Source organism: Antechinus flavipes, chromosome 3 (assembly GCF_016432865.1).
Source record: "Antechinus flavipes isolate AdamAnt ecotype Samford, QLD, Australia chromosome 3, AdamAnt_v2, whole genome shotgun sequence".
NCBI classification, from domain to species: domain Eukaryota; kingdom Metazoa; phylum Chordata; class Mammalia; order Dasyuromorphia; family Dasyuridae; genus Antechinus; species Antechinus flavipes.
Genome location: NC_067400.1, coordinates 223,836,958 through 223,981,136, shown reverse-complemented (window position 1 = coordinate 223,981,136; position 144,179 = coordinate 223,836,958). Strand labels below are relative to the sequence as shown.

Here is a 144,179-nt window from a genome sequence, read left to right as displayed (position 1 = left end):
AGTGCTAATAGAAAACATTAGCTATAGTAAAAGCAATTGGGACTGACATTTTTTCTCTGTGACTTCTGAATCATTTTAATCAAGCTCAGATGTTCTCAAAGTTATAGAGTTTTCATGTATTTTTATCATTATTTTATTGATTAGATTGTACTAAAACTCATATTTCTATGCATTTATTAGAGAATGAATTTCTAAAGGTGCAATATTTCTTTTATGATTATGGGATTCATTTTTGCATATTTTAACAAAAAAATTTTCTATATCTATGATTTCATTGGTGCAAAGAATGGCTGGTATAGAAAACCTCTGTCCATCTTAAACCCATCTGTAATTTATAGTTCTAAGGAAGCTGCTTAAAAAACTTGGAAAGTACGTAACTTCAAACATAACTGGAACTTTCTGATTTTGAGTCCAAATCTCAACTTACTAACACACATACACACATAGACATGCACATGAATATATATGACATGCTAGTCCAATGAGTTTAAAAAGATGATGTCATTCTTGTTTTTTTCTTATGGCTATTCTGAAAAAGGCTCTGATCAGTTTCCATTTTAGGGAGATCTGGAGACCAATTCAAAAAGAGGGTCAATTCCAGGAGGAAATATTTTTAGTTAAAATGCATATTGAAAAAATAAATAATTCTAAGCTTTTATGTTTGTAGGCATTCTTAATAGTAAACATGTCTGTTTTTACATCCCTTCAGGGTCTAGGAAAAAAACTAATCCTACAGTAAAAGTAAAACAGAACCTAACAATTTATAAAAACAAAAACGCTACCTAGTCATGTATCCCATATATCTGATATATTGAAGTATTCTTTAAGAAAAGCATGTGTGCTATTACAATGAGGGCTCTTTGGTGCTCCTGAGTATGTGGTGTAAGGATATTTTTTGCTGATGAAGTTCTAACTAAAAATCTATTATGAAGATGGACATGATGTTGAATATAATCCCTGCTTCAGAACAATTAAAATGCAGACAACTTCTTTGACACTTTATTGTTATCTTACCATTATAAAGCAGCTAATAAGTCAAAATATCAGTGTAATTCTAATTTAATTAACCATAAAAATCTTTCCTGGTGAGCCATTTTCTCTAAGCTTTAAGTCAGGGATTTTTAACTTGGGATTTATGATTTTTTTTTTCACATTTTGATGACTTGTATTCAATGTAATTGGTTTCCTTTCTAATCTTGAGTATTTTATCTTATGCATTTGAAAGCATTATTGTTATGAGGTCAATAAGCTTCACCAGACTGCCAGAAGAAGTTCAAAACATTAAAAAAAGAATTCGAATTCCTTGCTCTAAATGAATAAGTTGTTGGTCTTTACTAACATAACACATAAGACATTTTACTCATATGAAAACACTCAAAATTTATCACATATTCCTTTTCAATCAACCTAAGTCAATTGAAAACTCAATCACACTTCTTGCATAATATTGACAGATTACATTAGGAAACACTCTCAATGATGCTTAGAAATAAATATTCATGGAAATTGAGAGTGTGTCCATTAATTGTGGAATATCTAAACAAATTTTGGCATATTATTGTGATGGATTACTACTGTGTTGTAAGAAATGATGAGTTGCTTGAGCAGGCAGCCTACAAATTGGATGCATATTCAAAGAAACTATAAGCAAAGTACAAGAAGTTAGAGAGATGATGAAAATTTTTAGCACAAAGATTTTAACTCTGCGAATATCTCATAAAATGGGTGAAATAGAACTTATCAAACTTCTTTGTTTCAGTTCCACAAAAGGTAGTGGTGCTGCTAGTACAAGGAGGGAGGCAGCCCCATCTTTGGTTGGATGTATAACATTGGCCACCCCTTGATATCTTCCTAAAACTATATCCCCTGGAACTCCACCTTATCATGTGCTTCATTGTATGCCCTGGGTCAAGTTGTAGAAATTAGGATCAACATCTGCCAGAGCTGACACTGATGAACACTTTGGTTTCCTTATTTCCTCTCCCTTCCCGCCCTCTTTAACTGTTCTGAATTCTCACCTACCTCCTCTACTTTCTAAAAACCTGTCCTTGAACTTTAATAAATGCCCATTTATGAAAAAAAAGGAATGATGAGCTGATTGAGTTTAGAAAAATAGGCTTGCATGAAATAATGAAGCAGAAATGAACAGAACCAAAAGAATATTGTATATAGTAATAGAAATATTTTCAGAATAAATGTGAATGACTAAATTATTCTGAGTATTATAAATACTCAAATTAACTACAAAGACCCTATAAAGAAAGATACTTTCCTCCTCCAGAGAAATAATTGATAAATGGATGTTTGCCTAGTATGGTTTTGTGTGTGTGTGTGTGTGTGTGTGTGTGTGTGTGTGAAATGGTGGCCTTCTCTAGTGTCATGTGGACAGGGAGAGAAAAACAGTCAAGAATTTAAAACTTAAAATATTCAGAACAAAAATAAATACATAAATAAATGTCCAAAAAATGGCAACCGTATAGAAAATTTAACTGCTTTTCCTCCTGGATAATTTTTCCTCTCTGGATTTTCTTTCTCCTACTTATCTGATTATTACTTTGGATCACCATTTACCTTCCACCCTCTAATTATAGGTATGTTCCAAGGCTTTGTTTCAGCCCTCTTTTTCCCCTTACACTTTGTGTTAATAAACCCATTGGCTCAAACTGGTTTAATTATCATCTCTATGAAGAGGTCTCCCAGATCTATGTATTAAGCCATAGTATCTCTCCTGAGCTTTAGTTTCATATCACCATATTCATCTTAAACTCAAGACATAAAAATTTAGACAGATTATTGCTATTAAATGTATGATGGATTTTCTTTTTCTCATATTCACTTTTTAATTACAAAAATGAAAATACTTTTGATATATATATATATATACTTAATAGCATTTATATAGATAAACTTTTAGGAGATAAATGTTACTGGTTGATTTTATTTATTTATTCCTCTGCTAAAACTCTACTGGATGACAAGGTGATAAGAATATTCAACATCCTGAAAGGCATGTGAAAGTCTTGTCTAATGTATAGATTGGTAATTTAATTTAAAATTCAAAGTTTTATTATTATATGTCATAGTTTAGGTAGAGAATGTATATTATAGAGAATAGGGGAAGTTTCAAAGGTCTGGGAATTAAAAGCAGGAGATATATTCTAAAAATATAGGCCAATAAATTTTATGGTAATGACTGCAAAAATTCTAGAATTAAAGGAATAATTAATTTCTAAAAATTAGAAAGGGAAGAAATGATCATTCAAAATTATTATGGACTGGTTAAGTGCAAGATATGTGGTACTGATCTTTTTTTCCTTTTTTGGTAGGCTTGCTAGACTATTTGAAAAAAAGATTACATTAATTAACCTCTGGTATATTTGGCATGGGATGCATAACTCTGGGACATACACCCAGGATTTGGTGAGCTTAGAAAGGAGTGAATGATGGAACCAGAGATTCATATTAGCATGGAAGATCCCTAATGAGATGTTATAGGACCATCTTGGGTCTTGTTTAATTCAGTGTACTGAACAATAACAGAAAACTCAGCCAAAAAATGTTTAGTAGGTTAGAATGAAGGTTCACTTCTAATAAGATGCAATTTTAACGAAATATTTTTAAAATTGTACAAGTACAGATTTAAGTGGTACAAGAAGAGAACAGTCTATGTGAAAACACATTCTATGAGTATGGGGCCTATGGTCTGGAGGCTCAATCTGAGTGTGATATGTCAGCCAGAGAAATTAAAGCAAATTCAAAAATCTGATTTTTATCCATTTGTTTTATTTATTTTATCTCTTTTGAGCTTCCCAACTATACTGTTAGGTTGATATTATAGATATTATTGTTACCATTTGACAGATGTGAAAAGAGGGGTCAGGGAAATCCAGTGACCAGTGAATCCAGATTTCTCTTGATTGCAGTCCATCACTTATTCCCTTATACCAAAATCCTCCATAGTCTCTAGAACAAGAGAGATGGTAATTTATTGTATCCTGCCCTATGTCTCACATACATCTAGACTTTGATGTTCAATTCTGTGCCTTACATTTTAGGAAAAACATTAACAAGTCAGAGGAAGCTCAGATGAGGGTGACCAGTGTAAAAAGAAGACTTGAAACCACATCTTATGAGGATCAGTTAGGCACATTTAGCTTAAGAAAATTACTTCATGGGGTAAGGGTATCTATTTTTTTTTTTTTTTTTTAAGGATTTATTCCATAAAAGAGGGTATATTTTTCTAGTTGGTACTAAAGGAATTAACTAGAATCAAAAATGGAATCTTTAAGGATGCAGGTTTTAGTTTAATGTAAGAAATAATTTCCTGACATTTAGGGCAATTCCCAAATGTAATGGGCTATCTCAAAACACTAGGATAGTTCCTAGCACTGAACGTCTTCTGACAGGGGCTTATGGATGTGCTAGTCTCATGTTCTAATATAAGCTGTAAAGATTGATTCAACTTTTAGGTTCTATGATTCTAAATTTTAAATTAAGCAGCTGACATTAAGTATTGTCATTTTAATTCATCAAGAATACCACACCTAATGATCTGTTTACTGTGCTTTCACCCATAATATAAATTCTTTTGAGATGCACATTTACAAAGAAAGGTTGGTATTTCCTCTTCATATCTGAAAAAGCAATTTTGAGTATGAGTAACACAGCAAGTAAAGCTGGAATGTTTTCAACATTCTTTCTGACTTCCTGTTTTTGTGCTATAGATTATGATGTCTTTTAACACACAGAGAAGAATGTTCAGTGTGTTAGGAATGGATTATTCAAAGGAGAAAGCAGGAGAAATATCAGTGATCAGGAACCCAATCAGAATAGCCCAAAGTGATTTCAGAGAAATCTCTTGCTTAAGCATATGGTTTCTTTCAATTTTCCTTTTCCTTTTCTTTTCTCATTTTTCTGGTCTCTTTCTCTTCTTTTTCTTCATTTCTTTTAAACAACAAAAAAAAATTAATGAGCTACATTTAAAATTGAAATTGGGTAAATATTACTTTTTGTTTCCAAATACCTTTGTGATTGGCACAAGGAATGTTTCCTAACCCTCTCTGAAAACCTTATTAAATATTAGAATGATTTATAGCACCAGTGAAAGTAGTACAAATTCTCCTTCTTGGGAAATCTGCTATTTTTGTATTCTCTCCTTTCATAATTTTTACTTCAGCCAAACTAGACTTCTAGTCATAACTAAAATAGTTACACAGACCATTAGGAAAGGGACAAACTCAAAAAAAAAAAAAAAATTCCTACTTAGAAGCAACCTTAATACCTACATGCCAAGATACTTCATGCCAAGAGATAGAGGTTCATTTCTTCCCTTTCATAGAATTCTGGCCCATCATTCCTCTACCTCATAGTCCTGAACGAGATAAAATGAGATCTTTCAAGACAGTTGTGAAAATCGAGTAAGGCTTCATCTATTTCAAAGTTTGAGTAGGCCTGAAGGACTTTAAGTATTAAGTCAAGGGCATACTTAAAGTGTCTCCTCCCTGCTATCTTAAGGACATACTTACAGTCTCTTCCATGCTATCCCCTCCCTGTTATCCCCCTAAGGGCATACTTAACTCCCCTTCTTGTTACCCTCCCTATTTCAGCCAAATATGGGCACCTATGTACTTATTGGTCAAGTTCAATTTCTTGAATAGTTCCCTGTTTAGAATGTAAGATCCTCAGCCAATAAGGATGAGGGTCAGTGGTGGGAAGGGAATTTGCGTTAGGGATTAAAAGTGTCAACCCTGCCCCCTACGGTGCTTCCTCCCTTCCATTGTCTGCTCAATGGGTGGGACACCTGTTCTCGAACATATAATAAACTTTGCTTTGCTTCTAGAGATCTATCCAGTTGTTTTATTAATGGTTTCTGACCCACATAGTCCCTTGAGTTCTTTCTTCTATACTATCACTAATATCCCCAATCTATCGTACCTGCCATATTGGTCTCTTTACTAGTACAACCTTAACTACCTAGGATGGCCTCTCTCCACATTTTCCATCTAACTGGGAATTCTATCCCCTGGCTCTGTAAATTTGCATAAACTGTCTCATAGACAGGAATGTATCCTTCCTCATTCTATAATTCTCAGCATTCTTGTATTTTTTTGTTGTTGTTGAGGTAACTGGGGTTAAGTGACTTGCCCAAGGTCACACAACTAGGAAATGTTAAGTGTCTGAAATCAAATTTGAACTCAGGTACTGCTGAATTCAGGGCTAGTACTCTATCTTATTTTTCTATGCCCATCTTGTATACCTGTAAGTTCCTTAACAGAAGGAACAATTTCATTTTTGTTTTCATGGATGTGGGGCTAAGCAAAGTGCTTTGTGTATCATAAACACTTACTAGATATTTATTGATTTGAATTAATAGAGCCTCATCATTCTTAGTTTTTTAGAACATAAGTTTAGAATAGCAAAGGTCCATAGAGATCAAGAGTTCAGCTCCATCATTTTATTAATAAGAAAACTAAGATTCAGAGTGATTAAATGACTTTTATTGAGTCTTATAATAAATATCTGAGGTCAAATTAGAACTCAGGTCATCCTTATTCCAATTTCAACATGCTTTCCATCTGTCCATTAGAGAAGTATTCCTTCTTGAAAAATAAATTAATAAAGATTCAGAGTTCATTCTCTGGACAACTTTATGGCCCTGAATAAATCACTTAACCCTGTTTGCCTCAGTTTCCTCATTGGTAAAATGAGCAGGAGAAGGAAAAATTGAACCATTCCAATATCTTTGCAAAAAGAAATAAGAAAACAAACAAACAAGCAAAAATCAAAGTCCAAATGAGATCATGAAGAATTGAACACAGCTGAAATGACTGAAACACAGAATAGCAATTTTAGCCCTATTATTATTTGTGATAATGGTTTATATCAAACATTAATGACACCCATATTCTGATTCCTTTTAAATCTAAGAACTTGTAAGTTTCCTAGCTAGTAGCAAGGATAGTGAATCTAGTACTGGGATTGGAGTTAGGAAGATGAATCAAAATCTAGTTCAGATACTTATTAGGTATATAAACCATGACAAATCATTTAATCTTTAAACCTTAGTTTCCTCCTCTGTAAAATGAGGATGGTAGGATTTGCCTCATAGGGTTGTGAGGCTCAAATAAGATAATATAAAATTACTTTGAAAATATTAAACTACTATATAAATATCTGCTATGGTGCTCATCAACATCATCATTGTTTTTCTCATCATTGTCATAACCATATCATATACTGTCATCATTAGGAAAGGGACAAACAAAAGAAAAATTCCTGCTTAGGAACAACTCTTGTGAATTACTCTTGTAATTTAGTTACATCCATGTATTATAAGATTTATTACAATAAAAGGGTAATGTAAAAAAATAGAAAGAATCCATCTATCATCTCTTGAAATAAACCCTCAAATGAAAATTCTCAGGAATGTCATGGACAAAATTCAGACAAAATGAAAAATAATTCAAGTACCCAGAAAGGGAAAAACTCAAATATCAAGGCACCACTGTCATAATGGCATAAGTTTTAGTAAGTATCATTATGAAGGGACAAAGAATATGTAGTAGGATATTTTAAAAGACAAAAGAGAAAGGTCTACAATTAAGAGTATCTTGCTCAATACAACTTGGTATAATCTATAAGAAAAAAAAAGAATATTCCATGAAATAAAGGACTTTTAAATATTCATGATTGGGGGAGGAGGGAACAAACCAGCAATTGAAAGGGAACTTTGAAATTTAAATATTGTAGTCAAAATACAAATAAACAAATGAAAAATAGAAGGGACTTTATAAGTATGAACTGTTTGCATTCTAATTGAGGTAATTTATTAAAAAGTTGCTCTCATAACAGTGATATCACAAGAGGCCATAGATATAGTCAAGTTAGATGGAAGACCCATGAAGAGTTTTGTTATGCTTTGAAGATCTTATCAGAAAAAAAAGGAAAGGAAAGGGGAGAAGAGATAAGGATTCATTAAAGGGAAATAAAAGGAAAGATGGAGGAATTTCTTTATAATCAAAGTCTGAGCAAAACTATATACTCTACTGTTCTCATTGGATTGCTTTGAAGAAATAGTTTTGTGTGCTTAGCAGTATGTTTTGCACATAATAGGCACTTATGCTTGTTGAAATGAATTGAAATTAAAACACCGTATAAATATGTTATTATTGTTGTTATTGAAAAATAATTATCATCTTGTTTCATGGAGTTCAAGTAGAAAAAGTCCCAGAAAAAGTCACTGTCCTGCTATTATTCTTTTACACTTAATATTAAGTGAACTATTACACAGATAGGTAAAATAACTGTGCTTTTGAAATTAAATATAAATACTTGGATGCTCACTAAGAGAGGATCCTCAAAATGACTCCATTATCAGATAAGTTGATGAATATGAAATGAACCTCAGATCTCCATGTCTTAAAAGCTTTTCATTCTGTACAACTTGGAGATTATGAACATTGGTATTGAAACTTAATAATAATGTCATTTTTATTTTTATGCATCAGCAGTATTTTTGGATGATTGTAGATAATTGTCTAGTTCTGGTACGGTTTATTAGTTGAACTTTCAAGGCCATGTTGAAGTCTGTGTTTGTAAAATAGGAATTTGTAATGTATCAGTCTTGAAACAGTGAACTTCTGGTGTAAAATTCCTTTTCCTTGTTTTTGGTGAGGAAACATTTATCTTTCCAAAGCTACCTTACGACAACAGAGCCTGTGTTTTGTTTATATTACATGGGTTTTTACTAGGGAAGTTAAAAATATATTATGGTCCAATTGTCAGATCTAAAAGTATATATCAACTGGTAATTTGAATTGTTAATTGCTTTAAACACATTCTTGTCATTCAGTTTTTCCCATTCAGATTTTGGGAAGACATTAAATCTTTTGACATATTTAGCCATAGTTATCTCCTTGATAGCTTTATATTTGATTTACCTTGCCTAGAAAAGATGAAGGTACTTACAAATATTGCCTTTGTGCATTGGTTTAATATGATCCTGAGATTCAAGCCTAGAAGTGATTCATTTAACATTACATATTTAACACTATCTCTGCTTCTCAAATATAGGATTGTAATGAGAGTGTATATGGAGAATAAAACAAGTATATAAAACAAAGCATTTTTCACAAACCTACCATCAGGTTTGCATCTGAGAGGTAGTTAAAGGCTTGCCTATGAAAAGAAGTTAATAAAGTATTTTCCAGTAATGCATGTGCATTGTGAAATGTTTGAGCCAGCAATTATGGATATTTTATAACTTTCCCCTATTCACTTTTATGGAGAAGCTGAAATTTCAGTTACTTCTTTTGATGTAACTATTATTTCATTCTTTGTATTAATGATGCAGGAGTTTTTTGTTTTCCATTTGATTTCAATGTGTTATTGTTCAATGTAGTATTTGTTCAATTGTTAATTATTTATTAGTGATTAATAATAAATTATTAATGAATTATTATGAATAAATCAATACAGTGGATACCACTTTAGGACTCCTGCTGGGCTATAGCCCTTCAAAGCTACCAAAAAAGTTTCACTGCACATATATCCCCATTGTGCCTTGCCCTACTTAGAATTTCTCTGCTTTGTCCTTGCCACTTTCACTCACCTCCATCCTTGATATCACTTCATCTGAAAAATGGGCTGGGCTTTGAAATGATGATGATGATGATGATTAAGATTTTTCCATAATACTAAAAAAAAATGATAATTCCAAACAATCCTAAAATCTTTCCAATCAAAGGCCTTGGTTTTCATGTGATATTAACTTTAAAGCCAACATTTGGTAAAATTTTCATTTTGCTAAATTTATATTTATTAGTGTTATTTTCTAAATGACATGCAATTAATTATATTTTGTTTCTACTGAGTAAGATTGAGTTTCCTTTTCATATGTCAGCCATGTCCAAGTTTACTCTTAATTGAATGGGAAAATCAACCCACCAACTGCATTTTTCTGGTATCTGTGTTTCAGCTACATTAGGAATGAACTTGGGCAATTATCATTCTCTTAATTCCACATTGTTAGCATGCCAAAAAAGATCTGCACAATATACAGGAAGACAGGAGACATGACCCAGAGAGTATTTGATAAAGGTTCTCTCTAGTCATTCCCCTACTTATGACCATTCCCCTCCTGGGATTTTATGGTCTACAACTTACATAGAAATACTGTATCCATGACCAGATAGAAGCATTGTTACCTTTTGGCCAAATAAACAATCAGTATACATTTTTGATAACCTATTTATCTTTGACATTTCCCTCAATATCTAAACACTCACAAATTGCTTTAAATACCCGTTTCATTCTTTCTCCTTTGTAATGCCCTTATGTCTCACTGTGAATGGGATCCTTTTTTGTTACATAGACTTATTTGTTTGCATGTGGGTAGGAGTCAATTTCTTGAGTAGGAGTCAAAAACAGGATGAAAATGGGAGATCAAAGACATTTTCTCCCAACTCATTAAAATTCACATTCTTTTACATTCTATTTTCCCAATTAATTTATAGGATCTCTATTATCATTGTAGATGGACTTCTTTGGATACTCTGTTCATAACTATTATTGTCCCACAGTTCTGATGACAATTGCACATGCCAGCCAAAGAAGTTACCCACATGTCCCTCGAACAAACTGCCAGAGATCTTTTTGTTTCCAGCTCTGAGTCAGGCCTTCTGATGCTTACAAACAAGCTAACATTCTTTTTCTGCCTGGCCATTGGTAGGATGAATTGTACAGAAAGCTGAGCTGGCAGCCTCTGTTAGTGTTGTACACATAAAGAGGATTTACAAAATGCATTGTAAGGGAATGATGTTGGTCTGGCTTCATTGAATCCACAGTTTTCATCCACTGATTATTCTTTTAAACCTGCCTCTCCCCCCAGTCTTTCCTCCCTGCTATTTGTTATGTGAAATGTAGTGTTCTTTGGTAGGCTCCATCTAAGTAAGGTGCAGGAGTTTATGACAGCTCCAGAATGAGGGGCAATATTGAGATTTTTCTGGCAAGGATTCTGCCCTGTCTGGGTTGCAGAGTAGAAGTTAGACTGATAAGATTTGCCAAATGGATGAATGAATACCTTAAACATGTAGTAGAACTAAGATCAATCTCTTCACATTTTGCCTCATCTACTTGCCTGATTTGTATTTCTGATCTGATGAGTGCCCTGCTAGGGTAAATTGTTTAACTATGTGGTCCTTTCTTTAGCAAAACTGTCATATCCAGATCTCTGATTTTCACTATGTATTATTCAAAAAAGTTGGGATTATTATTATTAGCACACAATCATGCTAATTATGGGGCTAAAAGAGGACTGTATTATTAACTCTGAACTCCAGGTGGCAACTTGTGAATATATACTATGAGTTCTGTCCTAGGATTAGAAATGGAATTTTTTTTTCTTTTCCCTAAAATATATAAAATGTGAGGGTGTATGTGGTTTAAAAGGCTATAAAAGTAAACAAATAAATAACAAAAATAAAAACACTAGCAGATAGAATTCTACATATGAATACAGAGGTCCTAAATTTCAAACCTCCTTCCTTACTACCTACTTAACCTTAGGCTTCAATTTCCTGGATGGCTCATAGGGATATATCTAGAAAGATTTTTCAGTCCAACTAATCCGACTCTCTTCTTTCACACATACGGAAATTGAGTTCTAAAGTGTTTTAAGTGACTTGGCTAAAATCAATGTGAAGTACATTAAAGAGAGAATAAAAACCAAGTTCTCCTATTCCAGATCCAGTGTTTATTCCATAAGGCAGAGCTGCCAATTCAGCTATAAAATGAGGGGACTAAACTCAATGATCACTAATATCCCCATCCAACTCTAAATATCTGATCACTGATCCTGTGAAAATTCCAATTAACTAATTATTAAATACCACAAAATAATTCTTAGCTTAACCAAAGGATAATTTTAGTAGCAGCACCCCCACTAATTTTCAGTGTTTATTTATAGATTATTTACTACTTGACTTTTGTTCCTGTAATTACTAATTAGGAAATAGTTTACACTTTTGTTAGAGAGATAAAATTTAAACATGAGACAAAGAACTATGTAATGTAGGCCAAAATGTTGAACTTTAGAATTTTAACTGGAGGTTGGATTCAGATTCCAAAGTCCTAAAACGCCAACCTAAATCCCAGTTCCTTGGCCTTGCTTTATTGTAGGCCCTAAGTTTGGATGACTGAGAAACTCTGAGGAAAAAGGAGCATATAATTCCTAGATTCCATCACAAGATAAGAAGATCCCTTGGTTTGGGGGTTTTCTTTACAAGGGGTCTTATGGGCTTAGATAGCAAAGAAAAGAATAAAATAAAGAGCTTGGGATGATCTAGGTATGTGGTTATCTTAAGGAGTAGCTTGTTTATTTGAAAAATAACTAAAACTAAGGTAATAATAGATCACATTTAGCTTTATAATGGGCTGTAAGATTTGCAAAGCATTTTCTTTATAACAGCTAGAAAGAGAGCACAAATATTTCTATCCTCAGTTTACAAAAGAGGATTATAGGATTTAGGGTTAGTAGTAGTAGGTTTAGTCTAACTTCATTTTGTAGATGAAAAAACTGTTTTTAGATGGTCATCTAAAGTTACATTGGCGGAAAAATTCATCTCTGTGCAGTCAAAATGATGATGATACTCCCCTCACCTAGTCAGATTGGACCTTTGACCTCAAAACCTTTTCTGATCTGTTAGGACCAGCTAGAGTCAAGATCACATAGCTAGTAAACTTCAGGGGACAGTATTCAAACTGTTTTTTTGACTCCAAATTCAAAGCTCTTTAATAGCACACAAGCTCAGAGAGTTTAAGGGACTTATCTGGTCCGATGGGCCAAGTAGTAAATTTAAGTTTTCTGACTCTGATCTTTTCCCATTCAACTTCCATATATAATATAAAACTAAAAATTCTGTGTATAAGGATGTTACCCAAAGTTGGGAAACAGGGTGTGGACTTACTTCCTGAAATATTGGTTTCTGGAGCCTAAAATAAAATTGTACTTCCTCTGTTATCGGCTATGTTTCCAATCCTTTTATTCTGGACTAAAATATGATCAACTACTGAAAGTTAATTGAAATTGGATGATAATTTGGTCAAATAGTGAAAAAAAAGAACAATTTCTTAAACAGTGAGTCATAGTCCCATGTCGGGTTGAGTCACAAAATTATTATTAATAGTAAATGCTTCATTTGTATATCTATTTTATATAATTATTCATCCAAAGTTGCATAGATATTTCTTAGGCAAAAAGGGGATTGTGAGTGGAACAGGTTTAAGAAGCCCTGGACTAGCAAAAAGATCTTTGGAAGATATCAATTCTGGGTCTTTTCCTGGGAACTGTGCTTTTGACTTCCTAATTAATATAGAAACTGAAACCAAGACTTCTTCAAAGCAAGACAAATACTCTCCACACTATAACATATTACTGCCATGTAAATATCACACTTCAATACTGCAATGAACCAACTAATCAATCTAAAAGTATTCATTAATGTCTTTGTTCTGGCCTAAGAATTCAAAAAAAGAAATAGTCATTGTCCTCAATGGGTTTAAATTCTTTCAGGAATATAACATGTACATATTAAATAAGGATATTAAACTCTTTGAAGGAAGAGGGAGAACATTAGAAAAATCTGTTTCAGGAATGCAGTTCAATCAGTCCCCTTGAGTACATGCTCTCACTTCCACATGTAGACAGCTGTAAGAGCTACCTGGGTTGGAGAGATGATCCTTTTTCCTCTACTGGAAGTATGAGGAGAAGCTAACATCCCAAATGGACCAAAAGAAAGAGAAGTGGCTAATTCTTATGACACACCTCCCAACATGAGAGATGTTGTCTTTTTTTTGGAGGGCAAGGTAGGGTATTGCACATGGAGAAAAACCAGAACATTCTGATCTCATATCTTCTTTGACAAAGGTCCATCCTCTACTGAGCGGAAACCTGGTGTTTTAATGGAATCTTTCTTTTTACATTGAAGTAGGAGTTTTTAAACATCTTGCTAACTTAATTCAACAAAGATTTGATAAAGTTATCTATCTACAAGACACTTTGCTAGGTTCAGGAAATGCAAAAATAATATAATCTTTGACCTCAAGCACCTGAAGAGATGCTGGAGATTAAAAAAAAAATCAAACATATAAAACACTCTTAAGAAAAGTTGAGGAAAGAGAGAAGAAAGAAGCAATAACTTCAAATAGGAAGTGATACCTGAGCCAAAGGTTTACATAAGGGTTGTGAAAGAGAAAGATGAGACTGGTATGATCCTGCGGGGTGGGCAAGACTGAAGAAAGGAAAAGAAATGAGAAAAGAGACAATAGATTGAACCAGAACTTAGCTGTCAGAACCTCAAAAATTATCTATTTTCATTTTTTAATGCCTCTTTTTTGGGAGAAGAGCAGGACCTTAAGAAGACACAGTTATGACTAAGTCTTCTGAAAACTCCCTTTCTTATTAGATCCTTATTCTTAATTGAAAAAAGTCCTGTTTCCATAGGCAGAATGGTCAGGCCTTGTCTTAGCACCAAAAGCTTTGAGATAAAAGTCATAGGTCTGCTCACACTAACTCAATTCAACAAGCAGCCATAGTCAGTCATCTTGACTTTTGTCTTGGTAATGGAGCCCACATAAGTGAGCAGGTCCTACCCATAGTATACATAGCATAGTAGCAGGTGTTGCCAAGAAGGGTAGATTTACAAAGGAAAAGAAATTCAGTTCCATGCAATTTCAATTTAACAACAAAGCTTTAATAAGGGCCTAATGCACTGATGTTTAGGGAATACTAGCACTTCTGGTCCACTTCATTTCAGATCTGCTAACAACCCACTTGGTGTTTGCCTAATTCACACAACTTTTCCTTACCTGTAACTCCAAGAATTTGTAGCATGCACAGCAGCCACACTCTAATAAACTTTCTTAGTGGATAGATTAAAGTTGAAGATACTCAAAGAACCTCAAACCTTCAGATGAGTTAAAGAAGTATCTATCCAAGCATATGAAGATCTATTGGTGCAATGGGTAGATGAAAACAGTTTGTTCTAATGACCATGAAGGTCACTGAAGCAGGTGTTGTGGAATGAACAGACCTTGTGTAGACATCAAAAATGCTATGGTCATCCATTCTGATCATATATCTCCTTTGGCAAAGGTCCATCCTCTACTGAGCCAAAATCTTTTCTTTTACAATGAAGTACGAATTTTTAAACATCGCACTAACTCACTTCAACTAACCACCATAGTCAGTCATCTTAACTTTTGTCTTGCCAATGGAGTCCAATGACGCTGAAAGAGAGAGTGAAGACAATCATTTTTGTAACTATGCCTCACTTAAATCCAATTTATATGTAAATAAAAAGATATCACCTATATAATTTTACCATTTTTACCTATCTCAAACTCCTGGAGCATTTAATGAGTAATGAAACAGCAGATACAGACACATTGGGAACTATAGTCACAACCCTGCACACAGATGGTCCAGGCCATAGTGTGGTTATTTTCTCAGTGGACTAAAGCCCAGAAGAGCCCTGGTTGTCTGAGCAGGCTTTGTTCCCCTTTTTTTTTAAAAATTAAAGCTTTTTATTTTTCAAAACATATGCATGGATAATTCTTCGACACTAACCCTTGCAAAACCTTGTGTTCCAATTTTAGCCCCTTTCACTGCCCCCTCTCCTAGATGGCAAGTAATCCAATATATGTTAAATATGGTAGAATATATGTTAAATCCAATATATGCATATGTATTTATACAATTGTCATGCTGCACAAAAAAAAAAAATCAAATCAAATTGGAAAAAAAAGAGAAAAGAAATAAAATGCAAGCAAACAACAAAAAGAGTGAAAATGCTATGTTGTGATCCAGACTCAGTTCCCACAGTCCTGTCTGTGGGTGTAGATGGCTTTCTTCATCACTGAACAATTGGAACTGGTTTGAATCATCTCAATGTTGAAAAGAGCCACATCCATTAGAATTGATCATTGTATAGTCTTTTTGCCGTGTATAATGCTCTCCTAGTTCCTGAACAACCTTTTTAAAGGACTATACTGCTTGCCTCTTGTCATGAGAAAGAAGTTAGAAAAAATTATCCTAGAAATTGTCTGCTTCACTCGGTCTTGGCTTGCTTACCGCAGCAGGTGAGGATCCTATTCTGCAGCTGGAACATACACACACACACACACACACACACACACACACACACACACACAATGAATGAAAAATTTTGTAAAGATGATTTCACTCACCAGTGGTACATGGAATATGTATGTGCCTATGGATCCATAAGACCTAAAAAGATGAACAGCTCTAGTTGAAAGAAAACTCAGAAGGGATCAAATAGTAGTCCTGAGTGAAAAAAAAAAAAAAAAAACTGGTAAATAAAGGAAAGTTTACCAAAGTCAGAGCTGGATGCACATTTTTCTGGAGTGGCTTTAGTGATGGACAATGCTGAGAAATTGGTCTAGGTTTTACAACCAAAATTAATCTGCTCAACAAGCTTGTGTGCTCCCAAAGAGAGGCTCGTGACAATGTGACTGCCATTTTCAGGTAAGTGCCATACCCCCATCACTAGTTCATATGCTCCCATCATGACAAAATCTAATGAGGTCAAGGAAAAAATTTATGAAGATATGGAGACCCTCATCATTAATGTCATTTTGTGTGACTTTAATGCCAGAGTAGACACAGACTATCAAACATGGCAGGAAGTCTTTTGGGAAGAATGGAGTCAGAAGGGAAAAAAACCAATTTAATGATCAATTAAATTACTATTGAAAACATGTACATCTCAAGACCTTCTGATCACTAATGGTGTCTTCCATTTACCTAAATACAACAAAATTTCATGGATGTGCTCTCTCAGCAAATACTTAATAGACTATGCAATTGTAAAAATAAGAGAGACAGGAGAGTGACAAATGTCATATGTGGTACAGAATGTTGGATTTATCTATTTTTAAAAAGTGTGGGTTCCAAGGAAAGAGGAGTACCAGAAGATTTAATGTCAACAGATAAGAGTTCTCTGTACATGAACAATTTGTTGCTAACTTTGTGAAAAAGTTGAGCCTACACACTATTGGTAAGAGTAAAACAGAAAAGGAGTGGGAAACTTTCAAAGGTTTGATGTATAATGTCACATTTACTCTTGTGGTCCAGAATACTTGCATACATAGAGATTGGTTTGATGAAAATTATGGGGAAATTCAGAAGCTGCTAAACAAAAAAATGAAAATTCCACAGAGTTTACCAAAAAAGATAGTTTGTCCATCTCTAAGAAGGTGGCATTTAACTCCATCAAAAGTAAGCACAAGTCAAAAATAAATGCCGGATTCTCAGTTCAGGAAAAAAGGCAGATAAAATTCATTTTTATGCTGATAGTAATAACCTATAATACTTTTGTGATACCCTGAAGGTGGGATCTAGGGTATATCCCAATTACTCAACACTATAGGGCCACATTGAGAGGTAGACTTAACATTTGAATCCCATTCTCAATCATCAACCAATGTTGAAGCTAGGTTGAAGCTAATCTCTCTCTCTCTAACTGAATTTCCAAATGAACAAGAGGCTTTGAATGTCATTAAGCTCTTTTCATGTGGCACAGCACCTGGCACTGATTCTATTCCACCTGAGAATTATAAGGCATGGGGTCCACTGCTCATACAAAAGTTGACTGAAATCTTCCAAGTTATATGAAAAGAAGAAGTTATCCTCCAAGAGTTAAAGAATGCCTCCATTGTTCATCCCTCTAAAGGTGAAGCAAATAAGTTGTCTTGTTACAATCACAGGTTGGAGGGTATGGGAGAAAGAGAAGTCCCTCTCAGTCATTGACTGCAAGCTTCTTGACAGAATTCTCCTTAATAGACTGATTCTTCATATGGAAGAGAGTCATCTACCTGAGAGACAGTGTGATTTCAGGAAGGATTGAGAAATGGTTGACATGGTATTTGCTGCCCAACAATTCTTGCCCGACAACCTGGATTAGAAAAGAGGTCTATACAGAAGATCTTTTATACTATTGATCATGAGGACTTGTGGATTTTTCACAAGGTGCCTTCAACAAGAACAAAAACAACATCAAAGTCAACTAAAGTACTGATAGTAAACTATTTGTTTCTAATTATTTAATTCCATTATTAATTTCAAGTTATTTAATTTGAAAAGGCTTCAAGACTAATATAGACGGAGAATTAGTGTGCAATATTTTGTTCAAAGATGATTATGCACTCAATGCAGTCTCTGAAGCTGAGATATAACAGAGTATGGATTTATTCTCTGAAGTTTGTGCTAATTTTGGTCTGATAACACCAAGAAAAGAGAGATTATCTACCAATCAAAACTGTATTATTCATATGTAGAACCCATTGATTACAAAAATGGAGAAATTTAAAATGCTGTGGATAAGTTCACTTGCCTTGGCAATATGCTTTCCAGGGATGTACACATTGATAATGATATTGACTCCCACATTGACAATAATGTTGACTCCCACATTGCCAGAGCTACCTTGGTGTCTGGTAGGCTCCAAGGAAAAGCATGGGAAAGAAGTATTAAACTACTACCAAAGTGAAGGTCTACAAAGCCATTGTGCTGACATCATAGTTGTTTGCCTGTTAAACCTGAACAATCTATCAGCATCATGACAGGAAATGGAATCACTTCCATTTGATTTGTCTTAGGATTTTGAAGTGGATCTGGTAAAATAGAGTATTGAACACTGAATTGCCAAGCATTCAACCCTAATACAGCGTTCAATTGGTCATGTTGTTTAAATGACAAAGATTTGGAGCTCAGAAAAAGTAATACAAGGACACTTTCAAGAACTCTTTGAAGTATTTTGGGATCAATTGTGAGACATGGGATTCACTGGCACAGGACCACTTAGTATAGCATATCTTCATGAAAGAAGCAATATGTTTCATGAGCAAAACAGAATTTCAGTAGTTCAAAAGAAATATGAGATGCACAAATTTAGAGACATCTCTACTCCAAATGTTCATATGGGCTCTTTGTGCCCAACTTGTAGCAGAGCCTTCTGAGCTTGTATTATCTGACAAGCCACAATTAGACACACTATATGTTGACCAAACATGGTGAAATCATTTTGATCCTCTGAACGCAATAACAACAGTCAATGAATTCAGAGAACTGGGACTTGATCCTTTGTGAGGTTAAATCTGGTTAAGACATAGTCTCAGTTTTTAAGGAGTTGGCCCTTGAAGTAGAAAATATGACATGAATAAGTTGAAGTGTACTTATGAAGTGTCAACCAAAGTGCTATGTGATATAGTAATTGTCTTCCAAGTAACTCACTGATTTCATTAAAGAGAACAATACCTAATCCTATTATTAGAATACTTACCAAAATTAACTATCAATAAGTGCCAATTAATATGATGTCTGCTGAGTAAATAAATAATAAGGGGAAAACAGAAACATTTCAAAATAGTGATTTTAATTATCCAAGGTTACCTTCTCAGGATTCAAGATTAGTTTTAAATCATAAAGGCATCCTACAATTTGAATTTGTTAGATGTCTTATCTGCTTGTTTTGAAGGCAAACTTATTAGCTGACATTTATTGGATATTAAGTTACAGTATACTTGGCTATAATAACTTAAGTTTCTCAAAATTCCAAAATTTTCCAAGTGGAAAATTCTAATTAAGTTACCTCAAATTGGGACTTGGACAAGTTGAAATGGTTAAGTAACTGAGGTAAAAAGTAACATGTATCTTATGTTCTCCACTCCCTTGTCCCATTGGAACTATATCTCATGCTTAGCTGTTGTACAATAGTCTAGCCATCCAGCAGAATTTCCCAGAAGTCAGTCTTAGCCTTACTAACAGTGTCAGTCAACAAAAGGTTCCATACCAAGCCCACTTGGTTTTTATTTTGGCCCTGATTGCCTCAGAGTGAATGTAAATAGCAATTGTTGTTTGGTATAGAAACCCAAAACTGTTCCCTCCCAGATTGATTTTTTATTTATTTATGAATGAATAGCGCCCCCCCCCAAAAAAAAAATAGGCAATTGTTTGACTCATTTCTTACTTCACCTTAATTACTGAATAGGTGGTTCCCTCAATTAAACTCAGACCCCTTAAAGATCTTACCTTAAAAATACCTAGGTCTCCCACTGTATCCAGAGCCATCTCTAGTCACCCTGATCTAATATCTCTTCTAATTTCTGAAGGAGAAAGTGAGGCTGGCAACTTTGTACAGCCCTTTTTTACACAAATCCAAATTCACTTCCATGTCATGGCATCATCTTCCTGATACCATGTTCTTCCTTCGAGAATGGACAAACAACTACTGAGTACAAAGCAATCAACAAAATATATTTAAGAGGCACTAAAATCCACAAAAAACCATCAGGTTATGGGGAAAGAGCCAGAAGATCTTGATTTGGATCTTAGCTTTGTCTAGTTATTGAACTTTAGTAAATCATTTCAACTCTTTGGCTCTCGGTTTTCTCATCTGCAAAATGTGTATGTATGGGGGGGAAGATGGATTAGAACATTTCTAAGATATCTTCCAGCTCTAAATTCATGATCCTATCATTTTTTAATCTTTTCCACTGAGTCTCATGGTAATGTCTATATCTCAATCCTTCAAGTTAAAGTTATATACCAAAGGATCCTATAAAATGTTCATGTTTGATCTAAGTGAGATTTTTTGAGACTATCAGTTATTATCACTTAAATTTAATTACATCAACAGAGAGAGAAGTTACCTACCAAAAACTTGAAGGAATGGGATCCTCTACTAATAAAATTTGAATGAGGAAAAAAGTCTAGGTTTAGAACATGCCTGATAGGAAGACCCTCGGACAATGGTTTTCAAATATTTTCTGTGCATTATACAGTATTCTTTGCCATGAGGAATAGATTTAAGTTGTGACACTATGGGAAAATTGTAAGATTTGAAAATGCAAAGTTTCCCTCTAAACAGGATAGATTTATGGCATATGCATGTTACAGAATATTATTGTTCTATAAGAAACGGATCAGCAGGATGATTTCAGAAAGGCCTGGAGAGACATACATGAATTGATGCTAAGTGAAATGAGTAGAACCAAGAGATCATTGTACATGGAAACAACAAGACTGTACAATGATCAATTCTGATGGATGTGGCTCTTTTCAACAATGAAATGATTCAGGTCAGTTCCAATGATTTTATGATGAAGAGAGCCATCTACACCCAGAGAGAGGACTGTGGGCTGAGTGTGGATCACAACATAGCATTTTTATGCTTTTTGTTGTTGTTTGCTCACATTTTATTTTTTCTCATTTTTTTCTTTTTGATCTGATTTTTCTTGTGCAAAAAGATAATTGTATAAATATGTATGCATATATTAGATTTAATGTATATTTTTTATCATGTTTAACATGTATTGGTTACTTGCACCACTCTATTAGGACAGTGCAGTGGGAAGTCATAAGCAGACAGCTGACAACTGAGAGATTGACTACTTGACAGTTATATTGAAGGTTAGCTCTGACTAGTAAGGGTAAGGGAACAATTGACCCATGCATTTCCATTAAGCCAGATTCTGATCCCATCACAATGTTACTATATCTCTCTTCAAGCTCATGTATCACAGAATCAAAGAATGACCAGATGTATTTATAGGTAAGAAAACACTAAAATATACACAGGCTACTAGTAAATAACAATAATATTTAAGGAATTCTACCAAAAGACTTTTTAAATCTCCCTCACAATTTCTCCTTGGTTAGAGCTGTAGCAAGGATTGTTCAGTGTTACTCTTCCAAGTTAATACTTTCATCCTCAGCTCCATTGACCATACCTACAAAGTCATTGCCCATCACCCTTGTCATCTTACTACGTCCTTAACAATCAACAAGTATTCTAAGGAACCTCTGCAGCTATCTAGGCCAACTTGTAGGTAAATAACCTTTCTATAACACATTTACCCAGCAAGTGACTATCTAGCCTTTGTTTGAACACATTCTCTGAGAAGGAATCCATTACTTTTCTGGGCTTCTCATTCTGCTTTTAAACAGCTCTAATTGTGAGTAACCTTTTTCTCACAATAAACCCAAACTTGCTTTAATACAACTTTGTACCCTAGCAATGCTTCTAATTGTGGCATTTTCTTCCTTTCCAAATAGCATTTCATTTTTCCTGAAGTTCTCCTCAGCTTCCAAAAGATGGCATTCATTAGTCATTCGCTTTCCAAGTATACCAAGTCAGCTAATGCTTATTGCCCTTACATGTCTTTTATGTCCTCTTCGTCTTTACTTATTCTACAGCTTGATTAGGAAAAGTGTGGAAGTCCTACTGAAATCACTAGTTCCCCAGTTGAATGACCTTTTTTAAGGCACTTTGTATTATTAAACTTTATTTTGGTTTTCATATACAAAGCTAAGAAACATTAAGGAAAAAAAAAACCTGTTATAACTTTATATAACAACCTAGCAAAATCAAAAAATTATGGTTGAGGTCATTTTGAACTTTTAAGTGAATTTGCTTTCTCTGTAATAGCCAACACACCAATAAAAGGAGACTTAGGAAAGAGCTTAATTTAGAAAGGTCAAGGTCATCCACTGTATCCTGGGCCCTTGCCAGTCATCTTTAGCTTTGTCTTGCCACTGGACTTCAGTGATTCTGGAAGAGAAAGTAAGGTTGGTGATTTTGCAAAGCTCTGCCCCACTTATATCCAACCCTAGTACAAGTCAAGACTTGAATACCCATAATGCCATTGGCCTTCTTCAGGAATAAAGGACCACTATTACCTATAACAAGATCTTTTTAAAAATAATAGCCTTTTATTTTTCCAAATATATGCAAAGATTACAACATTCATGTTTGCAAAGTCTAGTGTTCCAAATTTTTTTTCCTTTCTCTCACCCTTCCCTCTCCCCTACTAAGCAAGCAATCCAATATAGGTTAAACATGTGCAATTCTTCTAAACATGCATCTATATTTGTCATGTTGCACAAGAAAAATCAGTCAAAAGGGAAAAAACAATAAAGAAAACAGCAACAAAGGTAATAAAAATTTTCTTTTGGATCCACATTCACTCTCCATAGTTCTTTCTCTGTTGATTGTACTTTCTATCACAGGTCTATTGGAATTGTCATGAATCACCTCATAACAACAATATCTTTTTTTAATTATTATAATAAATGAGGAGTAGGATAATTTAGAAAAACATGAGAGCTATATAAATAAATGCAGAGTGAAGTGAGCAGAGCCAGTAATGATGATCAACTGTGAAAGACTTATCTACTCTGATCAACACATTACATATACTATGTCAAAATAAAGTTTTGATTGTACTTCACTCATTCTTTTTAACTAGGATTTACACAAATAAATTTTTTATTTGCTCAAGGGTAATGAAACAGAGAAGATCAGGATAATAGTAGGCCATCCAAAACAAGGAACCAATTGTCTTTTGTGACTTGATAAAAGAGTATTCCATAGTCCCTTTTGTGACAAGACCAATTATTTTTTTCCTTTTTTTTTTTTTAATTAAGATAATACAAAATTGTTAATAGGCACACATTAAAATTAATATATAACATATAACACAAAGATTGTTAATAGGCACATATTAAAATTAATACATAATATATAACATAAAAGTGTTAATAGGCACATATTAAAATAAGCATATATAATACAAAGGTTGCTAATAGGCATATTAATAAGGGCATTTTGGGTGGCACAGTGGCTAGAAGGCTGGTCCTGGCATCAGGAAAACTTCTCTCTGGTTGTTGCTCAGTTGTGACAGCCTTGTCCAGCCCTTGTTGTCCCCATTTGGCCTTTTCTTGGCAGAGATCTTCCCTAGTGGATCCAGTGGATCCCCTTTGTCAAAGGTAAAATGACTTGTCCAGGGCTAGGCAGGATGTGAAGCTAGATTTGAATTCAGTTCTTCTTGACTCCAGGTCCTGTGCTCTATCTCTCTCTTTTTTTTTTTTTTTTTTGTGAGTGGGTTGGGGAGGAGACATTTATTTGGTCACTCCAAATACAGGATTTGGAGGCACAGGAGTCAAGGGCATGTTACAGTGTGCCTGACCATGGGAAGCACAATGGCAAGTGAAAAGAACATCGACTCTGAAGATAGAGGACTTGAATGAAACACTTGAGTCTTGCAGTGTATCCTTCAATTTCTCATCTTTGTTGAAGTAGTTGTAGGAGGAGTTGGGTTGAACTATATTCTCTTACTTTACTATGTTGTCTAGTTTCTCCTTTTTCTACTTCTCTTGATTCCTGTTGTTGGAGATCAAATTTTTTGTTTAAGTCTGGTTTTTTCCTTAGAAACAGATGGAATTCCTCTGTTTCACTAAATGTTCATCTTCTTCCGTGGAAAAAAATACTCAGCTTACTGGGTAGTTTATTCTTGGCTGCATTCCAAGTTCTTTTGCCTTTCGGAATATCTGATTCCAGGCCCTTCGATCCTTTAATGTTGATGCAGCCAGATCTTGCGTGACCCTTATTGTGGCATCTCGGTATTTGAACTGTTTTTTCCTGGCTGCTAGTAAAATTTTTTCTTTAGTCAGAAAATTCTGAAGTTTGGCCACAATATTCCTCGGAGTCTTTATTTTAGGGTCTTTTTCAGAAGGTGTTCGATGAATTCTTTCGATGCCTATTTTCCTTTCTGGTTCTATTACTTCTGGGCAGTTCTCTTTGATGATTTCCTATAAAATAGTATCTAGGCTCTTTTTTTCATCATAATTTTCGGGTAGTCTGATGATCCTCAGGTTATCTCTCCTAGATCTATTTTCCAGGTCTGTTGTTTTTCCAAGTAAATATTTGACTTTTTTTTCCCAATCTTTCATTTTTTTGGTTTTGCTGGACTGATTCTTGATGTCTCAATGAATCAGTCATTTCTATTTGTTCAGTTCTGATTTTTAGTGAGTTATTTTCTTCATTAGCTTTTTTTACTTCTTTTTGTATATGTCCAATTGAGTTGTTTTGCTCTATGGAATTTTTTTTTCCATTTGACTAATTTTTTTTTTTAGTGAGTTATTTTCTTTTTCCAATTTGCAAATTCTGTTTCCCTGCACTTCTTGGGAGTTTTTTATCTTTTCCAATTCACATTTTAGGAAGTTGTTGCTCTCTTGCATAGCTTCTCTTTCCTTTCCCCATTTCTCTTCCAGTTCTCTTTTAAGGTTTTTAATAGTCTCTTCTAGGAGAGCCTTTTGTACTGGAGACCAATAATTGTCTGGAGACTGTCTGCTCTTAGTCTCTTCAGGGTTGAAAAGCTGTTCTTTTTCTGTGTAGAAACTATCAATCGTTCTTTTGATTTTTTTACTCATTTTGTTAAAGACTGTAAGGTTTGCCTTTAGAGCCAGGAGGTTACTAGCTTCCTCTGCAGAGCAGTGAAAGGTATATGGACCGGTAGCTGTCCTGCCAGCCAGCTACAAAAAGCAGCGAGGTACTGGAGTGCTCTGGGAAAGAGTTCCCCACCTGAAAGTAACTCAGGCCCGCAGGGCCGGGCTGGGAAAGTGCCCTGCAAAGAACCCCAGCTGTGTGAGATAACGACTGCCCTGGGACTAGACACTTAGCAGTGAGAGTTTCACTGCCCCAAGCCAGACCCTGCCCTGGGGCTGTGGGTATTAGCAGCTGAGCAGTGAATGGATTTGCAGGGACCGGAAGTGTCTGCCCCAAAGCACAGTCAACAGGGGAGGTTCTATTGCCCCAGGCTGAGCCCCCCCACTCTGCAGATCAGAGGCTGCCCAGGCTGTGCCCCACTGTCGTGCAGATTAGTAACTGCCCCCAGCAAAAGCCCTGAACTGCAGGATGTGGCCGAAGGGCTGCGGTAAAGTCGGCCTGAGTCACTTCCGGGTTTGAGGGGTTACAGCCACATCTCGTTAAGTTCTGGCGTTTTTTAGAGGACCCTTTGTTTCAGGCATTAATTTCTCTGCCAGTTTACTGCTTTGTAATCAAGGCAGAGCAGTTAGCCTATAGCAGAGGCATCTCTATAACTTCTCTAGCCACAGAGATCACCCCCGCCCCTGGTCTGCTCACGACGCTAGTCTCTCCCTGCCTGTGCTAGTCTGTTCCTGGCCCCTCAGGACAAACCTTTCCTGGCGAGCTTCCTGATCGGCTGGTAAGTTGTAGTGCTTCTCATCTTCATGAATTTAAGCAGTGAAGAGCTATTTTTGAGGCTGGATTAAATAGTTGGTTATGAGGGGAAGGAGAGGAGCTTAGAGAGTCATGTGTGCCTGCTTTGCCATCTTGGCTCCGCCCCCCACAAGACCAATTATTGACAAAAAATTTAATTCTGGCCAGAATTTCTTCACTTCTGAAGCCTTCCTTTGTCCCCTCTGGGACCTGGGATTTCATAAAAGAATGCCAAACTGTCCAGGAATCCTCTGTTGCATGAATTTCTTGACCAATATTATATAGTGTTAGTAGCAAAACCTAGCAGAGAGCCTACTATCTTTGCATGCAGACAAATCTCCAAAATTCAATCTATCACAAATTGTGGTAATAGGTTACAATTAAATTAGCTTTAATTGGGATTGCTATTCAACAAATTTTTAAATACTTAAGTAGTCAAAGGGAATAACTAGTTCTGCTATGCAACATTAACATCACACAACAGGCCCATGCCCCTACTTAGAATTCCATTGGGAAACAACAATATCTTGCTCTTTGAGGTAATCACTAAGGGATAAATTTAATTTCACTTCCTACAAACAACCCAAACTTCTGAGGCTTTTAAGACATCATAGAATATTTATTCAATTCTTTGCTCCATAAGTGAAGCAAAATTTATTTTCAAATATGTCTAGAACAAAGAATTGCCTATTAATTCTAGACCCCTTTAAATATGCAATAGTGAATAGTGATCTTCTATGTTCTGGTGAGTGCCATTATTTCCCTTACTTTATTGATCCTTTCTACCATTCTTCCCTTCTTTTCTTGGAGAATTACCCCACTCTTTACAAGAAGAACTCACAGTGACAATAGGTAAAGTCAAGGCAATATGCATTGCCTGCCATGTTTTCCATAATAGGATCTATATACCATTTCTTTTCTTCCTTCCTCCTGAGATCATGTAACTCCTGTAACTTAAGGGGGTTTCCGCCATAACACTAGGACAATATTTCATTCATCCAGCCAGGCTTTCAGCTAAAAGGTTCCTAAACTAGCACTCACTCTCCCATGACTTAAGGTATTTTGGCCTGAATGACTAGTGAGCCCAAAGCCAATTCCATAATTCAGAACCTCTTATTTCTGAAGAGGTAATCTTTTCTACTTCCTTGCTCTCCTAGCTCCCTCTTATTTATTACTCCAGTAATTTCTACTTGGTGCTTATCCTGCAATATTCCTTTAGTCCCTGGCATTCTGTAAAGCAGAAAGCTTCTTTCACTTTCCCTATGAGGTGATCTCTCTGAGTGTCCACTACCCTTATTCTTCTCATGTGTTTTTCACCACCCCCTACCTCTACTCTTCATAAAATGAGATGATTCAAGCAGAGTCAAAGCCATATTTACCTACTATTGTGCTTAAATTCCTGGGATTTCTCTTACACATTCTTGCTGCACTTAATTTACAGGTTTTCCCAAGTCTAGCTCTGCCTACACATGAATGTAAACAGAACCATTCAGGAAAGACTGCAAGCACTACAGTTAGAATAAATAGCTTGCAACTACTTTGTGGAAATTTCTCTGGGGGAAAAATATTTAGTTACAAGTTATACAATTTTTAGAAGAGCAGTTTGATTTCATATTTAATCATCTGAAGAGGCTATCCATATGGATATAATACTGTATTCAGTGAGAGAATCCTTAATAAAACTCTTTAAGTACTAAGTAATTGGGCACAATGCTGTTCACTATAGACTGATACCACCATATAACTGATTACCATTGTTTTGGGGGGTTTTGGTAAATTTTATTATTTATTTTAAACTTAAATACAAAATGAGAAAAGGAAAAAAAATGTCATGTACACAACAGAACATAATACATAAAACAATGAAATTTCATCTCAAAAAACCCTAAATAATAAATATTACACATTGTTTTCAAAGTTACCCAGCTTTTTTTTTTTTTTTTGCTTCCTTGTAGATTTTCTTTTGTTCTCTTTAGTGCACTTTTATTTTTCCCCTATATATAGCTCCCATTCATGTTGTAAAGAAGGCTACGATTAAGCATGGATACACACACATACACACATTCACACACACACAGAGTGATGTATATAAATATATATTTACATACACAAATGTATTCATATACATATATGTAAAAGTGTACTATGTTTATTTCCACCTGTGATCTGTTTCTCTGAAGGTGAATAGAATATTCCTTTATAGGTTCAAGTCTTCCCAAGTTTTTCTATTTATTACATATTACATGACATATTAAGAAATATCATAATATGTAATGTTATAATATATGGCCATGTATATCCAACAATATTCATTTATATTATATGTTAAGGTATATAATTATATAAACATGCTAGGATGTATTAGCGTATAGATCGACATATATCAATATACTATCAAAAGCATCTATAGATCATATGTTAATTAGATATGCATATTTATAATAATGTATATAATTACTATATAATATTAAATATATTAAGATATTTCATAATATTTTCCTAAGAGATCTTCCTTCATGGTACTGTCATCTTTAATGAAGCTGAAAACACAAATAACATCTTGCTTTTCAATCAATTTATTTTAAATTTTACCTTTTGATATGTATACAATACTTACTGCCATAAAAATAAATCAGGCAGACATGAAAGGGGACCAGTTTTACAGATTGAATGAATTATCTCAGCACAAGCTTAGACAAAGAATATCATGCAGAAAGACTATACTTAATTGAGAGACTGTCAAGTATTGGGCTAGTTTTCGTAAGACATGTTCAGAATGGACTCTGATGGAAGTGGAAAATAATAGAAGCACTCATTAGTAACATAGAGCAGATAATCATCTTGTTTTTATCAAAATGGTATAACCATTTGTTGCATGTCTGATAGGCATTTTAAACTGGAGTTGAATCCAATTAAATAAAATGTTCCTAAATGAGAGAATATGATAGGCTGTGTGCACAAATGGGCAATTAATCCAAAATGAAATACAGTTTGCAGTGCATTGTGTGAATCTTCACAACATTTTTGTTAAGATACATTTGCTTCTTTTCTTTTCTTTTTGAGTGTGTGTGTGTGTGTGTGTAGGGAGGTAATATTTAGTTCTTAAATTGACAAGTTTTATTTAAACTTTTATTATTATAGCTTTTTATTGACAAAACATATGCATGGGTGATTTTTCAACACTGACCCTTGCAAAAATTTCTGTCCAACTTTTCCCTTCCTTCCCTCCATCCCCTTCCCCTTTAACATATTAAACATGTTAAAGTATATGTTAAATACAATATATGTATACATATTTATATAGTTATCTTGTTGCACAAGAAAAAATCGAATTTAGAAAGAAGGTAAAAATAACCTGGGAAGAAAAATAAAAATGCAAGCAAACAACAACAGAAAGAGTGCAAATTCTATGTTGTGGTCCACACTCATTTCCCAAGTGTTTTGCTGGATGTAGCTGGTTCTCTTTATCACTGATCGATTAGAACTGATTTGGATTCTCTCATTGCTGAAGATAGAATACATCCTCATAAAGAATTGTTGTTGAAGTGTATAATGATCTCTTGGTTCTGCTCATTTCAGTTAGCATCAGTTCTTAAGTCTCTCCAAGCCTCTCTGTATTCATCTTGCTGGTCATTTCTTACAGGAAAATATTAAATAACATTCATATATCACAATTTACTCAGTCATTCTCCAATTGATGGGCATCCATTCAATTTCCGGTTTTTAGCCACTATGAAAAGGGCTGCCACAAACATTTTTGCACATATGAGTCTCTTTCCCTTCTTTAATATCTCTTTGGGATATAAGCCCAGTAGTAGCACTGCTGGATCAAGGGTATGCACAGTTTGATAACTTTTTGAGAATAGTTCTGAAATGGTCTCCAGAATGGTTGGATCTGTTCACAATTCCACCAACAATGCATCAGTGTCCCAGTTTTCCCACATCCCCTCCAACATTCGTCATCTTTTCCTGTCCTCTTAGTCAATCTGACAGGTGTGTGGTGGTATCTCAAATATGTCTTAATTTGCATTTCTCTGATCAACAATGATTTGGAACACCTTTTCATATGACTGAAAATAGTTTTAAATTCTTCATCTGAAAATTGTTTGTTCATATCCTTTGACCATTTATCAATTGGAGAATGGCTTGATTTTTTAAAAATTAGGGTCAATTCTCTATATATTTTGGAAATGAGGCCTTTATCAGAACCTTTAACTGTAAAAATGCTTTCCCAGTTTATTGCTTCCCTTCTAATCTTGTCTACATTAGTTTTGTTTGTACAAAAGCTTTTTAAGTTGATATAATCAAATTTTTCTATTTGGTGATCAATAATGATCTGTAGTTCTTTGGTCACAAATTCCTTCCTTCTCCACAGGTCTGAGAGGTAAAGTCTCCTATGTTCTTCTAATTTATTTATAATCTCATTTTTTATGCCTAGGTCATGAACCCATTTTGACCTTATCTTAACAAACTGTGGGTTCATGCCTAGTTTCTGCCATACTAATTTCCAATTTTCCCAGCAGTTTTTGTCAAATAGTGAATTTTTATCCCAAAAGTTGGGGTCTTTGAGTTTGTCAAACACTAGATTGCTATAGTTATTGATTATTTTGTCCTGTGAAACCTAACCTATTTCACTGGTCAACTAATCTATTTCTTAGTCAATACCAAGTGTTTTTGGTAACTGCTGCTTTATAATATAGTTTTAGATCAGGTACAGCTAGGCCACCTTCATTTGATTTTTTTTTCATTAGTTCCCTTTAAATTCTTGACCTTTTGTTCTTCCAGATGAATTTTGTTGTTATTTTTTTCTAGGACATTAAGATAGTTTTTGGGGAGTTTTATTGGTATAGTACTAAATAAATAGCTTGGTTTAAGTAGTATTGTCCTATCTTTATTATATTCGCTCGACCTATCCAAGAGCATTTAATATTTTTCCAATTGTTTAGATTGACTTTATTTGTGTGGAAAGTGTTTTGTAGCTTTGCTCATATAGTTCCTGACTTTCCTTTGGCAGGTAGATTCCCTAATATTTTATACTATCGACAGTTATTTTAAATGGAATTTCTCTTTGTATCTTTTGCTGTTAGATTTTGTTAGTGATGTATAAAAATGTTGAGGATTTATGTGGATTTAGTTTGTATCCTGCAACTTTGCTAAAGTTGTACATTATTTCTAATAGCTTTTTAGTAGAATCTCTGAGGTTCTCTAGGAATATCATCATATCATCTACAAAGAGTGATAATTTGGTTTCCTCATTACCCACTCTAATTCTTGTAATCTCTTTTTCATCTCTTACTGCTGAAGCTAGAATTTCTAATACAATACTGAATAGTAAAAGTGATAGTGGGCAATGTTATTTCACTCCTGATTTTGTTGGTAATGTTTCCAGTTTATCACCATTACATATGATGCTTACTGATGGTTTTAAAGATGCTACTGATTATTTTAAGGAAAAGTCCATTAAACTGAGTCTTAAACAAGGACTGCCCAAATATATATATATATATTTAAAATTCTTCCATTTCCTTGAGATAGGTATTACATGTTGAATAGATGGCAGAGTATAATAATAAGTCCAGGGACATCACCAGGTAAATTGTGATAGATTGCATTTGATTTTGTTTGCCTTCATACCTTCTCTTTCTTCAAAGAAGCCATATTGTTCTGTTGATTACAATAGACTTAGGGTCAGTTGGGAATAACTAGGCTCAATTCTAGCTTCTGATGTTTGCTATGGGAGAGTCCCTTATTTTGAGTCTTAGTTTGTTTGTAAATTGGGAACAATAATACTTGGATTATTTATCTCACAGTCTCAAATAACACAATATGTATAAAGTACTTTGCAAATTTAAATCACTGTGTAAAAGTCAGCCTTGAAGGTAGATAAGTAGGTGAGTAGAAGTAATAGAGAGGGGAGGAAGATTGGTGGGTAGATGGGAAGCCATATAGATCAAGAAAAGACCACAGAAGAGAAACACTAAATCATGGAAGAATGGCAGATTTTTTCATGCAAAATTTTCACCTGAGCCATGCTGGTATACATAGGTACATCACTCTTTCCTGCAGTTTCATCAGCTGTGTGGATTGAGAAAATTCATGCAAAAGTGTTGATTGTTATCATCGACTTCGTGTGTTAATTCCAATGCAAGAGAAATGATTCTAGACTTTACCTGAAAGAATTAATTTCTAGTGGTGGGATTTCAAGCAGCTGAAGGATTTAGGGTGAAAAATTCTACTCATAGAAAGAACAAGTTGTGTCTGAATATAGACGGAAGCATTCTTTCTCTCTCTTTCTCTCTCTATGTTTTTGAATTTTGAATTCAAGGCAGGATAAGATACCAGACACAGAAGTCCTTTCTCAAACTCCAAGCATTCAAATTCACCTGAAGAGAGTACAACTCAGGTAGGCTGGCCACATTGTTTGAATGCCAAACATATGTTTGACAAAAAAAAACTATTTTTTGGAGAATTCACACAGGGCAAGTGCTCACATTGAAGTAAGAAAAAGTGATACAAGGACACCTTCAATGTCTCAAGAACTTTAGAACTGATTGTGCAACATGGAAGACACTGGCACGGGGCCATCCAATATGACGTGTCTTCATCATCAAGGAAAGTGTTGTGCCCTATGAGCAAAGCAGAATTGAATTATTGCAAAAGAAATGTGACAAGTGCAAATTTAGAGAATCCCCCCCAAATGCTCACCTGGACTATTTGTTCCCAACTTGTAATAGAGCATTTTGAGCTCACCTTGATCTTATTAACCAAAGTAGGACATATTATAACTTGATTCTAATATAGTGATGTCATTTTGGTCCTCTTTAAGAATAAAGAACAACAACCAATCACTAATCTCTTCAACGCTGCCCCCATCCCTATCCAACTTCCCTGGATTGGTTGTTTTGTTTTTAGGGTTGGTTGAATCTGTTTCAGCATTTAGTTTATTCCAATTTCTTATCTGGAAAAGTCATGCTGGGTGAGGCCATATCTCTGCCCTGAAATTGGGTTCAAATCAACAAAAGAGGCTCATCAAGTTTTGTTGTTGACAGGTATGCATAATCAAAGAAAGAATGTAGAGCAAGCAGGTATGGAAAATAGCCTTTCCTTTTTTATCTAACTTTTGTCATTGTTCTAACTTCATTTTCACATCAAAGAGAATGATGAGAGGTGAACTTAGCCTGGCCCTCCAGTCTTTATACTGGTCCCAATTGTGTGTGTGTGTGTGTGTGTGTGTGTGTGTGTGTGTGTATGTATGGTTTTTTTTGGGGTGGTGGTTTTTTGGCAAGTGACCACACGTGTGGGTGCAGAGTCACTATGGATGAGTACACAAACTAACAACACTCGGGGATTTAGTGGGAATTGGAAGGAATTTTCTAAAAGCAAATCAGATGATTGCTGAATATCAAGAATCTTCATCAGCTCTGGACAAAAATATCAGAAATAATATGCTTTATCTGAGTCTATCCCTAGGAAATTTTACTCCCTTTGGTTTGCTGTTGGCTGCCTATTGAACAAAGTAGTAATGCATTTAAAAAGCTGTGTGGCACTGAGATAGCAAAGGGGATAGAATATTAGACCTGGTGAGGAAAGCTCATCTTTCTAAGTTCAAAACTGGCCTTGGACACGTATTAGTTAAACCACCCAGAGCAAGTCACTTTAACTTGTTTTCCTTAGTTTCCTCATTTGTAAAATGAACTGGAGAAGGAAATGGCATATCACTTCAATATCTTTGTCAAGAAAACCACAGATGGGGTGACAAAAGATTGGACACAACTGAAAATGAACAACAACAAAAGTTCTCTGTGAGAACCCTTGTAATAACTGAAGAAGCCAGAAGCCAGCTATAGCTTTAATTCTTTTATTCTGGTTGCTTTTAGTCATAGGACACCACCATCTTATAATGGCACTTCAATTCTTGAACATAGTATGTCTTCTAGATATACTATTTGACAGTTATATTCTTCACAGCTCTTCCAAGCTATCACTCTTTCTCAGCTTTCATTTTTTTCCCTTACTGATCTTAATCCTATAGTTAACCAGTATTTTGTCTTAATTCTTATATCTCTTGTTTCCTTATCCTATCGCTGCTCATGACTTGCCAAACTCCAACTCTGTGTTACATTCATCATCTACCTTTTCTCTTCCTACCCACATATTGTTAGAAGCTTCAGAATCAGAGATGGAATCATATACTTATTCATATTTGTTGTTCATTACAAATCTCATCTTCAACCCTCTCTGCAGCAGTCCTTTTATTCTTCCTTGACTATCAAATATCCCACAAAAATGGTTCTATTCTCCTCAAGATACCACTCCATTTCTCCTGTGACTCAATAAGCTCTATTGAAATAAACAACATCTATTATGAGTCCCTTCTACTTCCCTGTTCTGTGCTTAAGACCACCCCTTTGGTCTCTCATTTGTTCCATTCTCAGAAAAAGAGGTGGCTGTTCTTTATTCCAAGCTCATACCCAAATTCTTTCCATTTCTTCTATTACTTTCCATTACTTCTAGCTTATACCATCAATCAAATCCTGTCTTTCTCTATCTAATACCAATTTTTCAACAATCTCTTGGCTCTCTCTCTATTGTTTATAAACATGCTCAAATCTTCCTCATACTTAATAAAAAATTAATTTGACCCAGATGTTTCCTCAAGCTATCATCATGTTTCTCCTCCATTCACAACAAATCTCTCAGAAAAAAAGTCACCTCTATTTATTGTCAAAACTTTTGTTTTTTTCCTCTCATTTTAAAATTTGAATCCTGGTCATTCTATTTCCTAACTTTTGTGAACCTGGGAAAAGACTTTACCTTAGTGGGCCCCAGTTTCTTCCTCTGTACAATTAAACTAATTATCTCAAGGGTTCCATTTACCTCTCAAGTCCTAAGAATTCTATTTTTATATTTTCTCCTTAGTTTCATTTTTTACTTCTTTCCTTTTATTCATCATTTATATCTTCAATAAGTATGAATGAATGGATGGATCCTGAGTAAATAACTAGAAGTGTCTAAGGTCAGCTTTTGTTTGTTTAGCATCTTTGATTGTATGGCACACCCTTAGTTTTGAAATCTATGAAAGCTTATCTATAATTCTAGGCATATATAGACTTTCCAATGTTAATTGCTTAGCTATCCAGTTTTTGCTTTTTTTTTTTTACTTTTATTTCAACAGAGAGTTAAAACAAAGTCTATTGCTTCATCATCTGGCAAGCATTTAGGTGAAAACGTACTTCCTTTAAGTGTTACTGAGTCATTCTCTCATCAGATCCCATTGTTTTTAAGAGACTGAAAAGGGTGGTTTAAATTCTAAAACTGTACACAATTGAGAGCAGTTAAACATTTGGAAAGAAATCTTCAGTTTAGTTGATGAAAATAAATTAGAGAGCTGAATTAACATTAAAAGTTACTCCGGAAAAAGGTAGAATATAATATGCAGTAGAAGAAACAAATGCAATAAAAGGTGATGCAGCAGCTGTGAATCCTACAGATTTCATGAAAATGGAATACATTGTAGCTGCATCCTTGGGCTAAACAATCATCTCCAATCTCATTTTGTATGTATATTCCCAATAGTCAGTACAAGTTTCCATCTAGAAATAGAGAGATAAACATTTTAACTAAAAGAAAAGCCCAGGCGCTAATTTTGTTTCCTGCTCATTTCTTTTTTACCAAACACACACACACACACAAAATTATTTTCCCAAGTGTCATAGAGACCTTCCTTGTTTTTATATTTGATGATGCACTAGCTGTAGGTAAGAACTATCACCTTTCTAAAGTTGTCAAATATGACCAAATGAGTTGCGAAACAAAGCATAGTGAATGTTGACTTTCTCCATGCAATTATATTGTGCAGTAATGATAACTGGCAGCAGTAGTGATTGTTCAAACATTTCCCAGCATTCCTTTCCTTTTCCCCTCAGCAGTTAGTAAAGGTTAGACATTATTTAAAAGCACAAATAAACTTTTTATATTTTGAGGATTATTTATCATAGAATTAATAGAGAAAACCCTAGGTGTAGAGTGGAGCTTGTCTTGTGGCTCCAAAAGAGGAAAAATAAGCTTCTCTACAGTCTTCCCATAGCTCCAGTCCCTTCTCTAAGGGAGACTTTCATTCTTGCTAGGAAAGGAAGCCGAAGGTTGGGGATAGAGGCTGCCATTCTCTTCTCCTCAGACAGAAAGGGAACTAAGAAAAAATGTACTTATCTCTTCTCTTAGATATTGTTCATCTACAGGGGTCCTCAAACTTTTAAATGGGGGCCAGTTCACTGTCCCTCAGACTGTTGGAGGGTTGGACTATAGTAAAAACAAAAACTTTGTTTTGTGGGCCTTTAAATAAAAAAACTTCATACCCCCGGGTGAGGGGGATAAACGTCCTCAGCTGATGCATCTGGCCCGCGGGCCATCACTTGAGGACCCCTGAATTGGAGATACGATAAATTTCCATATGATTTCTATTCACTTTGTCATTTTGGAGTGGGAGAGGGGAAGCTCTAAGCTCTATATTCAAGGCTTGTTCCTTTCCCCACCTAATACTAATTCCAAAAAATAGAAAAAAAAGAATTCAGAGAATATACATACATACATACACACACACATATATATATAAAACTCAGTTCAACCAAAAGAGAGAGTTCCAGATCTCATCCAAGGGGAAATTCCTGGAAGTCTTTAGTGCAACAAGCTGGGAATAAGGATGTGCTGGGAATTTCCAGCTGCTCTCATGTCTTCCCAGAATCTTTTCCTTTAGCATCTTGAACAGGGATTGACTTGTTCCATCTTTTCACTTGAAGTTGGAGGCAGAAATTGATGAAAGAAAATTTTAAGCTTGACTAATCCCAAAAGGGAGACTGCTGAGAAATGAAGCTTCCTGTTTCTATAATTCTGCCTGACCTGTAATGAAGGGTTTTTTCCTCCACCAATAAGGAGAGAGTATCATATCAAAGGGCTTTTGGACAGGAGTTATACTAAAAATGTATTTTTACTTTCTCTGTGACCCTGGCCTACTTATTTCATCTCTCAGATCTTCAGTTATTCATCTGTAAAATAAAGTGTTAGAAAAACAAATTTGATCATTAACTGTAACAAGTAACTGTCTATCGTGTATATATGTAAATATATAGATACATATCTGTTTATGTGTTTATATGCACACCCTCAACTATTTGTATATGTTTCATTCTGCACTGTAAATTGTAGAGAGCTGAAATTCTGAATCAGACAAAAGAGCATTTAAGGCTACCTATTTGATGTGAGACAATGGCTTTGTTAACATATATTTAGATGATGGCTCTCCTCACCATTGGTGCTTGCTGAATATTTGGTAGTAAGATAACCACAAACAAGGAGTGGCAGGAGGAGAGAGAGAAATGAGAGGCACTTGGCAGCAGGACAAGAAGGAGAGAGGCTGGAGACTGTGGACTCCAGAATCCAGGATAGATCTTTGGCAAGCCAAGTGGCCGCTTGCCTGCCTCCTTCACTTCACCCCCTAAAGACCAAGGACTTGATTCATCCTGGCTCTGGATGGCCCTGAGGCCCTTCAGGGAGCTAGCCTGTACTTTACACTATATCCATCATCTCTATCAGGAAACAGTTAATAGGTTTCATCCTTGTTTCTTTGGAAGAATGGATGGTCATTGCATTGCTGATAGTTCTAATAGTTTTCAAAGATATTTATCTTTATAATTTTATTGTTAACTCTGTTTTTCCCTTTTCCCTTCCTCTCAGTCCCCATAAGATAAAGATTGGGAGGGAAAAGAAAATAGATTTCTATTAATTAAAGAAAAATTTAAAATAGAGAAGTTGGGGAGGTGTTATAAATGTAGGATTTTGCTTCAGTAAAGCTAATCTGGAAATGTTTGATATATAAAAGCAGAACACACAATTTAATTTTTAAAATAAAATAAGACATAAAATAAAGAGCTTGAGTGAGATGATCTCTAAATCAGGCATGGTCTAGCTGGAATATTCTAGTTTTCCATATGGCAGCTGGTGAAGGTGCCAGTAGCATCACGGGAAGAATACTAGCATTTAGGGTATCTGTGTTTTCATTTTAGTACTATCATTTGCTAGCTGTCAGTGTGGACAAATCACAACTTTTCTGAAGTTCAATTTCCTCATTTGTAAAATGGGGAGGGGAAAGAATAGACTTAATGATCTTTTAGCTCCCTTCTAGTTCTAGATATTGAAAGGCTTTGAAAATTACAAAGTTTCACAAATAAAAAATATTATTATATTTTAAAATTTGGTAAATTTTTTAAAGAGGGTTAATAATCTTAATATTGATATTTACAGATAACTGCATGTCTTACAGAATGACAACCTTTCAATTCAATCGAACATCTCTGCTGAAAACTATTATTATAAGTAATAGGGATATAAAAACAAATAGAATGATCTAGTCAACAAAGTTATTCATAAAACAATACTGCTGTTACTGTATACAATGTTTTCTTCATTCTGTTCATTTTATACTTTACTATTTCATGCATATAAGAAATTAAAATGATATCTTCCTGAGAAAGAGAAGCATGTATTTGAAAGGCAGCCTTTCAAAACTGTTTTCAAGGAGTTTACCGGTGATAATTGGGAAAACACTTAGGTATAAATAGAATATTATTTTCAGGCTGAGAGAACACAAAAAACTGGGAGATAGAATAGAATGGGAAATCAAGAAAGGTATTATATGGGAAGTAGCTGAAAAGCTAGTCTTAGAAGTTCAGGATTCTTTGAGGCAAAAGTGAGATGAAAGTATCCTCCCATTCATACACAAAGGCATAGATACAAAAGATGGATTATCATGTATAGGAATTATCTAACAGATTAGCATGACTTCAATGAAAAGTACCTGAAAGTCAGTAAGAAATATTGACTGGAAAAAGTAGACAAGAACTAAATGATGGAGGGCAACCTGAGAATGGTTTATTTTTTCCTAGAAAGAATGCAAATTCATTGAAAATTCTGAGTAGGGCAATGACAAGGCCAAACTTCTGGTTAAGAATATTAATTTGTAATATGGAGAGTAGATTGGAAAGGAAACCCACTAGATACCCTTCAGGGAAAAAATAAAATGGTGTAATCATTATGGTAGAACATCTAGAGTCATTTTGTATACCCTACCCCAATCCCAGTGACATCCACACATTTGCCTAAGAAGGAGAGGTCTTAAATAAAGTGATCAAAATTTCACAATAATTTAAAGTGAAAAAGAATAATTTCAAGTGCTTTACATATCTTTGCAAAAAGATTTGTGAGAGGAGAGGTAGGTGGTACAATGGATAGAGCACTGGTCCTGATATTAGGAGGACTTGAATTCAAATCCAGCTTCAGACACTTGACACTATCTGTGTAACCCTGGGCAAGTTAATGAACCCCAACAACCTTGCAAAAAAAATAAATTAAAAAAAAAGATTTGTGAGGTTTTTATTTTATTAATGATTACATCTTGGGATTTCACATAAAAGATTTTTTTTTTTTTTGCTGTGCTTATTGAGTTTATTTTTATTTTTTTTAACTTATGGACTAAAATAAGAATTTCCATAATGTAGGATATAATAAAAAAAAATTCCATGTGAAACTGCAAATCTGTTATGTACAACTTGTTATTCCATTTAAATATATAATAATGTGAATCCCCCCTATCCCTTTTCCCCTTCCCTCTCCCTATGCTAGAAGTTCACCTTTAGACATAAATATATATGTACATCTACACACACACACACACACACACACACACACACACACATACACATACACACACACAATCATTCTAAACACCCTTATAGTTATCAGTTATTTCTCTAGATACGGATAGCATCTTTCTTCATATGTCCTTTATAGTTAATTTGGTTATTTATTATAGTCAAAATGGCCTAATTACTCAGTCATTCTTTGCTTAACAATAATTTTGCAGTAACCGTATATGTTTTCTTGATTGTTTATTTTTCTCTTCATTACAAAATAATGCATATAAGAAATTAATAGGACATCTTTTTGAGAAAGAGAAGAATATGTTTGAGAAGCAGCCTTCCAAAAACATTCATCTTACTGAGGGGAAGAAGCAGAAATGATATTTTAATTTTTTGTTTAGGTAAACTAGTCCTCATATCTCATGAATTTCTTTTTCCTGTATGATTTGAGAACATATGCATAAAAATAAATATAAAATCAATCAGGTCTTTGGGATAACAAAATGATAGTCATATTCACAGAGAAAAAAGCCAAGTTCTTTAATTGATTTAATCTTGATTGATTTAAAGGATGATGGGATGAAATAACATATGCAAAATGCCACAAAATGTTAAGTGTCTTGGAAATGTCTATTAATATTATTCTTATTTTCTGCCTCTTTTGTAGCAATCCTTGGGAAAATTTAGTTGACATTTTAGTGGTGATATTTTAAAAAATAAGACAATATCAAGAAAAATAATTTTTAAAACTTTATATTTTATTACATACTCTCATATAGAATATATATATTTAAGAAGAAAAACAGGCTGTCCATATCCCTTACATAAAGTTCTTTGGACATAAGCAACTTGTAAAGGATGACAGTACTGGAAGATAGATGGGGCAGGGAAGAGTTACCTCATGTTTTATTATGAACGTAGTTTGGGTTTTTTTGGTAAGTTAATGAAGGAAAAATCCTCCTCAGGCTATGCCACAAGATTGTCTTTTCAGTCAGATATTCCTTTTTTCAGTCATCTTGTTGGCCTCAATGACATGATTTTAAAGACATATTAAAATTATTAAGATATATGGTCTAATTCTCAGAAAAATTCTTTTTTGCTTCTTACATTATCTAATTTTTAATGATGAAAAATTGAAGAAATATGTTTCAGAGAATTACCTTTTGAAATTAGTTGGGAGGCAGCTAGTGGTGCAATGGATAGAGCAATGGAATCATGAGGACCTCATTTTAATTCCTGTTTCATACATTTACTAGCTTTGTGACCCTAAGCCAATTAATATAATTATATTTTTAAAATAGATAATAATTGGGCCTGCTTGCCAAAATTTTAAAAATGTATATATGAACTAGTTGAGTTCATAGTTTAACAGAAAAAGGACAATAAGATTAAGATGGACTGCAACAACCTCCAAAAAATTAAAGATAAATATCACACAGAGGGTACAGAAAGATACATGGTAGGTATGACTACATTATACTGTAGAATAGTCTTTTCCTTCCTCTTTCCCCCTCAGTGTGGAAACTCTACTCCCCCACATCCCCTGTACTTTCTCTGGACTGGCTCACTCAAATTCAGTCTGAAGTCATGCAAATTTTAGAGAGTAGAGGAGGAATTTCTAGCTGCAAGGATTATGAAAATATACTCTGAGGATCCTGGAAATGATAACATCTTGGAGAAACAGTCCTACTATGTCCCATGTAACTCTTATGCCCCTACTAGTGTGCTTCATATTTACACAGCCATAATGATAACATTAATTTTTAAACATAAAACATTTACTAAATAAAAAATCAAAAGCAAAAATAATCAATACATAACATCATATACATAATCTGAGTCAAATTCTCTCATCAAGATACTGTATTTGAGGAGATCATTATATACTTCAACAACAATACTATATGATGATCAATTCTGATGGACCTGGCCATCTTCAGCAATTAGATGAACCAAATCAGTTCTAATGGAGCAGTAATGAACTGAATCAGCTACACCCAGCAAAAGAACTCTGGAAATGACTAAGAACCATTACATCGAATTCCCAATCCCTATATTTTTGCCCACCTGAATTTTTGATTTCCTTCACAGGCTAACTATACAATATTTTGGAGTCCGATTCTTTTTGTACAGCAAAATAATGGTTTGGGCATATATACATATTTTGTGTTTAATTTATTTAACACGTATTGGTAATCTTGCCATCTGGGAAGGGAGTAGGGGGAAGGAGGGGAAAATCTGGAACAAAAGGTTTGGCAATTGTCAATGCTGTAAAATTACCCATGCATATAACTTGTAAATAAAAAGCTATTTTAAAAATAAATAAATAAATAACAGAAGAACTAAGGGAAAAAAAAAGATACCATGTCTGAGAAAAAGAAAGTTGGCACTCACAGAAATTTAACAGCAGGCACTTAGCTAAGGAAACCCACATACATGAAGCAGCTTACAACTCTGGACTATAATTCTCAATGTCCTTGGTAGTCTTGGTGACCAATCTATACCATGAATCTGAATGGATAAAACCACTTTTCTGTTATCTGCTGCCCTTGTAATCTTCACAGCTATCCTGCTGAACAAAATTGCTTTCTTGTTACAACTGGGCCACTGAAGCACTGTCAAGCTTTTAGCAAAGATTTATCAGCATTATACTCAGTGAAACAGAAATGCTAAACCTGTAGTTTGCTGCTTTCTATTCCTTTAGTGGGGCCCTGAAGATCAGATTAGACTAGGTTAGCCAGAAATTACATATCAGGATTCTGTTTTCTACAACCGGCTCCCAGTCAAATTTTCTCTCTTTTAATCAATATATCTCCAAGAAAATAAACAAAAAAATTATAAAGCTTGTCATTCCCTTTCTTTTTCTTCCCTTTTAAGCTGTTGAGAGCAAACTCAATTAGAAAGAGATCCCTGCCAGCATATTTTGACTTAGAAAACCATAAATTAACATTATGTTGCATTGTATTTTTATTTTTTTTTAAACATTTCCTAATTACATTTAAATTTGTTAGCCCTCAGTCTACCAGAGTGTGATACATCTAGGCTATATGACTTCTAAGCTCCTTTCATCTCTAAGTTTCTTTGATTATTTAGTTTCCATCATTTCCATACTTTTTTCTGCCTCCCTCTTATTTCAGGAACAGCTTTCTGTATAATACAGTTAGTTATCCACAGCAATCTCTTAAAAGTATAGCTAGTTACTTTTACCATAAAGTCATCTTGAAGTGTTGCTCTCTAGGGATTCTTAAACTGGGGCCTGTGTCCTTTTTTTGAAAAGAAAAATTAATACTTCCATTTCAATATGATTTATTATCCTGTATTTGTGCGTTTTAAAAACATCATTCTGAGAAGGATTTCATAATTTTCGCCAGACTGACAAAGGATATATATATCCTTGATATAAAAAATTAAAAACATCTATTCTATAACAAGAACATAGACTTTAAACTTCTTGTGAACAAGCACAGTACTTTGATGTAGTTTTTCTATATGCATTATACCTTGAATAATTAGACAATATTATTAAATGAGGTCAGTTCTTTCCCCCTCTCCATTTCCAAAAGCTCAAGAGGATGTACATAGGAGAGAGTATCCAAGGCGAAGGAAAACCTCCCTTCACTTTATTTTAAGGAAACAGAATATAAGCTCTGCTTCCTTCAAAGAATAATTTGATTCTATCATAATTATGAACTTGATTTTAATGGTAAATGAACAAAAAACTGGATGAAATTGGATATCTACCATATCCTAACCAGTTTTTAATGTAATGTTTCAAAGAAGATACTGATATTTCAGTTCAGTTCAACAACCATTTATTAATCATCTATTACATGGCTGACACTTTTTACCTTCCTAGTTCATCCTCTCTTTAAATTCTTAAAGTAGGCAGGAATATTCAAAATTACTGAGAGATAGTTGCCCAGTTTCTACTAAAATACTTGTAATGACTGTGAATTTATTTCCACAAAGCAACTTGATTTATTTTTGGATAACTGTAGTTCTTATGTAGGGAGAAAATGAGGGCTTGCTTTCCTCAGAATGTAGACTCGTCTTATTTGATTAAAAGGACAAGAATATAGATTAAAGAGGTATATGAAAGGCCTTATGTTCTTCAATTAACTGTATTCCTTCAATGACTTTTTTTTATATCAAAGAGATATTGGGAATGAGATGAAATTCATTTTCCTATCAAGTTGAGATCTTTGGATCATAGGATTCCATTAAATGATGTAATAGAGGTTAAAAGAAATTTCTTAACCCTAAGGCAGATTAGACAGTTTTAATTTACAAATGGATTGGTGGCAATTTGTTAGCTGGCATTTATCAGCTCTGCTAAGTTAGGGGTTGTGCTTTTGCAATCACAGTTAAGAATGTCACCCTGCTTTTGTCAAAGAGAGTCTTTCTAGTATCACTCCTTAATAGACAGAAGCAAGAAGTCCAGTAGATAATTCTGAAAGCCAATGTATGAAAAAGAAAGAATTTCAGCAACCATGAAGTCAACTGAGACACTTAGCAGAGACAAAACAATTCCCAATTGAAGATGGAGAAGCCCAGGAGAGCCAACATAATGCCTGGAGGAGAGCAGAGAGCCATAAATCAATATGTGCAATGATATGAGGAGAAAGTATTAGCAGCTATTTAGTATCAAAGGAATGATTTACTTTAGCTACACATATCCTCTGAATGTATCATCATCAAACTGGCACACTAACCACATGGGTTCCTTTCTTATTCCCTAGAGATCTGTGTTCCATAGTTACAAGTCAATCAATAAACAAGCATATATTAGTGGTGGAGGTGGTGTTTGTTCTTTGTTCTGTAAGAGGACCAAAAAAAATCATTATGGTAGAATTGAATTACATTGTGTCCAACTATAGCTGATCAGAGCAGCAGGAGCTCAGAATGTTTTGCCATAACGTGGACATAAATAGTGCATGTGAACATTTGGGGTGGATCCAAAATTTGTGTATCTCATTTTTCTTCTGAGCTAATTCAATTTTGCTTTGCTCATAGACTACAGAAACTTCTCTGATGAAGGCATACCATACTGGGTGGTTCTGTACTAATCTTCCAACAATCTAAAGTTCTTAAGAGAGACCTTGAGAGTATCCTTGTATTGCTTTTTCTGAACACTTTGTGAGTGCTTGCCCTTTGTGAGTTCTCCATACAAAGGCAGAAACACAATCCTTATTCCATAGAGCCCATATTCTATTGAGAATCACAAAAAACTAAATACATTAAAATAATACAGTAACTGGAGGGTGATCTCATAGGGAAAACATTGACTATGTTCTCTATGCATTACCTTCCCTTAAGTGGTATTACAACTAATGTGACTGTACAAGCTGTGTATTCAGGGGGATTATCTTTCTTGTCACTTTAGTTGATAATCTGACTGAATGTCTAATGTCTTTTTTTCTGGAGTCCTGAGGAAATGTCCTGACAGTTATATCTAGAATGTTCTTCATTATGATGAGCCTATATCAGCCTCCCCATAATGTCTGTCTGTCTGTCTCTCTCTCTCTCTTGTTCACTCGCTCTCTCTCCATACACACACACACACACACACACACACACACACACACATATATATACACATACATAAAATAAGTAAATTTCCTCTTTCACATGGAAAACTTTTAAATAGCTGGAGGCATTTAAGGTCCTCTTTTCTGGGTTATATTTCATTACTTCTTTCATTTCTTTCTGGGCAGTTTTTAGACTTTCAATAATCTTAACTGTTCTCTTCCATGTGGTAATACCCTTCTCAAAATGTTTCACTAAGAACTGGACTATGAGATTTGTCAAAGAATATAATAGAATCTGTCCTTGATCCAGATACAATGATTCCTAAGCAAGATTGCATTAGCCTTTGGGGCATGTATGTCATGATACTGGGTGGATGCTTATGAAATATCAACTATCAATATAGTGTCAATTTTGTCTGTGCAAAACGTTTTTCAGTTTCAAGTAAAGTTATTTATTTTATTTTTGGCAATTGCCTTTATCTCTTGCTTAAGAATATATCTCCTACCCATTGCTATGAGAGATATATGATTTATTTCTCTTTTATTTTTATAGTATGAACATTAATATTGAGATTGTTTATCTATTTGGAATATCTTGTGGAATATCATATAAAGTGTTGTTTCTCAGTATAATTTTTGCTACACTATTGTCTAGTTTTTCTACCTGTTTTTATCAAATTAATTTTTTCTATGTAATTATATTTATCATTTTATTCAAACATTATGTTATTGTATTTTAATGTTTTTGATTCTCTTTTGTTTAGTATGTTTCACTCATTTACAAGTGCAAAGAGTTATGGTAGGCCACAGGAGATATAAGGATGACATAGCTCTCTCTTGTTTCTACTCCTGTCAGGCCACCTTCGGTTCCCTTTGCTTGATCATTATTCAAGTTCTGCCTCATGTAATTGGGAGTGAGTGAGTGACTTCCAAGACTCTCCTCATCTCTTCTCCCTCTACATTTTCAGTTAGTGATTTCATCAATTCCTTTAAGCTCAATGACCAAAACTAAAAGATTATTTCTAAATCTCAATATCTAGTGCTAGATCATTATTTGATATAGTATACTGTCTCTCTCTCAATAGAATGTGGAACACTACAGTTATTTACTCTGTAAACTACAAAATGCTCTAGAAACATCAACTCTGATTATCTTGAATTCTTCACTCACTAAGATAACCAATCAGTGCCTGAATCTCCATAACATTTTTTACATTGATTCCTATTTGTCCACTAACATGACCATTACTTTGGTTCAGAACTTCATCATCTCTTACTTGGATTATTATAATGTGCTTCCCAATTAGCCATCCTGCCTCAAGTTTCCCCCTTTTCCCAGTTATCCTCCAAATAGCTGCCAAAGTAATATTCCTAAGGTACAGATCTAAAAATATTCTTCTTGCTCAATAATTCAATGGTTCATTGTTTCCTCTCAGATCAAATCTATGCTTCTCTGACATTAATCACTGGCTCCAACCTGCCTTTCCAGATATCATACATATTCCAGATATCATATGTATGTTACAGATACTCCAAATATCATACAGTCATACTTTATGTATATATATATCCCACCAAGCTGGCCTTGTTTAACCTTATGTGTGATACTCCCTCTTTATCTCTGTGCCTTTATACAGGTTACCTCAACACATACACACTCTATCCTCATGGAAATTCTGTTCTTTTTTACTACTTGAAATTTCTAACTTCCTTTAAAGCCCAGCTCAGTAGCTATAATGTCTGGATTAGCTTTCGGGAAGATCTCTGAATGGGCCTTGCTCTTAGGTTAGAGAAGTGATGAAAGGAGGAGAGCCACTACAAAGATGGTCAAGCATGGAGTCTGGAGTCTTGAGTCTTCTTATTTCAAGTCCTCTTAGCCCTTAAATGCTTTAGTACTATTACACCACTACAGCACACTGAGCATGTGCCAACTGTAGAATCATTACATCATCATATCACATTAAGTATATGCCATCTAGAGTGATTACATCATTACATGACATTAAGTATATGTGAACTAGAGAACCATTATCTCATCAATCACACTGAGTAAACAGCCTGTTGTAAGTATCCTTGCTTCAAGTATACCTTTCCCAGAGTTCCCCACTAATTGTGGTCCTCTACAAGTAGCTATCATCCTGACCCTCCCAGGACTAATGTGTCCCCTGAAATTACATTGTATTTGATTTGTATAATTCCAAATATATTTATTTATTTATATAGTTGCCCTAGACAGAATGTAAATTTCTTGATGGAAGTGACTTTTTTTTCACTTTTTGTCTTTGTATTCCTCCAGAACCATATCCTACAGTGCCTAGAACATAGTAGGTCCTACCCATGCTTGTAGATTGATTGTCTCCCCCCCATATAAATCAAAACTAAAAAATTGTTATTAATTATACCAGAAAAGTTATTAGTAATAAATCTTTGTGACATTGTATCTTTTATATTAATATTTTTAGAGTTGAAATCTTTTAATCTTAAAATGTATTCCTCATTATTTATTAGGAAAAACTTATTTATCAATCATATATTAAAGGGAAATGTTTTGTTATTGACAGTGCATCAGGCAGAAAAAAAGATGATAAAATGATTGGAAATGCATAACATATGTTCTTGAAATGAGAAATTATATTTTGCTTGCTTCTTATTCTTCTCACTCCTTAGTAAGAGATTTTCAGAAGGTATGAGAATGTTTACATGCTGCTCTGTGGGCCACTTTGTAATTTCATAAAATTACTCTGGCTGGAAGGAAGGAAAGAAAGGAGGTGATCCCAGAGATCAACAGAGAGACTGCCCTGTGCTGAACTCTTATTTCATTGATTTCATATTAGACAATAACAATCCACAGAAGAGAAATGCTGGCCTGAAACTCAGTGCAATGAATCAAGAGCAATTTTTGCTCATCCTTGTGGTCTGACACAATTCTTCTTTATAGTCACAGTCAAAAGTTGTAGGTCTCAGCAGCTGCATTCAGATAATCAAAGTGAAGCCAAAATGATAATTTTGTTATTCTTTGTTTCTCAGTAACAGCATCATACACTTAACACCCGAAAAAAAAGTTCCTCTATTTTATATTAGTTTCTTAGTCATCTTTTCCATTCAATGAATATATAACAGGAAGCATGGGTTTTTGTTTTGTTTTGTTTTGTTTTCTTAGTTGCATAGTTAGTTTTTTAGTTAAGTAGTTCACTAAAATAATTTTTATGCTTTGGTTTTGAGAATATTTTAAAAACATCAAATTGGATCACTACTTTTTAAAAAATACATTTATTATAATCATTATTTTTTATATTTCAGAATATGCCCCTCCCTATCTGTTACAGAGTTATCCCTTATAATAAATGATATAAAATATAGCTCCTGATTTTTGCAAAAACAAAAAAAGGGAGAGATGCTATTCATTTTTTAAAAATTATTCAGAAAGGAATGGCGCTAAATAAACTCTTATATTTTAAAAGAGGAAATAAGTGTCTTGTACTCTCTTTTATCTAGGACTAAGACTTAATTGTATTAATTTGATTTCATCTGACTTCTAATGCTATTTTAATTTAAATTATCATAGTTATTATGACTATAATAATAAATAACATTCATATATCACTTATTATGTGCCTTTTCTAAACATTTTACAATTATTATGTCATTTGATCTTACAAAGGTTTTGAGAGATAGATGCTATTATTATTCCCATTTTACAGAGGAAGAAAATGAGGTAAGCAGAGGTTAAGTGATTTGTCCAGTCATACAGAGAGGGTCTAAGACTGGATTTAAACTCAGGTCTTTCTGATGCCAGGCCCAGAGTTCTAAGGCACTGTAACACCTAACTGACAGTTTCTTTCCTCTATATCACTTCTTAGAAGTTTTTCCTTATTGTTTTAAACTCTTCATATTCACTATTCTCGGGGCCCCAGGACATTCCAATACCTGAATAAGCCATAATTTATTCACTTCTTCCCCTTGAATAGATATGGCACTTTGTTTCCAGTTTTTTGGCTTGTTGGTTTTGTTTTTGTTTTTGTTTTGCTATCACAAAGAGTATGTTATTAATATTTTGATATATATTTGTAGTGGCTAACATTAATCAAAACCCTCAACTCACAGGAAAAGACTTTTAGGGAAGACTATTCCAAACACTAACTACTATTAAAGGAGCCAGGATACACCTTTGGAGAAGGAATTCCTGCTTCCAAAGGTTTAAGATCATAGATTGTTGGTTTTTGTCTTTCATTCTCAAAGAAGACCATGACATTATGGAGGTGGTGCCCTGAGATGCTTGTGAGTTGTATTTAATTGAGGGAGGACTATGCAAAGTCACAAGCACCCTTTACTCTTCCATCATCTGTGTCCGGTGGAAAGATATGGGTCAGGATGACTATAAATGGTTCTGAATGTTAAGAGCTAAAGTGATTAAGACTACATAAAAACTGAGGCAAAGAATGGCTTCTTTTATCTAGTTAACCCAAAACACAGTTTCTGTGTTTCTGGACAACACAGAAACCATGAGTCAATCTAGGCCCAAACAATGACCAATTGGGACTTAACTTGGGACCTACTGTTGTTCAATTAATGAAAGTCAGAGTGATTTGGATCTAAGGCATGGCCCTTAAGAAAAAATATAACCAAAAAACCCCAAGATATCTTGGGAGGTTTTAGGGGAAAATATTACATTCTTTTGGGCTGTGCACCTGCAAGTAAGAAGAAAGGGGAAAAGGAAGGAAGGAAGGAAGGAAGGAAAGAGGAAAGGAGAGAAGGAAAGAAGGAGGGAAGGAAAGAAAGAGAGAAGGAAGGAAGGAAAGAAGGAGGGAAGGAAGGAGGGAGGGAGCTAGTTGGCTTCTTGAAGAAAAACATGACATTAGCAAAGTGATGCCATGACATGCAAGTCAATGGTATTTAAGTGAGGATGAACCTTCCATCAACTACCCCTATAGACCACCTCTCAGTCCCTGTGAATCTGTTTATCAATAACAATCATACACAAGAGCATAGATCAAGGTTATCTAAATTTTGCCAGCGCAACACAGCTTATGTATGCCATTATTATATGTCTATGGGACTGTGGGGCTAGAGTACCACATATTTTTACATGCCTGTGAGTTTAACTGTTTATTTAACTCATAATCCTTTGAGTGCTTATATTCTTTCTCAGCACCTTGTCCTGCTGGTCTTCTCACAGGGATTAATTAGAAGGATGTTATGGGCCAGAACTCTGAACTTGAAACAAGGATGCTTACAAGGTACTAAGTGGAATTGAGGAGAACTGAAATGAAGGCTGCCTCAGAGACCCCAAGAAAACCCAAACAAAGAATATTACAGAAGGATAGTGTAATAGGCTGAGTAAAAGGTAGTGAGGATCTGAGTAAGAGAGTGGTAGTTGAAAGAACAGGATAGATTTGAGGCATGTTATGGACATAGGATATAATTTGGTAACTGATTGTTGGATATATGAGTTAAGGAAGAATACAGAATATATGATAATGAAGTAGTCAACTGATTAATTAAAAGGATAGTGGTATTTTCAACCAGATATTTAGGGAAGTAAAGAAGAGAGACGGGTTTGATGGGAGGAAATAATATACTAAAAGTAAAACAAAGCACATTAATGCAATGTAATTTGAGTGAGGAGAAAACCTTTAGGCCTGGAAAATGGAGAAGTCTTCATAGAAGCTTTTCTAGAGAGAGAATGGGACTGGATATATAGATATTTGAAATCATCAAAGATGACTATTAAACCTGTGGGAATGGATATGATTACTAAGAAAGTGGAATGAGACAGAAAGGAGGAAAACCAAAAGTAGTCAGTGAAGCTAAAGAAGAAAAAGGAGAAAGCATCCACTAATGGGAGGGTAGATGGTGTCAAAAAAGAATGAAAGAACAGACAGAATGAGGGCTGGAAAAAGACTATATGATTTAGCAGCTGATAAACTCTAAGAAACCTCTAAATGAAGTGGTATGATTGAGAGCCAGGTTGAAAGTCTTTGATGTAATAGGAGGTGAAGAAAAGGAGACCTTTAATACAGCTGAATCTTTCTAGGAGTTTCACTGTAAAAGAGAGAACTACAGGACTAGAACTGGAGGACATAACAGAGTCAGATGAAGTTTTTTTTAAGATGATGAAGAGCTGAGCATATTTGTTAGCAACAGGGAAGGATAGAATAGGTAGGAAATATTGAAAAAAGGTAGAGAAGGAATGATTTATGGGATAAGCTCTGGATGGAGACAGGATGGAACAGGATGAAAAGTACAAATCCCTTCCACCTGCAGATCCGTATTCTTGCGATCCTTTAATGTGGACATACAATTGACAAAACTTATACAGCTTTTTAAGAGGAGAAAAACACAGTTTTTGTTTTAACAATAAATTCCAATATTTAAAGTAAGTTACATATGGACAAGTAAAATTAGTGAAGTTCTTAAGAACATATCCAGAGCCTAAAAGAAACTTTGTAAGTAGCTTAGAAACTGAAAATACAAATGTCAAGTGTAACTTAAAAAGGTAAGGACATTTGAGATATTGGAGGTCCTGCAAGATCATAAAATGTTTATATTCTGATAAGAGAAAAAGAAACAAATGTTCCTTAAGAATTCCATACAATTCAAGAATCATCTGGGGAAATAAGTACCAGATAAATATGTTGCCTAGGTGTGGTTTTGTTCCCTTTTCTTGTTTTTAAGAGAGGAAAGAAAAGAAATGAACCAAGGAAGAAACGAAGAAGCAGTGGAATAATTTACTGTTTTATATTGTTAGGAATCATAAGAAAAGGAGTATCCAAATATGGAAGAAGGGATTGGAATAAAGGATATTCTATGAATCTCGTTCATATCTGAACTGAACAAAGGAAGAGTGAGCACAGAGAATTTCATGTTCAAATTCATTAAATTAAGGAAGAAATGGGTAGAGAAAGGGAGAAGAGGAAATGTTTAAGAGGAAGGGTTAACTCAGGAAGGGAATAGTTACAGATCCAAAAAAAAAAAAAGTCAATTTTAGAAAGTAGTTTTGAAAGGTGAAATTAAAAAGTGAAGGGAAAAAAAAAATCTAAGAACCAGAGAATGGAGTCAGGTGAAGAATAGAAGGATAAAGGAGGAGTAATAGACCAATTCTACTATAGATTAATACATGGTTCTCATTCCTTCTCTTTAAATCTCTTACTCCCTCCTCCCACCCCATTCTGCTTATGTTTGTAAAAGGAAGGGGAGGGACAAAATAAAAGAAGATATAATCATGGTTAAAACACAGTTAATAATGAAAACCATGGAAATGAATAAGAACTCACCTAAAAAACAGGAAAGTAGCAGAGAATAGACTTAAATTCTTATCCAGAAATATGTTATTTAAAAGAAACACATCTGAAACAAAACAAACTAACAAACAAACAAAAAAAAAAAAAAACAGTTAAAATGAAAGGCTAGAAAATTTGTATTCTTTAGGTGAATTAAAAAAATCCAAGGTAGCAATCATAATCTCAGGCAACTATAAAAAATGGATAAGGGAATTATGTTATGCTTAAAAGCACCATAAAAAGGAAATGAAATGTTACATATTTTATATACGTATATGTATATGAATGAAATGACAAGACATCTAAAAACTAATCAAATTACAGGAAGAAATGGACAACAAGACTATAATATCTGGGGAACACCATGAATCTCTTTTAAAAGTAGACGAATAAAATAATACCCAAGAAGGAAGAAAAAAACTTCAATAGAATTTTTGAAAATCTAGTAATTACTGAGTGGAAATAAAGATATATAAGTATTTGTATATATATATATATGCATTTGTGTGACAATCTGCTTGTTATTTAACTCTCCTTGTGACCCTTGAATTCTGGGAGATTCTTAAGGAATACATAGAATGTAAGCATTTCATCATCCAAAGACTCTCTAGTAGCTCAAATGTATTTACTTTGTAAGTCATATAAAAACACATATACATATACTTTAATGCACATATGTATGTGTGTATGCATATGTATACATACATATACATGTATCTCTCTCTCTATATAAACTCATTTATGCATGGCACCTTTACAAAAAGTTAAAATGTAGTGATGCATAAAAACTAAACAAATGCATAAAATCTGAAATATTAAACATATCCTTTACTGATCAGAGCATTAAAAATCATAGTAAAGGACATTTGAAAAAGGTATTGAAATAGAAATAAAATTATTTAATCCTAAAAAATTGGTAGTTCAAAAAATGTCATAAAAACAATGGATAAAACAATCATTAAAGAAAATTAACTTTTAGATAACATACTAAAACTTTTGGGATTTAGTAAAATTAGTTCATAGAGGAAAATGTATATTTCCCACCACTTTCATTAACAAACAAAAAGAGAATTAATAAATTAATTGGGCATGCAACTAAAGAAATACTAGAAATTAATATATGAAACCATATATAAATACAAAAATCAAAACTCTAAAATCGAAGATAAATAAAATTTAAAAAATAAATTGAATTGATGAATAAAATCATGAGCTGCTTTTTTTGAAAGCAAAAAGCTAACAAAGTAGATCATTAGCTAGTCTGATAACAGGAAGAAAAAACAATTACCAATATAAAAAAATTCCTAACAAACAAAAAAGAATTATTAGAAACTATTTAAACTCATATACAAATAAAATTGGATGTTTAAAAGTTTCCAATTACCCTAAAGATTACAACAGTTAAAATAGAGTCTGAAATTCATTAAAAACTGCTGATGCAACTATAAAGTATTCTGGTCAAAATTAAGTTTAGACTAATACCTCATACAGTATACCACAATAAGCTCTAATAGATAAAGGAGCTACATATAAAAGGTAAATAAACAAATCAGAAGAATTAGGAAGATGATTTTTATAACTATGGATAAGAGAAGAGCTTTTGACCAGACACGTAAAGGACATCATAGAAGATAAAACAGAAATTTTGGGTTCCATAAAAAATGAAAAGTATTTTGTAGATACCCTATTCAATGCAGTTAAAATTAGAAGGTAAGTAATTAATTAGGGGGAAGAACAATGCAAGTTTTTCTGATAAAGATCTGATGCCAAATTCAAATATTTAATAGTAACAGCTATTCTGCAATAGATCAATGAACACAAACAGAAAGTTTTAAAAGGAACATCAGCTAACTGTAGAAACCATATAAAAATGTCTTAAATCAGTTACAAGGAGCGAAAATTAAAACAATTACCATGTTCCATTTTAAATCCAAAGATTGGCAAAGATGGCTAAAAATGAAAATGGCAATTATTAGTAAAGCTATGGTAGGATATACTCATTAATATACTCTTGGTATGCCTATGAATTGGTTTAGTTACTCTGGAAAGCAATTTGAAATACCCTCCCTTCTTCAAATAACTAATATGTATACATACATATACATTCATACATACATCTCTCTCTCTCTCTCTCTCTCTCTCTCTCTCTCTCTTTCTCTCTCTTTCTCTCTCTCTCTCTCTCTCTCTCTCTCTCTCTCTCTCTCTCTCCTCTCTCTCTCTCTCTCTCTCTCTATATATATATATATATATATATATATATCCATATATACTTCCCACCAAAAAACACTACTATTAAGTATATAATATAGTATAATTACAAAAATATTTATATCAGCAATTTTTGTTGTAGCAAAGAAGAAAAAACTCAGAAGAAGCCTCAATTGTGGAATAGCTGAGTAAATTATGGTATATGAATGTTGTAGACTATTATTTTCCCCTAAGAAAGGATGAAAATGGATTCTGAAAAATTCAATGAAACTCAAAAGAACTGATGCAGCATGAAATGAATAGAAATAAGAGAAAACTTCATAATAATGACTATATTATTATAAAGGAAAACAGCTTTGAAAGATTTAAAAACTGCTCAATTTGATGAACTATTAAGATTCTAGAAAAGCAGTTATGAATAATGTTCCCTATCTCCTGGAAAAGAGAAATAAATGTAAGGTGTAGAGACATGTTTTTAGGCATTACCAATATATGTGTAAGAACCCAACTATTATGAGTAAATAGCAGCACACTTGAAAATGCAGTTCCCTGTAGAAAAGGCTGCAAAGACTATTTCTGGGAGAGTTATGATGACATATAATGGAAATACCTTAGAAAAATTTGGAGCATGAATAGATATTCTGTAACTGATTATAGCTTGGCAATCATATAGTAAACAGGAATTACTTTGATTGAGTGTGGAGCCAGAATTAGGGGTCCATTCAAAGAGATTAGTTGGTGTATAACATGTTTCAGAAATTTGGGTTGTCATATTAATCAGAATTCCTAAGTCTTTCAAACTTATGTATCTTTATATTATTTTGTCTTTGTATAATTTGCTTTCTTAGTTCTGTTTATTTCATTCTGTATCAGCTCATACATATCTTCTCACGTTTCTCTGAAACCATCATCATTTCGTAAATCTTCTTCATCTTTCATCACCTCAAAAAGAGTTATTAATATTTTTGCATATTCTTCCTAAAACCAAACACTAGCATTGTGTGGCAGGGAAAAGTTAAATTTGATTTTGCTTGGGACTAATCTCTCTCAATATGCTCTCCTTCTAAACCCTCCTATCTCCTTCCTCTCTCTCTCTCTCTCTCTCTCTCTCTCTCTCTCTCTCTCTCTCTCTCTCTCTCTCTCTCTCTTATTTCCTTGTGTGAAATATATTTCAGTACACAATTCTGTGTGTGTCTGTGTATTCTCTCCTCCAATGACCAGTTCAGATGAGAATGAAGGTAAAGAGTCAGTTGTTCCCCAACTTGTTCTTCCAGTTATTCTTCCTTGTTTTATAGAAATTTTTACACACTCATTATATCAAATAACTTCTTAACCTTCTTCCTTTTCTATCCCTCTAATGTATTCCTCTGCCTTCTGTTTCTATATTTCTATTAAGATCATTAAAACACAATAGATCCATTCCCAGGCTATCTCTCTATGTAGAGCTCTTTCTGGTGGAATACTGGAGTATTTTGTTCTTTCTTCCAGACTACTTTCTGACACGTACTTTATGGTAGAACAAACAGGCTGTGCTATATTTTTGGAGAGAAAGTTCTGTTGGTCCTGCTTGGAGTATTAAATTAGGGTATTATTAGTACAGGACAGCTGGGGGCATAGTGGATAAAATGACAGGCCTGGAGTTCAGGAAGACATCTTTCTGAGTTCAGCTCTGACCTCAAGACACTTATTAGCTGTGTGACCCAAGACAAGTCCATTCACCCTATTTGCCTCATTTCTCCAGCTGTTAAATAAACTGGAAAAAAAAATGGCAAACTACCCCAATATTTTTGCCAAAAAAACCCCAAATAGGGTCACAAAGAGATGGACATGACTGAAACCACTGAACAAAAATAACAAATTTTTTTGGCTTTGCATATTATTTTATTTTGGGGGCTCATGGTCAGCTCAGGTTAGAGACCTACAAGCTTTCCAGGATTTTAAGGACAGCTCAGGCTAGAGAACTTCAAACTTTCCAGGATCTCAGAGTATTCTAATTCAGGAAAAGCTAATTATTGCCTGTTCTAAATTCAACAAAACCCTATCTTGGATTTGCGTCTGAACGGTCAAGGATTCAGGGACAGAATTGTAGGCTTCCCTTTGGTTTGATGGTGGAACTAAGATTTTCCTGCTCCTAACTCACACTGATATTCTTTGCTTATTAGTTTTCTTCTCTGAGCCTAGGGTCTTCAGTCACTATTGATATTGCTCCCCAAACTCCTGCCGTGTCTAGGAACAGTTGCCATTCTGTTTTTTTGAAGGCTTTCCTAAACCTCTGATCTGGCCCTGGATTTTTGATAGCAAAGTTCCACAGAATCCTTTTATGAATCTAGGAGTGCAGGATACAAAATAAACCCACATAAGTCATCAGCATTCTTATATATCACTAACAAAACCCAACAGTTAGAATTACAAAGAGAAATTCCATTTAAAGTAACTACTGATTGTATAAAATATTTAGGAATTTATCAGCCAAGAGAAAATCAGAAACTTTATGAGCAAAACTACAAAACACTTTCCATACAAATTAAGTCTGATCTAACCAACTGGAAAAATATTAAATGCTCTTGGATTGGGTGAGCAAATATAATAAAGATGACAATACTACCTAAACTATTTATTTAGCACTATACCAATCAGACTCCCAAAAAACTATTTTGATGACCTAGAAAAATAACAACAAAGTTCAATGGAAAAACAAAAGGTCAAGAATTTCAAGGAAATTAATGAAAAAAAAATCAAATGAAGGTGGCCTAGCTATACCAGATCTAAAATTATATTATAAAGCAGCAGTTACTAAAACCATCTGATCTTGGCTAAGAAATAGACTAGTTGATCAATGGAATAGGTTAGGTTCAAAGGACAAAACAGCCGATAACTTTAATAATATAGTGTTTGACAAACCCAAAGACCCCAGTTTCTGGGATAAGAAGGCAGTATTTGACAAAAATTGCTGGGAAAATTGGAAATTAGTATGGCAGAAACTAGGCATTGACCCACACTTAACACCATACACCAAGATAGGTCAAAATGGGTTCATGATCTAGGCATAAAGAATGAGATTATAAATAAATTGGAAGAGCATAGGATAGTTTACCTCTCAGACCTGTGGAAGAGGGAAGAATTTATGACCAAAGAAGAACTAGAGATCACTATTGACCACAAAATAGGAAAATTTGACTATATCAAATTGAAAAGTTTTTGTACAAACAAAACAAATGCAGACAAGATTAGAAGGGAAATAATAAACTGGGAAAACATTTTTACAATCAAAGGTTCTGATAAAGGCCTCATTTTCAAAATATATAGAGAATTGACTCTAATTTATAAGAAATCAAACCATTCTCCAATTGATAAATGGTCAAAGGATATGAACAGACAATTCTCAGACGAAGAAATTGAAACTATTTATAGACATATGAAAATATGCTCCAAATCATTATTAATCAGAGAAATGCAAATTAAGACAACTCTGAGATATCACTACACACCTGTCAGATTGGCTAGAGTGACAGGGAAAGATAATGTGGAATGTTGGAGGGGATGTGGGAAAACAGGGACACTGATACATTGTTGGTGGAATTGAGAACACATCCAGCCATTCTGGAGAGCAATTTGGAACTATGTTCAAAATGTTATCAAACTGTGCATACCCTTTGATCCAGCAGTGTTACTTCTGGGCTTATATCCCAAAGAGATACTAAAGAAGGGAAAGGGACCTGTATGTGCCAAAATGTTTGTGGCAACCCTGTTTGAAGTGGCTAGAAGCTGGAAAATGAATGGATGCCCATCAATTGGAGAATGGTTGGGTAAATTGTGGTACATGAATGTTATGGAATATTATTGTTCTGTAAGAAATGACCAGCAGGATGAATACAGAGAGGCTTGGAGAGACTTACATGAACTGATACTAAGTGAAATGAGCAGAACCAGGATATCATTATATATCTCAACAATGATACTGTTTGAGGATGTATTCTGATGGAAGTGGATCTCTTCAATAAAGAGAGCTAATTCAGTTTCAATTGATCAAGGATGGACAGAAGCAGTTACACCCAAAGAAAGAACACTGGGAAATGAATATAAACTGCTTGCATTTTTGTTTTTCTTCCCGGGTTATTTATACCTTCTGAATCCAATTTTCCCTGTACAACAAGAGAACTGTTCGGTTCTGCACACATATATTCTATCTAGGATATACTGTAACCTATTTAACATGTAAAGGACTGCTTGTCATCTGGGGGAGGGGGGTGGAGGGAGGGAGGTGAAAAATCGGAACAGAAGTGAGTGCAAGGGATAATGCTGTAAAAAATTACCCTGGCATGGGTTCTGTCAATAAAAAGTTATTTAACAAAAATGAATCTAGGAGTGATCCATTATGGGTTTTGCCCTGTGCACAACCTTTCCATAAAGTTGTTAAAGTGGTCTATGCAGGGTGGGCTTTTACCAAAGCTAGTGCCTGATATCTGAATATCTCTTTGATGATCTCTCTATGCAGATCTGGCTGGAAAAAAAATGACTCACTGTGACTTTTTCTTGATTTTTCCCATCAGGATTTAGTCTGGTGTTGTCTAGATCTCTTTGGAGGCAGATGGTGGTGGTGGTGGTGGTTGTTTTGAGGTAGGAGAATGGGGAAGGCTGCTTCCTTCTACTCAATCTTGGCTTTGCCTGTATGTTTTATTTTAAATGGATATTTACCCATATTCAGGAAAGATCACTTTGTCATTTCACCTCTTAGTTTTTTTTAAATCCTAAATAAATGTTGGATTTGTCAGAAGCATTTTCTCTATATAGTGATGTAATCATGTGGTTTTGATTGTTTTAGTTATTAATGTGCTCTGTCATTTATAGGTTTCTTAAGATTAAATCAACATTTCATTCTTTATATCAATCTTACCTGGTCATATTGCATAATCTTTTTGATGTATTTCTATAACATTCCCCTGATGTTTTATTGAAATTTACAGTTATGTTTATTAAGGATATTAGTCTATCATTTTCTTTCTCTCTTTTTTTTTTTTAGTTTAGTTGCTAAGTGAATATTTATATCACATTAAAAAATTGAGACAATTATTTCTTTTTGATTTTTGAAATATTTTATCCTAATATTAAACTTATTTTTTAAAGTTTTTAATTTTTATTTTAATTTTTTTATTAAAGCGTTTTATTTTTCAAAACATATGCAGAATGAGAAAGAAAATACAATGCAAGCAAACAACAAAAAAAGTGAGAATGCTATTTTGTGAACCATTATCAGTTCCCACAGTTCTCTCTCTGGGTATAGATGGCTCCTTTGATCACAAGACCATTGGAGCTGATCTGAATCATCTCATTGTTGAATAGAGCCACGTACATCAGAATTGATCATTGTATAATCTTGCTATTGCTGTGTAAGATAATCTTGTTCTGCTCATTTCACTTAGCATCAGTTCATGCAAGTCTCTCCAGCTTCTCTGAAATCATCCTGCTTATCATTTCTTATAGAACAATAATATTCCATAGCATTAATATATCATAACTTATTTACTTATTCTCCAACTGAGGAGCATCCACTCAGTTTTCAGTTTCTTGCCACTATAAAAAGAGCTGCCATGAACATTTTTTCACATGTGGGTCCCTTTCCCTCCTTTAAGATCTCTTTGGGAAAGAGATACTAAAGAAGGGAAAGGAACCTGTATGTGCCAAAATGTTTGTGGCAGCCCTTTTTGTAGTGGCTATAAACTGGAAAATGAATGGATGCCCACCAATTGGAGAATAGTTGGGTAAATTGTGGTATATGAATGTTATGGAATATTATTGTTATGTAAGAAGTGACCAGTAGGATGAATACAGAGAGACTTGGAAAGACTTACATGAACTGATGCTGAGTAAAATGAGCAGAACCAGGAGATCATTATACACTTCAATAACTATATTGTATGAGGATGTATTCTGATGGAAATGGATATCTTCAACAAAGAGAAGACCTAATTCAGTTCCAATTGATCAATGATGTACAGAATCAGCTACATCCAGAGAAGGAATACTAGAAAATGAGTATGAACTGTTTGAATTTTTGTTTTTCTTCTCAGGTTATTTTTACCTTCTGAATCCAATTCTTCCTGTGCAACAAGAGAACTGTTAGGTTCTGCACACATATATTGTATCTAGGGTATACTCTAACATATTTAACATATATAAGACTGTTTGCCATCTAGGAGAGGGGTGGAGGGAGGGAAGAGAAAAGTTGGAACAGAAGTGAGTGCAAAGGATAATGTTGTAAAAAATTACCTATGCATATGTACTGTCAATAAAAAGTTATTAAAAAAAATCTCTTTGGGATATAAGCCCAGTAAAAACACTGCTGGTTCAAAGGGTATGCACAGTTTGATAACTCTTTGGGCTTAGTTAAGTTTTTAATTTTTAAAAGAATATACTTGTAAATCTATCCGGTACTGTTGTGTGCTATTTTTTCCCCTTTGGGATTTATAAACTTGTTCAATTTCCCCCCGATATTAGGAGATTTAAGTTTTTATCTTATTGTTAATCTGGATATTTTACATTTTTGTGTATATTCATCATTCTGTGTATTATGAAATATGTTGGCATATATTGAATCAAAGTAGTTTATCATAATTTTCATGGTTATTACTGCTAATCATATATTTCCCTCAATCATAACCTTTTATATCTTATCTTCTTTTACTTTGTTTACAAAGAAGTAGGCAGCAAAAGAGAAGGAATACAACCAATCAACTAACAAGTATTTATTAAATATCAATTTATGTGCCAGGACCTGTACTAAGTACTGAGAATACAAGTCCAAAGAAGGAAACAATTCCTACTTGCAAGATATTTACATTTAATGAAGATAACAAGTACATATATAGCATAAATATAAACATTGTAAATACAGTTATACAAAGAAGTTTAATACAAGATAATTTGAGGACAGCAATAGCTTTAGGCAAGAGAATTTAAGCTTAAAAAAAGAGAGAAGGATTCTATGAAGGAGGTAAGACATCCCAGACACAGAGAGTTTCCAGTAAAAAGATATGTAGCCAGGAGGTAAAGCATCCTTTGTAAGGAGCAGAGAGGCTAATTTAGATAGTCTGGAGAGGATTAGAGGGAGAATGAATTTTCAATAAGGCTAAAAAAATTAGTCAGGGCCAATACTAGTTATCTATCATTGAAACTATTTGTTCCCCCTTCAGTGCTCATCTTCACTTCCCCCAGTCAGAGTGTATTATTTCTTAACCCCCGCCCCCTACAATTCATCCCTTAAAGTTGAAGTTTGTTTTGCTTGTGAGCATTTCTTCTCAACCCCACCATGTCTCATAACTGTATCTCTTTCCTTTCTTTGTTCCCAGTATCTGCCAGCTGTTTTTTTTTTTTTTTTAATACATTTATACTATGTAATTGTATATATCCGTGTAGACAAAATGTGCATTTTTCTGGGTCTGATATAAGTAAGTTTTATGGAATGTCTGCTTCCCCTACCTTTTTTCTTATGTTCATGTGCCTTTTTTATACTCCAAAGTTATTTGACGATTTTCATGAAAAACATATCCACTTTTGCTACCAAATGAGACACACCAACTACAGGAGTGAGATCAAGCTTTATACTGTTAATTTGGTTCTTCATCCCTTCCTTAAAGGTTGGATTGGTCGAATTATAAACCGAGTTACAATTAGTGGGATTTATAATCCTCTTTATTTGCCCATTCAAAAGGTTTATGCCCTGTCAGTGATCATACTCCATTTGGGCCACTTTACATCTGAAATTCAATCAGGAACTTGGTTGTTTAGCTAGTTCCTTGTCTCATGTAGTGATTCGTATCTTAACAAGATATTTTACCCCTCCCTTCTCATACTCCTCACAGTGTTCAATTTTTTTTTTAAATTGGTCCCAAGAAGTGGATCCCAAGAAGTCTGGTGATTTTTAAATGCTCTTTCTTTTTCACCTGGTTCTCGGCCAATGTTTTTGATAGTTGACAGCTTACTTTTCTACCCAATTTTTCAATCTTTTGATTTTGTTTTAGTATTTCTTTTTTCTTAAAGAAACATTGCATTTTGTTTTCTTTGTTTCTTTAAAGGTATCTACACAGGTCTTAAATGTGCTTTGGTAATGCAATCTTAGATATTTCATGTACTCGATAGTTACCGTATTTTAAAATTTTATTCTAACCTTGACAAATGCTAACAAACACGGACACTTCCATACACAAAGAATATAAAAAATTTATGAAACTGCTGATCCCATTATGAGCAGCTTTTTAAAATCACATACTCAATTCAGCATGTTAGTTCTCATTTGTCCTGCTTCCTGCCCTCTGAATCTTCTTCTTCTGATTTCTTCTATGTATTTTCTAAAAATATGCCACTGATATTCTTCTTTCTGTTTTCCCCATCACAATTACGAACCTCTCTTTTCTCTTTAAACGTTTCACTTGTAACAAGAGAACAAAAAAGGAGCCATTTCTCTACTTTCTCTCCTCTGCTCCAATATCACCCACTGACTATGGCAGATATTTGGAGTTGACCTTCCTAATTTTCATCAACCATGGAGAACCTGTGGGAGCTGATTTCATGCCATGTGTGACTCATCTGTAAGGGGCTTGGCCTGTCAGTTCCCTTTAGGGTATTATAGACCCAAAATAAAAACATTTATATAAAAACCTAATGACTCAATGTGTTGTGAATTCTGAAACCAGCTTATTCTCTCTACTTGTCAAAAAATGTTAAAATGCTCATCCTGGGAACTTAGTTTCCCAGCTTGTCTTATTACCATAGTTAAGGTAGCTATAATGTGCCCAGACTGACTTATTAGCATCTTTAAGATAACTATGGTGGGAACCAAAGCTTTCCAGACTATCTTTTAAGGCAGTCTCAACATCTCAGTATACATCTTTGTTCCTGCCTTTATTCCCCTTCCTTCTCCTGACATGGTATGAAACCCCAAGGTTATATTTTACCTATAAAAGATGTGCTCATGATGATCTTTGTTAATTCCTTTTTAGGACTAAACCCACCTCATAGAACTCCAAGGCAAAATGTAAACTGTCCAATCAGAAATACCACAAACTTCTATATTCTGATGAAGTTTAAATATTATCCTCCCAATAGATAATAATAGAAGTTATAAATTGTTCATGAATTCTGTTCTATTTATATGTTTACAAATGTCCTGTGTTTAGCATGCTTTTCATGTGTAGAAATAAATTTTCTGTCCCATTCTTGATTCATATTGTTCACTGAGTATTTTTAACACCTCCCCATTTTGGAAACATCTTTGGTTAACTTAACCATAAGTAAAATTATCCATGATTATTGTGGTGGAAGAAAGAGCTTAAGTGAGCCAAATAATAAAAACAAAGGAGCCTGATTTCATTCACTGAATATAGGATACCTGGTAAAGAACCAGACCCATTCACATGCCTCTGTACAGAGGAACAGAGCAGAGTGGGAACAGTACTCACCATTCCACTCCTCTTGTAATGCCGGAGAAACTGAGGCAGGAGAGAGATTAGAGAGTTTTTAATATTTTATTAATGGGAGAGTAAGATTGACTGGACAGGACTCTCGTCTCAAATTATCCAGTCAAACACAGATACAGATATACTGGGACCAAAGAATTCATGTTGGTCCCAGGTCTGGAGGAGACTGTCATCCCAAAGAATCCAGCGTCCAGCATACAGTCAGCTGCCAGCCGCCATCCTCCAGCAAATGAATGGAGGAACCCCAACTTCTTAAATACCTTTGGAGACAAAGAAGAGGGTAAGAGAGGGAAAGTCCCTGTCCAGCTGGAAAAGGCTATAAACTGAAAAAAAACCCAGAGACAGGATGTCTGAATACCCAGAGATAAAGATGTCAGTGAAATATCTTGAAATATTTTAGAGGGATATAATAAATTCTTGAGGACAGAAGATAATCAGGAGGTCTACTCTCTTGTTTATCTTGCTTGGGCTAACAATTTATAACCTTAGACTAATTGGTCCTCAGCCTTCATGGACCAGAGGAAGATTTACAGCTTAGGGGAGTAATTAGGGAGACTGAGACAAGGGAAACTTGTACAAGGAAACTGAGTCAGGACAGTTAAAGAGAACTGTGGCATAACACCCTGACATTTATGCTGTCTCTTAAGGATAAATTAGATGATCAAACAAAACAAACTACACACTGATCAAGTCCAAACACATATGTTCCCTTTGCTACAGATTCTTGTGATTATTTTGTACATTCTGAAATCAGGGACCCTTGAAATCAATTTGAATTATGTGCAAAGTATGATGCAAATTATTTTTCTAAGCTAAAAAATTATAGTACAATACAACAGGAGTTCTTCACAGTGTTTCCTTTAAGAGGAAAGAATCAATGCATATCCAAATCCATTTAAAGGAATAGATAATAAATATTGTTGGCTAAATAGCTCTACTTCTAGGCCCAATTGTGTAATTTCTTTAATTTATAATTTTAGCAAAGAGAAAAGGAATAGGAGGTTTCTGGCAGTTAATCATTTCAGTTTTCAGAATTCTGAGATAAACATTGGCACACAAAATCAACAAGTGTCGAATACAGTGTCTGATACCAGGTTTTTCTGATTCCCAGATTAATTTTCTCCCCTATGCCATATTTCCTTTTACATGAAATATTTTTCATATTTAAAAACACAATTCAACTCAATGTTATTAAATATTTGTTTAGTGCTGGGCAGTCATTTTTCAGATTATTACTTTAAATTACTTTTTGGTAGTTAATGTTTAATCAGGATTTAGGACACAAGTGTTGTGTTAGACCTTGCAATTCTGTTTCTAAAGAGACAATAAAGAAAATGCAATGAATGTTTTGTTTTATTTTTTAATAAAAGAAACTTTAGAGGTTAAGAGAGGTACTACTTGTTTTCATACATGTTATTAACGATCCCAACAAATTATGGATTTTCTAGTCTAAGGGTTAGACATATCAAAAGAAACTGTGTGATGCTAGTTTGCCAATTATACCAATTCCATCTTTTGATTAAATCACTGTCTCTGAATCTCAGTTTCCTTACCTGCAAATAAAAGGTGGTTGCATGAGATTTTAACTAGAGGCCCTTCAAACTCTTAGTTGATATTCCTCTGTGCTTCTTTAACAGCACTTTAAGCATGAAATAAATTTACTCCAACTGTAGATTATGCAACTATTTTATCTAAAAAAACTCCAAGGCCTTAAGAAAACTGTAGGAAAGAAAGAGACTACTAAGATTCTGGCCTGGACTGACAATGAAACGATTTTAGCACCGCAGGACTAAAGAGAAAAAATATGCTTCTGTAGCAAAGGAAAAGGTTAGTCAATCCAGGTAGTCTTTTTAGAGAATTGGGGAAAGAAGGTTGGGAGAAGTAGAGACTAAAACAAACAAAATCTCATTCAACCTTCCAGTAGGAGGCCAGTGACTCAGCTCTGCTAAGAACACCTAGTATTTTTGGAGTGTAAAAGTTAAGTTAGGCTCGAGGCCATTTCCGAAGCCATTTCCGAGGCCATTCGAGCTCCGAGCTCCAGGCAAGACTTTTAAATGTATTTGAACATACAATAGAGTTTCTGAGAATCAAATTTTTGTCCAAACCAACTAACCACCAAACAATTGCTTACACCTTTGAAGCATTCCCTCTTGGCCGGGTTGCCTTCCCCTCCACCTGCGGCTGATCGGATTCTTCGCGCCCTTTTCTGGCGTACTTCTCGCCCAGGCCTAAAGTAAGGAGGGAAAGAGGCGGAGAGCAAAGGCTGCTGTTCTTTCGCTGGAGTGTCTGGGGTTGCCCGCTACTGCAGAGGCGGTCCCTTCCAAGGGCGCGGCTCGGGGCTGCAGCCAGAAGCTAGTCATAGTCACTCCATTTCTGCTTCCCTGCAGGGCCCGGATTGGCTGGTGGAACGGACTAGGTGGTTCCTCTCCCTTCTAGGGCCAGAGCCTTACTAATAGCAAGTAGAGTGCCGCGCCCCTTGGCTGGTGGATTGGAAACTTAACTGAGCAACCCTGCCGCTGTCTTCTTCAACACCCCGTGCCCCTCCCTGCTCCACCCTTGTCCCCTTGTTCTCTCGGGAAGAAAGATCACCCCCCACCCCCCTTCCTCTTCTACAGATCTCCGGATCCCAGGGAAGACTAAAGGAGCCTGTGAACCCACAGACACAACTTCTGAGGAGTTAAGTAAACTTGCAGGGGCAAGACCATGGGGCGCTGGCCAGCAGTGCCTCTTCTGCTCGTTCTTCTCTCCTGCTCTCTGGCTCCAGCTCGAGGTGAGTGACCCTAGACCCTATTCGCCCCAGCTTTGTTAGAATTGGTCCGTGTGAGAGTCATAGCGTAACTCTTTAGGATAGGAGAGGGAAAGATTTAAAGTCAGGAAGGGTGGACAATCAGTCGCTCTTGGAGAGTTCTCTCAAATCTCCCGGGAGAAGGTTTTTGAGTTGTCCAAATTTTGCTGGCGGGGGGGGGGGGAGAAGAAGGGGGGAGTGAGTGGGGGATGGGAGGTCTAAGGGAATCCCTCCAGCGGAGTGCCTCTGGGGGTTCGAAAAAGTAGCAGAGCCTTTGTTCGCTTTTGAGGGGAGGAGTCTTGATATCTGTGAGGCTTTAAGTTTTGGGAGCAGTCTTCAGAAAGAAGAGATCAGAAATTAGGCTTGTTTTTCCTCAGTTATTGAACAAATTGTCGTAGGAGTCGTCAGCATCTAGCGGTGGGGGGTTGGGAGTGGGAGTGGGGATGGGGAAGGGGATAGGGGTAGAGGAGGTGGGGGTGTGGTTTGTTGGAAAGTATGTGGTTTGCAGGCCTCTCTTATTCTGTTTGCCTTATAGGTAGTTTTGCCATTTCCCAGCTTGGTATGAAAATCCCTAAGAGGCAAGTTAAATTGAAAGGTTATTGGCAAAGAACTGGCTAGGTCTTTATTGATTGCCTTTGGAGTTATTAAAGGAACTAGCGGGTCACTGGACTGAACCCTGGCCGTTAGTCAAAGCCGGTTACTTTTTCACTCCCTAAAACTTGATGGTAGACCTGGAAACTAGGCTGGCAGATGCTCAAAAAGAGAGTGGGCTAAACTAGAGTGTTGTTATTTTCAACACGAGAACTAGGATGCAGTGGGAAAAAGTTTTACAGATGTTTGCATCAAGAAAATTCTTTACAGAATAGCTTCCCAATGATATTAGTGATTCAACTTTTGGTTATCCGATGATGGCTTTTAATTACATGAATGAGGGAGGTAGATTTGGTGAGAAAGTAGAAATAACAGGTGATATTAATATAGAATATATAAATATACAGTCATATATCCACTTATGTATGTGCACATGTTTATACATACACATGTATATATACAGACACATATATAGTAAATAATAGTTTAAAACTTTCTTTGTCTCTCTGAAACTAGTAATATACTTCTCAATAGTGTTTTTAAAAGTCCACATGGCTGAGAAGTATCTTTCAGATATGTGCCTGCCTGATGCTTAAAAGTAAAGCTGGAGAAGGCCCAGAGAAGTTTTGTTTCTTGTTGAAATGTCAACAAGATGGCATTTAATCATTGGGAGTCAGTACTTGGAACCATGAGTTAACTTTGTGTGCTTTTTACTTTTAGTAGAAATTTTAAGTTGAAGGTTAGCTGTTTATAAAATTTAAAGGTGATAGATGCATAAGAGCTCAGGTAGTATCTTCATGGCTTCCTGCCCCACCTTTTGTGTGAGTGTCCTTCCTAAGTTAGCTTCCTAAAATGAAATTGATTATTGCAACAAAGTAAAACCAGTCTCATATCCAACATTCTCTCTCTTTGTAATTCATATAAATGGTGATATATGTTAATGGTGAATTGCTGATCCTTTCCCTGTGACCAAAATAAATCATATCAAGCCATAGATATTTAAGGAAATAATATTTCTGTACTTGTGTTTGTCTTTAGCAGTGGTTAGACATTTATATAGGGAAAGAAATGAGGTGTAAAACATTTTGCTCTCTTGGAGCTTTATCCTTTCTAAAAATGAACTGAATTTCAGGGATTCCCCAAGTTACAATGTATATTGTGTCAACAAATATTTTCTAATTTTTTAAAATAGGAAACTTAATTTTCCATAACACTGTATTATGAAGGCTAGGATCTTATACCGTTTCATACAAGTATATTTAGCTATTAATTCAATTTGAAATTTTATTATGGTACTAAAAATACTGTTCTGAATTCTGAATTCTAGGATAAAAATAAGGAATAGAATATTGTAGATTTTCCCATAAATTTTTTTTTAAAGATTTCCAAGTTCTGTCACAATAGATCTCATGGCAATACTACTGAAAGGTTTTTTGGTTTTGATTTTTGTAAGGAATAGTGGGGGCAGTAGACTATAGATATGGATCTATTTAAGTGTGTGATAGGGTGTGTGCTGGAGTGTTGATAAAGGTGTGCTGGACTCCACTTTAACCAGTGTTCAGAAATCAGCAAACCTACAAATTAGTACTTAATTTATTGCTGTCTGTAATTTATTTATAATTGTTAGCCTTGTTCATTGTGGAAATAATAATGTTGATTAAATTTACAAGTGTGTTATGTCCTGTATACAAAGAGCCAGTTAAACATTTACCAACACACTGCTGGTTGCAAAATCAGAAAAAAACTTCTGCAAATCAGAATTTTAAGTGGTCAATCCAGAGTCGATCATTGATTCACTGGTAAAGATGTGACCTGATTTCTATGTCAGTTGGACTAGACAAGACTGCCTACATAATTTAAGAACATCTGTTAACTAAGTAGAAACTAATTAAACCACAGGAGGCCCCTCTGGTATGCTTTCCTTATTTTATTCAAGTGTGGTCATGTTTTTAATATCTTCTTCCAACAGTGTCTGTCTTGTGTTAGACACAGCTGGAAAAATTTTAAAATGTAGTTGCCATTTCATTTTTGAAAAGGAAGAAAAAATTTTAAAATATTGTGCTCACCAGAAAATTTGCTCTAAAGTATTAATATACTGTGGTTTAAAAAAATTCTGTTTTAACTAAGTTGGTACATTTCATTTCTTCTCCCTCTTTTAATTTCTTTATAAGTTCCCCTTCATCAGGGAAATGTATTTTAGTATTTGTTATTTTCTTAGGGAGAGAGATTTTTCTTTTTTCTAAATTTCTAGTCAAGGGCTGTCATTTAAGTGAAGTAAGTTAAACGGGACCAGTTAGTGCTTCATGTAATGCAGAATTTTTATAAATTCTGACAAGATTTTTTCAATGATATAGAATGAATATATTTCTATAACTTTAAAAACCAATTCCTCCTTTAAAAATTATTATGCACCATCCCAAAAACTTTTGGGAAAGTGATGCTTCTTTTATAGAGATTTTACCATTAATTATAAACAACATTAAATTTCCTTATAAGTTGTAGGCAGAGAAGAACTACCTTACAAAGTAGTGTGTCAGAGAGAGTACCCAGCCTTTTCTATGGGACTTGAGTTCAAATTCCTTTTATACGTTTTATTCCTACTCTCTAGGCCTCAGTTTCCTTATCTGTAAAATGATGAGATTAGACAAGATGCTCTCCTTCCAATTTCCTTCCAGTTCTCTATATATGACCTTAATAAATTTCTGGATTCTTACTAAAGCATTTTAGAATAGTAAATCTTATTCTTTCATTCTCACTTCTCAATCAATGAGAAAAGAAATTTCTTAGAGACTAGCAGTCAAATTATTTTATTAGCTCTTATTCATACACAAGATAGATGTTTTCCAATTTTGTTGATTAAATATAAGGAATATTATATACATAAGGCTATAACAAAAGTGTTTCTGGATAAAATATTTAAAGCATTTAAAGGGAAAGTGTTCATAGGCTCCATTTTTACTTACTTTATAATAGTAAAGTATCATCCAGGCTTAAGTTGATTTGTTAACTTAAAAAAATTTTTTTGGGTGGGCCTTAGAAACACTGAAAACATTAAATCCCTCTTTCCTCTCAGATTAAGATTTCTGCTACCTCAGCTTCCATCAATCACAGGATCTCACAAGAAATGGTTTTTTGGCATAGCTTTTGAATAGACCTATGTCTTAAAGATTAACTGATTAAGCCTTATCTCTTTGAAATGTAAAGCTCATACAGTTTTAGGAATGCTTACTAAAAATAGACTAACTTTTTTATAAATTCTTTAGATTGGAGAATAAGTCCCCGAAGTTGAGATGAAATATTGTCATGGATGGAAAATTTTATCTTAACTAACATAACACAAGTCATCTTTGTACTATAGTTTGTTTATCAACAAACAAATGTCATTCCAAAGAAGTTCAAATTTTGTCCTAGAGGCAACAAAAAGCCACTGGAATTTTATTGAGTAGGGGAGATTCATCTGCTTCATAGAGCTATCACTGGCAAATTATGTGGAAACCAAATTAGAGCTCTAGGGAGACTTAAGCTTGGGAGACCAGTTAGGAAGATATTGCAATATGTTAGATCAGAAGAAAAGAAGGGTGATAGTAGTGGCCCAGTGAGTAGAGAAAAGAACATTTGAACTAGGATGGGGTAATTATGTACTGATACTAGAGATACCCAGTCAGTAGAAAAGATTTTTTTCTTTTGTCAGCTCCATAATGGAAAGAGTATTAAGCATGAAGACAGAAATCTGAAGTTGAGTCCTTATTCTGACAGTTACAATCTATGTGTGGTTCACTTATGTGGAAAAGTTCACTTTCAGCCTTAATTTTTTTTTCTCTGTAAAATGAGAATAATATGGTATCATTATCAGATAAATACTACATAAACATGAATGATAATAGTGACATTATTCGTATGTATTGTATGTGTCAGGACAACAAATTTGTATCGAATGCTTTGTAGGAGTAGACACTCAGGAACCAACTAGAAAAGAATTAAGTGCTTAACTGTATGGGACTGTTATAGTAAATACAGGGACTTATCAATGCAGTTCTTCATAATTGGGGAAAGTTTCTTTAAATAGGTAAAACTTGAACTCTTTTCTTGGAGGGAAGGATAGAGGACATTCTGTATTCTAAGTAAATGCTGTGGAGTATTTTGGTTAATTTTAACAAATAAAAGTAAACATTTCTATTAAGGTTAGTCAGAGAATCTAATATAATAATAGTCACATTGGAACAAACAGAGTTTATGTCATATATATCTATATCTACTTATCTATTTCTATCTATATCTAGGTTTAGTGTGATATACACACACACAGGTTTAGTATGATGTAGATTGGTGGTACTTGATATAGAACATAATATAACAAAGTTTATTTAGCATCAGAATTCCAATAGAATGTCTGTAGTTCATTCTTTGATGATGATGCATCTTAAGTCATTTAGGGTGAGACAGTTGAATCAATTGCCCTCATGTTATTTGGTTTTATTTCTTATTCAATAACATTTTTCTCTGGGCTCTCTTTCAGGAACTGCATTATTTGTGATTACTGCTATTATAAAAGAGATTGTATTCAGAATATGCTGTGAATAGCTTTATGAACTTCAGGAGCCTTGTGTCTATTTATTACAGGGCTATATTTAGGATTAATTTTTTCACTGTATTTCTTGAAAAAGCCATGTATCAAAATACCTCTTCTTCAAATTGAGTGATTGTGTTTTTGCTTCTGGCTGGGAAATTAAAAGGGCCACTACAGACATATCTCCTGGTTTGTAACATTATGCTCATCATCAGGAGAAGTAAGCAATGAGAGAGTGGGAATAAGGACTTTATAGCTAATTACCTTTTGTGGGGAGAACCCTGGCTGGCTTTATCCCTTATCAGATAGAAGGGAGGCTGGACTATAGTTCCCTCTGTATATCTCTTAGGGTTGCTGCTTTTTGGAAGGGGAGATATATGAGTAGCTGCTAGGCTGCCCAAAAACTAGCTATTGTTCATGGAAGGGAAGTGCTTCCTTCAAGCCCAGCAAAGCCTGAGTAAGGGAACCAGAACTATAGCTCCTGCTGTAGATTCCCAGGTGGCTAGATGCTTTTGTATTCACATATCGCAGATATCTTTCATTTCCCTTAAAAATTTTCTTTCCTAGGTATCTCAGACTTTCCTTCAGCACTGTGTGGTAGGCTAAGGTAAAAGAGCCCTGATTCTTTGGTAAGCAGATGTGTATGTGAGGAAATGTGTGACCTGAGGATCTAGAAATTCTCTCAATAGGGGTGGTTGAAGTTGATAAGAGCCGGGATTTCCCTTAGATAAGGTTAGGTAGGCTAGGAGATAGAGGTCATGCAGTCTTTGGAATGTCTAGGTCTTTCTCTCTATCTCTCTCCCCTATCATTGGTCCCTTTAATTTTCTCCAGTCTTCAAAAACTTTCCTACTGACCAGTGATGATTGTGAGGTCAAGAGGTTCTTTCAGTTGAAAGAATAAAGATTGGGAGGTGGGTGCCTCTCTGCTTTGTCCTTGTCCTGAATAGTGAGAACAAGAGCTGCTTTGAAATCACTATTCCTCCAAAGACCAGGACTATTTTCAGCAACCTGACTGAAAATATGCTGTCCCAGGAGTCAGTTCCCAGGTTGTAGTTTCTATTCTGGTAACTAACCCAGGGCTTGGTGTCCCCCCACCCCCCCTCTACCTCGACTCCATAAAATATTATGGTTTAAGGAAAGATGGTCTGGGAGGTCTTTTAAGGTTCAAACAATTCAAGTTTGAGATTTGGACTCCATTGTTAGCTTAATCTCAGCTTCAATAAAATAATAATGAACATTTCTTTCTGTGACCTTGGGAAATCAGGTTCTATCTCTGCAATATCAATTTTCTCCTCCATAAAATTAATAGGTTCAATTAGAAAGTCCTGAAGACCTTTCCCACACCTTTAACATTCATTTTTAACATTTGTGTTCAAAATACCTCCCTACATTGCCTTTCCCTATGCATTAAGAAAACAAGTAATATAATACCCCACCATATCCAAGAAGTCACAAAAAAAGATTTCCTTATTAAATATGTTGCAACAACCAAAAAAAAAAAAAAAAAAGACAAGGATAAAGAGAATGAAAAAAAAAAAAAAGACAGGATAAAGAGAATGAAAAAAGCTGCTTCAATCTGCACTCAGAATTCATTGGATCTCTCTCTGGAAGTGGATAGGCATTTTCCATACTTAGTCTTATAGAATTGTCTTTGATCATTGTATTGATTAAAGCAACTAGGTCTTTCACAGTTGATCGTCATTACAATATTGCTAAGCAGTTACTGTGTACAATGTTCTCTTGGTTCTGGTCACTTCACTTTGCATCAGTTCATATCCAAGTTTTTCTGAAACTATTCCTATCATTATCTTGTAGCACAATCGTGTTCTATTGCAATTATATACCACAGCTTGTTTAGTCATTCTCCATTTGATGGTTATCCCTTCAATTTTCAATTTTTTTGTCATTACAAAAAATAGCTTTTATAATTTGGGGGGTATAAATGGATTTTTTTCCTTTTTAAAAAAATTTCTTTGGGATACACACCTAGTAGCTGGATCAAAGAGTATGCACAATATTATAGCCTTTAGGGCATAGTTCCAAATTATTCTCCAGAGTGGGTGGACCATTTCACAGCTGTATTAAGAGTATATTAGTGCACTTATTTTTCCACATTCCCTACAGCATTTGTCATTTTCTTTTTTTGTTATGTTAATTATTCTCACATGTGTGAAATATTTTCAGAGTTGTTTTCATCTATCTAATTATTTGCGTTTTTAGTAATTTTGAACATTTTTAAATATGGTGTGATAGCTTTGATTTCTTATCAACTGGCCAACAGCTCTTATTTTTACTAATTTTGGTTAGTTCCCTATATATTTGTGAAATGAGACATTTATCTGAGAAATTTTCTATAAATTTCCCCCCGTTTCCTGCTTTCCTTCTAATGTTGGCTATATTGGTTTTATTTGTGCAAAAACCTTCTAATTTCAGGTACTCAGAATTATCTATTTTATATCTTACAAGCCTCTCTTACTATTACTTCCTCATCCATAAATCTGAAAGATATTTTTTCCTCCTGCTTTTCTAATTGAACATGATACTTTGTAAGTTTAGTATGGGTGTTGCTTCCAACATAGCCTCTTCCTCCTCTAAGAACAACAAAAGACATCTATCAGTTATTTGTATGTATTATCACCTACTCTTCCCTTCTTTCCAGGAACCTGGATTCTTGGCTGTCAAGTATGAAGGAATAACCAGCTATGGCACATAATTATTAAGAATAATTGCTTAAAATAGGAAGCCATCAAGTTGCTTTTTCCTCTGGGTTGTCTGGGGGGTGGTTGGGGAGGGGCGTGGAGAGAGCAAAGGAGTAAGAGAGCCTTCCAAGCAGCAGGCCCTATTTTCTACTCATGAGAACTGAGAGTTGGTGTCCCATATCTGACTCCTTCCCCTTTCCTCACATTTCTCTATGGGATAGTGTGTGTTACTCCGTCTTTTCATCTGCTTTTTCTTTGATTTGTCCAGAAGGTTATTTGTAGTAGTACTAACTCCAGATTAAAAAAAACAAACAAACAAACTTATTTGTGGCTTTGGTTATGTGACTACTCTAGAAAGGGGAACTTGAGATTTTTATGTTAAAATATAAATATAGAAGCTTAGATATTTAAAATATTATTTTGGAAAGAGTGGGGTTTCTTTAGGGTTACACCATCCGTAATGATTAATTTGATTTTGTAATGTAATTGTTATGGAATCAGAGCTGGAAAAGATTGTTGGGATCATCTAGCAGAAACCCATTCATTTTGCAAATGAGCAAACTGACACTTAAAGAGGTTATGTGATTTGCCCAGGATCATAAAAGTATAAAGGGCAGATCCAGGATTTGAATGACCGTAGGTCTTTTGCCCCCAAATCTAGAACATTTTTGAGCACCATTAATAATCTTCCACCACCTTTCATTTTCTATGACTCAGTTTCTTTATAAAATGAGAGAATTAGCCATACCAGGGTTCCTTCCAGGTCTAAATCTATTGAACTATGACCTCACCATACCAGGGTACTTTAATATTCTTGATCAAACTTTGTCAGAACCAAAGGCTATATCTAGATCATGTGTCTTCAAGCTTGTTGGTGTCATTTATAGTTTGAGATTTTATTAATCCCTTACATTCCTGACACTGAAGCTTGACTTTGATGTAACATTTAGTAATGATAACCACAATAGTGTGAGGTACCATGCTCTAGTGAATGGGGAGCTGGTCTCAAATTCAGAAAGAAATGGGTTCAAGTCATACCTCTGAAATCTCAGGGCTCCAATAAACTATAGATAATGCCTTACTATGTTGAATGAACTTTATACATGTTGGCAAGAGTATTGAATTTTGAGTCATCAAGCATCTCAACTGTCTAAATTATTAGAATTCTCTTCTGATGAGCCATTGAATTTTTATTATTATAGTGAAATTCCAATGAGGAATTTCAATTCCAGTGCACACTGATATCTGTTCTTCTATACATTGAGAGATTACCACAATTGGAGGCCAGCTTCCCATCCACTAAATCATGATACTTCTTGGTAATAATAATTTGTTGTTACTATTACAATAGTAAATAATAATAGTTGTTACTATTACTGAGTAATAATAATAGCCAGCATTTATATAGGTCTTTAAGGTTTGTAATATGTTTTAAAATAATCTCTTATTCTCACAACCATCTAACAGATAAGTACTATTATTATTCCCATTTTACAGATGAGGAAATTAAGGAAAACAAAAGTTAAATGATTTCTTCAAAGTCACACAATAAGTATCTGTGGATAGATTTTAATTCTGATTTTCCTAACTCCAAATCCAGTCCTCCAACTACTGTGCCCATCTCTCTGTCTCCAGCAAGTTTCGTTTTATGGACTCAAACAGAAACATCTTAAGAAGTAATCTGACATTCCAGTTTAAAAATTAATTTTAATAACAAATTTAAAGAATGCCAAAAAGAAATCATTTTATGCATAAAGAACAGAAAAAGGGGATTACATATGAACTATTATCCTCCATTTATAGTTTCCTTTATAATGTGTATATATAAATATTTATATATAAATTTATACATACAGGCTCATGTATATCATATATGTACAGTATATATAATGTTTTATGTACATTCCTTTTTAAATTTATTTTTATTTTATTGTTAAAAAATAGAAAAAGCCAGGAAAAAAGTAAACAAAACAAAACATTGTCATGTGCCCACAAAACATCAGGGAGGATGCCAAATACATAACAATAAATTTCTATTTCAAGAAAGCATATATAATAATAGAAGAAATTATATTCATGAGCATTTATCTTTTCTTTGCTTCCTTGTAGGTTATTCTGTGCATATGGAATTTAAAATGTGTATATATTACATCCAACAAGCTATTTTTAAAATTATCCTGCTTGTCTGTCTTCCTTAAATGACTTAAAAAAAACCCCAACAATGATCATAGAGGGAACATTTAATTTGATTAGATTAATTTGTTTTTTAAATGAAAAATATATACTGCTCTAAAACTTTCATGTGTTTGCTTTTAAATTCAAAACTTAGAGAATATCAGATAGAGACTGACTTTTAGAAGTTATCTAATATAACCTTCTGTATATTAATGGACCCTTATGACAATCTGGTAAAACCTATGGATCCCTCTTCAAAATAATGTTTTTAAACAATTGAAGGAAATGCTAAGTTTCTCTCTTAGCGTGTGGTTAAGAGTAATATCTTAACCATTCCCTTCATCTAAATTAGGGTAGTTTTTCCTTAAAAGGTAATGGAAAAATTTCTAAAGATTCAGACTACTGATGTCACTTACTCATCACTTATTGATGAGGTCCAGGGGCAGAGGATCACCCAAAATATATTGAGGTTCTGGAGTGTTGTAGGTATCCCAAAAGAATATGAAAGCTTAGATGATTTCAAAGTCAAGAGACACAATTTTATTATAATTGTAATACCAATTAAAGTAGGCTAAATTCCAAGAGAGGAAAATAGCAAAGAGCAAGGAGTAAACAAGTACATTAATAAGGAAAACTATTAGAGGTGGAGTTGGGAAGTACAGAATAGAGAACTTAGCAGGATAAATGACATCCTGGGTTTGGGGTTCACATGATTGGTGAGAAGTTTGGTAATGGGGGTTAACAACAACGCCTTTCTTCTTTCATGAAACTGAGAAGAGCTCATTGTCTTAATCTAGATGGGAGATAGCAGCCCAGACTTTTGGATAACAGACCAGACAGACATCTTTGAAGGATAGCTTGGTGGAAGAAAGCTATCAGATTCAACTGCCTTCTCCCCCCCCCCCCCCCCACATACATTCTCCAAGGTTATGCCACATCACTCCCAATTTCTAAGATGACTATATCAATCCTAAGATGGGTGTCCTGGGAGTTCAGAAAATAGAAATTAGTGAAAATAAAAATGAAAAAAATTTTTTTCATTCAAATTCACTAACCCAACTGAAATCAGGTTCTTAGGGAACCCAATTTAACAAGATTATATGATGATCAACTGTGATGAACTTGGCTCTTCTCAATAATTTGGTGGTTCAAGGAAATTCTAATACACTTGGGAAGGAAAATGCCATATGTATCCAAAGAGAGAACTATGGTGACTGAATATGGATTCACTTTATGTTTGTTTGTTTGTTTTTTTCTTGTGGTTTTCTTCTCTTTTTGGTCTGATTTTTCTTGTACATGAAGACAGATATGGAAATATTTTTAAAAGAATTGCACATATTTAAGCTATATCAAATTGCTTGCTGTTTTGGGGAAGGGAGCGATAAAGGAAGGAGAGAGAAAAATTTGGAACACAAAGTCTTACAAAAATGAATATTGAAAATTATATTTATTTAGAAAAATAAAATATTTCAGAAAAAGAATCCTTTTTTTTTAGATTGAATGGTTTAGATTATTCAGCTCTTTACTAACTCACCTGGTAAGGAACATAAGCTCTATTAAAAGAGATATTTAGAAGCATATTTTGATTTTGTAATATGGTTATAATATTGAGATCTAGTATCACGTGGCAAATTGAACACTGGACTGCTCAAAAGATCTCCTGTTACAAGCATATAGTTTAGCAAGTCATTTATATTTTCCAGTCTCTGTTTATTTATGTTTAAAATGGAGATAATAATGTCTGTATTACTGGCCTCACAAGATTATTGCTTGACTGTCTTTGTAAGGTTCAGAAAATTTCTTAAAGATAAATTGCTGTTTGTTCTTACTGTTATCTGTAAAACAGGCATCCTGATACCACTATTATCTTATCAGCCTGCTAGGAGAAAGTAATCTGGTTAACTCCAAAACATTGTACACACATTTTTGAATATACACAAAGGGGAATGCAAATAGTCATGGAATAACATCCATACATTATTATTATTATTTTGTTTATTTGTTTGCTTGTGAGGCAGTTGGAGTTAAGTGACTTACCAGAATCACATAGCCACTAAGTGTTAAGTATCTGAGGTCTTACTTGAACTCACGGCTTCCTGACTTCAGAACTGGTGCTCTATCCACAGCACGGCTCCAACAGCTGCACATTGTGACCTTCTTGGATGTAACTAAATTTAGTGTTATGTTGTGTTTTTGCAACTGTTGATATAAATGGAAATATTACTTTCTAATAGTTACCTTCTGGGCTAGTAAAAATTAAGTTAAAATCTGGGTCTAATTCCAGGGCCAGAGTTTCTGTGTTCTCATTTCCAGAGATACCACTATACCTTCTATTGCTTTTCTCTTAAATTCATAATCACTTTTTTAGAATAGAAGCATTAGCCAGAATGAGCTTCTTTTCTCCCAGTTTCAATACACAATTTCTCCCTTTTATTAGAAAACTCCATTTTAACCCCTTAATAATTTTCACCCATTTAATTATTATAAACTTATGAGTAAATGCATTCTAATTAAATGCAGTCAGGCTAGTTTAAAATATTTTTTAAAGTTATGAAAATAAAGATCTTAAAAACTTCAGAGGTATTTTAATCTGTTGGGCCATATAAGGGTGTTTGAAGTAACTCAAAGAAAATAATGTTAATAAACTACACATTATAAAGTGTATATAAATCTAAATATTACATTTGAATTACATGAATTGGGAATAGCAATCTGGGAATGTTTTCTTTATTTTGATGAGATTTTACAATTGAATCTTCAGAATATTTCCATCCACAAACACAAAGGAAAAAAAATGTGTGGTAATTTTTGACACAACTGTAGAATTTTAATATGTGGAATTTCTGAGTGTTGATTTTCTTTCTTTGGGTAGTGGACATCCTAATTAAATTGGTAGTAATTAGAGTGGGAGGAGGGAAGAAACAATATTTTAAAATTGGGGCTAGCCAAAAGTCTTTTTAAATTTATTTTCAGATATAAGAAGTTAAATACAAATGTCTTTAAATTTAAAAAAAAAAAAAAAAAAAAACCGTTGCTTCATCCCATAGATTTCACATTGTTTTACTCACTAAACTTCTTAAAATGGCTGAGTGGTAGTTTTCAGATCCTCTGACACTGCCTCAGAGAATGTCTTGTCAGGAATGAGTCATAGTAGTTAGTTCAAAGGTACTCCACCCTTGTGAGTCATTTTCTTAGTCTTCTCAGCACAAACACACACACACACACACACACACACACACACACCACACACACACACCCCTGAAATTTATACAGAAAGTCATAGAAATCACATGCACTTCACCTACTGCATTCCAATGTTTTCACACTTTATAAGCTCTCAAAATACAGTACTCACTGCAACAATTACAAAATAGATACTTATGACCTTCATTGAGGAAATGCACAGTAGAAAGAATTTTGGATGTGTCAGAGGACATGTATTCTAATTCAGCAGTGCTGTTGACTGATTTTCTGATCTTGACAAGATGCCTAATCTGAGTCTCAGTTTTCTCATTTGTGAAATAAAAGGATCTGGACTATGTGACTTTTAAGACATCTTCAAGCTCTTAATTCTTATTTATTTTTCAAGAAAGAGTTTTGTACAAGAACATCATGCATACATCCCTTGGCTTACTCTCTCCTCCCCCCCCCCCCCTTTTTAAGTGAGATTCCTTTTTGTCTATGCCTCTAAACAAACTTAGGTGTTAAAAGAGCAGCAGAAAGAATAGAAAGATGGCTCTGGTTCACTATTTAGGTCACTTTGGAGAGGTTGTAGCATTATATTATAAGCAGAGAGGTATGGGAAAGGCAGTTGTAAAACCAGACGGATGATAGAATATTTGGCTGTGACTTAACCTCCTACTGCTGGTAACTGCTGGTGAATTATAATTATTATATTTGGTTTTATGAAGTGTTAAAGAAGAAACCTAGCATAGTGGAGAGAACTGGTATTTAGACAGGATATTGTATTTGAGAAACTGCAAGCAGACTAGAACACAGGTTTCATGGAGGGAGTATGAAATATACACATTTGGAAACATAGAAAGGGACCTGGTAATAAAAAGCTTTAAATGTCAAACAAAGATGTTTATATTTTATCTCAGAAATAATAAACATCTATTGGATCATTGATTAGAATTAGGTGACCTAATTAGACCTGTGCTTTAGAAAAATCACATAGGTGAATAGAGTACCAGACCTGAAGTCAGGAAGACCTGAATTCAAAAAATGGCCTCAGACACTTAACATGTCCTAGCTATGTGACCTTGGCCACATTACTTAATCCCAATTGCCTCAGTAAAGAGAGAGAGAGAGAGAGAGAGAGAGAGAGAGAGAGAGAGAGAGAAATTATGTTGACAATTTATAGAGAATGGATTTGAATGGGGATGGATGAGGCAGTGAAATCAATTAGAAGGTTATTGCAGTAGTCTAGATGAAAGAAAATGAAGGATTGAACTAAGATTGTGATTGTGTGAGAATATATATGAGAGATATTTTGATGGTAGATATGAAAAGATTTGACAATTTATTGGCGATGTGGGGGTGAATGAGAGTGAAGAATCAAGGACAACAGCAAAATTGCATGTTTGGGTGACTGGGAGGATGGTGTTGCTCCAGACAGTGTTAGAGAAACTTAAAAGGTGAGGGAGAGAGAGAAGGGGAATAATTCTGGGCTCGGTATTAGGGGGTGGGAGAGGAAGGTTGGAGGGGTAGAAAAAGGTCATCAGTTCTATTTTGGAATTGCTAAGTTTTGGGATGCCCATCAATACCAAGGAATTCAGGGGTCCAGCTCCTACTTCCATCCCATGATGTATTAGAATATTATAGAGGAAATGTTTCTGTTTTTAAAAATCTGTTATAAGATGTATTTCACTGTAATACTTCAATTTTGAGGTTGATTCACTAATAGAACTATTTGGTTTATCAAGGGAAGATAATCATCTTGAAAGGTTGCTCACTCATTACAAATAATGAAATATATATTCAAAAAGACAATTCATGTTATCAAGGAAATTACAATCAAAAGGAGAAAAAAAAGAGTAAACTAACAAAAATATGTGGATAAAATAATTATAAGAATGTTTTGAAAGTTAATGGCAGGTAAGGAATTAATACTTTCCAGCTCTGGGAGAAAGGCAGAAGTATGGTGATAAATCTCAGAGAGATATATGGCTCTCTCTTTTCTAGTCAGCCCAAGATAAACTACACCAGAAGTTTATGATACATATAGGATACATTGATATTTGTCTTTAGCATTTGATTTTTTTCTTCCTCTAGAATATTCATTTCATTAATCATTTTAGATTAATAGTAAAATAGCTTTGCATTCCTTTTTTTTTTTTGTATTTATATGATGCCATTATTTTGTAATTTGAGTAAAAAAAATTATTTTCCATTTACATATCACCAATATTTTAAAGTGACAAAGCATATTTTTATTGATGAATTATTCAGACACTGAAAATTAATCTTACCTCGGGCTCTGATGTCATTCTCTTGAGTATTATTTATCAATTTCCTATACAAAACAGATAACTTAAAAAGATTCATTTGAGACCCCTTTTAATTGTATCTAATTTTTTTGGAAACCCCTTTTAAGCATACTACCATTGGGAAGCTCTTCCCTCCCCCCCCATCCTCCACTTAATAGTATTTTATTTTTCAAATTACACATAAAGATAGTCTTCAACATTTATTTTGATAAGATTTTGAGTTCCAATTCTTTTTCTCCCTTTCTCCCTTATCTCCTCACTTCCCAAGACAAGTAATCAAACATGTACAATTATTTTAAACATATTTCCATATTAGTCATCTTCTGAAAGAAAAAAATCATAACAAAAGGGGAAAAATAAGAAAAGGAAAAAAAAGTGAAAATAGAATATTTTGAATTACATTCTCTGGATGTGTATAGCATTTTTCATCACGAATCTACTGGAATTGTCTTGGATGACATTGCTGAGAAGAGCTAAATCTATCAGAGTTAATTATCATAAAATCTTACTGTTAACTTATTTATAATGTTCTTCTGGTTCTGCACACTTCACTCAGCATCAGTTCATGTAAATCTTCCATGTTTTTCTGAAATCTTCATACTCATCATTTCTTTTTTTTAAATAATATTTTATTTCTTCAAATTCACTATATGGTAGTTATGGTGCAGGTGAAGCTCTACTTGGAAGCAAGGTGAATTTGGAAGAGAATTTTTAGTCCTTGTCCCATCTCTTCTGTGTCATGGTTCCAAGAGATGTTATGATTTGATTCAGCTTTTTATTTCCTGAAATTGTTTTGTGTGTAATATGTAATACATATGCATATATATTTATGTGTTTAAAGAAACATGTGTAGCATGTCTGTATGTCTGTCTAGTGCTTACATTTATATGTTAGATTCCTTCTCTCCCCCCCAGAATTGAATATAAGATTTTTGAGGGCAGGAAAAATGTGTTGTCTTTGTATATAACAGACAACTGAAATCCAGAAGTCACCTGAACTTTGATTATCTTTGCAAACACTTTTTTAGAAGTTACAACCAAGCCCACAAAGATGTTTGCTGATCCATTTCATTGTTTCATCTCCCTTTCCTTCATCCATCAGCTCCATTGCTGTTGATAATATCACTAAACATTTTAAAAAACCTTTTATTCCAAAGTGGTACTTTCCCAACCCATGAGGTCCTCCAAATCATAATATTAACCCAACACCAAACTTATTATGTCTTCTAAGTGGCGCAGTGGATAGAGTGCTGGGCTTAGGGTTGGGAAGAACTACATTCAAATTTGGCCTCGGATACTTCCCAATTCCATTTAGTGTCTATCCACATACCAATTAGTTGCCCTTTCTACATAGTTGCTAGTTTCCTTCCCTGGATCTCATTTGCATTGATTTATATTTTTCTCATATCTTTTTATATTACCCTTTGGGTAATAGTCTTTGTATATCAAATCATATATATCTTATTTATATAAAATTGGAATGTCCATGAGATCAGAGTTCATATTATGTTTTTCTTTTTAATACTTTTTAACTTGTTCATTGTTTAGCATAATGTTCTAGGTGGTGTAGATACTTAAGAAATATTTATTGAGTTGAACCACTATATTAATGTTGGTTTATTAATAACAATATTATTTATTCCCATTTAATTTGTTGACAGTTACCTCTGTGTCAGAGATAGCTTGGTATAATGGATAAATGGAGTATAGAGAAATCTGGATTCATCTCACAGATGGAGACAATGGCAAATCATTTAAAAACATCAAGCTTCTGTTTCCTCATCAATAAAATGGTGATTGTCATCCTCAAGTTAGCTATTGTACAAGGTTGTTTTAAGAAAATCATTTTGTAAACCTTATAGTGCTACATTGTAAACATTGTGGCATTATATTGCAAATCTTATTGTAAAATAGTATTAACTATGGGAAAAAAGCTTTACATCAGAGGATTTGGATTCAAATCCTATCTCTCTACCATCTCTGAGTTATCCCTTCTAAATCTAGGTTGTATGAGCCTATGATGTTAAAAATATTACTTAAGACAACTACAACCTTCTGTTATTCAGTCATTCTCCATCTTGAACTGGATTTAAAAAACAAAAATCTTTCTAAGTAAACATGAAAGTAGTCCCTTATCTACAAAATCACACTTCCTGCAGCAGTAAAATACACATTTTAAGTTTTATCTTGTACCAAATTGTGGCAGCATAAATAGTAGAAAGAATAACAACCTGGGCATCAACTGGGATCCCCTTTTAGATCTGCTATGCTACAGTGTGTCCTTAGGGAAATCACAAAAGTTTTCTAGTCTTCCATTTTTTCATCTATAAAAATGAAGATTGACTGTAATTCTAGTTGATTTATATTAGACGTTTATTTCTTTAGAAAAAATAATGCTTTATTTTGTTATATCACATTTCTTTAAAAAAAGGGGGGGGGATCTACTTTCTTCTCTCCAATGATCCATTTTTATAATAAAAAAATTAAAAAGGGGGAACATTTTAGTAAAAACTATCAACAAATCAGTTGTATCTGACATTATATGCAATGTTCTATACCCCATTACACAAACTGCAAATAAGGGAGGATTGTTTTTCAACCCTTTCTAGAGTAAATTCATATTGGTCATTAATTTATAATTAGAGTAACTTACTCTTCAGGAAAATTTGGCATTATACCTCCTTAGGATCTTGAAGAGTATCTTCATGAATGAATACAATAAATAAGTAATTTTGTATTTTGAGTAGGGCCTTCCTATGTTCAGAACAGGTCTCCAAAGAACACCTTCAGAATGTTATTTTTCTTTATGGGTGCCTCCTCAAACAGTCTTGATCCTACTGATAGCTACTTTTGATCTACCTTCTAGATAGTTTTTCATCCATAGCATTTCTTGAATTGGGATTTGGAAACTGTGATATAGCTATGGGAAGTTGAGAGGAATGTACAGAGATTGGAGCTTCAAAGCCAAGAACAGCTGACAGTTTAATGGTAGTTAAGGCAAACTATAAACTGTTTGAATAGAATAAATTGGCTTTTCCCTGCCTTCATCATTTCTCTTCTCCCAAAACCTTGAGATCTACCCACTGTACTGAGGATAATTGAGAAGCGTTGCATAGATAGGAATACCCATTGCATATACAGTTATCCCTTCCACATCATGATTTTCCTCATCAGGCTTTTGAAATATGTATCTCAGTTTGGCATAAGAAATTAAATGGGAGTTTTGGAAGTGTTTTGATATCTACAGATAACATTTGAAGACCAGATGACAGAAACCCATGACCAAATACCTAGCTCAAATTTTATAATATGGTACTGTAAATACCCTGCAAAAGGAGGGGGACAAAATCGGAATTCTCTAGTGCAAAGCTATGCAAATTTTCCAGTTCACGGAAGCGCCATGTCCCCAATCCCTGCAGATAACTGTAATATGTTTGTTTGGTTTTTTTGAGGGCAGAAAAATGATTTGAGTAATAAACAAATTTAATTTTTGTGAATGCTTATGGGGAACTTAGTATGTATATACATTAAGTGTATTTTTGTAAATGCTAAGTCATATTTAATCCTTATCACCACTGGTCTCATTAAACAATTTTAAATCACTGCATTTTAATTGCTGACTACTATGCTCAAAATGCAATCTTCTTTCTTCTTGGAATCCTTGTTGTTATTCAGTCATTTCACTCTATGTACAACATGTCATGATCCCATCTTGGGGTTTTTTGGCAAAGATATTGAAGTAGTTTGTCATTTCCTTCTCTAGCTCATTTGGCAAATAAGAAAACTGAGGTAAATAGGGTTAACTGATTTGCCCAGAGTAAACACAACTGGTGAGTGCCTGAAGCTGGATTTAAACTCATGTATTACTGACTCCAGATCTGGAACACTATCCACTATATCACCTAGCAGCCTCCTTAAAAATTCTTAGTTTCTTTTAAAGCTTATCTCTAGGATCAACTAGAGCTTTATCTTCATTCCATAACCTTTATCTTTTTCTGCCCATTGTAACTGCTTTGTATGTAAGTTGCATAATATCTACAGGCCATGTAATTCACTCGAGGCAAAATAGTATTTCATTGTATTTATGATGTTAGCATGTAGCACAATGCCTAGCACATAATACATGCTTAGTGAATGCTTGATAACTGATTTATAATTCTTATGCTAATTCATATGTCTAACACAAGTATGTTTTTCCCCCTCCAGGACAAGATTTAGATTTGTTTGATGCCCTTCCTGATGGTGAGTAACAGATATTCTCAGCATTTTAAATTTTTTACCCTGTTTACTAAAAGACAAGTTTCTTCTTTGTAGAAAAAAAAATAAGCCTTATTGCATGGAAGATGTCCTTTGTCATTATGAATGACATTAAAATAAATTGCTTGTCACTTAGTAATCTGCCATAGGATACTCAGGGAACTAACATGATAAGAGTGTTCCAAGTTCTGCTTTACGTAGCTATTATTTCCTTACTTTATATTCATAAAAATTATTTGACTTTTTCTTTTTATCTGCATCTTTTGGCCTTTCCATCATTCTTTTTCTCTCTCAAAGTCTAAGATGAGATCTATGTAGTGATGGTGGAAGTTTAAAAATGGAGGAAGATAAAAAATGATGTACTTAGGGTGGTAACATAGAATATTCTAGTTCTTTTCTATCTTTCAGCTCAAATCTTGTTTTTAGAACATTTTGATCTTGTTTCTTTGTCCACAGGATCTAGAAAAAAAAAAGACTTAAGCAGAAGATATTTTAGTTGGACTTAATAGGTATAATGTCTTGTAGGAGTGAAGTGTATCAGATATCTAGGAAAGCTAAGTCTATACTTATTTTCTATTCTAAAAGAGCAGATAGGCCAGTATACAATCTCCTCTAATTTGTTACAAAGCCTGTCTTGATTTTAGTGTCTTATGGAAAGCAGAGAATACTCAAGTACTCTCTCAATCTCAAGTACTGTTTCCCATCCTACCTTCTTCCCCTGACTTTTCCCTTGATGGTTGGCAGTGATTATATAAAGATCTAGTTACTTGAGTCTCTGGGAATAATTTTAGAGCTTTAGGGACATGGCTTCTAAAGTCAATTGGTAGAAACTGCAAAGAAGCTAATTTAGGCTTACTTTAAAAACATTTCCCTAAGAATTTTTTTTGGGGGGAAAGCAAAATTATTCCATAAAAATGAGCCAGAAAACAAAGGAGGAAAAAAAAAGATTATCTGGTCATGTTGGTAATATTTTCTCTTTGCTCCCATTTTTTTCTACCTGTTTTGCTCTTATTTTCTTCAAGTTCATCCTTAATATATAACTTTCTTAATATATAACATTTCTTTTATCTTAAATTCCCCACTTAAATTAGTGGAGCCTGCTTAGAACCCAGTCAGATTTTAATTATATTAAAATTTCAGTCTGTAAACAACAGATTCGACAGTATATTCAGGGACAACTAAACAAATTGGCCTCAACAACATATTTTGTCAAAATTCATATTCCCTGGTATTAATGTTTCAATGTGATGTTTGATTTATGTTTGTTTATTTTTATTGATTTGTATTTATTTGTCCTGAAGCAAAACCTACAAAGAAAACACCTCCAACTATCAAAAAGCCACAATCTGGTGAGTAATGCTAACTTTGTTAATTATACAGCAGTCTGCTAGTTGAGTATACTCATTAAAGTATACAATGAATTGTATTTTGAGGGGGACCAAGAGTGTTGAAAAAGTTGGGGTTAAATTTGTCAATAATAAATTGCTTATTCTGTACTTAGTGATAAATATTTGAAATGTCAATAAAATTGACATTCTTAGTTAATAAGTTTTAGGAGAATTGTTCTATTAAATATTATTTAGCATTTATTGAACCTTTTAGAAGACGGATTCTTTTGGAAAGAGACTTCCAACTGTTACTGAGGGTGCTCTACCTCCAATCTGTTGGAGAAAAGGGCTCTGGGAATCTTTTAGAAACTTTCCATTAGAAAATTTAGAAGATGAACCCCACAAAACATCATAATTTTGCTTGAAACAGGGAGAGGTATTTAATATGAATGATAAGGCACATGGATTGTAAGGGAAGTGTTTGCCTCAATAATAAGTTATAAACCCAGTGTAAATGGAAACCTGTCAATTACAATGACTGTAAGGGGAAATTCCTTATTCACTACAAACACATAAGTCTATAAAAACATTATTGCTAGCTAATTAAAATAGAAAAAACTTATACCAGTTCTTAAAGAATAAGGCATATAATCATTTCTGAAAATACCATGGCTATCATTTTCTTTTCATGAATCTATAAGTGGATTTCCTAATTCCTGGCAGAGGGAAATGAAAAGAGAGAAAGGGAATTTTAAAAAGACCTCTAATCACTCCCACACATCAAAATAATACCTTTATAACCACATATTCCTCCTGAGCAGGCAGGATAATGGGAGGGAATAAAAAAAAAAAAAAAAGAGGAGTGAAGAAAGAGAGAGACAAGAGACAGACAGACATAAACACCGAGACGCATACAGACAGATTCAGACAGAGAGATAGAAATAAAAAGAGAGATAGGGACACACACAGAGTGACAGAGAGAGAGAGAAATTGGTCAGCTTCTGTTTTGGAAGATTCAGATTTGTAAACTGCCAACTATAAAGCTTAATGGAGTTGGTTCTTCTTTTTAAAGAAAGAAATCAGTTTTGAATTAGCTGGCAGTAGAATAGAGGGAGAGGAGTCCTTATTAATAAATGAACAGAAAACTGCTGGCTTAATTAATTCCACATGTCTACTTGGGGACCACCATTTTGTATAAAGGATATTCTACATTTTGTAGTATATTTGTAATATAGAGCAATGTTTTCAATATGTGAACCAATTCATTCTAATTCCTGAGACCCACTATTTTGGTGGAAGGGTGAAAAATCTATAAGAAATTTAGTATCAATTGTGAGTTATATTATATTATTCCCAAAAATGATAACAAAAAAGAGTCACAATGATCTTATCATTGGTGGGATGATGACTCCATTTATCATGACTAAGTAGTAGCTGATAGTACAGATGATCCCAAATTTGTTTTTGATAAACATATATACACACACATATGTGTATATGTTATATATGTATTGTGTGTGTGTGTGATCTTCTGATTGTCACTACTCAGTATTTTGAGGCTGAGTTAGTGTGTGTGACCTAGAAAATTAATTCCATAGATTAATAAAATGTGTGATTGTCAGAATGTAGCTACCAGGTGAACTTCTTAAGTTCATCTCAGTTTGGGATCATACATTTCCTTGATAATGCCATTTATGAAACTTCTCATACAAGCTGTTAAATAAAACATTCTCTCCTTTGGGTTTTTGGTCACTTGCCGTTTTGATTCCTGATCATAGTTTCCTATGATTTGTACAGATACAGAGTATAATTGAGAGAATAGTGATATAGATTATAATTGAGAGGATAATTGTGTTTTTAAAATTATGGGTTTTTGTGTCATGGAGCAGCTTGGAATCAATGAAATAATTTTCCTAGATGTAATCAAGTCCTCTTTCCTTCTTTTATTCAGTTCTAGACCTAGCTCAAAGTTGATGGAAAATTCTTGACTAAGACATATTTTCTAATTTATGATCTCTTTTGCTAATTGATCCATATTCTTTAAGTTATTAATCTGGGGCAGTTAAATGGCACCAGTAGATAGAGCACCAGTCCTGAAGTCAGGATGACCTGAGTTCAAATCTGGTCTCAGACACTTAACACTTCCTACATGTGTGACCCTGGGCAAGTCACTTAACCCCACTTCACCTCAGGGGAAAAAAAAAGTTATTAATACCCCAAACTGTAATATCACTAATTCATTCATTCATTCAACAAGCAATTATTAAGCATTCATTATCTTTAAAAACTTCAAATCCTCTTTGAAATTTCAGTAGTGTCGGCAACATATCTAACATATATAGGACTGCTTGCCATCTAGGGGAGAGGGTGGAGGGAGGGAGGGGAAAAATCGGAACAGAAGCGAGTGCAAGGGATAATGTTGTAAAAAAAAAAAATTACCCTGGCATGGATTCTGTCAATATAAAGTTATTATAAAATTAAAAAAGAAAAAGAAAAAAAAAGAAATTTCAGTAGTGTAACAAAACCACAATAGACACAATTAAATGTGCCTATTAAACTTTTATTTCCTATGTTGTTGTCATTTGTCCTCCATTCTCAAAAATGACCGTGACGTCAGAAAGGTGATACCATGACGTACAAGTAAATGGGATTTAAGTGAAGGAAGGCTGTGTAGACTCACTTCCTTCACCTTTCCCTCTAGAGCTTCCTGGTCCAGTGGCCAGATATAGATCAGGACAACTGGAGATGGCCCTGGAAAGCCAAAAGGCATATTTTATGTAATTTTAAAACAAAATTTTAATGTTGAAAGATCAAATCTGCAGTTTTGGCTATAGTGGCTGTGATTGTCCAGCTCTTATTTTCTTTTAATATTTTTCATAACTGTGCTGTGGATCATGACTAATGTAGAAATATGTTTAACATAATTGCACACATATAATCTATATCAGATTGCTTGGCATCTTGGGGAGCAGGGCAGAGAGGGAGGGAAGGAAAAAAATGAAACTCAAAATCTTAAAAAAAATTAGTATTGAAAACTATTTTTATGTGTAATTGGAAAAAAAATAAAATATTATTTACAAATAAAGAAACAAATAAATAAATGTGATTTGTCCTATCCTATTCTTGACTAGACCTGACTCAGGCTTTCGTAATTCATTTTTAATATTGAAATGAAATAAAAGATTTTTGGGTCATAGGCAAGTCAATGTAAAGAGACTAGTTTAATCACAACAGAAGAAAATGAGCCAACATGATTTCCCTGCTTCCTGAGTTGTCCATCATGGACTACTTTCTTAGCAACTTGTAGAGCTCCTTGTGGTTATTTTGTGCTCATGTGATGAGTAATTGATTTCAGCAGCCTGAGTCATTAATTCTCTAATGATTTTAAACTTTCTATTGAAAAACTAATCTAATTTTCATGGGGAAAAATTTAGGATATTGTTCTCACTTCGGATGACCTACTAAAATCCAGAATACTTGTCTGTGGTCTTCCCTTTTATTCTTGTAATCTCAAAATAGATCATCAAAAATAATTTGGTGGGGATAATCCTCATTTGGATATTGGCATATTCTAGTGTGTTCTAACTTGATTGGCTAATTGATTTTTTTTACCTCTTCTTAGTGTCTCATAAAAAATCTTCTCTTCATGTTTCTATCTTATTTTACAGTTTAATTTGGATAGTGCAGTAATAGTGTGTTATTTGAATGACATTAGTAAATTGGTACCTTATTGGTGGTCTTAGTCAATCTGTCTTGCTCTTCTCAGCAGTTTTCTTAGTTTTCAAACTTTCAAACTTTATATCTTAATTAAACATCATCATCATCATTAACCATCATCTTTCTGGTGAAAACTAGTATGTGTTTTAAAGTTTGAAAATCACTTTTCATACATGATCTTATTTGGTCCTCATAACAAATCTGTTAGGGAGGACCTACAGATATCCCTATTATACAAATGGAGAACTTGAGGCTTAAGAGAGGTTAAATCACTTGAGCTAGTTAAAGCTAGAGTCATCACTCTTTCCGTGATGTCATATTGCCTTTAAAGCATTGCCTCTTGTTTGAAACCTATTCAGAGTAATAATAGGAATTAAAATATAAGTTATCATATACTTATTGGAATTTTGAAAGGACATAGACTGATAATGCTAATTCTAAAAAAGACTTAATGCCAAAAAATTTATAAATGTTGGGATTTGAATAAAGATATAATATGAGAAATGCAATAGAATCAAATCATTAGAATCACATTTTAAGGCAAGCATTGTATATTGTTTTATCACGTCATAAGATTATAAATGCATAACTTTGTCTTAGCTTTTAGCAAATATATATTTTAAATAGTTTAAAATATATTTAAACAGCCTGATGATAGTGATAATGATAGTGAATTATCTTAAATGAATTATTTATTATTCTTTTATTTTCTCCTAATGCTTAGGGTAAGTGTGATGAGAAGCAAAATCAGAAATTCTATTTCAATTTTCCAAGAAAAATGTAGCTTAATAGAAATTTTCAAGAAAATGTTATAAGATAAATGCTTTTCATGAAAATTACTGTAATTTATTTATTTGTAATGGCAGTATTTTATTTTCACTATTCTTTAATTTCTTTATAGAGGATGAATTTAGTTTAGAAGATGCTCTTCCTAATGGAGGAAAGGGTAAGTATCATTTCAATTAGCATATAAAATGAGATAATATTTCTAGAGATGAGGACTTTATATAAAGATAATGTTAATTAAAAATACCATTTAGAAAGAAATAAGGTTTGTTGTTTTGTATAAAAATATGGTTCTTCTCAGATTTTTAAAAATGACTTTTGCCAACCTCATATTCCATAATTATAGCATAATTTATATTCCTAGGATGGGTTCTTATAGCTAATGTCATATTATTGATTGTTTTTATTCAGCAGATTTGAGCCAGTAAATTAGTAGTGTGTTGACTATTGATAGATGGGTACAAGTAGGATTATCACCTCTTCTTTATCATTCCAGTATGTGGTTTGGGATAAAACACCATCCCATTTCCACCAGGTGGCATTTGTTGCACAAAAGCATTGATTTTTTTTTCCCCCATTTAATTTTTAAAAAAATTATATTAATACATTTATGGAATAAAACAAGCATTTTTGTAATATAGTACAATAAAAAGGGATGATTGTACATGGCCTGCAAATATACTATGTACAACTTTAAAATATACTATGTGCAAAAGAAAGAACAAGAACAGATGCTCAAGGAGGAGAGGAAACGGCAATTGGAAGAAAAGGTCAAAGCGATAGAAGATGGAGCTAAAAGGAGGAAGCTTAGGGAAGAAAGAGCATAGCTTTTAGCCCAGGGGAAAGAACTTCCCCCAGAACTCTCCCATTTGGACTCAAGTTCTCCCACCAGAGAAGAAAGAAAAGCTAAGGATCTCTTTGAGCAGGATGACGAGTTCACTGCCATGTACAAAGTTCTAGATGTAGTGAAAGTTCACAAAGATTCTTGGCTCTTCTTGGAACCAGTGAATCTTATGCCCCAATATACTATGTACAACTTTAAAATATACAACAAAATTATTGTGTAAATTTATTTTTTCTCCCTTTTCTTCCCATCCTCCCCTAAGAGATGGCTGCCATTAGACACATACACACACACACACACACACACACACACACACACACACACACACGTACACATATATGTATGCAAATTTATTCTATACATACTTATATTTAACATTAATTCTTTTAAAATACTTTTTTTGTATTGTGAACTTAGCAATCAACAGACCTTCCAATGTGTCTATTGACATAGCGAACAAAGAACATGAGACAATCCCTGTTAGGTACAGTTTTCAAAATATATGCTATGTATATAGTATACATATATACATGCATACCATACATGATATATATTTATATGTGTGTATATGTTTTTCTAAATATATATCAATTGTTCAGTTATTTTTACAGATATGTCCAACTCTTTATCACCCCATCTGAGATATTTTTGGCAAAAATCCTGGAGTGCTTTGCATTTTTTTCTATGGCTCATTTTATATATGAAAAAACAGGCAAACAGGGTTAAGTGATTTGCTCAGGGTCACACTGCTAGAAAGTTCCGAAGCCCATGTTTGAACTCAGAAAGATTAGTCTTCCTGATTCCATAGCACTCTAAATACTTTGCCACCTGTTTAACTTTTCTTATCTGTATGTTAACTAATGTTTTACTTGAACTAGAAAGATAACAACATGAAACCATGCTGACTCCTGCTAAAAAATACAGAATTTGTGAAATTCAAAAATATTTGGGAAAATATAAACATTTAATAGACATCTATAGTAACACACCAAAGGTCATGAATTAGTTAATTATTCATTGTTATGATCATTATCTGGAATTTGGTTTTGTGCCTGTAGGATGATTTTCAAGTATAATTTTAAAAATTTTATGTCAACTATCTTAATCACTATAGCTCTTTTATCAAGTTTAACTATGTTGTGTTACTACTTTAATATTTTTCTATGTCACCTCCTTCCAAGAATTGTTATAACATATGTCCTATCTACAACTATTATGCTTTTTCTTTTTAAAAGAATTTTTTTTTTTTTTTTTGCTGAGATAACTAGAGTTAAGTGACTTGCCTAGGGTCACGCAGTTAGGCAGTGTTAAGTGTCTGAGATCAGATTTGAATTCAGATCCTCCTGATTTCAGGTTGATTCTCTATCAATCAGATAGAGAATCATCTTCTGTGCCTGAAAATTACATTTTTTAAAGAAATTCAAAATTCATGGCATATATAAATGTTTTATTTGTATATTTTATATATAAAAGGTTATGGATTTGTATCTCTGATACTAGAAGGGATCTCAGAGGTCATCTAATTCAAAACTCTGACTTTATTGATAAATAAACAAAAGTTTAGTATTCATCCTCACTAGTCGTTACTCTTGTTAAATACACATTTTTTTCCCCCTAATTTGGGGAAGGAAGATTCTTTTAGATAGTACTTACAATCAATTCATTGTCATTGAATTTTTATTTCCTCAAAGCCTGGAAAATAAGTAGCATACTTATATTTTGAAGTATTATACCTGATTTTGAGTGAGATGATTTTTGAGAAGTAAAGGAAGGTACATAGCCTGTATTCAATACGTGAATGAAGTTTAGACCATCACATTAATTTAAGCAATCTGTTATCATTTGTATTGATTAAAGGATAAAGAATTTGTTAAAAAAAAATATTTGTTATAAAGAATTATGACTTTTCTACCACTACAGTTTGAAAAGTTAGATCTCTCACCTTTTTTTATCTTCAGATGACTATGGAAAACCTAGTCCACCAAAACCCAAACCTGGATATCATGATAACACAGGTAAGACAATGCATTCCCTTCTCATATCTTAAGTACTTTTCAATGTCTAGCCTTTATATAAAGAATTAACATTGATTGACTTCTGGTTAGTATTGGAAACATCTCATATGTTTCCTTGGCATGGCATACAATACAAGTGTTCCTGATTTCCTAAAAGCTCTCACATATGAGGACGAACTTGGTTAAATTCTGAGAGGCTCATTGCCAGTAGATTAACCATTGGGTAACATTCTTTCGAGCCATAAAATCCACAAAATAAGATATAAGGGCCTTTAGCATTATATATCCCTTATAGTAATCACAGAGGGTCTCAGAGAGTATGGGAATCAGAGTTTTGATAATCTATAATATTCTTGATATTCTGAATCTTGGCCCAATAACCACTATCTGTGGTCAGAAACCGGACCACATCAGTGTTGACTTTCTTACTTTCAGTTAGACTACTAGAAGTGAAGAAGTGGCAGCTAGACAGAAGAATAACTCATAAGCTATCTTTTGAGGTCAAGTAAAAATTAGTTTCTCCAAAAGGAAAATTATGCCTTCAAAGGAAAATAGAAACAACATTTCAGAGGACATTTGATCCTTTTACCCTGTATGTTCTTAGGGAACATAAGGAAAAAAGGATTCCATGATGATAATTAGACCTAAGCAACAATATCTGTTGTCAAACATATATGAAACTGAAAGAAAGCCAACAAAGAAAACAAAAAATAGGTAATAGAAACATTGACAAATTCATTCCACAATATCTCTTATGATTGGTTATTGTAGAGCCACCACATGTAGATTCTTAATACTTCAGTGAACAGTATTTTATGTGGAGAAATATAAATTAAATTTAAGAGGAAGAAGGCAGGAAATTTGAACCAGATGGGCATAGGAGAAATGAGACAAAGCAATTTTGAAAGCATTGAGGGATTAAATTTCTGAATAACTTAAGGAAGGAGGGGAAATTTTTAATTAAAAGGTTAAAAAATTATAGATGAATTTATTACCAAGACAATAACAAAAGAACATTAGGAACTACCAGCATATATATATATTTAATCATCTTTTAGGAATCCTTAAAAGTGATTTCTAAATATGTTGAGGTATTTCTATGAAGATAAAGAAGGGCCTTTATTCTGGCTGTTTTTTTTCTTTATTATTTTTATTTTGTGACAAGAGATATATTATTACATTGCTGCCAGTGAGAGAATTATAGGTAGAGATTTTGAAAACAAAGGACATCAATAAAATTTAAGAAAAAAGTTTTAAGAAAAAAAAAACAATAATAAAAGGCAAGTTCATTCCAGGTTAAATTTATTTTATTTTGATTGTTACTAAACTGTTGGATGGAGAATTCTATAGATGATGGCTACCTGGATTTTATTAAAATGATAATGAATAAAAATCATTTTAACAAATTAATAACCATTAAGAGTGCTGTGTTAAATGCTGGGGAAAATACAAAAATGAGACAGTCTGTGCCCTTGAAGAGAGAAAAAATGTAGGAGAGTGGTGGCCAGGCAACAGATTTACAATCTAGGAAGTTACAAAGATCACGGTGACTGGGATGATAGGATGATTGATTGATTTGGCCTTTTCAGGGGCAACTGTATTATTGGTTTGATTACATTGCTCAGAGTAATAGGTGGAGAGGAGAGGGGGAGACAAAGGTAAAATAGGGCAACGTCAATTATGAAGATATATCGCAAGGACTTTGCGGGTCCCGATACTATCACAATAGCTCTGAAGGACTTTCAGAAATCCTGAAAAATTAACAAAATAGGACTTTTGTGATACCATTTACTATTAGTATCCTGATCAGCGTGTTTTAAATATCTAAGAGTTAAAGAAAATGATTGAGTAGATGTGATTAGATATTTTATTTTCATTGATCTTTACAACTTCTGAGAACTTTCCAATATAGCAATTATTTGCAAGAGGAAAAATTATTACAGCTATTTCCATGAGCTAAAACATGAAATCCCCAAAATGGTCACTATCCTGATGAATTAATTGCAGAGAAAATTAACCTTTCATTCCTAAAATGGTCACTCAGCATTCCCTAAACTCTGGTTTAGCTGCATAATGAGACTCCTAGGTTTATGTTCTAAAATCTACCCAATAATTTTCCCTGTTGCTTCTATAGCCTATCAACATACCCCCAATACTACTGCCCATATCTCATTATTCAATAGTAATAAATAACAGAATTCAACTCTGCTACCCCTCATTACAGCCATGTCTCTCCCCTTCCCCTCCTCCCTTACTAACGAGGAGGTGATAGTATCGAAAAGAAGAAGCTTGCTCTTCTCGATGCTGCCCCAATGCTTAATCAGAGAACTAAAGGACAAAAAGCAGTTGGGTTAGCATGTGTCACAACTGGGACTCCATTATGCCTGAATGAAAGGAGAATGTCATCCAACAGATGCTAGTTCTGTCCCTCCAGAAGGTTACTCAGAATAAGGACTGAAACTGATGAAAAGTGAATTGTTCAATGTTGAAGGATTGAAAGTCAGCTGAGTCCATCCTTCAGGTATCTGTCATAAAAGACATAGGTGTCAAAAACTGAGCAGTAGGAGAATATAAGGGGAAAAATATTGAAATGATTAAGGTCTCAGAAGGAAGAAAATTCATTTGAAAACTTGAATCATAAACAGATAAATCATCAGCAGAAATACTAATAATAAAAAGAAAGTTATTCTCCAATGGATCTAAATGGGTCCAAACATCTGAATAAAATATGGCAAGACAAAGGGAAATAAATCACTATCTGATGAGCCAGAGAACTCTGTTGGTTGCCAAGAAAGCAATGATTCAAGAGAGATTTAGAATTCTGAAAACAGAAAGTATGACACAGAAAAACTTAAATCCATTGATAGCAAGTCTCTCCAAAGAAACAAGAAAGAAAAAAAAAATGTTGGGAACGTCAAGGCCCAGAAGGGAAGGATAATGTGAAAGCAGAAAAATAAACAGCAATTACATTAAAACAAACATACAATCTCTGTATTAGTGAAGCATAGTAATCTTAAAAATGAAATGTATGTCATACATTTGAGAATTTCATAATGTGAGAAAATTGCTTAGAACTTCTGAACACAGAAAACAAAGTATCAGTCAAGTGCAGCCATAGATCATCTCAGAGGTTAGGAGGGAGAGAGAAAAAGAAAAGAAGACACTCACTATGTTGATTACTTTAAGATGCTTAGTCAGTGGTCCTCAAAGTGTAGTCCAAAGAATTGTTGGGGTTGCTGAAATCCTTTCAGAGGGTCTACAAATTCAAAATTATTTTTTATTTCTAATATAGTAAATAGCTATAAATATAACCCACGTGAACAAAAACTCTTTGAACAGATTCTCTATAGTTTTTTAACAACATGAAGATACTGAGAACAAAAGTTTGAGAACCACTGTGCTTAGTAATTATAGTGAACACTTCCAACCTATACAAAAATTCTGTAAGCAGAAAGGAGGAATATAAAGAAAAGGATATTTGAATATCTCAAGATTATTCTTTTTTTTTTTTAATAACTTTTTATTGACAGAACCCATACCAGGGTAATTTTTTACAGCATTATCCCTTGCACTCACTTCCATTCCAATTTTTCCCCTCCCTCCTTCTACCCCCTCCCCCAGATGGCAAACAGTCCTTTACATGTTAAATAGGTTACAGTATATCTTAGATACAATATATGTGTGCAGAACCGAACAGTTCTCTTGTTGCACAGGGAGAATTGGATTCAGAAGGTATAAATAACCTGGGAAGAAAAACAAAAATGCAAGCAGTTTATATTCATTTCCCAGTGTTCTTTCTTTGGGTGTAGCTGCTTTTGTCCATCCTTGATCAATTGAAACTGAATTAGCTCTCTTTATCGAAGAGATCCACCTCAAGATTATTCTTAAACCCACTACACCATAGAAGAAAATGAAATTTTTTCCAAAGAACAAGTGCACTAAGGATGCAATTCTGAGATTAGTAACCAATGGAAAATGAAAGAAGCATTTGAAGCATTCCAACAAAACATATGTAAGCAGATTATTTTCTTTGTAAATACCCCAGCAATAGAAATGCAGTAAAGTTAAACACAGAAGCCAAGGAAGGCATACCCTAAAACAAACAAACACTAACAGCAACAACAACAACAACAACAAAAGCAATTATCCTCCAAAAAAAATTAAAAAGAATTACTTTTATGGGATTTACATAATAATAGAGGGATAATTAATAAATTTATTTCAAAAAGTATGAGACAAGGGGAAACAAAGATAGAAAAGTAAAATTTCAACAGATGTGATTGTGGAGGAACAATTGCCAAAACAACATGGACTAAATCTCAGAATACCATGTCTTCAGATTAATCATTGATAGTGATGATTTTTTTTCTTTTATTTCTTTTCTTTTCTTTTTTTTTCCTTCTTTTCTTTTGTGGAACTAAATTATATAATGTGAGGGTACATAAAAGGGGAGAGGGGAGGAAGAAAATAAAGGGAAATATGCATATTCTAATCAAGTCAAAGATATATAATGAAAAGAAAGTAATTCTTATGGTCTCTCAAGAAGAAGAGGGGATATAAGAGAATGGTAAAAAGATGGCATGAGGAAGGATTGAAATCGTAATCATTGAAAGAGAAAACATAGCAGCCAGTGTTGTGGTGAGAACAATTAGAGAAAAGTTGGTGCTCTTAGGAAATGCCCTAATGGAAATGTTAAACATCATCATGAAAGAAAATAATTGTAATAGCTGTCAGATATTTGAAGAAAGGAATTTGAAGATTATATCAATGTCTAGCTAAATAAGCACAATAGAAAACCTCAACATTGTATTGCCCAATTAAAAGAAATAAAAAATAAACATGAAGAAAAGAATCCAGAACACAAAAATATAAATTCTAGATTCCTTTAATCATGAATCAAAGTAAAAAGTCAAAGATGAAAATAACACAAGGAGTTCAAAGCAATACAAAAAAGAAAATAAACAATTCAACATCAATCAAAACCTTCACTTGGAGAATCTTATGAAGAGAAGTCAAAAGCAAGAACTTCAGAAGAAGGTCTATGTGGAAAAATTTTTGGTTATCTATATAGCATAGGTCCTGGGTTGGTATGACTGTCTCCACCCCTCTAGTTCAGGTTTATGGGCTGTCTGGGTGTCTCTTATATCCCCATATAACATATCTCCCATATAATAATATCACATTAGCATTCCTAAAACAAGGTAAGTGGAGACCTGTTTACAGTCTGAACTGGCTTGGTTATTCCAACTCACTCTAACCCTGACACACCAAAGAAAGTTTCATAGCAGCTAATTTTAAGATGATAGCAACATATGATTTAGAAGTTGAAATCTCTTAGCCTAAACCTTATTTTTTATATGAGGAAACTAAGACCAAGAATTACTTTACATTAGTCAATCTTCTGTTTATATCAGTCCCATTATAGTAAGAGTTATCCAAATGCAGAGGCTGTGCACAATCTTGCCCTAAACCTGTATGCTTGCTGGCTTTTTTGTTCTGTCTTCTAAGTTTTTTTTTCCATGCTTGATTCTTTCATACTGTTTTCTTGATTTTTCATTTTTTCATTTAATTCATGGCTCACACTGACTTTGCTATTAAAATGTCATCATTTTAATATTGATTCCGCTAGTACTAACTTTGATCTGACTTCCCTGCAGAACAAACTACAGCTTGCTTGGGCCTAGTTACCTGTCTAATTCACAGTGGGCTGCTAGTCTATCCCTTGGCATGACTCTGCTAATATGCCTTAGCCTTTATTAGGTGAGTTTTTTTTAAGCCAATCTTGACATTTTTACTGATATATTTCTCAGACAGTAATGAAAAATTAAAATGTGGATAATTGCAGACTTACTTTTCTTTTATGGCTAAATGCACAAATGTACAAAAAATCTAATTTGCCAATTCTAATTTTTTCTTCTTTTATAGGTGATATTTCAGATGATGATCTCAAAGGACATTCTCACTCAGAAGGTATCATGAATAATATTTATTCCAATGTTTCCTTGCTCCTTTTAACATTTTTGTCAGTCAACATTTATTGAGTACTTTTTTTTTTTTTTTTTTTTTGCAAAGTATTGTGGAAAGACAAAACTAAAGAAGATAGTTTTTTATCTTCAGCAGGGTTATTAGTCTGATATTTGTAGGGTAATATGCTAATTCATAGTCTGTTCTTCATCTGTAACTCAGACATTCCTAACAAATAGATTTGACAATGAAAGGTTAATCCTATAGATGCATATTGTTATCTTTCTTCTTGCAACTATCACATTTTAGTGGTTATTAATAGGGTATAAGTCTCATGAATAAGATTATGCATTTAAAATGGATAGGTTCTCCTCAGGCACAAATATTAGGAAGGAACACAAAGAGATAGAAAAAATAAAAATAGGCAATAAGCAAACAAAATTATTTCTCTTTTTTCAAATGATACAATGGCATCTTTAGAGAAACCTCGAGAATCAACTAAAAAAAACTAATCAAAACAAGTAAATTTACCAAAGTTACAGAATATAAAAAACCCACATAAATCATCAGCATTTCTGGGTTACCAACAAAACCCAGCAGGAAGCAATGGAAAGAGAAATTTAATTTAAAATAACTGCAGACAGTATAAAATGGTTAGGAGTCTACCAAGAGACACACAGGAGTTATATAAACACAGTTACAAAATGCTTTTCACACAAATAATTTGTCTAAATAATCAAAGAAATATTAATTGTTCATGGATAAATTGAGTCATTTTAATAAAAATGACAATACTGCCAAAATTAATTCACTTATTTGGTACCAAACTAATCAAAGTACAAAGATTTGTTTTATAGAACTGGGAAAAAAAAAGAAATAAAATTCATGTGAAAGAAAAAACAGCCAGGAATGTAAAGGAAATACATTGTTTTTTGTTTTTTTTTTTTTTTTTTTACAATGAAGGAAGGTAGCTTAATAGTAATAGATCTCAAACTATATTGCAAAACAATAGTCATCAAAACAATCTAGCACTGGATAAGAAATAATGATTGATCTGTAACTTAGATTAGATTTTTAGAATAGACTAGATACAAAAAGCAAATGATCACAGTAACCTAATGTTTGATAAACCCAAAGCTATTGGTGCAAGAACTCATATTCAGCGAAAACTGGAAAACAGTCTGGCAGAAAGTAGGTATAACCTAACATACCATATATTAAGATAAACTTAAATTGTGTACATAATTTTGACATGAAGGATGATATTTTAAACAAATTAGGAGAACATGAGAAAAAGTTGTCTGTCAGACCTCTGGAAAAAAAGGAAAAGTTTATGGCCACATAAGAGATAGAAAAGATTATGAGAGGTAAAGTGGATAATATTGATTCCATTAAATTTAAAGGTTTTTGCACAAATAAAATTGGTACAGTTAAAAATCAGAAGGAAAAAAGGAAACTGGGAAAACATTTTTATAACAAGTTTCTTTAATAAGCATATTAAAGAAGTTCAACTCCTATTTTTTTTAATAATAGCTTTTTATTTTTCAAAATACACACAAAGATAGGTTTCAACATCTACCCTCAAAACCTTGTGTTCCATATTTTTCTCTCTCACTTTCTATTTCCCTCCTAGTATGGACAGAAAGTAATCCAATATGTGTAGTTCTTCTAAATATATTTCCATATTTGTCATTCTGCAGAAAAAAAATCAGATGAAAAAGGGAAAAAATGAGAAGAAAAATAACAAAAAAACAAGCAAACTATAATATCAACAACAAAAAAGGTGAAAATAGTCATTCTAGTCTCTAGGCTAGTGTTCAGAAAGAAAACTGGGGAAATTCTTAGGCTTATAACTTACAATTTAATGAGCTATGAAACCCATCAAGAAAGAACAGACTGAGAACAATCCTAAGCATGTCTTAAATGGATCCTAGAACTGATTGTTTTTCTCTGGTATCCTTTAGAACAGGAATAGTTTTTGACTGTAATCTAAAGTTTGCATTGAGTAAACATAGTTTTTTACCTTCTTATATTCTCTTCCATGGTGCTTATTGTTCAGTCATGTCTGACTCTTTTTGACTCCACTTGGGGTTTTCTTGGGAACGATATTGGAGTCGTTTGCATTTCCTTCTTCAACTTATTTTACAAATGAAGAAACTAAGATGAATTTGAAGATGAGTATATAGTTAAGAGGAAATCTAAGCCTTTTAATGAGTATAAAGCAATAGACTGTTAGGTTGTTAAGTTCATTTAATTGTGATTATGAGATGTCTTAATTCTTGTTCTGTTCTCTTAATCCCATGTGACCTGAAGGAGATATAATCATTCCAAATTCTCTGCGTAGTTGATTTTTTCATTTTAACTTCCTATAACAATGATAAATCTTTTAAATGACTGTTTATGCAAAGGCCTTAATTTGCTTTTATAATTAGTTTGAAAAACATTATTGGAATAGTTCTAAAATCAGTGTTTTGATGTTAATCAAGAAAGCTCTTTAGATAATTATGCTCGGGAGCAAGTCAAACATAATAAATTTTTTATCTTTCTCTTACTTTTAGACCTTTGAATTTATATACTTCATCTCTGTTGTTTACTGATGAGAAAGCAAGTGCTGAGAAGACTATGGATTGCTTAAGATTATATAGCTAGATTCTAACAGATGATAGATCAGAATCCAAGCCTTTTGAATTTTTCCAGATATTCTTTCCACCTTAACATACCACATCTAATTTATTAACTTACTACTATTAGATGCTACCTTCTTTTTCATGTTTGTGGGGCATAGGTATGGGTGGAGAACAAATTTGGGAAATCAAGCATCAATATTGATAAGATGTTGGGGCAGAGAAGATTGACCTGTGACTGTGACTGTTAGTAGTAACCTAGTTCGTCCAATTCAGTATCTTTGATTCATATACCAGTTCAGTTGTAGAATAGCTTTTTTTAAATTGTTGAACATCAGAAATGGAAAGGAAAAGCAATTTCACATTAGTTTCTCCTTGGAAGAAAATAGTATAGAAATGTATTAGGTAAGTTGCTTTAGTAATACTAAAAAAGATAAGAAATGGACATTTATGTTAGGGTGATTAAATATTTCTTTTTTATAGCTTTTTATATATAAAACATATACATGGGTAATTTTTCAACAGTGACCCTTGCAAAAACTTCTATTTCAGCTTTTCCCTTCCTTCCCTCCATCCCCTTCTCTAGATAGGAGGTGTGACTAAATATTTCAAAGATTTATTAGCTCTCATATTTTGTGTGGGAAAATTTTCAGTTTTATTAGATTTAGCTAGCTCTGTTTAAATCACTTAAACTCAGCCTAATTTTTTTCATTGGTAAAATGTGTATAATATTTGTACCATTCATTTCTCAGGGCTATTTTAAAGGAAGTATTTTGTAAAGGACTATGTAAATGTAAGCTATTATTTTATTCATCTTTTGGATCTATAGTTCCACTTACTCATTCATCTTAAGAAGCTATGCCATAAGTATATGCTAATTTTTAACATTCTAGTTACTAATTAATATCTTGCACAAGTTCTTATCCATTTTTTACTAGAAGCATATATAATATGCATTTTAATGCATTTTTTAATATTTTGTAGGCTCTGATGATAGAAGTGATGGTGAGAATGCCCCTGGTATGTATGCACAATATTAAATATCTTTGATTATTATAAGTTGTGATAAAGAAGACAAAATTATACAAATTTTATAGGCTCACTGAGAATATTTGTTATTTTCTCCATGCCATAAAATTTATTGTTCATCATACTGTGATGTATCTTTTTTGGGGGGGTGGGGGAAGGGGTGGAGCCTGGGGCAATTGGGATTAAGTGATTTGCCCAGGGTCATACAGCTAGGAAGAGTTAAGTATCTGAGGTCAAATTTGAATTTAGGTCCTCCTGACTTCAGGGCTGGTGCTCTATCCACTGCACTAACTAGCTACCCGGACTGTAATGTATCTAAAAGTATTCAACCAGCCTTTGACTTAAGATCTCCAAAAAAGGGAGACCCGCCATTTTTCAAGGCAGCCCACTCCACATTTGGATAGCTTCAATTGTTAATTAGTTTCTCTGAAATAAAATCCATATTTTCTTCTTTGTGTTTTAAATTCAGTTCATAAAACTTATGTAACTTATTTGCATAAATGCAAAATTTTAGAAATTCCCTGTAAAAATGAAGTTTTGCTTAAAACATTTTAAAATTGTAAAATAAAAAATGGATAAGACTTTAATGGAGAAGACTTTTTAAAATGTCTGGAAAACTAATTAAGATGTCACAAGAAAGAAAACTCAATATGTGTGTAGCTTTGGTGAATAAAATGGCATGACAAAAGTAATTTGTACTAATGCCTCTCATCATCTCTGTCCCTGTTCTTTTTCTTTTTCTTTTTTTTTTCCATTTTATGCCTATTTTCCTTTTTTTTCTTTCTAACTTTTCTTCTGTTTGCTTCCTTCATTTTTCTTTTTTCTTTCTATTTTTCTATCCTTTTAATTGTGTTTTTTCTCTTTACGCTCTTTCTGTTGGTTCCAAATTATTTTTCTTGACTTCTCTTGTAATTTTTTTCTCCTCTGCATGATTTGGAATAGAATATTGTAAAGTTATAATTTGTTGTATAAAATGTAATGTTTTAAATTAAAACAAAAAAGCAAAGTTTTAAAAATTTATCTCTAATGGTTTTTTCTTTGTAAATGTTTCTTAACAAATTTTCTCCTGTTGATTCAGTGATCCTCAAAGCACAATGAGTTTCAATACTAGAAGAAATGTAGACCATGTAGATCTTTTCTATTATTGGTACAACATAATCCATGTATGCTTCTTTATCTTAATGTTCCTTGTTAGTATTTTTTTCAAAGATACTTCACAGAGTGTCTAACATTTTGGAGACCTATGAGGTCTCTCCAAAAAGACCCATAGGTCTTTTTTTATGGATACCAGGACTGCATTTGAGTTGTTTTTTATCCTGTGACTGTCTCTTCTCAAATTTTCATCATTTATTTCCTTCATAACATTTTCTTTTGGCATTTCCTATACATATCATTATTAAAAATCATGTAACAGCCTATCCATCCTGCTTTTTCTCCATTGCCTCTTTGGTCAATCTTAAATTCATAATAGAATTTTGTAAGTTGATTATTTTTTCCTTTTCTTTCTCGGAGCTGATTCCCCTGGAGTAATACCTGGAATTGTAAGTGCTGTGGTTGTAGCACTGGCAGGAGCTGTATCCAGTTTTATTGCTTACCAGAAAAAGAAACTCTGCTTTAAAGGAAATGGTAAGGTTTACCATTAGATATTCCTGTTTTGATTGCAAGTAAGAAACTTGTCCTAGGCTGTTTTTTCTTCTATGAAAATGTCAATCAATGGCACCTAGCTGGATAATGCATAGCGTGTTAGACCTGGAATTGAAATTCCAGAGTTTGAAGTCTGTCTCAATTACTCACTAGCTGTGTGACCTGTGGATAAGTCACTTAACGCATTTACTCTTTTAATCTTCATTGCCATAAAACTGGGGTAATAATAATTCCTATCTCACAGGGTTGCTATAAGAATTGAATGAGATAATATATAAAAATGCTCTGGAAACTTGTAAGTATTATGTAAATGCCAGTTATTATTAATATCAGCCAGCATTTATTAATCATCTACTATGTGCTGAACACCATGGAGAAACTTTAGAAGCCTAGTTGAAATCACAGCTTGTTAAGTACTACTGTGTCTCCCCCAAATCTTTTCTAGAATTTTTGTATTGCAAGGTTTTGCAGAGGTAAAAAACTATCTTTGCATGTATTTAAAAAATAAAATACTATTAAAAATAATTTTATATAAAAAAATTTCTGTGTTGTTTCTCCAAAGGCAATGAAAGAATATTCATTTTATGTAATGTCTACTGGAGTGCTCATTTTTTGTTCATTACCAATACCCACCACTCATCTAGGTTATTCATGTTCAAATGAAGGTACTGATTCAGGAAATAATTCTTTCTTCAGTGGTAGGGACTGTTTCCCTTGGTATACCCTGTGGGCATATGTTCTCTCAGAAAAGAGATAAAAGTAGTTTCTGTATTTCAATAAACTCAGTTTTAATCTTTTTTTTGTTTTTTTGTCAGAGTATTTTTTTTTTTTTGAAATTTCCTGTAAAGCCAATTATGACTCATCTAAAGTATTTTTTTTTTTCAAGGTTAGCCAGTCTGTGCAATTTTTTCTTTAGCCTAATAACCAAATGTCCTTCAGGTGAAAAATCAAATACCAACCACTTCACCTAAGTCTGGATGTAGCATCAGGTTAGAGTTGAGAGATCATCTCAATTCCCATATTTTACAGATGAACAAATCAAACCTCAGAGGTTAAGTGACTTGCTCAGATTATTTATTGATGTTTGAGTTTAGACTGAAACAAGTACATTTTTCCCTGCAAACAGGCTGTTGAAACAAAATGAAAAGAACCAGGATGTACAATGTGACAGTTGTTAGTTTGTTAAGTTAACTCAGTTTGTTGTTTAGTTGTGTCTGATTTTTTTTTTCCATTTAGGGTTTTCTTGACAAAGAAACTGGAATGATTTGCCATTTCCTTATCTAGTTCATTTTAAAGTTGAGAAAACTGAGACAAACAGAATTAAGTGACTTGCCCAGGAGCCACATGGCTACTTAGTTTCTGGAGACAGATTTGAACTTTGGAAGATGAGTTTTCCTGACTCTAGGCCCAGCACTCTTTGCATTGTATCACCTAGCAGCCTCAAGCATAATCATAAATAAGTTCAGTTCTGTAATTCTTTCTTTCTTTTTTCCCCCCCCTGAGGCAATTGGGGTTAAGTGACTTGCCCAAGGTCACACAGCTAGGCCTTCAGGGCCAGTGCTTTATCCACCGTACTATATTGCTGTCTCTTCTGAAATTCAATAAAAATAGTTGAATATCTCCATCCATGATTTCCCTCACTCCCCTCTCTTTATCTAATCTCTTATTCCCAAGTGAGATAATCTGGAGGTAATCTTGATAAATGTGTTTATCTCATCAGCTGAAGGAATTGCTTTACAACCTGGCCTTCCTAGAATAGTTGTAGTTGAAGTCCCAGATGTTGAATGACTAGACCTAAGTGAACTTAAATGAACATAAAAAAGTAAAATTATACTATTGTTTTTAGTCATTGCTATAAATATAACATGCAGATCATATTATATCATGTTTTCTTGATTTCTTCTGTTATGTTCCCCTTGAAACATCAAAATCTCAGTAGTCCAGATTGCTGAACTCCTTGGGTATAGCTCCCTACAAGAATTACATGATAAATGTCTTGGAAATATTATAACCCTAAGGGGAGAGAGGTTTGGATGGGGGAAATGAATACAGAATTACAGCGCTTCTTGTCTTTGTTAAAGCTGATTGCTTGGGATCATTAGGAATTCAACTGAAATAAATATATCTGCTTTCTAGAATCATTTTTCTTCCTTTGGTAAATTATGTCATAGACCAGAGGGTGATGACTCCGCTATGTAAGAAAATTTGATGATTCTTTGTAGAAAAAGCATAAAGTTTAATTGATAACTTAGAAATTTAATATTTGTTTCTGAAAAAAGAAAAACAACACTTTCATATGTAATATATCAACTTCTGTAAGGCTGCAGGGACATTTCATGAAATTCTCCAAGTCAAAGAAACTTTTGAAAGTGTCTAAGATTCTAAGAGGGTTGTGATTAATTAGAAACATGATTGTTTGGAATTGAAGTAAAGTTTTGATCTTTTCCCTAGCCTTTGGGGGGGGGGGGAGGGGGGAAACTTTCTTGGGAGGATAGATTAAAAGAAACAGCATCTGTATTAGGGCAAGGAGAAGATGAATAAAGGGGAAGTTTTAATGGAGAGCCACTTACTTGACTTGGAAACAGAAAAGATTGTGATGCTTTTAGCTGTATTAACTAAAACTTTAAAAAGAAACTTCTAGTAAGTTTTCTATAAAAAAGGATCTGCCATCTAGACTGTGTAGTAGACTTATAGTCAGGAAGATCTGAATTCAAATTCTGCTTCAGATCTTTAACCAATTATATGACTCTGGGAAAGTCAGGCTTTCAACCTCAGTTTCCTTATTTTTAAAATCAAGATAATATTATCTTCAAACTTGTAGAATTTTTGTGAAGATCAAATGTAAATATATATATATATATATATATATATATGTATGTATATATACATCTCAGGTTTTTCATCTGAAAAATGAAGGCATTTGAATTAGAGGCGTCTTTCAGCTCTCCATCTATGGTTCTATGAGTTCAGCACAATTGTCCTATGTAGCCTGCCTTTTTTTCTGTCACTAGTATGATCACGTAAATCTAGAAGGTGAATTTTTAGGGCTGATAGCAAGATAACTTAAGGAATGTGGAGATTTGTATTAATTTATTAAATTTATAATAAAGAAGTATAGTTCAGAAAAAGTGCAAATGGGAGGTGGTATAATTTCTAATACAAGATGAAATTTTGTATATTTAAATGTAGAAAGTTTTCCTAACATGTCTTAAAATGAATTTGGAACATCAGTGCCTTGTGCATTTTTCATAGTTAGAAAATATATGTTTTGAATGTTTTAGCTATTAATAGTCTTATGTACTGCCCGTTTGGTCTTTATTTGTTGTCTCTCTAATATCATCTGTGTGGCTAAAATCAGCATTGTTTGCTTTTAGTGACTGATTGAGGTTTCTCTCTTAGTTTGTGGCTGATTCTATACTGACAAGTTTTGACTTTTGCAGAGTGTTCAAATTATTGTCACTTGGCATTTGTGTTGCTTTCCCACTGCCAGGAATGACTGATTTTTACTATTCACTGGTGACCTGACTATTGTCCATTTGGTTTTCATAGAAGTTTCATCACTGTAATTTCAGAAGCTATTGCTAGCTGTAAAGCTGCTGGCTCTTTCCTCCCTTCCTCTCTTCCTCTCTCCCTCCCTTCCTTTCTCCCTTCCTTCTTTCCTTCCTTCTTTTCTTCCTTCCTTCCTTTTCTTTTTCTTTTTCTTTTTTTTTGATGCATGCATGTGTATGCTGATTTTAACTAAAAAGCTTCACATTTTTGCTGTATATTTTCTAGCTATCTTTATGCCATCTAGGCTATAATTTATATATGCTTTCTACTTTTTTAAGCCCCAAATTATAACTTTTTAAGCTACAGGCCCTCTTTCTGTAGAACATTGAAAGAGTAAAAATTTTAGGCAACCATATCAGAAGTTTGAATTTTTTCTTTTAACCTTCCATTTCAGATGAGCCGAAGATCTAGGAATGAGGAAAGAACAACTGTCAAGTGATGACTACAAGATCAACCAGATATAATTATTTTTCCAATAAGACTCAAAGGCTTCTTCCCTCTCCCCTATTTAGCCATGAAAATAAAGCCTCTTATCCCACAAAACCAGAATAAGTATTGAAAGGACATTGCTTTCATCCCCTAGGAGACCTTTTACGTAGTATTGAAGAAAGTCAGAATTCTAAGAAATCTATACATTTTTTCTTCTCACTAACTCATAGATTACGACAAGTTCAAAAGATCAAGAGGATCCTGAGAGTTTGGTCGTACCTTTGACTTTTTTGAAATAAGGATGGAAGTCTACTTTCCATTTTCTTTTAGGTTATAAATCATCTTGATTATTGTTATTATTATACTTTTATGGGGCCAAGACCCTGACTCCTAGAAAACTTGAAGTTTTCTTCACTTCCACCAAATTCATTTCTGCCAATAAGTATGGCAGCAGCACCAGGACACTGAGGTATGCCCTCCTTCTAGTGTCTTAGACATTAAAAAAAAAAAAAAGTTGATTGAAAGAATTGAACCTTTCATCCAATTGTGAAAGATTTTTTTTTTTTTTTTTTTTAGTATTTTCTACTTCAGTTGTTATCACTATAATTTTTTTAATGTTTTCTTGGAAATGGCTTGTTCTTCTTGAAGTGAATTTTATAAGCCTGTAAATTCACCAGTTCTCTGAAGAAGTTTTAGTTTGTTTAGTAACAAATCATATGACCTTAATGATGATGTTTTACAAAGGAATTAAGTCAGATCATACTTTATATCTTAGTCCTTTCTTTCCAGATATTCACTTGATATCTTTCTTTAGGGATATCTGAGCATATTTCTCTTAGTTTTCTTAAATGGTCATTGTTCTTGGTTTCTTCTCCACTCCTTAAATTCTTCCAAATTAGCAAACAAAATAATGCAATAGAATGAATTACTTTTCAAAATGACTTTGTCAAGGATCATGAAGGTCATTTGTCTCATTTTTGTACTCTTCAAAGTTAAATATAATTATCTTTTCAGATGAAATAAAGGTGGCCTTGAAGTTGAATATAATTTGATAGACATAGACTAAAAAAATATATCTTGTTATGATGGAGGCTGAGGTAGAATAAGGAAGGTGTTCTTTTAATGCACATTATCACCCTTTTGCAGTATTATGCAGTATTAGAATTTGTAAACAACAGTTACCTGAGTAGAATTCTATTTATACCTTTTTCATCTTTGCACTATAGAAACATGTTAGACTTCTCATTTCTGATAAAACAAAATCATTATCAGGAATTTGAATTTCTTCCTTAATATCCTAAGTTAAGGATTCTCAAAATGTGATTTGCTGGTCTGCATTTGGCTTACTGGGGGTAAATAAAAGGCAAATCTCAAATTCAAGGGATGCAAAAATTTTTTTTCAATTGATTTTTAAATTTCATGTTCAAACTTTAAAAAAAAAAACCTAAAAAATCAGCACTTTAAAAGATTGTGATTTATAGTCTTTTTGATTTTTTGGTTATTCAAGTTGAAAGCTATATCTGATAGGGATAGATGGTGCCTTGGAATCATTTATTGTGCTAGTACAGGTTATAAATCATATAGTATATTATGATGACTTCACATATTTGTTTTATTGGCCATTTCTGAGCTTTTTGGCAACTTACAATCATGTTTTATAACAGATCAAAAAGAATGGTTATGGAAAGTTCTTTGTTAACTTTATGGCCCTATTTAATTGTTAGGTGCTATTTCTCCCATAGCTTCAGAATTAGTTCTTATTCATTTCTAACATATTCTCTAATTTCAAACCTCTTTTAGTAATATTATTCTTTCTGTGCCCTGATCACTTCAAAATTAGCAGTATTAAAACACATTACTGCTAATTTAAACGTATGTGGATTATATACCTTTGTTATAAGCCAGTTAGTTTAATCTTGGGTACAATCCACATGCTTATGTTTGAATAAAGGTTAATTCTTTCATATATGAGCTATGTTGCCAATATTTGCACAGGTTTATAAATTAATTTACTGAATATGCCTTATAGTTTTATGCCTTTAGGAAAAAAACTATTAACCATCATAGCCAACAATAAGAAATGATTTCCTGCGAGTATTTTATAAATCTGATCTTTGCATCTTTGTATGTAATTTTTTCTCTTGGAGCTTTGTAACAGTTAGCATTTGTTCTTCAGTTTCTCTGAGCACGTAGAATTGCACTTAATGGTCCAATCCTTTGGACCTTAATTTGGCCTGCTTTAAAATGAAGGGGTGACCCTCTTAAATCTATTTTCCAGCTCCATATCCACGAACCTTTGAATTGTCTTTGTATTTTAGTTAAAAGGTGCACTGATACTCCATGAATATTTACTCTTGTGAAAGAGGAATTACTAAAGTATTTTAACCACTAAATGTTTACTTTTACTAGCTTATTATCAGTTGAAATTTTCTTTTAAATAATGTTGTTACTGATTTGATGAGTTTGTTAAACTTTAATAAATAGCTAATAAAAAAGTTTAACTTGTATTGTCATTTAACAAATTATCAATGGAATAAACATTTTACATTGTTTTCCATATTTTGAGTACTTTGAACTGCATTAGAAATTGGAGGGTAGGTTATTCTGGATGTATGTAATATAATGGTTCACAATGTGTATTTTTCCACAAACTCCTTTCATCCCTTTTCTCCTCCACAAATATGTATTGTGGAACCTCAGGGTCACTTAAATTACTACTCATAATTTTTTTTTTTTTTGCTGAGGCAATTGGGATTAAGTGACTTGCCCATGGTCACACAGCTAGGAAGTGTTAAGTGTCTGAAGGCACATTTGAACTCAGATCCTCCTGACCTGAGAGTTGATGCTCTATCCACTGCGCCACCTAGCAGCCCCTCATAATATTCTTTATGATATACTGCTCAAAGCTCCATTAAAGAATCTTTAACATGAATTCCTTGGACCATTAGGAAATTCTTAAGTACTTTGCCAATCACTAAGTAGGAAGGAATAATGTAGTACTTACCTTTTGATGTAATCACCCTAATTTTTGATCATTTCATGCTTCCAAACTTAAGTGCATATTTGATTTTATTGCTATAACACTCCTTCCATCTACACTTGCATGCACAAGTGTGGGTGTGCACATACACACATATATCATAGATGAGAGAGAGATCCTCTGTGTTTTCCTTAAAGTTTAGGGTGTAAAGGGAAGGATAAGGATTGACAGTTGATTGCAAATACCATTTTATTAAATATTTGGATTATCAAAAATAGATTGAATAGAAAAACTTCTATAGTTTTTTCTGAAAGTGTTCTTTATTTTACTTCCTTGCCCACTCTTTAAATTTTCTATTTAATTTGTAGGACTTTATATCTTCAAATATATCATATCAGAAGGAAAATCTCCATATTTCTCCTCTTTTACCTCTTTATTTTCTACTTCTTAAGGTACATGTTTAAATGTATTGAGTGCTACAGATTATTTCAAAATTCATTTTAGGGACACATGGTATGTATTTATGAAAGGTAGTGTAGAATATGACAGATTTAGACTTCAGAGACCTGAATTCAAATGCCAGTTTCAGCAATTTCTAGGTTAGTAATCTTTGACTTCTCTGAATCTCTCTCTTCATTTGTAAAATGAGGGACAATACTAATTACAATGAACTTCTCAAAGTTGTTGGAAGGAAAGTATTCCATAAACATTAAATCACTGTGTAAGTGAATATTGTTATTTTATTTGTTTGCTTATTGTTGCAAGACAGTTGGAGTTAAATGACTTGCCTAGGGTCGTACTGCTAGAAAGTGTTAAGTGTCTGAGGTTGTATTTGAACTCAGGTTCTCCTTATTCCAGGGTTGGTACTCTATCCATTGTGCCATCTGACTGCCCCATCATTGTCATGTTGTTATATTTAATAGCAGGAGTTTGACATTAGGAGGGTTGATACTCATATAATCCCCATGAATTTCCTGAGGAATTTCTGAGGACTCTGTGTATGTGTTTATAAGTAAGCATGCATATACACATAATTTGTAGCACTTTGGACCTTAGTTTAGCCCTCTGTGAAATGAAGGGATTGTAGTATATATGATCCCTAAATTCTGTCTCTCTGTTCTAAATGAATTACATTTATATTTTGGTTGAATTGCATTAATGTACTGTGGTTGTTTAATCTTGTGACAGAGAGAATACTTAAGTATTTTAACAATTAAATATTTAGTTCTACTGATTTATGATCATTTGGAATTTTTGTGAAAGAATGTTGTTATTGACTTAATACATGTATGTATGTGTGTATACATATGCCCATGAACATACATATTTCCATGTGGCTTCAAAGCTTTTGAAAATTGTACATCTAATTGTAAAACAAGTGGGCTTGGGGATGCTTTATCTATGCATCTTAACTGCCTTGTGATTTTGATTTAACAAACTCCTGAGAAAAGAGATATGTCTACATGTTTTTCACCATAGCATCTCTGTTTGAAAATGGGAATAGTCATGAAGCAGGTGGAAAGGAAGACCAGAATTAATTTCCCATTCCCTCATCTCATGGATACCAGGACTGTTTCCCTCTGAAATTTTCTACCTAGTTGTCATAAAACCTGGCAGTGAACATAAACTGAACATGTGATTAGGTAGTTATTTTAGGTGCATATATGAGTAAAAATACATCAAAATTGGTACCTTTATATAAGTAACATAAATGTTTTGAAAAAAGGAATTCTACACATGGTAAAATACAATAAGAACAGAGACCTGGACTGGTCCTGTGATTTCACTGATAAAAGGAACTTCCAAGAGGGAACACTCTTCCCAACAAATGCAGGTTGGTACTAACTCTGAAACTTATGCTCTTAGAGAATTGCCTAGGGATTTTGAAAGGTTAAATAGCCTGTCCAGAGTTATACAATTAGTACATATCTTCTTCTGGGTGTTAAACTCTGGTCTGACCCCAAAAAAAACCATTACCCATTACAGGGCAATGCCCAGGGACATTTTTGCAACCTTCTTTCTGTTGCTTAATACTAATAATATTCTGTATTACTAGATTATATGCCCTCCTGCTTTTTCCCCATGATTATGCTGTATAAGAACTTCTTTCTCCCTTTACTCCTAGGACATCCCTATTTGAATAAGGCATAGTGTTGTCCCAAATTGCAATTTTTCAACTCTGATTAAATACTACACTTTATTTGCTGATTGTCTAGTTGGTCTGAGTTTTTCCAATTTGACATTAGCTCCAAAGCCCAGCTCTATCCACTATGTCATGAACAATTTAGCTTTCTTGGTTCAAATGATACTGCTTAAGAATTGTCTGTAATTTAGTCAGGGACTAGATTGATGTTTATATTTGAATTATTAAAAAATAAATTTGTGGGTCAAATTATAGGAATATAATTGGTTTAACCTATAGAGAGCATTATTTTTTATGTTTAGTAAATACTTACTTTCTGTGTACTTTACACTGTTTCTATCTAAAAATGTGAGTTCAGTGACCTTCAAATGGCAAAAGTCTTGCCTCTTTTATTAGCCTCCCTTATATATACTTGAAACAAATGACTGTATTTCTTATTAAAAACATATATATAATATGTGTGTGTGTATATTATACACACACACACACACACACACATATATATATGTAATTTAAATTCTATTATACCAGCCTGTTCTGTTCTCCCAGCCAAATAGTTTTAATTGTTGAAATGCACTCAGGGTGGTTTTATCTGTGAGAAAGGAAATTAAATTTCAAATGACTTTCAAAACAAATTCACAAATAACAAAAACAAATCTTTCCTATTAGCACTAAAATGGATTGTTTAGACTCAACAAAAGTTTTGAGGCTGGTTTTAATTGGGTGTCTCATGTGTTTATTCTTTCAGAAGATCCAGAGAATGTTAATATGGAAAGTCATCAGGGAGCCAACACAGAACCACCTGGTAAGAGAAAAGACAGATTTACAGAATTTGTTGAGCGTTTTATATCCTTTTAATTTTTTTTAAAGCTTATCATTGTATCTTGAGTCTCCTTTTAAGAAGATAGTGTCATACTAATAGTATATCTTTCCACTCACTTTTTGACCATTCCTATGCTTTTCTGTTATTTAAAGTAATTTTAACATATTTCGTGCCATTACTAGATCATAAAGTCCTTGAAATTGGGGACTATCATTTTTCATCTTTGTATTCTCCAAAACGTGCATGTTACTTTGCAGATCAGAATCATAGGATTTTAGAGCAGCGAAGGGATCTTAGAAGCCATATAATATGGTCTTCTCTTTTTTACTGATGAGAATAGTAAGACTAATGAAAGTAATTCATGCAACGTCACACAAGCTGAGATTTAAAGCAGTTCCTTTGATGCCCAAGTGATTGTTCTTTCTACCACTCTACATTGCCAGCTCATAAGAATATTCATTGAATTCAGGCTCTATGTATAACTTAATAAAAAAAAATAGTCCTGGAAAAGATAATTAACCAAATGGACTGCATGTCTAAAATGCATCCTATTTGTTATTTACTTATGAAGATCATTCACTGATCAAGCAACAGATACTTGATAAATATTTATTAAGTGCCTACCATGTGACAGATACTGAGCTACATGTTGGATGTATAACTGCAAAGAATGAAACAATCTAAAATTTCAAGGAGTTGATATTCTTGATTCTTTGTTATTTTTCTTTTTTTAATTTTATTTTACTTTTAATTTGTGAAATAAAACAAGAATTTCTATAACATAGTAGATTTTTAAAATTGCACATGAAACTGCAAATCTATTATGTACAACCTGCTATTCCTTTTAAATATATAAAGTTATCATGTAAATTTATTTTTTTCTTATTTTCCCCCCTTTCCCATCCTAGAAAAGGCTACCTTTAGACACAAATATGTATATGTATATAAAATCATTCTATACATACTTTTATTCTTCAGTTCTTTCTATGCATACAGATAGCCTCTTCCTTCATAGGTTCTTTGTAGTTGATTTGGGTATTTATAATAATCAAAATGACTTATTGCTCAAAATTGTTTTTAAAACAATATTGCTATTATAGTAGGTCATGCTCTGCATCTTTCACTCTTCATTTTTTTTCATGCAAGTCTCTCTATGTTTTTCTAAATTACTTGAGTTAATCATTTCTTATAGCATAATAATATTCCATTATGGTCATAAACAACAATTTGTTCAGCCATTCTCCAAATGATAAACATTCCTGCAATTTCTAGTTCTTTACCACCATTAAAAGAACTGCTGTAAATATTTTAACACATGTAAGTTATTTCCTTTTTCTCCAGTCATCTTTGGAAATAGGCCTAGTAGTAATTGCTAGGTCAAAGAACATAGTTAGTTTAATAATTCTTTGGGCATAATTCGAATTTGCTCTCCAAAAATGCTTGGATCAGTTGTAGTTCCACCATTAATGAATTAGTGTCCAAATTTTTTTGTATCCCCTCCAACATCTGTTACTTTCCCCTTCAAACATTTTAACCCATCTGATAAGTGCAAAATAATCCCAAGGTTGTTTTAATTTACATTTCTCTAATCAATAATGATCAACTCTTCCCAAAGAGACTTCTTAGCACCTAAGTGAAGTTCTGGGGTGAGTAAAGTTTAGGAACTCCTAAGACATATTGATTCAGATAGAAGAACTGATCACTGGACATTAGATGTTTTGCATTTTTGTAATGGTACAGAGCTCTTATTATGCTGCTGATAGATAGGTAATAGTCATCATATCTGCAGTAGTAGGAGTAGTAGCTGTTGTGGTAGTAATAATCATACTAATAGCTAGCATTTATATAGTACCTGTTATGTGCTAGGTATTATGCAAATTGCTTTACATATCTTCATTTGATTATCACAACAATTCTGAAAGGTCAGTGCTATTTTTAGCCCCATTTTACAGTAGAGGGGATTGGAGCAAGGTAGTAAATGTCTGAAGGAGGAATTGAACTTAGATCTTCCTGATTCCAGACCCAAGGATATACATCCACTGCTCTACTTAGCTTCCTCTAGGTACTATTGGTTGTATATTTAAATAAGAGGTAAAACTAAATAATTTTTAGAAGATTACTATCAATTTCAGTGGATTTTTACCAAATGAAACACTAAACTGTCACTGTCTGTCTTAGTATAATTGTGCATGAAGGTTTCTTTTCATGTTTAAATTTTTCTTTTAATTAAAAATAGGATAGAGAGAAGTGTTCACTGTTACTTTTTCCTGACAAAAACATTCTGTAATAAAAAGAAAATTAATGATTATGCCCTTAACTATATATATTTTCAAGCTTATATACTGAAATTGACCCATTTGCAAAATTGAAAAAAGGCTTATTAATACACAAATTTTTAAGTAAATGTCATTAAGATGTGTGCTTCCTTCAAGACAACTCAGATTAATGTCTTTCTTAGACTCCCCCAACACTAATCCTTCCCTTTGAGATTACGTCTAATTTACCTTGTATATTTCTTTCTGCTACCTTTTATAACAATAATTTATATATTTTTTAAAGTCCTGAATATTTTTTTTCTCTTCAAGTAGGTCCCATTATCTTTTTTTGTTGATGATCTGTAATCAATACACTGATAGGTCTGGAATCAGGAAAACTCCTCTTACTGAGTTCATATCTGTCTTCAGACACTTACTAACTATGTGACCCTGAGCAAGTCACTTAATCCTGTTTGCTTCAGTTCCTCAACGGTAAAATGAACTGGAGAAGAAAATGGCAAATCACTCACCAAATGCGATCATGAAGAATTCACAACTGAATTACAAAATGGTTTCAATATACATGGTTTTTTGACACACAGGGAGTTTTTTTAAGCTCCATGTTTTCATTTTTACTTTGAAATATAAGGAAATAATAATAATATACCTTAGCTGCTTTGTTCAGGTTTCCATTGGTGGCAATGTGGTATGAAACAATGGATTCAGAACTGAACTGGGAGAAAAAATGCATAGGTTCTGATTCAAACACTTTAATCTTGGACACGTTACTTAGAGTCCCTAAGTTTTCATCTATATATTTTTTAAAAATAGTGTAATATAGATTCCAGCTTTTATCATCTCCATTAGGGACCAACTCTAATATTCTGTTCTATTGTAAGAATAATTCACTGCATCATTTTAATTTTTGTTTGCAGTCTTGAGATTGAATGTGTTGAAATAGCAATAACTCGAATTAAGATGCAATTCAGTAACATGTCTGAAAACTTAAGCTTTTAGGAATTGAAAAATATAACTAAACAAATGCTTCCTTTAAATTATTTATTCAAGTAAAACAACAAAAAAACAGAAGCTGTTTGACTTTTCTCTCCAGTGCCTAAGATGTATGCTTCTTAATTAGTTCATCACTCTTCCATTCCATTTTATGCTGGATCTTGTACTAATATTAACAAACTCTTTTTGACCTGTTGGTTTTCACTTTCTACTTTTGTATATTTAGCTCACCTAACAATGCCTTTCATTTTTTTTTTTTTTTTAGAAAACATTTAAAAATGAATATAGTAAAGATGTGTGTTGTGTGTTTTGGGAGATTGCTATAAAAATATTTGTCTTTTCTCTTTTCTAGTGCAACGAACGCTTCTACAGAAATAGTCTTATTTTGAGAAAGAAAACAATGAACACAACTGGATTATTCTGAGAAAGAAAACAATGAACACAACTGGATTATTCTGAGAAAGAAAACAATGAATACAACTGGATTAGACTACTTGCCTACCTGAAACAACATACCTTAGAGGGCAAGGATCACAAAATTGCATGAAAATAAATTCCACTGGGTTGTTTGTGAATATGGCATTTAAAAACACATCTTGGAAAGTTATTCATCCTGTATAACATGATTAATTACTATTATTTAAAACATCTTCATGTTTTAAATAATAGAGTAAGGAAAAATTCTTTAAAATAAAATTGAACCTTTTACCCAAAATGGCCTTTGTAGATATATTAGGTTTTTAATGGTTCTCACCTCTCTGTAAAGAAATCAGGAAATGAAAAAAAGGTTACCTTTTATCCATATCATTCATTTATGATTATTTTAAATTATATAGCAAATAAACATTTCAGTAAATAAGGTACTTAGTGATAAATTTGTGAATTAAACCTCTTAAGACATTCTTTCAAAATAAATTTTCTTCAATCATTTGCTATCAGAATAATACAGAAATAGGAATATATGCCATCTTGTTTGAATTAGGTATGTTTTAGTAACTTTGATGATAGATTTAGAACAATTACAAAAGTTAATATATTGAGTTTCACCTTTTTTTCAGTCTTTGGGAGAAATAAGGAACTTAATGAGTTCATTAGCGCCTATGAATCCAATTATTTCTATGTTGCTGATTTCCAGATGTATAAACCCAGTCCTAGTTTACAACCCCATATCACCAATTGCCTTTTGGACATCTTGAACTTAATGCCCCACAAACATTTCAAACTAAATATGCCTAAAACAGAATTTACGCTCTTTCCTTCCAATCCCTCCCTTTCCAAATTTCCTTTACTACTGTTGAATATACTGTTTTCCCGTTCACCTAGGTTTGCATTTTCTCTGCCATTCTATATTAATTTCTTCTACTTTTTACATATACCCAAACCATTGCCAATTTTTTGTTTCATTTCTCATTTATATTCTTCTCACTCACATAGTCACCATTAGAATTCAGGCATTCTTCATCTCTTGCCTAATGTTATTAGAATAGCCTTCTCTATTTACACTATTAGAATAGCCTGCTCTCTCTATGTGGTATCTCCCCATTTTAATCCATCATTTGTTCAAAGTGATTTATTTAACAAGATCTGACCATGTCTGTCTCTGTCTATTTGTGTGTGTGTGTGTCTCTCTCTAATACACACACACACACACACACACACACACCCCTCTCAATAAATTCTAGTGACTCCTTATTACAATCAAATATAAATCCAATTTGTTATTTAACTCTCTTGATAAATCATTCGCTTCATATCTTTCTAGTACTTACACTTTATTTTCCTCCAGTCACTTTGTGACTTACTTGTTTTCCGACTTTATTGTTCCTTATGCAACACTCCGCATCCTACCTCTTTGCCATTGAACTGTTTGCCCCTCTCCCAGGCCTGGAATGCCCACCTTCTTTAAGCTGTGTTGTTGTTTTGGTTTTTTTAGACTAAGCTTAATTCCCCCCCTTCGGGTTTTGTTTTGTTTTGTTTTGTTTTTTTCAGTTTTCTCTCCAGTTCTTCCCACCTATCTTCTACATACCTAGTTGTTTACATCTTGTCTCCCCTGTTAAAATACTCTCCTTGAGAATAAGGGAGAGCTCTTGAGAATAAGAGCTGTTTTTACCTTTTTACCTCGTATACAGAATTCTGAACTTATACCGCCTTCTTTCCCTCTTTCTTTTTCTTTTTGCTGTAAGTGTAATTGGGCCAGATCAGAAGAATACAATACTGTTTAGTTAGATAAAGTGGGTACTAGATAAAAATTTTTTAAAGTTTGATGAATTGCTGAAGTTTTACCAAAAAAAAGTTAATTATTCAATATAAATGGTTGGATATTAGATGAAGTTGTTTATAAATATGCTTTATGTCTTACAGTAATCCCCTTTAAAACTTTCTAACAGTGTAAGATAAATTGAATTTTTTTTTTGTTTTTACTTTCTAGCCAAACATAAACCCATGAACATTAAAATGTAGTAATCTAGACTAGAAAATATTAATTTAAATGTTTTTTAGGATGATTGATGAAAAGTTTCAAAAGGATTTTAATGGCCTATTTTTAAAATTGCCAAAGCCAATAAACTTTTCTACATTAGAGGAAAAAATAGGATTTTTCAGTATATTATTGCTATTTTCATGTATTCCTGGTAAAGTCCACATAATGGGAAGTTTTTACAGTGCCATTCAGATTAAATAAGATTCCGATGAGTGTTACACTTAATGTAATTGCTGGTTCTTTATTTATAATAAATTATTTATGCTATCTCATGCCAGATACAGGCACAGTAAAATTCGCAGGCATTTCTCTTGTGTGAATATGTATATTTCAATCAGATCTATAGATAGTAAATTATTGTTTCTTATTTCATCATTTTACTCTTCATGAGTATACTCTTCATGATCCTGTTTGGGTTTGTTTGTTTGTTTGTTTGTTTTGGCAAAGATAACTAGAGAGGTTTGCCATGTCCTTCTCTAGCTCATTTTATGGGTGAGGAAACTGAGGCAAATAGGGTTTAGTGGCTTGCCCAGCATCACACAGCTAGTCAGTGTCTGAGGCAGGATTTGCAGACAGGAGGATGACTCTTCCTGATTCCAACCTTAATGCTATCTAGAGTGCCACCTAAAAGCTCATGGTAATATAGTTTCATAGAAAGAGTTTTGGATATAGAGTCAGAAAGCCTAAGCACGTTTCTTGGTTTTGCTACTTAACTAATTATATGATATTGGCTACACAATTTTTTTTAAACTATGAGAGCATGTCAAATTAGATGATATCTAAATTTCCTTTTGCTTTTAAGTCCTATGAATTATTTTTATTTAAAATCATCTTGTTATGATTAAGCCAGTAGATAAGTATATGCTGATCTTGGTTTTAGATCTCTCCCATTTCTTATTACTATTAAATTCCTAAATCTAAATGCTACTAGATCATATGCTATATTTGACTTTTTTTACAAGAATGCTCTTATCTAGGTTGTTTGCCTATGAGTAAGACCTGATTAGTAGCACCCATACATTTCCACTAGGCCTGGTTTTGAGTAATTGCTCCTGAATGAGTAGGTGAAAGAGATTCATTTTCAAGGCATTCATGATCAGAATTATTGTAGTTTTTTTTTGCATTTGAATTATTGTTTCTACATTCTGTATAACTTCATAATTTGTGAATATGATAAATAGGTAAAAATGAATGAGACAATTTGTTATTTAGTGTTATCAGGTACTTGTTATCAATTTCATTGGACTTAAAAACCATCTTGTGCATCAGTTTACCTTAGCAGTTAGCTAACAAAAATGATACCTATCTATGGATGAATGAAACCAAACAAACTAAATTTTTGCAAGGCTTTGACTTAAATTGTATATTTTACCAGTTGTGAATCTATAACATCTGTAACTAGACTGTGTGCATTGTCTTGTTTTTTAATAAAAATGTTCATAAAATTCTATTTGGTAAATTTGTGGGTATCATTGATTTGTTTCATAATAAGTACACAGCATTTGTACAATACTTATAAATGCCTTTTTCACTTAAACAGAGAGAACAGAATTATAGAATCACTGCTAACAAATTAGTACTTTGGGAAGGAGTAAATGCCACAATTTATGTAATTTATACAACTATAAATAGTTTGCACTTACTTTTAGAAAATATTTCACTTTAAATTGTTCTTTTGGTAGAAGCCTCTGGAGAAAGCTACATAGTTTTTTTCATATGGATTCGTTTTCTTCAGAATGAAGTTTTTGAAGTGCCAATATGGTGATTGACTAGGATATTAAATTTTTTCAATGATTATGAAATATTTCCTATTTTACTTTGAAAGTTACATATATATAAATCTGTTTTTTAGTGCTGCAGTATTTCTGGTAAACTTTTGACTTAGGACATGTGGACAAATTTCACAACTTAGAATAGTTTTATGTTGGTGTACAAATTAACAGGGACAAAGCAAAATAATTTTTCTGATTGTTAAGCCTAAAAATATTTTATGTTAAAAAATCCTAATATGTAATACATACTCCCCTTTCTTGTAGTTACTTACCTTAAATAATTTAAAATTGAATTCCCAAAATTTTAATACATTCTTAAATTCTTCATGAATTCACTTTCATTAGCACTAGGATGGTATAGGGGACCTGGGTTCAGGAAAGCTTGAATTCAGAACCTTCCTCAGATGCTGGGTGAATCTAAGCAAGTCATTTCACCATTGTCTGCTATAGTTTCCTCAACTGTAAAATGGGGTTATTTTTGAGAATTATTTTGAGGATGGTAAAATAATATTTACAAAGCATTTAGCATTAGTTCTGGGCATGTAGTAAGCACTTTATAAATACTTATTCTTTCCTTATCATTTTGGAGATTAATCATACTTTTGAAGAACAGTCCATTTTTTCCAATTCTAGTGTTGATTATAGCTCATGAGTTTTCAGTGAGATTAAACTGGCCAAGACGATGGAATAATTTTTTTTTTCAACCTATTCAATAAATTCCTTAATTTTTCTTAACTTATAGATGGCATGTTATACTTATGTTGCAATATTCTACCTCTGTTTGGTTATTTCTATAATTCTGGAGCAATTTTTCCTCTCATTATATTAATATAATTATCAGAATTTATTATTCTCTCAAAAGAATGCATTATTGGCTCACACAAAGGAACAAATCCACAAATATTGTGGGTTATAGATTACCTTCTGATGAAAATACTCAAATCTTCCACTCTTGTCTGACTCTTCTACATGTGATTTGGAGGACCTATGGATCCAAAATAAACAGCTATTTTACTTCTTTCTATATTTTTAGTCTTTCTGTAATTCAAGAAGCCTAAGCTTCACTAATGAAACATTAGTAATACCCTCTCTAACTGTCAAGTATCTTGCAAGGTCTTTGCTTGTTTTCTGATTTTGCTACAATCATTTCAGTTCTTGGTGGTTTTTGTTTTTGACTGTACTTCTCATGGCACTTAAATGTGGTGACTGATTCTTTTTTGTGTTTCTTGAACTGCTTAGCTCACCGACACCAGCAGCTGCTTCAATAACATTTAATTTTTGCATGTTTCCTTAGAGTAATAACCATTCTTAATGCAACTTAGTGAGAGCAACTAAGGAAACGTGGCCTAACATCCAGAATCTAAATGACAAAGATAACAAAATGTGGGGAAGCCAATTCAATTGAATTTAGCTGGTGAAGGGCTTCTGATACAGCCTAGTGTTAGTAGCAATATACACACAACTACTGTTGCCACAAAATAAACCGTATCAAATTACTGCTTGTTCCAAGTAATTTGTACAAGTCTGTAACAAAATTTTATACATTTGTGGAAAGACAATTTAAATATTTGAAGGCAGAAATGAAAACCCAGTGTGGGATAGTAAGTGAGGGAATAAAAGAAGGGTTGTATTTGCAATATTATAGAAAAAGTATTGCAAAGACTTAAAAACAGCTTGAGAGGAAATAAATGAAATATTTCATAACTGAAAATTCACAATAGAAGGATGCTAGAAAAATTTAACATTGCACAAATTTATATGCACTACTCTGTGCAGAACACTATGCAAATCAGGAAGATAAAGCCTTTTCTCTGACTTCATATAGAACTATTAAAAAAGGTCCCTAATAGGGCCACAAAAACTAAACACTATTATCTATAGCCATTGACATTCATGGGGGAAAAATGAAAGGGGATTTGATGTTTTGAGCTTGAGGGCATGTTAAGTTCTAGGATACTAGGGAAGTGTTCTAAACACATTTAGAAAAATAGGATTGGAAAGAATGTTACAGATGAAAGTGAATATATAAATAAGTCGTTTATAAACAAGTAATAAATATACATTATATGGATAAGCTCCCGGTGAGGGAAGGAGAATCAAAAGACTATTTTCATTTCTTTAGCGCTTCTTCATGGAAAAAAAGAATGTTTGCTGGAAAATTCTAATCCTTTGTGAAGAGTGATTGGATCTAGAGCTAGGAAAAGATAACTATTGGATAATTTCTTATTAGATTTAACTACTAAGAAAGCTGGATTTACCTTCATAGATATATCTTCATATACTTGATCATGCATGTATAGATACTGTTATTCTCTTCTCGAAGAAATGCAAGTGCAGAAGATTTGATTGACAGATTCAATGTCCAAGACATGCCCAAATTTCTGCTTTTTAATTCTTTGATTTTTCTATTTTCTCCCTCTATAATAATGTATACAACAGCAGACACTATCTAGTAAATCCTTACTAGAATTTAGAGCTAAAGTAATATTGAATTAGAGTTCTCTAACTGACACTCGATTCTCAGTTAAACTATTCAAAATAAATCTAATGCCTTTTCCATATGACTGCCTTTCAAATATCTGAACTATAATAACATTACCCCCACCTTATGTCACTTTATTTCCAGCCTAATTATGCTTAGTTCTTTCAAGTACATATTATGTTTTTTACATCTTTCACTATTCTGTTTGCCCTCCTTAATAACTTCTAGTTTGTTAATGTGCCCATAAAGACAATTCAGATGTGGTCTGACTAGTTGAGTTCATGCAATGATCGTGTGCCTTTTTCTGAAAACTTACTTTTGTTAAAGGAAATTAGTTGCATTGCCTTTTTCACAGCCAAATACCATAATTGTCATTTTGTCACTATGGATAAGAGCTGGTAATCAACTCAAAATCTCTGGGTTATAATTTTTTTTCCCCCAAATAGCCTATTGATAATACAGATTTACTTATCTTGTAGTAGTTCATTTTTAACCTACATAGAATATTTTACATTTATTCACATCAATTTTTGTCTTGTTACTATAGACTCTCTTTAGATTCTTATTTTGTCTCCCAACTTATTAGGTTTCCCCTTCTAGAATCGTGTTATCTGTAAAACTAATAAATGTGTTCTCTAGGTCTTTACCCAAGTTGTCCATTAAAAATGTTGAATATTAAAAGAAAAAAAGGAAATTGATTTTTTAAGAAACTAAATATGAAGAGAGAAGGTACTTCAAAAAGGGACAGATAAGCTAGATAGTTCTCAGTTAAATTCAAAATAAATATTTTTTAAAACAAGCTATATAAAAGTTTACTTTTTTTTATCTTCACTGTGTATTGAAATGACCATTTTGTTTTGTTGATGTTAAGTTCACAATAGAAAGAAAATTTTTTAAAAACTGATTATGAGATCATATTCTGAGACTGTCAGTAAGCAAAACTTTCCATAAAGAACTTTTCTGCTTCATCATTTGGGGAATGGCTAAACAAACTGTGATATATAATAATAGTGAATATGATGAAACTAGAAAAACTAGAAAGACATATAAAACCGAAGAACAAGAAGGAGAACAATTTACTTGATAAGCACAATTATGTAAAGGAAAATAGCTTTGAAAGACCACAAAACAGTGATCAATAACAGTGATCAATTCATGACTTCAGAAGACATGATGAAACATACTTCTCACTTCTTGACAGAAAGCTGAGGGTCTAGAGATGCAAAATGAGACTTCCATTTTCAGATATAATTAAGATGTTGAAGTTTTGCTTGACTGTTCTCAATTGTTTCAAAGTAAGGTTTCTATTGGGCTATAGTGGTAGTGATAATGGCTGATATGTAAAAATATACATAAGAAAATAAATATTTAGAAAAGAATGTAAACAGGACGATTTTTACCTGTTAAATTTAATATATATTTACTCTCAAAAAGTCATGTAAAAGAAACTTGTCATTTTAGATACAGTCTTTCTATTAGTAGTGATAGACTGAAATGTTCTTGTTAGTTGATAATAAGAAAGAAAGTTTAAAAATCTTTAACTCATATACTTTTAGATAAAACATCTTAACGTATTACAGGGGTTTTCTTGTTATAGTTGAAATGGTTCTGCTACTGTAAGTGAATGTTTATCTACAGAATCATTTATATGATGTTGGTAGGTGATACACCTATTGTTATGAGGAACACAACAGATTGTTCCTGGAAATTTTTTTTACAAATTCAAAAAGTTTTCAGGCTCTACAATGGATCAATCTCTTCCAAGTGGTATAGTTGAAAGAAAAGAAGTAAAGAACTGAATTGAGATCTTGTGTCCTGGCTGTGAAATTTGTGGGCAAGTCACTTAAGCTCTATCTGCTTCAATTTCCTGATCTATAAAATAAGGATAATAATCACATTTACCTTCTGGTATTATTTTCAGGATAAAATGAGAGATAATATAAAAAGTACATTGCAAATCTTAAAGCACTATGTCATTGTTATTTAATATAATTTAAAAATTTGAAAAGCAAAAGATCTCACTCCCACTTTTTTAATGCAAACAATCACATCTGATGTGAACACCTTTCAAAGTTAGGTTTGTCATGTCTTTGATTTTCTTAAAGCAAGTCATACACTGACCAGAAGATTTGGGGGTGAAAGAGAAACACAAATATCTTAGTTTTATTTTTAAAAAAAGATTTCAAGGAAGAGAAATGGAACTGATACCAAGGAAGATTTTTAAACAGTAAACACATTGGTTAAAAAACAGGTTTAAAAAATTGGTCTAACAGTCAGGCAATCAAGCATCAAGATGCTGCCAAAAAACCATTTCTTTTCCTAATAAGATTATTTGGCACAAAGCCACCTAAACTGAGTCTTTAGTGAACTACTATCATTACCTGGATTTATTTTCTTTTCATGTATTCATTAACCCTATAATTTGAGAAGTTCAAAGTCTTTGGCAGGTAGTAACTTTTGCTTTCCTGTGCCTTTGAGGTTAGTAGCTTTAAATGTTACTGTGATCATTTTAGAAATAAGAAAATCAAGAACTGTAGTTTTAAAAAACAACATGCCTAATGGAATTAGGAATGGAACCTATAAAGGCTGGACTCCCATTGAGACCATGATTGCTCTCCAGAGAAATTTTAAAAGGAAAGAGATAGGAAATTTGTATAGTACTGAAGTTCTTCACAGTTAAAAAAAATCATTTCTCCTCAAGGGATCCACTTTCTTTTCATGATGGATTCTTTGGGATAATTTCTTGTCTAGAGATGCCAAAATGAAACAAAAGACAGATTTTTACAGATGTCAGGTTTGAAACTAATTTCTGCCAATTTCTGTCTTGCTTTACAAAATGAGGTTATAAGGGTGGCAAGGTAGTTAATTATCTTAAATTACATATCAGACACTTTTGCAGAGAGTTTAGTGATTTGACTTTGGTAATGAAGTACCATAATTACAAGATTTATCTCTTAAGATATCCTACTATTTTCTTTCAGTTCTTCATTTTTGTCAATTTTTTTGTTTTTTTAGAAAGCAGTTGATTGAATTAAATGAAACCACATTTAATAACATTTCTTTAATCCTTTATGTGGCACAGCATGTCAAGAAGAAATTGTCTTAACTTTTGAAGTGAATGCTAATTGGCACGATCTTTGTTCAACAATAAAAATATAGACCACATTCTGGCAGACTAGATGAATGGGTATACATCTCTGTGTTATCTTAAGCATTATTGAGTTTATTGGCAAAAGTACATATTTGCCCTTATCCTTAGAAATGCCACATTTTAAAATACTGCAGTAACAATTCTCTAATTTCATATTAGATACTTTCCCCAATCTCTATCCATTTAGTGATGAAATATTCTCAAGTTCCAGATTTCATTTTCTTCAATCCTGTTAAAGGGATAGCTTTCCTGACAGATGTTTCTCTTAAAAGAATAAATGCACAATTCTTTACAATCATTAGAAGATAGCCATGGGACTTCAAAATTTTTCAAAGTATATTATAATAATGATTAATTATTATAACAATTAATATAATAATGATAAATAATATATTTAATAATAATTTATGTAATACTTTACATATATTTTATTCTCATAATAACAGAAAATTGTAGATGTTATTATTATCTTTATATGATGATGGACAGGATGATGGACAGATGACAAGCAGAGGTTAAGTGACTTGCCTTGAATTTAATGTAAGTAGAGGAGATTGGGTTTAATTTAAAACTTTCTGATTCTAGGCCCATCATGCTATCCACTGTTACCTAAATGCTAATCATCATCATCATCATCTTCACCAAAAAGATACATTCTTCTTAATAAATTGCAACATTTGTGGAGCGTCATTTTCTTCCTCATAGGTTTCTGTATACACATTCTCAGCAGGGTTTTCATGAAGTGACTAAATTGAAATAGCTCCTGTTCTTTCTCTACCTGCTGCTTATCTCTCTCTTATCTCCAACAGCTCACACAACATGAAGACAAAGGTAATGAAATGGATATATGACCCTAAATGCATCTACTTAATCTATCTCCACAACATTTCAGAAACAAAATTTTGTCAAATTCATTATATAGGTAAGGAAGAATTCAGTAGGATGTCTGTTATTTGAAAACAGACTGGCTTTTGTTTTTTGGTTGGATTTTTTTTCTATTTTTGGTCTTTATATTCTCAGCAATAGTCTTGAGACACAGCAATACAGTGTCTTACAAATAGTAGACACAAAATGGTTTATTTATTGAACAGAAATTCAATTGAATTGAACAGAAATAACGGAACTGAGGAAAAACTTGAGAGATTAGGAGAGGATAATCTGGTGCTAACTTACTTGAAATAATGAGATGAATTTAAATTTTTCAGTTCAAAACAATGCCAAGTACTAACATGTTGCTCAAAGTTTTAACTAACACGAATAACTGAATAATTGGTGCCAATTGCCTCCTGTACTCCTGAAGCTCTAGTTCTCCCATGCAATCTACCTACCTCCAAGAAGTTTAAGTTGCCTTCCTAACCTTTTTTCAAAAGGTCCTCTTAACAAGTTGTTTCTATTGAAAAAGACAAATCAAATAAACCAAGAGCAGGTTTCTCATCTTTTTCTGCTGGGAAAATAACTTTCCCCCAAACCAGCCATCTACTATTTTTTAAACAAAAAATTAAAGATTTTTCTGAAAGCAAAAGAAATTTTGTCATAAACTCAAAACTTGTTCCTGTTAATTTAATTCATATTACCCCACAGCACTTTTTAGAATATTAAGAAAAGGTAACCGGGTAGTAGTCAGAGTGAAACCAATGTGAAAGAACTGGAGCCTCTCATGCTTGGTGGGAGATTATGCTCTTGATTGATGTGACAGCTGAAAGTTGATGCACTGTCTTCAGAAGATATTTCTCTTTTCCAAAAAGTACGCTGCTGCTTTATGGATTATGAGAAATGGTTCAGTTAGGTAGACATGAAATTGATACCAGACAAAAGTGGGCAGGTACCTGAAAGACTCACACCATGAGGAGATAAGTTGGAGCCAAGAACCAGTACTTCCCATAAATCTTCGGGGGCATTACAGTTTCCAGGAATGAAAGTCTTCCTAACTAGATAAAAAATCATTAATTACTTCAGTAGGTAGAACAGGAATCAGCTTCATTAAGGTGATGATTCTGACTACTATTAGCTCTACATGCTACCAGTCTCAATTTCTTTATCCTTAAAATTTGACTGAAAGTAAAAATTTCCATATATTTTTACAAGTAGACCCATTCTTCTATTCTGGATGACTATTGACAATGTCTTTATTTCACAATAGGTTACAGGGAATCCTTCATCTTCTTGTTCATGATAGGGATGATATGCATGTGGTCATCAACACATTTGGTCATATAGGTTTTTAGCTGCTTCTTTACCTGTTTCACCTTGCTCCTAGTATTAATCATGTCTTTGGCTTTGTTATTGTAGTACGTAGTACATCAAGCTTGGTGGGCCAGGAATTCTTCCAGTTCATTGTGCTTCATTAATTTAAAAAATACATATAACATATATGTGTATATGTACATAGGCATATATGTAACAAACATGTCTGTGTATAGATATATAATGTACAAGATAAAAATGAAAAGTAGGGTAGAACTCTCATCTATGTGCAGAAACTTTCTTTCAAGAGGCATCTCTTTTAGTCATATGAACACTGAGGACAGGGTAATGTGCTAGAAAGGGAGGAATTTTCCCAATGCCACCTGTATAGCTATTGTGGATTTTCAGGTAACAATAAGATTATCACTATTGTTAGGTTAAAAGCCAGGTTTGAAATGATAGATGTATGAAAGAAGACTTTATCTGCATCCAAAAAAAGAACTGACAAATAGAAGTATATAGAGAATGATTTTATACTTATATACACATTTGTATCTAATAGTAGTTACATCTAGGATGGTTACATTGTAAATTTATTCTATATTTAAAAGAAATAGCAAGTTGTATACATTAAATTTGTACTTTCACATGCAAAAATTAGACTGTTATAGAAATACTTATTTTGTTTTAGAAATTAAAAAATAAAACAACAAAGTCAGTTGAGAGCATGGAGTAAATGTATGAAGTTTAGATGTGGTTGTGATGGAGTCATTTCATTATTATTGCAAGGAGGGTTTAGGATTCTAATGATCTTTTCACCTTCTTATTGATGGATCATATCCTTTAAAATCATATTATAATCTGTGGGTTGGTGTGAGTGTGTTGTGTGTGTGTGTGTGTGTGTGTGTGTGTGTGTGTGTACCTGTGCTTAACAGTCTTTTTGAGGAAGGGGGGGTAAAAAAAGGAAAAAAAAGAATAAAGTAAAAAAGTGTGCAGCCAAGAACAAAAGAATAACCTACAAGGACACAAAGAAAAGATGGACACTCATGAATAAAATTTCTACTATTATTATATGTGCTTTCTTGAAATGAAAATTTATTGTTATATATTTTGAATCTTCCATGATGTTCTGATGGGCACATGATAATGTTCTGTTCCATCAAAATCATATACTACAAATTGTTCAGTCATTCCCCAGTTGATGGGAATCTCTGCAATTTCCAGTTCTTTGCCACTACATAACTTGCTTAAGACTAGACAGTCAACAGAACAATAAATCTAGTCCAGATTTTTAATGTTTGCCTCCAAGGTATAAATGCTTACATTGAAAATTTTAACAATCTAGATTAAGTTGAGATGGTTCTGGGACACCCTTGGTTGTCATTCAGTCAGTTACTAAACATCTATTAAGTGCCTACCATGTGCCAGGCAATGTGCTAGTTAGGTGTGTTAGTTATTGTTCTTGTCCTTTTTCAAATTCTTGTATATAAATTATTATATATATTATATTTATTATTTATATTACATTTACATTTCTGTCCAATAATAGTCTAGGGTGGTTACATTATGAATTTATTACATATTTTAAAAGAATAACAAATTGTACACAATAAATTTGTACTTTCAAATACAATCTTTTTTTAAATTAAGTATAATAATTCCATAACAGTAGTTATGGAAATGCTTATTTTGTTTTATAAATTAAAAAAATAAGAAAGTCAATTGAAGCATGGAGTAAATGTTCATTAAAGAATGAAGTCTAGATGTGGTTATAACAGAGTAATTTCATTATTATTGCAAGGTTTTTTTTCCCTTTTGTTCTGATCTTTCTCTCACAATATGACTAATATAGAAATATGTTTAAAATGATTATATGTTTATAACATATCAGACTGTTTGCTGCCTTGGGGCAGGAAGGAAATAAAGGAGGGAGAGAGAAAAAAATTTTGGAACTCAAAATCTTACAAAAATGATTACTGAAAACTATCTTTACATGTACTTGGAAAAATAAAATACTATTAAGGAAGAAAATGTAAAGCATTTAGCACAGTGGCTGGTATATAAGTGCTATGTAAATGTTTGTTATTATTAATTAATATTATTACTAATTGTATAACATGAGACAAGTCAATAGTATCTGTCTCCCAGAGGTGTGATGAGGATCAAAGGCCAAAATATTTGTAAAGCACTTTTCAAATCTAAAAGTGATATGTAAATGCTATTATTGAGAAACTTTTCCATCCATGTGTATGATCCTAATTAGATAATAATCTCCTTTAAAGGAGATATAATTTTTTTTAACTTTTTTGTATCCTCCATGATAACTAGAAGAGTATAATGCATAAAAAAAGAGCCCAGCATAATTTGCTGAATGAACTCAAGAAAACACAGAAAAAGGAAACTGGAAGTGGGGTTTTTAACATTCTTAATGTCTCTTCCAGCTCTCAATCTATGATCCTAGTGCCATCTAAAGTTAGATAATGGACCAGGTTTCTGCTGTCCCAGTTCTTTCCACAAAGGAACATTGAATCACCTAATGTTTTACAAGGTACTTGTGAAGATGTTGGGTGTGTTCTTAGTCCAGGAAAACCAGCTTCTTGCCACAGCTCTAGGGTAAGTGCCTTTGAACTTGGAGTACCACCCCTTTCCAAAAGGAGGCAAAGCATAGGAGTAGGCTGTGCCAGCTTCCAGAAGCCCCATTTTCTTATTGGTGCTTTAATGGCAAATCATGCCATCTTATTAGCCCTATGCTGCAGCTTAATCAACACCGTATATTGAGAAGCTAATTATTTATGCATACTTCAAACATGCATATACCTGTACCTCCCTTTGTTCTTTGGCTGCTTGGACTTAGAATCTTCTTAACAAGTCTATAAGGTTTTGGTGAAGACGGAATGTTGCTCTGGCTAATGCTTCCTACTTAAAGAACTATTTGCCACACAGCTTGCCCCTTCTCTCACATCTATACTTGAAGACTAGACATCCACAGAGGTGGGAGGGGTTTTTTAATATTATTGTTTATTTGGAGTGAGCAGCTGTTGAAGTTTCCTCCATTGAAGACCATGGCAAGATGGCAGAAAGTCTCCTTCCTCATGCTCCTGTGCTTTCTGATTCACATTCAAGGTAATAGATGTAATATAATTGGAAAATATTAGTTTAATGGACTTTCCCTCTGTAACTTTTTTCTCCTTTTTCCAAAACAGTCTCTAGCTAGTATATTATACCAATTTGTAGGAGACTTAATAAAAAAAAAATGGAAAGTGTTTACTTTTTTTTTTTTTTTTTGGTGGTGGGTGGGGACCAAAAAAGTCCAAAACAATGAGAGAACTTGAAAATAGAGATGCAAATGTAGGTATTTATCAGCAAGAAACTAAATGATAGACATGAAAATAAAATCTGTTCTTTGTCGTTGAAATAAATAAATTTGTTTTGTTTCTATTTGAGTTATAAATAGGTATATTTTCCCCAGTTATCTAAACAGATGACTCTATTTTTGTAATTTTTGATCACCTTCTAATTGGAAATCTGTAAGATCATAGATGATCTCTAACTCTGTGTATTTTTAGTATGATTTATTTGGGAGATGATGGGATTTAGCAAAAGTGGCATTTATGAAAGCCTGTTCCCAAGAGATCAAGCAACAGCAACTTTTATTTTCACACTTTAAAATGCTCCCAAGGGTTTCAGGATGAAAGTTCTCTTACCTAGACATACATTTTTCCTTCTTTCTTATTGTTTGTTTTCAGAGAGTAATTTAGCCTATTTTAGAAAATTGTGATGATTAGAAATACATTAAGTATAAATGGTGATGATATTATTCAATTTTAACAACAAAGCTTTGTTAAGCATTTACCATATATAGAGCAGAATATTAGGTGCTGAAGCTGATTGAAAGTTTAGATGGGATATAATTCTCTTTTCTCTAGGATCTGATGGTGTAGTGTGAGTATAAGATACAACATAGATAAAAAACCTTAGTGCAGGGGACTGCAAACTAAAACCTGAGGACCAATTCCCTTAAGCTGTGAAATGCTTTGACATTTTAAACTTTATTTTAAAATGTCACAATCATTCTTAGCTCTGAGGCTTTACATAAACAGATAGCAAGGAACATTCCTGGCTTTAGTTCATTGAAGTTATAAGTCCAAATGATATGTGAAGTCTGAGTCAGAAGGTGGGAAATATTAAGAAGATTAAGGAATGTACCAAAAGGGAGATGACATGGGATATGGACTTTAAAATAAGGGTAGGAATTAAACAAGTAAAAAGAAGGAAGAGTGGGAATCCCAGGCTTGCTTAGAAAATAGTGGGGCCAGAAGCAAAAGAGGAACTCTGTCAAGAGCAAGACTGGTCCAGTTTATTGGGAGAATAAAAGAGAATAATGTTAAATAAATCTGCAAGAGCACAGTGGTTTCTAACCCTGTGGAATAAAAGGAAATCATTACTAGAAAGTGAGAAGTGTTTGTTAGGAGTTGTAGATGTGGCAAAGGTTTTATTTGTTTTGTTTTGCTTTGTTAAAAAGGCTATATAAATGGGAGTTAGTTGTATATGAATTACTTTCATTCTGGAATGAATTTCTAATTAGTCCAATGAGCAAAAAGCCAATGGTTTCCTAAAAATTTTCTTTTTCAAACTCATCCCAAAGAAACTTCTCTATCATGAAAATTTCACAGAACCTTCAATAACTCCTTATTTTATGCTTAAAATAATATTTTTTCAAGTTCCAATATGTGTAATAATAGTCTCAATTTTACTGTTCCTCGCTCATGGAAGATGGTGATTGTCATCTCTATTTCTTTGTACTAAGTGACTTCCAAATGTGGAATGATATGACTTTGCATCCCCACCTCTTAGAATTCCTAGGTTCCTTTAAGTGCCATCAACTCAACTGTCACCTTCTCCATGAATTCTTCCTTGATCCCCACAACAGCAAGGGCTTTCTTCTTCCAAGTTACTTTTTGTTCATTTTGCCTATATTTTAAAATAAATATACAAATGTATTTGCAAACTATGTTGATTGCCTAGGGTAGAATGTAAACTCCTTAAGGCAGAGATAATTTCTGTAATGCCTTTGTATTTTTAGCACTTAGCATAGTGCTGGGCTCATGGTAATCCCTTAATAAATATTTGTTGCTTGATTGACCAAAATCACATTTTTTCAAAGTTTAATAGGAATATGTTGTAAAGGTCAGAAAAATCATACTATTGTCATTGATTATTATTCATTTTTAAAATGGATTATGTCCATTTTATCTGATTTTAATTCATCTTGCTTCTCAAACCTAAATGGAGCTGAAATGATATTGAACAAGAGATGGACTTCACATTAATTTGAAAGGAAATGAACCCAACAATAAATGTCCTGCATGTTCCTAATCATAGCATCTAACAATGTTTTAGTACAGGAAACAATACTTAGTAACTATGATTTTCCATAGCATATCTCCAATTTTTATGTTTCCTTACTTTTCCATTCAGCATTTTATAGCTTCCCCCCCCATAGTTACTAGTAACTACTAATATAATTGTTCCGTGAATATAATAATAACAATAACAATATCTTTTCCTCTTATTAATCCTTATGATGTTTGCTATTGTGGAAATCAAACTACTTGACTAGGGTCCCTTCATTTGCCAAGGATCTCTTACCCACATAGCAGTGAGGTCTATCTAACAGAACTTGCTACATAATTTTGAAAGGTATAAGTTGTCTCATCAAGTGTCATTGACCTGATGCTATATTGAAATAACTGTGTATTGGTTTTTGCTTTTTTTTATAATTTCATATTAAACCACAAATTCCTTGTGGTTTTGATTGTTATATAATATAGAAAGATTTCATAGAATGTTTCCAAAATTGAGAAAAAAAATTGCAGGACTAAAATCAAGTTTTCCTCTAGAGTGCAAGGTCGTAACACTTTTCTTTTTAAGCATGTTGCTTCTTCTAAGAATCTAGAGCAGGAAAATGATTATTTCTCATACTCTGTCATTGAAAAAAATAAATTATAATAGCTAGGAATCCTCAAGGTTATTGTCATTAAGGATTCATTCTACGGCTACTCAACTAAAATGCAAATACTCCTACAGTATTTTTAAAACACTTCAAGTCGTGATAAAGAATTTTCTTGGAAACAGCTGAACAACATTACTCAGACCTATGCATTATGGTCAAAAATACTTTCAGCAATGTTTGTTGGGAGTTATTAAACATGGAGAAGGAGCTTTTAAAGTATTTTTCTTTTCTAATTTTTCTATTACCATAAACTGCATATCTATTGGATATGAATGTTTCAGGAAGTGTTTGAATGCCTGATGGTCTTTGCTAGATTGTTTTAAATTACTTATCCTTTTCAAAAAGTGATTTATAACGAAGCAGTTCTGTTTAGAAGAGAGGGAGAGCCTTAATTCTTCAAAAAACATTCACAATTCTCTTTTAATACCAAAACAAAAACAAACACAAAATTGTCATTAATCTTTTTGGTGTCAGTAGAGGTTCTCTTGCTCTCAAGTGTAATCAGAAGTTTTTTACCTTGATAAACACTTTCTATTATTTGTTTTATTTTGTTAAGACTGGGAAAAAAAGAGTCTACTTACTTGCAATCTGCTGTCTCTTCAGTAGGCTGTAGGTCTCCCCAGTGTGATACAAAGTGGTGTACAGGTTTATAAATAGAATAAAATATACCAGGACATCATGCAGTCTCTAAAATATTTACTGGTGGTCTTCACGCTGGAGGTCATGAACATCTGAGATATGATGACACATATCTCCAAGGTTTCTATTCTCTGACATGGCTTTAGGATCATGGGATTTAAACCTCAAAAAGACCTCAGAGGTCATCTAGGCCGGCCACCTCATTTTATAAATGAATAAATTGAGACTAAGAGAAATACCTAGGGATATTTCAATTACCCTGAAATAATTATCAGGTAATTATAATTACCTCATAATCCTGAGTAATTATCAGAACCCTGGTCCCCATCCCCAAACTAGAGCACTTTTCACCTTGTTTTTATACTGGTTGTATCCTATCAATGGAATGTGATTCCTTGTGACTCCCTCATCACCCCTGCCTTTCAGAGTCCCTTTAGGACTGTCTTCCAGTGACACATTCTATTTGAAATCTTTTCTTATCCTGCTCTTCTGCTAATGTTCTTTCTTCTCCCCTGTTCCTTTGATTTATCTTGTATCTATCCTGTTTATATTTTAAAATACATATTTAATTATTTGTTGACTCTCTGATAGAATGTAAACTCCTTGAGCAAAGAGATTTTTTCATTTTCATTTTTTACACAGAAGACACTCAATAATTGCTTATGGATTGATCAGAGTTGAATGATACATCATTTTGCTTCTCCAGTATCAACTTTTCCACAAGGTGAATAGGAGGTAAATAATCTGGTCCCTTAACTTTTTGGTACCACCACATACTAGAATTCTCTATGTCAATGCCTACTTTGTCACATGATAGCCACCAAACCCTATTTTTCTCTCATCCTCTCATTGGCAAGCTAACATTTTATCACAGTCACCTCCTGCCAAGCTGAACTCCTGACCTACTACTTTATTTTTAGCAAAGGATTCATCCTTTGCCCCTTTCTCTTGCTCTGTTTTGTTGTTGTTGTTGTTGTTTGCTTGTTTGTTTGTTTAAAAGGGCTTTATTTACTCCTGATAAGGAAACCTATACCATGATGTTCCATAAATCTTAACCATTAATTCTGGTCTTCCCTGCATATGGACAGGGAAATTATTCAGCCTTAATATTTCTTGGTATACCACATCTTGCCTGAATGAATCTCTTTTTTAAGCTCTTGTTTGCAGTGTCAACCAAGTCCTATCTGGGCTGGAGGCTGGATTCAACCTTAAAGTTCAAGTTAGGGTAGTTTGGCAAGATTACTAGATGTCCCAATCCTTCTCAAACCTGCTTCCCAACCTTAACTCTGGGTGTGGAAGCCTCCAGCTTACTGAAAGTATATCTTTTCTTCTATGTTTCAGGCTACCTTTAAAAGGGTTTTACTTCTCTTTTATTTCCCCCACCCTTTATCATAATGGTTAGAAGTTATTTGAAGTCCTGACCATAACCATCACTCCCTTGAATAGAAAGGTTCTTCCCTACCCATTCTCTAAAGAATCCTCTAGAATCTGTTATAGTTGAAGTATAAAGTATGATTATGATGATGAAATAATAGATCTTTCAAAATAATAATAACTGATAGTTATACATTTTAAATTATAAGTAACATCTCATTTGAGCCTCATATCAACCTTACAAAGTATTATTATTCCATTTTACACATCAGGAAACTGAGGCTAGTTGGGAATTTGAACCTAGATATGAATGTCAGAATCCAACTGTCTCTACAAAGTTAAATAAACTGAATGGTAAATCAAATTAATGCCAGTCTTTATTTTTAATTGAAAAAGCCCAACCAAAATCTTTTATGCAAATAGCAAGTGAACCAGTTTGAACTGTAATAGAATTTATATATATTTTTAAAACAATTGAATCAGTCAAACAATAATCATTTATTAAGCACTTAGTTATCAGATACTGTATTAAGTACTGAAGATATGAAGAAACACAAAACAGTTCACATTCTAGTGATGGAGATGATATGCAAAAAGACATGAAAGGCAATGGCAGAGGGAAGAAACTGAGATGAGTGGATGAGAAAGGTCTCTTGTTAGAAGATATGATTGAAGTCTTGAATGAGACTAGGGAATCCAGGGAATGGAGAAAGAATTCTAAATCAACCAAAGAGAAGAGGTACTGAGTCTAAAAATAGATCTTCATGATCGAAAAAGAGTAAATAGGTCAATGTTGCTGGATTACAGAATATCTGGAGAATATTTAGAGAGCCAAGAAATTTAAATAGTATTCTTAATGAAGTGATAATCCAATTGAAATTACAGCTACAGATGTGTAAAATTTTGAAATTTTTAAATATAATCCTAAAAAGTTATTGCCAATATAAGTGTAAAATGAGCAAAATAATTTTATTATAGCCATGTGCCATACAGAGAACCATAATGGAAATGATCTAAATTGATGAATTATTTTAATACTGAAGTAATTCAAATCCCAAGAGTAAACATGACAATTGTTGAAAATGTAAATACTTACTAAGAAGATATTTTGGACATGGAAGAGGAAGATAATTTTTATATTTGTCCTCAAATTTCAATTGCCATTGGATAAATCAGATGTAAATTAACATTCAACAATTAGGTGGCTTAGTGGATAGAGGGCTGGGCCTAGAGTCAGAAAGATCTCAATCCAAAATTAACCTCAAACACTTATTAGCTGTGTGACCCTGAATAAATCACTTAAACCTGTTTGCCTCAGTTTCCTCATATGTAAAATCAGCTGAAGGAGAAAATTGCAAGCCATTACTTTTGCCAAGAAAACCCCAAATGGAATCATGAAGAGTTGGATAAAACTGAAAAACAAAATTAACATTTGCTAACAAATTCAGCTGACAGGGAAAAAAAAATAGAAACTATTTTTTTTTTTTTTTTACCTTTTTTCTCCTTTGAGTTTTAAATAGGCTGCTCTTCGAGTACAAAACTAAATAATTCAATGAAAGTCAATGGTTTAGCTATCCCATGGTTTTATTTATTCACTATGTAATCACCAACCTATCTTATATAGTTATTGTTTTTTATTTGTCAGTGGGGGTTTTTGAGGCTTCATTACTGGACAGCAATTCCTTACTTAACTTTGCAAAATTCTTTATGATCTCATTAGATTAGTAGGGATATAAGTATCCATTACAATAATGAAATATTCTATTGGGAAGACTGACTTTGGAATATGACTTTTAACATAATTTTATTCAAGGTGTGTATAGCTTGGCCTCCATCCAGAGAAACATCATTGCTGGAGGGTCCAGAAAAACTGGTTTCATGAAAGTAAAATCCAGTTTTAGCAGAACTCAGTTTTATTAATCATAGTGAAAAAGCACTACAGCATCAAGAATGATGAATTTTGAGTAAGAGGATAAATTTTAAATTTGAGTCTGCCATTTATTAACTGTGACAAATTAATAAAGTTATTAATTTCACCTTTAACGTCAATGAGTTTGGAAAAGGAGAATGTTGAACTTTAATTCATTCAAGAAACATTAACAAAGAATGGCTTCTCAGGTTCCCCTGTGATTTTATACCATCTTAATATCTAAACACAGAAGTTCTGAATTTATGATATAGAGAAACTATTCACATTGTTTCCTAGGAGGGTTTCTGAGCTCAGTCTTATATCAATCAATGAAAAATATTTTTAAGACACTGTACTAGGTAACTAGCATAATATATGTAAAAACCTTCAATGAAATTTTAAAACTGAGCACAAAAATCAGTGGTGTCCTTTCTTTTCTAAAACTTAAAAAAAAAAAAAAAAAAGACTTTTACTCCCTCTCTCTCCCAGACCGGAAGTCCAGTGACTAATTGCTCAAAAGCTGATTCCAATATTGAATTTTTTTCCAGTCTAGGCCAGTTCTTTCCTCCTTGGGAAGCTTGGTGGATCATCTACTCTTGGGGCTCATCATATTGGTGACAAATTTTATTAATAAAAGGAGGCTCGTTTTGGCCATCTTTCTCTTATATGTACTTTGGCTTATAAGTACTTTGAAAGAGTTCCTGAGGGGTGGCAATCAACTCTAGTTAACAATTAATGATCATGAACATTATAATGAAGGACCAAACCTATTTAAACCAACTTTGAATATGCGATTTATTTTTGTTCCCCCAATCTTAGACAATCTATTCAAAGGGTTTCAAACCTGACTAGAGCGCAATGGCTTCCTCACTTGTGTGGGGTCTGAACAAGATTGTTAAGAAAGTTAATCCAATCTCATTATCAGTAATGTCCTTCAAGAAGTCTTTAGAAAAAGAGGGGAGTTATGTATCTCCCCAAATAATTACTTATCAATTATTTCTTTCACTCATAATAAGCTCTAATGAATGTTAATTATTAATTTTTATTACTATTACTAATATGTTTTCTAAGCCCCAGTTTTTTCATCTATAACATTTAGAGGTTGAAATAAATGATCTGCAAGCTTCTGTCAATTCTGATATCTTCCAATTCTAAAAATTAAGTTTCTCCGAAGTTTATTCATTACGTTTTGTATTACCATTAATTCATTAATCTGTACCCAGAGTCATGTAGTTATGAAGTCTTTGAGGCTAAATTTGTATATGAGTTATAACTACTGGACTCCAGATTCCTCTGGCAGAGAATAGAGAAAATTATGAAGTGAGCTTCTTCTTTCCTTCCTAGTCAAATAACAAAAGTGGTAACAGAGCTGGAGAATCATAGAAACAGAATTTCACAAGTGGAAGTCTCCTTATTCTTCACCTAATATAACTTTATATTTAAGAAAAAAAATGCCACATCTACCAGATATCTAGTAGAAAAAGATAGTGAATAAAAGGCTGGTCTTATAGTTACTATGACCTGAGTTCACATCACTTCTATTTGTATAACCCTTAATCTCTAAACGCTTCAGTTTTCTTATCTGAAAAATGGGAATGCTCATAGCCCCTATCCTGCAACTTTATTGTGAGTATAAAAGTGGGGTGATATTTGTAAAGCACTTTGCAAACCTTTATTAAAACAATATACAAGTGCTAATTATTATTATCATCACCATTATTACTATCCTTGTTAAAAGAACCAGTATATATGTATCTCAGAGATGTAGTTCAAATATTGCATATCATCCTGCAAAGGTAATTAGTTTTATCATTTATAGGTATTTATTATTATAGGTAATAGGTGACTATAGGTTGGGGTTACTCATAGAAGCTTCAGGAAAGAAATAATAACTAAAGAAGCTGGGCATCTGAAGACCAGAGGAGGGCAATACAGTTCTTTGTGAGTAGATACTATTTTCTTTTGCTTTTCTACCTCCAGCATGTAGTACTCCAACTCCTAATAGGTATTTAATAATGCCCAAATAGAAGTATGAAAGGGGGAATGCATAAGATGGCTATTTGTTTGTGTATAACAATAACAATAACTTAAATGTATATGGTGCTTTTCTCTTCTATATATACTGTAAAGGACAGGCCAATTCTCCTAGAGCCTCCACAGCTGTGGATCATAACATCTAAAGGAGTTGCAA

At 33.4% G+C, this 144,179-nt stretch overlaps 2 protein-coding genes and 1 long non-coding RNA gene across 6 annotated transcripts in view; 2 read left to right on the top strand and 1 right to left on the bottom strand.

Annotated features, from left to right (window-relative positions):
* Positions 1–64,308: 64,308 nt before the first annotated feature.
* LOC127553677 (uncharacterized) lies at positions 64,309–66,584 on the bottom strand. The gene is made up of 2 exons (XR_007951800.1): positions 66,411–66,584; positions 64,309–64,539 (listed from the first exon to the last, which is right to left on the bottom strand). It is a non-coding gene; the product is annotated as an uncharacterized LOC127553677 (long non-coding RNA).
* A 145-nt stretch (positions 66,585–66,729) lies between these two features.
* Positions 66,730–123,914, top strand: CD99 (CD99 molecule (Xg blood group)). 2 transcript variants are annotated; one of them, XM_051984584.1, is made up of 10 exons: positions 66,730–67,049; positions 86,794–86,829; positions 88,146–88,193; positions 92,791–92,835; positions 95,478–95,534; positions 101,460–101,504; positions 105,107–105,142; positions 106,664–106,777; positions 116,645–116,701; positions 120,338–123,914. In XM_051984584.1, exons 1-10 carry the CDS (start codon positions 66,983–66,985, stop codon positions 120,361–120,363), a joined length of 531 nt encoding a protein of 176 aa, XP_051840544.1. In that variant the 5' UTR covers positions 66,730–66,982; the 3' UTR covers positions 120,364–123,914. The 2 variants fall into 2 exon arrangements, with proteins under 2 accessions (XP_051840544.1, XP_051840545.1); XM_051984585.1 differs by lacking the exons at positions 116,645–116,701; positions 120,338–123,914 and adding an exon at positions 110,739–113,330 and having other exon boundaries at positions 66,739–67,049.
* A 10,974-nt stretch (positions 123,915–134,888) lies between these two features.
* XG (Xg glycoprotein (Xg blood group)) overlaps positions 134,889–144,179 on the top strand; it is a 54,088-nt gene continuing 44,797 nt past the window's right edge. For 2 of the 3 annotated variants that reach the window (XM_051984582.1, XM_051984581.1), the window contains exon 1: positions 134,889–135,176. In XM_051984582.1, coding sequence (XP_051840542.1) covers positions 135,116–135,176 — 61 coding nt within the window. In that variant the 5' untranslated portion in view covers positions 134,889–135,115. The remainder of the gene's footprint in view (positions 135,177–144,179) is intronic. The other variant, XM_051984583.1, reaches the window with a different exon arrangement.

What these genes read in the sequence shown, in the direction of transcription:
- CD99 (XM_051984584.1), top strand. Translation starts at nt 66,983, where the DNA reads ATGGGGCGCTGGCCAGCAGTGCCTCTTCTGCTCGTTCTTCTCTCCTGC. An exon ending in TATCAAAAAGCCACAATCTG is followed by an intron (nt 88,194 to 92,790) that starts GTGAGTAATGCT and finishes ATTTCTTTATAG; the next exon opens with AGGATGAATTTAGTTTAGAA. An exon ending in ACTCTGCTTTAAAGGAAATG is followed by an intron (nt 106,778 to 116,644) that starts GTAAGGTTTACC and finishes TTATTCTTTCAG; the next exon opens with AAGATCCAGAGAATGTTAAT.